General features: G+C 43.5%; 3 protein-coding genes and 1 pseudogene across 9 annotated transcripts in view; 3 read left to right on the plus strand and 1 right to left on the minus strand.

Moving 5' to 3' along the window:
- Positions 1 to 7,824: 7,824 nt before the first annotated feature.
- On the minus strand, positions 7,825 to 42,043 carry ODF2L (outer dense fiber of sperm tails 2 like). 6 transcript variants are annotated; one of them, XM_079981336.1, is made up of 20 exons: positions 41,871 to 42,043; positions 40,797 to 40,835; positions 39,718 to 39,816; positions 38,832 to 39,002; positions 35,659 to 35,813; positions 34,680 to 34,806; positions 33,070 to 33,201; positions 31,426 to 31,488; positions 30,675 to 30,746; positions 28,584 to 28,700; positions 24,618 to 24,803; positions 22,197 to 22,306; positions 20,468 to 20,603; positions 19,613 to 19,723; positions 18,829 to 18,933; positions 17,643 to 17,801; positions 15,422 to 15,507; positions 15,166 to 15,328; positions 10,926 to 11,051; positions 7,825 to 8,411 (listed from the first exon to the last, which is right to left on the minus strand). In XM_079981336.1, the coding sequence occupies exons 1-20, from the start codon at positions 41,883 to 41,885 to the stop codon at positions 8,283 to 8,285; spliced, it is 2,301 nt and encodes a 766-aa protein (XP_079837462.1). In that variant the 5' UTR covers positions 41,886 to 42,043; the 3' UTR covers positions 7,825 to 8,282. The 6 variants fall into 6 exon arrangements, with proteins under 6 accessions (XP_079837462.1, XP_079837463.1, XP_079837466.1 ...); XM_079981337.1 differs by lacking the exon at positions 40,797 to 40,835; XM_079981340.1 differs by lacking the exon at positions 38,832 to 39,002.
- Positions 42,044 to 50,953: 8,910 nt separating this feature from the next.
- Positions 50,954 to 77,438, plus strand: CLCA2 (chloride channel accessory 2). The gene is made up of 14 exons (XM_079981220.1): positions 50,954 to 51,515; positions 55,960 to 56,097; positions 58,383 to 58,533; positions 60,142 to 60,250; positions 60,874 to 61,042; positions 62,323 to 62,550; positions 63,080 to 63,307; positions 64,611 to 64,788; positions 64,985 to 65,091; positions 67,550 to 67,771; positions 71,408 to 71,678; positions 72,230 to 72,400; positions 73,974 to 74,210; positions 75,930 to 77,438. The coding sequence occupies exons 1-14, from the start codon at positions 50,979 to 50,981 to the stop codon at positions 76,355 to 76,357; spliced, it is 3,174 nt and encodes a 1,057-aa protein (XP_079837346.1). The 5' UTR covers positions 50,954 to 50,978; the 3' UTR covers positions 76,358 to 77,438.
- Positions 77,439 to 86,758: 9,320 nt separating this feature from the next.
- Positions 86,759 to 105,553, plus strand: LOC307218638 (calcium-activated chloride channel regulator 1-like; annotated as a pseudogene). Its single transcript, XR_013844027.1, has 15 exons — positions 86,759 to 86,822; positions 87,019 to 87,200; positions 88,945 to 89,084; positions 90,277 to 90,427; positions 91,469 to 91,580; positions 92,848 to 93,016; positions 94,494 to 94,715; positions 96,321 to 96,545; positions 96,736 to 96,913; positions 98,209 to 98,315; positions 99,157 to 99,381; positions 101,435 to 101,705; positions 102,634 to 102,801; positions 103,453 to 103,698; positions 104,807 to 105,553. The product of XR_013844027.1 is annotated as a calcium-activated chloride channel regulator 1-like (transcript).
- A 14,689-nt stretch (positions 105,554 to 120,242) lies between these two features.
- The window catches only part of LOC307218640 (calcium-activated chloride channel regulator 1-like), a gene marked incomplete at its 5' end in the record, with an annotated part of 22,665 nt that continues 21 nt past the window's right edge, over positions 120,243 to 142,886 (plus strand). Inside the window, 14 exons of the mRNA XM_079981252.1 lie at positions 120,243 to 120,395; positions 122,444 to 122,584; positions 125,076 to 125,226; positions 126,130 to 126,241; positions 128,162 to 128,330; positions 129,600 to 129,821; positions 131,201 to 131,425; positions 133,048 to 133,225; positions 134,476 to 134,582; positions 135,412 to 135,636; positions 136,480 to 136,750; positions 137,660 to 137,824; positions 139,086 to 139,325; positions 141,489 to 142,886. The exon at positions 141,489 to 142,886 is cut by the window's right edge and continues 21 nt beyond it. Of these exons, the coding sequence (XP_079837378.1) occupies positions 120,243 to 120,395; positions 122,444 to 122,584; positions 125,076 to 125,226; positions 126,130 to 126,241; positions 128,162 to 128,330; positions 129,600 to 129,821; positions 131,201 to 131,425; positions 133,048 to 133,225; positions 134,476 to 134,582; positions 135,412 to 135,636; positions 136,480 to 136,750; positions 137,660 to 137,824; positions 139,086 to 139,325; positions 141,489 to 141,988 (2,859 nt within the window). The 3' untranslated portion in view covers positions 141,989 to 142,886. The remainder of the gene's footprint in view (positions 120,396 to 122,443; positions 122,585 to 125,075; positions 125,227 to 126,129; positions 126,242 to 128,161; positions 128,331 to 129,599; positions 129,822 to 131,200; positions 131,426 to 133,047; positions 133,226 to 134,475; positions 134,583 to 135,411; positions 135,637 to 136,479; positions 136,751 to 137,659; positions 137,825 to 139,085; positions 139,326 to 141,488) is intronic.

A 142,886-nucleotide genomic window follows, 5' to 3' on the forward strand; every position in this document is an offset into this window, starting at 1 on the left:
TAATAAATAAGTTTCAAGTGATGTCAAGTTAACGTCACTAAATTAATCTTGAGCTAGGAGAAAGGCATCAATCACAGTCAGATATTTTCCAAAAGTCAGTATGGATTATGAGGTGGAACTCAGTAGTGGGGCTATTATGTTATCTGTACTCAGTGACTTTCCAGCCTTGTGGTGAAAATTTTAGTTCTGTTAACCATATGTCTCTTCCCTACCTAGAAAGTATCCTCACAGCCCCAATCACTCAGGACATCAGTGAAGAAACACTCGCCCGATAACAGGAAGCAGCAGTAATCGTTTGGGAGTGAAAAGCCACACATAAAACAATACAGGGCACAAATAAGCTAAGAAACATGTCTTTGGGAGATGGCTAGGAGCTCTTGTTTTCAACTAAGATAACAGAGAATAGCTAGTCTCCTTTGCTATAGTTCAATCTCTTTTCTGCATCATTGTGCCCTGAAAACCTCATGAAGTTGTGGCTTCAACACAGGGTACATTTAGATGCAAAATTAAAACCAAGAGTTTTTTCCAACGGGAGGAATTGTTTTCTTCTGTTTCAAAAACAATGACATGTATATATCAATGAACTGCATGCTTTGTTTATCTTCTCTTCCCTTGTACTTCAAGAAGCTGTTTTCCTTTTTAAAAAGCACCCATTCATTCAAATATTTATTCTGCACCTTATTAAACACACAGACACACAGTTACAAAACTGCTCCAGGGACTTGTTAAGTCATTCCACAACTGAAGGGCAACTACTGAGAAGGCCTTCATATTATAGCCCCCTATCGTATCTCTCTCAGAGTTCAGGTAAGTATGGTCTCTGGCATGATCTGAAGGTACATGAAGTTACTACCTTGGTGAAGCGTAGCAGGTCTGGGGCTGGATGCACACACCCCTTGGGATCCATGGTAGAAGGAAGGATATAAATGCAAGAAAACAAACGAACAAATAAAATATGGAGCAAAGGAAACCTTCGGATATCAAGGACCCAAACTGTGAAAGACTTTAAAGGTCAAAACCAGGCCTTTTTTCAGTTCTGGCACCTCTCAGGTGGGCACCATTGCCGTTACAAGAGAACAAGGGAGGGGTTCGTGGTGAGTTCTGGCACCTCTTTTTCTAGAAAAACTGCAGTGAATAGGACTGGAACTTTGAATTACTCCTGGAAGCAGACCAAGAAGCTGCAGGGGTGATAAAGTATTATTACAATGTGTTCATATTGCCTTGCCCAAGTTTCTAATCTAGAAACCACATATTGTACCAACTGAAGTTTCTGGATCATATACACACACAGTCCCGTATACGATGCATTGCAGTAATATGTAACAGAATTGCTCATAGACAGGTCCTCTTTAAATCTGACTGAATATCCAGAGCTTTATTCCAGACAATGTTCGGAATCTTTAGCGGATTATTCAAGGAAAACCTGGCAGCCTTGAGCTAATCGTCTACGCAAGATGATCTCAATGCAAGGAACTCAAGTATGGATTAGTATGCCTTGTAAGAAATTCCTTGAGGCAGCACATTTACAGAGAGAAGCCATTAAGTTTCTATTATCTGGCTGGAGTCACTCTTACAATAAGATTTATAGCAGCTTCATGCCACGGATAGGAAATAGAGATAAAAGTTCCATATCAACCCTGAAACACTAGTAATAGTCTATTTGGCTGGCAGGATTAAAGAGGACGGGGCCCCCAGTTGCCGTAAGAGACTTGGGCTTCTGCTTTAAATTCCGTTTTCCCAGACACTGAACAAATCAAAAGCATATGATCATATGAGCATTCTTCAGCTTCAAACTCCCTTCTTCCCAAGCAGAGGGTGAAGCAATGTGATAATGAGCTGACTTCTCTTCTTCCAATCAAAATATTTCAATCACTGTCTTTCCCTTTTTTGGGGGGGGGGGGGTTGCTAGACTATAGAGACAGAACTCCATAATTTTATAGAAAATCCGAAACTTGCCTTTGGAAACTCTATTACTATGCATTTAAGCAAACCCTTTTGTAGAAGGGTATTTGCAACCAACTGGTGGACAACGGACTGTCATTGCTTTGCAGAATGTTAGCAACCCCATAATCCCAATCTTCGTACAGTCATACCTCAGGTTACAGATGCTTCATGTTGCGTTTTTTTTTGGGTTACGGACCTGCCGAAACCCAGAAGTACCGGAACGGGTTACTTCCCGCAGTCGCACATGTGCAGAAGCGCTAAATTGCACATGTACCGAATCACAACCCGTGTGTGCGCAGACACAGCGCTGCAGGTTGCGAACACTGTGGGTTGCGAATGTGCCTCCCGCACGGATTACGTTTGCAACCCGAGCGTCCACTGTATATTATTTTGAAAGACGTTCTAGCCGTCACGGTGGCAGATGAACACATTGAAATATATTCTTTCAGCTACAAATTTAGTGGAGGGGCCACAGAATACACTCCATGTCTCCTATGAAAATAGGGACATCCTATTCAACAACATTATCATTATTATTTATACCCCTCCCATCTGACTGCATTGCCCCAGTCACTCTGGGCAGCTTCCAACATACATAAAAACATAATGAAACTGTGCAGGGCTGCCTTCAGATGTCTTCTAAGGGTTGTACAGTTATCTCCTTGGCTCGAGGGTCACATAATTCCATACCCTCCAGCATTTCTCCAGTGGAAATAGGGACGTCCTAAGAAAAAGCAGGACATTCTGGGATCAAATCAGAAACTGGGAGAGAATCTGTAAATCTGGGACTGACCCTGGAAAATAGGAACACTTAAAGGGTTTGCATAGTTGGATGGCAGAACATGTTACATATACAAAAGGTCCCTGAAATCATCAGTTAGAACAAGATGTGCAAAATACTGGCCCAGCTTATACCATTAGCCATGTTGGCTGGCGCTGATGAGAGGAGAAGTCCAGCAACAACTGGAGAGATCACAGGTCCCTCATCCCTGCTCTAGAAGTATGAAACATAATTTACTCAGTAGAGTCCAAAATCTCTCCCCATGGACACATTTTCCTTATCTCGTTTGCTCTTCCAGTGTTTCATAAGCACCTCTCTCACACTCTTCTTGAGAAGTTATGTTTGTTCAACTTACCATGTACTCTTGAGGCCCGCATAGAAATGGTTTAAAAATATTTCAGATCAAGAGGGCAGGCCCATTTTGTTGAAGTCAATGCTATGGCTGCCGTACAAAATTAACAATGGAAACAATGTGTACGTCCTCTACCATGAGAAGATGGGTCGTATTAGAAGAGGGATATCAACAATGCGCATTCCACTGAAGTCAGCAACAAAATTCCCACTCCTTAGGGAACCCCTCTTCACTGGATGCAAGAGAACCAGAAAATAAGTCACCCCATTTTCTCTTCCAATGTGAAATAGCTTTCTCACAGACCCTCTGTAGGGCCAACAGAGCCTCAAGGAAAACTAAGTTTCGTGGATACATGCATTAGTACAGTCAAACCTTGGTTCTCAAACGGCTCCGTTTTGGAATGTTTTTGCTCCCAAACACTGAAAACCCAGAAATAAATGCTCTGGTTTTTGAACGTTTTTTGGAAGCCAAACATCCTATGCGGCTTCTGCTGAGTGCAGGAAATTCTTGCAACCAATCAGAAGCAGTGCCTTGGTTGTTGAACATTTTGGAAGCCGAACGGGCTTCTGGAACACATTACATTCAACAACCAAGGTTTGACTGTATTTCATATACGCAAACTAAACAAAATATCTACAGGAACAGGATGGGAATCACCACCTGTTTTCCATCAAGTGTTACAACTTAAAATTATTTTAATTTGGAATAAATGTAATCGTTAATAAGCAATTTTCATTGAACATCACTAACAGAACCCAACACTAGGCCAAATGCTAATTTCCATCTATTCAGGCCAGTCTTTCCCCCCAGAGATTATGCCCTCTTAAAGCAGTTAGTTTAAGAGCCTTCTGAATGTTTAAGAAGTACTTTAGTGTGTTAAAAGAGCTACAGGATCCATGAACAAAATACAGTGAGTCCTGTGGGTCTAACATGAAGGATCCATTTGATCTCAGAGAGAGAAAATGGCTGTACTTTTTTGGTTGGAAAAAAAAGGCAATGGAAATCATTTAAGCGCTAAGATAATAGCGTCTCAATTTTGTTTTCCTTCTATGTCGCTCACAACTGTATCAAGATTGCCATCCGCTGCTGTAAAAACTATGAATGTTTCCTAACTGATTTCTGTTGCTGTGGGCGTCAACAAAAAGGTAAAAGAAAGGGTTCTTTACCTTTACCTAGCAGTCAATAATTGCATCTTTCATGAAAGATACAGGTAGGGATGCCCATTTGAATTCTGTAAGGTGACAGTAAAAAGGCCAACTAAAAGGTACTTTTCAAAGCACAGAACATGCCAGCCATTGTTAATACAAAATAATGAAAAGAAACTCTGCGTTGCTTTGTTCACGCAGTAGGTGTTTCATTTCATTATGATAACAGATCAGGCAGAGGATATAAAGTAAATTCCATGTCTTGACTTAGCATTAAAATCTTTTTAGCCAAAATCGACTTTAGCCATTTGGAAGCGATAAAAGAACACAACACAGAGCTGAATAACCTAGCTTAAAAAAAAAGAAAGTCTCAGATTAGGTGACAGAAGCAACGTCCTCCCGCAGTAAAATACCCTTCTTATTTGATCAAAATTAACCAGAAGTTCCTTATCTTTTCCTAGTTAAATCCCCAAGTCGTAAAGGACAGTTTGAACACATAGGTCTCCCATTTCCGGAAGACGTTCAGCCTTGGACCTTAAATATTTAGAAACTCTCACATAAATTGTGAGGCAGGTCGCCTCCTTGATGACTGAATACCCAGGTGATTGAATAGCCTCCCTCGCGGCACTTCCTTTGTGGTCTTTTTGGCACCACGTAAAGATCATTTTCTTTGTCCTTGTATAATCAAACCAGTGCTTTAAACAAACCCCAGGGCCTTGCTGCTTTTATTGCACTTGTTTCATTCTCCCCTGGGCCAGAAGGAAAAGTTCCCCCTGCATTTTAATTGTTTCTGATCATTGCATTCTGTGTTCTTATAACTGTATTTTGTTTCCTTTTGTTCTGCAAAAGAGAACAGGTGAAACGAGTCTTGCTGACCCGCTGTTACTTTGGGACTCATTTGAGACGTTTTCCTGTCCGCTCCTGGGGAACGCAATCTGGAAGGAGGGTAAAATGGCAGAGATTTATTAACTTTCGTTGAGCCTTGTGGTAAGACTTAGGAAATCCTTGCGGCTACTGTATCTGAAGCTTGCATATTTACACCACACCATTGTTATGCGGGTGGTGCTGTAGGGATGCGGGTGGTGCTGTGGGTTAAACCACAGAGCCTAGGACTTGCCAATCAGAAGGTCGGCAGTTCGAATCCCCACAACGGGGTGAGCTCCCGTTGCTCGGTCCCTGCTCCTGCCAACCTAGCAGTTCGAAAGCACGCCAGTGCAAGTAGATAAATAGGTACCGCTCCAGCAGGAAGGTAAACGGTGTTTCCGTGCGCTGCTCTGGTTCACCAGAAGCGACTTAGTCATGCTGGCCACATGACCTGGAAACCGTACGCCGGCTCCCTCGGCCAATAAAGCGAGATGAGCGCCGCAACCCCAGAGTCAGCCACGACTGGACTTAATGGTCAGGGGTCCCTTTACCTTTACTGTTCTGCCTGGCTTATTTCAGTTTGGGTTGTTGCGCCTTTTCTGCAAAACAAAACTTTTAAGGACCAAAAATGGAGGGAATAGCTGAAACCCTATTGGTCCGTTGTGTCACCTGACATCCGCTGAATTATTACACTGCCGTACCCTTTCCTGACCACTGCAGGTGGAAGTGCAGCAGAGAGCAGTGCAACAGCTCCCTCTGCTGGTTAGCTGTATAGGGGGAGTTTTCCTTCCGATACAAACAGCAATTTGAAACGAGCAATTTTTGATTTTTGACAGAAGAGGGAAGGATCGAGCTCCCCTTCCTTGCCTGCTAAAATCATAATTATCAGCTCCCTCCCCAGCAACTGTTTGCATTTAAAAAGAAAAACTTGCAAAATAAACACAAATACACATTTAACAACCTATCTAGCTTGGCCTCAATTTTCTAGCAATTTACAAGGGCCCCTGTTGTTCTGTTATTTATTCATTTCTAGCATGCAGTTCTTGGAGCAGCTTAGGTAAGAGCAATAAAAACAATTAGCAAAATCAGCTTGTAACATTTGTTTCATTCTTTGACGTTTATAGGGCTGCAAACCTAAAACCTTGGGACCATTTTCAGTGTTAACAGCTGCATCTTTCACTGCATCAACACAGAATCTTATGTGATGCCACTGAAGATGGCAGAGGTACAATATGAGCCACTGACCAAAATGACAAGTGAAGAAATGTCTCAACTGGCCAAGCGAATTTCTCATGTAAATGTGATGAGTCAGTCCTGGTCAAGGCATCGACCGGAAAGATGCTCACACAAGACAAGGGGGTCAATAATCGTCATAGCGTCTGGCTTTCCTTTAAAGAAGTTATGTGACTACTCTGCGGTCTTGTGAAGAGCAACGTGGGAGGATAAAAAGTAATGTCGGATTTCTGTATGAAACTGTATCAGCAGAAATACAATGACCTACAAAGTAGGCCTGGTGACTGCAAGTGGCCGCCGAGAACATATAACACCGGTCCTGTAAGACCTACATTGGCTCCCAGTACGTTTCTGAGCACAATTCAAAGTGTTGGTGCTGACCTTTAAAGCCCTAAACAGCCTCGGCCCAGTATACCTGAAGGAGCGTCTCCACCCCCATCGTTCAGCCGGACACTGAGGTCCAGCGCCGAGGGCCTTCTGGCGGTTCCCTCATTGCGAGAAGCAAAGCTACAGGGAACCAGGCAGAGGGCCTTCTCAGCAGTGGCACCCTCCCTGTGAAACTCATTCCATCAGACGTCAAGGAAATAAACAACTGTCTGACTTTTAGAAGACATCTGAAAGCAGCACTATTTAGGGAAGTTTTTAAATGTTTGATGTTTTATTCTTTTTTTGGGTTCTGTTGGAAGCCACCCAGAGTGGCTGGGAAAACCCAGCCGGATAGGCGGGGTATGTAATAATAATAATAATAATAATAGTATGTCCGACAGCTGGGTGAGAGGAGTTACCGTAAGTGATATTTGCATCTGTATTAAGCCCAATGGAAATCTTGATGTGAAGTGTCCATAAATGATCTGGAGTCAGGGGTGAACAGCGAAATGGCCACTATTTGCAGGTACCACTAAAGCTCAACTATGAATAGTGTTTCATGTGCTTTCTCTACTTGGCAATCCAGTTGTGTTGAACTAACTTGGTGTGTGTCTTCAAAGTGTTAGGGTGCATGAATCCCAACCTTCCTCTGAGGTGAGCGGAGGACTGGGTGAGTGGCAAAGAGGAGGCGAAGGCAGATATGGAGCAGGGGCGCTGAGCCACAAAGGTCATATACAGTGATCAGCATCAGGGTGCAAGGCTGTTTTGGTTTAGGGAAGGAATGATGTGAGAAGCATCCCTGCATCAGAGTAGATGCACTGCATGAGAGCCAGTGTGGTGCAGTGGTTAAGAGCGGTAGTCTCATAATCTGGGGAACCGGGTTCGTGTCTCCGCTCCTCCACATGCAGCTGCTGGGTGACCTTGGGCTAGTCATACTTCTCTGAAGTCTCTCAGCCCCACTCACCTCACAGAGTGTTTGTTGTGGGGGAGGAAGGGAAAGGAGAATGTTAGCCGTTTTGAGACTCCTTAAAGGGAGTGAAAGGCGGGATATCAAATCCAAACTCCTCCTCTTCTTCTTCTTAGAAGGAAGGAAGGAAGGAGAGAGAGAATAACAGCAGGTATGAAAAATAAAGCAAGGAAAATGTTCAAATTTTTATTATAAATTAAATGTAAAACCAAAGTCTGTGTTGACTTTTCATAGTCAATAAACCAAGAAAACTTAGTGAAACCAATATAATTATCAGGAGTTGAGTCCTTTAAAAACCATTTCAGTAAAAAATAAGAAGTAATGAACAAGTATACTCTAGATTCACATTTCTACTAGCTGCCTGTTTTCTTAGTTGTAACTGATTTGCAAAGGGTTTTATTTTAATTTTTTTGCAAAAAAACAAAACAATCCAAAGGATTTTTTGAAACTGTGGCTTCGTTTACTAAGCCATGATTTACTATGGATTGTTTGAACGCCTGTTGCTGGTTTACCCATCGTGGCTTTGTTTTGCAAAAACTATGGTCTGGTGCTGTGCCCAAGTCTTGCTTTACCATGGTTTGCTTGCCGCCCCCCCCCCCCCCCCGGAGATACTTGCTGAAACGAGAAACTTCAACCGAACATGGTTAAGTAGGATGTTTTCAGAAACTTCACATAATTCTGGATACTTTGGTTCTGGTTTTCTGATCTTTGAAGGCTGTGTTCCAACTCCTTCAAGGACATTTGACGATGTTTCTCTCTCTGAGGGGGGGAAAAAAACAAAGAAACTGTAGCAATAAGCTCAAGTGAGGCCTACAACAAAATGGTGGAACACTCATCCTGCCTACTATCCCAGAGAATCAGCATCCTCTCTGCTAGGAGTCTCCAATTCTTTCTCCTTCCCATCTGGTTTCTGCCTCCCTGTGCTCCTCCCCATAGTTAGCATTCCATGCTCAGTTCTCATTGGACTGTTTTTGGACTTCTTCCTCCCTTAAATGTATTTTCACTACAAACGTCAGGGCTTCGCTGGGGCTTCTGAAATCTCTGCCTTGTGCTTGAATGGCGCCATCTTAATTACTTAAGCATTGGCACTCACACCTGAGTATCAGAAAGAGAAGGAATGATGGACACCTATTAAGATGGATTATTTTTATGATTATTATTTATCAGTTCAAATCCGATACTTGAAAAAATGCACCTGGTGTCCCAAAAATCTTAACATATTTTCTCCCAAGCAAGAGACCCAACCTATTTTCACCGGGGAGCCCAAATAACCTTGATCTCTAACCAACTTTCCACTTGAAAACATGGCTATAAAGCCCCATCAAAAGCTAATCCTAAAGGTTCGACCTAACTTTTCACGAAAAGGCAACAGTGGCATCATCATCCACTACAATCCCAGAAGTCATGTTTTTCTTTTAAACAAAAAACAAAAAAAAAGACTGCACCTGTAACCAATTTAAATTATGTTTTTGGTACCATAGGTACTTGTTAAAACAAAATGATTGATAGTACTTTTATTGGATCCATTCATAATTCACCCGCCCCATAAAATCTACACGGGATTCTTAGGATTTGCTTTTATGTTTACTAGAACATAATCTTTAAAAATACATGTGGTTAGAATAAATGTCAAAACTGTCCCAGAATTTGTAAGGGCTGCACATTATTTTTATGTGTAGTAATCACTTCTGGTTAAAAGCGATCAAACAAATTACTTTCTTGGGACTTGGGTTTCTTATTTTATATTATTGTGATACCCTCTAACAATCATACACGTTTAAGCAGTTCTGGGCCTTGTTAGTAACTATTTACAATTCAACCCTACTTCCAGCAAATTACTTCAACAATCTGTTCTGTATTTCCCTTTTCATAACGTATTCCCAATATAAATATATATATATGTACACGTTGTGTGTCTGCATGGATGTGAGATGAATTAAGAATATGTTCTGTGTTAACTCAACGGCACTCTACTTATGCATGAATATTATTGCTTTCATATTTATTCTGAACTGTCAGCCTAAGTAAAATTTGAAGTGGAAAATGCTTAAAACGTAATATACCAGTATTGAAATGTGGAAAGAAAGGGAGTTCTGCTAGAGAAAGAAGTATCCTGCAGTCTACGATTCCTATCTACCATGTGTCCCAGTGGGATGCTTGGAAGCAGTTAACAAAACTAAAATTAAAGGTCGCAGATGGGGGAAGCTACTGATCCCTTCGATAGCTGGGGGGGAAAGAAATTATATATACTCCAAACACACACCACACCCACACACGTGTCCTTAGTGGTAGAGAACAGGCTTTGCATGCAGAAGACAATACTGAGGTACATGGACTAACAATTTGACTTGGTACAAAGGCAGCTTCCTATGTTCGTAAAGGCTAACAGATGTTACTGCAGCATAAGATTCTGTTTGCTTCGTGAAGCTGATGCCACAAAGCAAATCTGATGGTTTTTAGGGTACCAAAGGCCCTGTGTCTGTGATTGTGGTTAACAGGCTCATATGGCTTCCCTGATGGAATCTCCCAAACCATCGGCTAGATGCACGGCAGTAGAAAAAAGACAAGCTAAATGTACAAATATTGTTAAGCAGTTTTCTTTCCGCTGCTCTCTTAAATGAGCTGTCCCAAGCAGATAATTCCTCATGGGTTTGCGCATACTCATACATACAGAGAATTTCTCTAGCAACAGATTTGCAAGCAGCGCCTTCTGCTACTGCCGAAAAAAACGGGCAAAAACAAAACCTATTGAGGGTGCAGAGCCACAGTCGTATTTGCAGCCCTGTAGAGCATACCAACTAGGGTAGAAGGTGCAGGGGCAACCTGGAGCTGGTGCGTCATGTGACAGCAGTGCATCATGTGACAGAGTTGGGCCAGCTTGGAACCTGGGCTGTTTTAGCTCCACCCTGGCACGGCCCGTATGGCAAGTGGAAGAGGAACTGCCACCACCAGCAGAGGCACACATCTAATTCAATCCTTCCACCAAGCATGAAGGGAAATAGACCATTTCTTTACCAGATATATGATGCCGTATTTTAGGATACAGTTGCCCCTTCAAATTGGTATACAATTTTTCACAAAATGCAGTAACAATAAAATGTAATAAAAGAACCATACGTCACATTATACCCACTTAAAACTGAACAACAGCAGGCAAATGTACAATAATCTTAAAATAACAAAACTAACATTAAAGCAAAAAGAGAGAGAGCTAGACTAGATGACCTGGCTCCACACAGAACAAAATTGTTGAGGGAATGGGAGTCTACTCACAGCATCCAGTCTTCTAGACAAGTGCCTCTGCTCTTCTTTTTTCCGTCTTAATTGATTCTCTAGGTCCAATATTTTCATCTGAAAGGCTTGCTCCTTAGATGCGATTTTTTCCACCTCCTCTTTTAACTGTGACAACAAAGAGTCAAACCTATATACTGTCCATTGAAATGTAATAATCAAAACCCTTACCTTTCAAGTTGCAATACCAAATGTTAACAGCAGTGAGGTTTTCATTTAAGATGAAATGTGTTTCATGAGAAAATGATAAAAGGAAGACTGATAGGGAAAGATCACGTTTACCAATCAACAGAGTACTGATAAGAATCGCAGGATAATGGTCTTATTTTTTAATCAAGAGGAACACTACTAGTTTAAGTATTACATGAACATTAACAAATTATCTCACCTTTATTGAATACCACATTTGTGCGACTGGCTTTATGCTTTTCCCTCATTCAAATCTAAATTATCTATGCCCTGGTAACTTTCAGGTTGGATTACTGTGTGGTGCAGCTACCCTTAAAGCCAGGCTAGAAACTGCAACCATTTCAGAACAAAGATACTGCACTGGATTGTTAACACGGACTGAGTGGCAAGATCACATCAGGCCAGCTCTGAAACCTTCAATAGCTCCCAGTCCATTTTGGGGTTCAATTCAAAATGCTGGTGTTGACCTTTAAAGGTCTTTGTATATGGGACTCTGGTACCTGTTGGACCAGCCTCCCCCAATCTGGAGTTTTCCAGATGTTTTGAACTACAACTCCTCATCTTCCTTGATATTTAATCACGCTGGCTGGGGTTGCTGTGCTATATAGAAGTCTTCCCGGTCAGTGAGCTCTTCATCTGAGACTCTTCCCCAGAGTGGCTGGGGAAACTCAGCCAGATGGGCGGGGTATAAGTAATAAATTATTATTAATATATTATTATAATAATAAAAATGTCCCCAGGAGGTGCCTAACATGGGGACCACTTAGATGAGAATGTGTCCCAAGTCTCTGAACAACAGTGACTGGGCTAATATCCTGGACAAATGCATGTCTGACTTGCCAAAATGCTTAAGCACATTACGAAAGATGCCTATTCCAAATGTAAATAGAGAAACTGGCAAAGAAAAACACCTCCAGAAAGCTTTATAATGGGGGGGGGGTTGATGTCCTTATTAGGAATGCTCAGTTTTGTTTGGTTTGCATTTTTAAACAAAAGGACCTGATTTGCACTTCCTGGACTCCTATGGGAATTCAGAATCGTTATCCTTCGGTTTTCACATTTCTCCAGATTTTGCAATGTAGCTCTTGGTTAAAAATAATAATGGTGCACCGAAATGCGTATTTTCAATTAAAATACACGTACTGAAAACTGCATACATTCGCTAGTGTTTGAAAACACCAACGGTGGGGTGGCGAAAACAAGTTGCAAAGAGAACCTTCTGCTTCACATAAGAGGCATTTGTCTACAGATCCCGTCCACATGTGGTTCAGGTAATTTTAACTGCACCACTGTAAAAACTACCTGAACCCCACGGGAGACTGCTTCACCCACACATTTTCGTTTTCATGGGGCAACAGTGCCATTAATCAATGTATGAAACCAGCCTAAGTCAGAGATTAGTTCAAGGTGGGTCTTTTTTCCTGGTGAATAATTTAAGCCAGAACTAAGGTCTGGAATCAATTTTCAATGTCAGTGTTCACCCTGGAATATGTAAACAGTCATACGAAAAGAATGCTTTGGGGCATGTATAGAGTACCTTTTCCCCTCGCCAATGAGTCATTAGTGGCTTGATTCCAAAGATTAATGAGTGGAAGGAGAAAATACATTAGTGCTGTTCCTCAAATTCTTCAAGAAATATCCAAAAACTTATTGTACTGCAGTGCCACTATGTCTCATGGGGGGGTGGGGGGGCTCAGTCTGTGAAGTATGACTTCTAGGGAGTCATAAAACACTTTTTGAGAATTAGCATTTGCACAAAAGGAGGAACTATTCTGGATTAGGAGATTCACTATTCTCACACAATACTCTGTGATCCAAAAAGGATATCCTTTAATCCTTTTCTGGGATCTGACCCAGCCACAGACCCACCAATCTAAGTCTAGAGGAAATAAAAGGTGTGAATTCTAGGGAGTGGTTGCCCTATTAGAGAAATCTTAGTTAATTCATCCTATGAGTTTTAAGGTGCAATCCTATATCTACTTTCTGGGGAATAAGCCTCATTGGACTGATTTTCAAGTAGACATATATACAAGAGTATGCTGCTAGCCAATTAATTGAGCAATTAAATTTGCCTAACGGTGGGAAACATAATTTCTTTGACTTTTGAGACAGGGAACAGGTGGCCATGCTGATGATCTTGGGCCCCATCTCCCATTATCTTTGACTACTGGTCAAGCGGGCTGGGACCAATGGAAGCTGGGAGTCCAACAATACCTGTGGGATCATAAGTTGCCCATCCATTTTAGGTTATCTGCACATGTGTCGTAGCAGACATCATCTTGGAAGAAGCGTTCTAACCAGTGAGAGAGAAAGCTTGCCACCTGCATGTGTTGTATACACACACACATATACTTGTGCATGCATTAAAAAAAGGTAAAGATAAAGGACCCCTGGATGGTTAGGTCCAGTCAAAGGTGACAATGGGGTTGCAGCACTCACTTTGCTTCAGGCTGAGAGAGCCTGCATTTCTCCGTAGAAAGCTTTTCAGGGTCATATGGCCAGCATGACTAAACAGCTTCCGGCACAATGGGACACCGTGATGGAAGCCAGAGCACATGGAAATGCTGTTTACCGTCCTGCTGCAGTGTTACCTATTTATCTACTTGCACTGGCATGCTTTCGAACTGCTAGGTTGGCAGGAGCTGGAACAGAGCAATGGGAGCTCACTCCATCACGGGGATTTGAACCACCAACCTTCTGATTGGCAAGCCCAAGAGGCTCAGTGGTTTAGACCACAGCACCACTCGCGTCCCACATGCATGCACACATAGCTGCCCAATAAATCAAGGGAACTTTTTGACTAATTACTGTATTTTTTCAGGTATAAGACATGGTTTTTTCTGCTTTAAAATTTTAGTAACAAATTGGGGGGGCGTCTTATACATGGGACATGGGCATTGGGTCCCCCCCCCCCGTATTTAAAAAGATGTCCGGCATTTTAGCTTGGGTAGGCCGAAGCAGTCTCTCCTGCCACTGTCCCCCCTTTCTCCTCCCCCTTCCAGCTATGTGCTGGTGAGTGGATTGCCTCCTGCCGCCCCTTCCAGCTCAACCACTGGAGCGAGAGCAGCTGCTGCCAAGAGCTGCCTTGGCTACCTCTCTTCACCCTTCTTTCCTTTTCTCTCTCCCCGTAAACACCCCCCCCGCCCTGCTCCTCACCTTCCTCGGCTTGGTTTGCTCAACAGTTTGAAACGGGCTCTGCCTTGGCGTCCTACGCCTTGGTTCCCCTTCAGCAACAAGCGATTGCCCCCAAAAAGCTCAACAACTTTCTGCTGCCAATCTATTTCAGGGTTTTGTTTTCTTAATTTTGGGTTAAAAATAATAACAGCGGTCATCTGATACATGAGGGCATCTTATGCATTGAAAAATACAGTAAAATGTTTTTTTTAATGTTTGGCATTTAAAAAATGTTTTTACAGTGGTACCTTGGGTTACATACGCTTCAGGTTACAGACTTCGCTAACCCAGAAATAGTACCTCGGGTTAAGAACTTTGCTTCAGGATGAGAACAGAAATCGTGCTCCTGCGGCGGCAGAAGGAGGCCCCATCAGCTAAAGTGGTGCTTCAGGTTAAGAACAGTTTCAGGTTAAGAACGGACCTCCAGAACGAATTAAGTACTTAACCCAAGGTACCACTGTATATGTCTTAGCCCACCTTCTGGGGGCCTGCATGCCATAGGTAGGTGGGGCAAAAGTTGGTGGTGCAACAGATATGATTACTTTTCTGCAGTAGGCTACTCTCCAGCCAGGCAAAAGCCAGAGGTTGAAAGGCCGCATGCTAACACCTCTCTATCCCCACAGTTCAATGACACATTCCAGCCAGGCAAAAGCAGTTGAGGAAGGTGCAGAGTCAGTGGAAGGTGTGGCATAGGAAGGGATTGAGTGGCCTAGAGAGTGTCCCTCACAGAAACCATGTGCTCTATGGAGTTTTGAGAAAAGAAGCAACTGCCTCGGGGGGGGGGGGGGGGGGCTTCTGTATATGAACAACAGGTACATTAAAAAATGCATATACTCAAAAGACTCAAGACGAGGCCTACCTTCTTCCTTCCATCTTCCAAAGCAGCTTCCAGTTGTCTGGTTAACGCATCATAGCTCGCAAGTTTCTGTTTGAACTGCAGTTCCGTTTTCTGAAGACAATCTTCTTGGCTTGCCAACTGATTTTCAAGCTCTTTGTTCTTTAGTTCCGTTTCTTCTAGTTTTCTTTTAAGTCAAGTACAAGTGTTAGTGTAAGGTTACGACAGAAAGAAAGAAAAAGAAAGAAATTCTGAATGGCAGGAGACACGTCACACTTACCTTTTAACGTCTTCGTATTTCAACTGAATGTTGCGATTCTCTTCTTCTAAAGCAAGCTGTTTCAAGAAACTGTCGTTCTCGACTACCTGTAAAAGCAGGGATTCTGACATAACCCACAGAACTGTAGGCTGAAAACGAGGTGCTAGTTCTTTGCAAATCCTCACATCACTTATCACCAGGACTAATTCATGACAAAAACCCTGAATTAATGTTAACCAAGAAATAGGACTCTAACCTCCTTCCGCAGGGCCTGTTAGACAGATTGTGGCTTTCAATGTGAATTTAGCCTGATCTTTTATTCCCCTTCCTTCCCTTTTTATGAAGATTACCCGCTCTGGGATCCCACAGCTACCGTATTTTTCGCTCTATAGGATGCACCCGACCGTAGGACTGAATGAACCTTGTTTTAGAGGGGGAGAACAAGAAAAAAAATCCCCCCCTCTCTGCTCAGTGCCCCTTCAGTGAAGCGGCAGGAGAAACGGAGCCCCTTGTTCTCCCCCTCTAAAACAAGGTGCGTTCAGTGCATTCAAGGTGCGTTCAGTCGCCTTCAGTGAAGGCAACCCGAAGCCTCAGGAGTGCGGCGGGAGTTCCCGCTGCGCTCCGGAGGCTTCGGGTTCCTTTCGACCTGCTCTTTGGGGTTGGCGGGGGGAAGCGCTGCTTTCCCCCACCCCCAGCCCCAAAGACCAGGTCGGGGAGCAGCGCAAAGGCCTTCCCGCTGCCCCCCGAGATTGTGGGGCTGGCGGTAGGGGGAAGCGCTGCTTTCCCCCACTGCCAGCCTCAAAGATCCTTGAAGACTTCGGAGTGCAGCGGGAGTTCCCGCTGCGCTCCGCAGGCTTCGGGTTCCTTTTGCTGAAGCCGGGAGAGCAAGACTCTCCCGGCTTCAGCAAAAGGAACCTGAAGCCTCCGGAATGCAGCGGGCACTCGCGCTGCACTCTGAAGGCTTCAGGCAGCTATCCCTGAAGCCTGGAGAGCGAGAGGGGTCGGTGCGCACTCTCCAGGCTTCAGCTTCAGCAATGCGAAGCCAAGGAGTGCAGAGGGAGCACTCCCTCTGCACTTCGGAGGCTTCGCGTTGCTATCACTGAAGCCAAGGAGCCTGCATTTGCTGCATAGGATGCACACACATTTCCCCTTAATTTTTGGAGGGGGAAAAGTGCGTCCTATAGAGCGAAAAATATGGTAATTCTCCCCTGGCCTCCTCTGGCCCAAATAGGACTAACTTAGCCAGCTAGCCCTGGTGATCATCTAATGTTTATTGGACGGATTTTCCCCTAAATTGATTTTTGAACTTTGAATTTATTGTTATTCACGCCTTTATACTGTATTTTATGATTTTTTTGTTGTTGTATCACAATTAAGTGTTTTAAATTTGTTGTTGGCTGCCCTGAGCCCGGTTTTCTGAACCGGGAAGGGCGGGGTATAAATAAATATTTATTATTATTATTATTACTATATATGACAAAAACTTGTTTTAGATGCATACAAAGTTCCCTTATAGGAAAGCTGAATATTCTCACCCAGGGCGTAAGCCTCTACGGTCTCGCAATTTTCTGAAGTGAAGTGAAGATAAAAAAAGGAGGGTGGGAGGTGCTTCAGAGACTAGAAAACTGCTCTCTGAAGCAACTGCCTCCCTTAAGCATTAGCCATCACTGGAGCAAATTGCTCTCTGAAGCACCCCTTGCAAGCTCCTCCATCCTGACGGCCATTTAGTCAGGTAGGTGCAGCCCACCAGAGTGAAACAATCTTAAAGACTCGCTTAAAAGCAGACAGGGGAGTCTGACAGAGTCTCTTGGGAGACTGTTATAAAACTGGGGTGCCGCAAACTGCAAAGGCCCTCTCCCCTCATCCCCACCTGTTGGCAAAGAGACGAGAACAAGTTCACACAAGAGGGGAGGCTGTTCCTGATACTCGATAGACTTGGGTCATTTTCAGCTTGAGGAGGTCAGATCCAACACTTCAAATTGAGCCCGGAAATAACACTGGCCTCTCTTCCAAACTAATCGAGCAAACCAATCTCACGAAAAGCACCAACTTGCTTTAGAAATGGAACATTTGAGCTGTGGGAAACAGGGAGGTGACAGGAGTGCCCTCAGCAGGCAAGAAGTTTCCCTTCTGAACTACTCAGAAATAAGAATCCCAAGAAGCAAACCGCTGAGTTTCCCAGCCTTCCTCGCACGCTCGTTTAGATGTTTTGTGGAAAAAAAGAATATTTTCCTCCAAGCACCTGAGCCTGAAGTTCCCTAATGGCTTTGGATTTATCTACACAGCTCTTTTGGCAAGCCAGCAGGCTTTCCTGACACTTTTGCAGTTTCCCTTCGGCTGCTTTCTGTAAATCACGGGCATGTTCTAACTCCTTCAAGCGAGCCTCCGACTGGCCCCTCACCTGTGCAGCCGCGTCGGGTCGGGGGGGGGGGGAGGAGAAGTAAAAAAAGAAAGAAGAGAGAGTAATTTTGCACGCTCTCCCATATTCAAACTACTAAATATAAAACATATTTGAACAAAGACAAAATATACTGTAGGAGGCATATGTTTTTATACGGGCTGCATATGAGAGAGGTGTACCCAAAAGGGTTAATGTAGCATAAAATCCTGTGATAAAATCTACAGTAGGCAGTTTTTTTTCAGTTAGGTCTGTTACCAACCGTGGAGAGTGTGAGGGGGGTTTTTTTTTGTAGTTTTTATTCATTTTATTCATTTAAACTGTTTTAAACACGGTGGCATTGAGATAGATCTTTGTTTACGTGACATGCAAACAATGGCGTAAAAATAAAAGTAGAAGAACAATAAACGCTAAGGTAAAAGTTTCTGAACATTATAACAAAGCTGTGTCAAAGTATATAAAGCAGAGCTTTCTAAACTGTGTGTCACAACACATTAGTGTGTCGGCTGCAGTGTGTCGCACAAACGTCCTCCTTGTTCCTCCAGGGGCTGGAAAGGGGTTAGTTTAACCTCCGGTTTGCTAGTAAAACTGAATTACTGTGTCACGAAAAGATGCATGTGTAAAAGGTGTGTCGCCAACATGAAAAGTTTGGAAAGCTCTGATATATAGAGTGAGTTTTACTGTGAGAGCAGCAGGTGTTGTTTTAAGCTGCTATGTGACTCAGAATATAAGTCTGTACATATTTGCCAGTCTCGTGTGTGTGTGTGTGTGTGTGTGTATCAATATAACATTATCTATCTATTGACCTATCTCTAGTTCTATAACTATTTTCATGTAAATATGATTCAGTAAGCTAAGTAAAATAATGCATTATGTTAAACTGTAATCAGAGAATCTTGAATAGTCTTTTCTAGGAAAGTGAAAAAAGAACTTCCACACATATAATTACCACACTGGAAGCTACCCAGAGGGGCTGGGGAAATCTAGCCAGATGTGCGGGGTACAACTACTAAAATTATATTATACTCACCATATCAATTTCTAAATCTTTGCCATCCATTAGTTTTTTGCCTTCATGTATGACCTTCTCATATCTGGCTTTCAGTTCCTCAGCTTCCGTTTCTAATTTCCCCACCTAGAACAATATTTATATATATATATATATGAACATTGTATTTTTTAAAAATTATGTATGTTTCCCCCCCTTAAGAATTATAAATTATATACACAAATATTTTATTATATGCACACACACAAAAATGATGATAATTTTATTATTATTATTACCCTGCCCATCTGGCTGGGTTTCCCCAGCTACTCTGGGTGGCTCCGAACAGAATAATGATAATAATAATGCAATGAAACATAATTATTTATACATACATACATACATCTGGTTGGGTTTCTCCAGCCTATCTGGTTGGGTTTCCCCAGCCACTCTTGGGGGTCCCCAACAGAACACTAAAAACAGAATAAAACATCAAACATTTAAAACTTCCCTAAACAGGGCTGCCTTGAGATGTCTTCTAAAAGTCAGATAGTTGTTTATTTCCTTGACATCTGATGGGAGGGCATTCCACAGGACAGGCGCCACTACCGAGAAGGCCCTCTGCCTGGTTCCCTGTAGCTTCATTTCTTGCAGTGAGGGAACCAGTAGAAGGCCCTTGGAGCTGGACTTCAGTGTCTGGACTGAACATATACGGAGTATATTTTGGTTTGGACCTAGGAATATACCAGCGGAATGAATTTTGGTGATGGTGCTGTTCTCTGCAAGAGATAGCGGGATTCTATGCATGCCCAAGACATCAACTTGCCTCATTTTTATAATGTTCAATTATATTTTCTTGCTGCTGCGCCTCCTCACGTAAGCCCACAAGTTCAGCTTCCGCCGAGACAACGCTCGCTTCCAAAGATGCAAAAGATGCCTACAGAAAGGAGACAGCTTTAAAAAGTACTGTACTACCAAAAAATGGTTAATGCCGCAACAACAAAAATTGTGTAGCATAAGTAAAACTAAACTACATATATTATCACCAAGATGTTTCTATGCAGATAACAAGGCCAGGATCGCGATCCTAAACAGATCTGCCTGTACCTCAGTCCCACTGAAGGAACTACTTCTGAGTAATTCATACATAAGAGTGGTACAGTGGTGCCCCGCAAGACGAATGCCTCGCAAGACGGAAAACTCGCTAGACGAAAGAGTTTTCCGTTTTGGAGGTGCTTCGCAAAACGAATTTCCTATGGGCTTGCTTCGCAAGACGAAAATGTCTTGCGAGTTCCTGCGGGTTTTTTCCCCTTCCCCCCCTTTTTCTAAGCCGCTAAGCCGCTTATCCGCTAAAAGCCGCTAAGCCGCTAATAGCGCTAATCCGCTAAACCGTCAATGGGCTTGCTTCGCAAGACGAAAAAACCGCTAGACGAAGAGAATCGCGGAACGGATTCTTTTCGTCTTGCAAGGCACCACTGTATAAATTTTCCGAATGTGTTTAGAAAGCTGGTGAGAAAATATTTCTGCTTCAATTTAACCATCAGTAAAATTGCTATGATACTAACCCCGACAGGCAAGACTCGAAATGTATAGCTAAAATTAAGGATTAAGGTGCTCTCCCAAAGTGGAACTCCTAACTAATATTGGCATAACTACAGTTGCGGTTTGCAGATGACCTTACCTTTAATTTAGTATTTTCAAGTGAAATCTTCTCATTTTCAGAGGTGATAGCGTTGAGCTTCCCAAGGATATCATTCGTTGACCTCCTTCCGACATCTTGAAGTCTCCTCAGTTCCATCAGACGGTCAGCTATCTGCCTTTAACATTTCAAACACAACTCGTGTAGAAATTGTTTTGCATAATGTCATTTAGTTAAATGGCAACTAAATTGTGCCTTAACTACATCCACTTTACTTTCAGCTTCTTAGAAGCAATTTTAGATGTACGTCTTTCATGTTGATCATGTATAAACACTTCTTCGTGTGCCTCCTCCACGAGAGGTCTGGAGGGTGGCAACTGTTATTATCATGATAAAAATGAAAAACTCAGTAAAAACTATTCAAAAAAGAGAGAGAATGGGCCTTTTCTACAGTGCCCCCCCCACCCCCGTTTGTGGAATGCTCTCCCTAGGGAGGTTCACCTGGCGCCTTCATTATATATATTTTAGGCACCAGATGAAAACGTTCCTCTTCAACAATGGCTGCTACAATGGCCTACATCACACTAAATAGGCAACTCTGCTTCGAATCTGGCTCAACCCTCTCGCCACCAGCATTCAAACTCACTTTCAAACTCTCATCCAATCATCATTCACTACTAACATTCCAAACTCACCTTTTTCCCGCCTCCCTGCTTGCCTTAATTCTTCTAATATATTTGCCTATACATTGACCTTAGCTGCACTACGATCACAAGCGTTTGGCCACAAGAACCTCACGCAATCCACACCCGTACCTTCGCTATCCTGCTTGGGTCACATCCACCACCATGCATTTAAAGTGCTCTTATGCCACTTTAACAGTTACGGATGTGGCGATCACACAGGGTCCCCGGATGTTTCACCGTCTATTGATCCCTGTGCCACCACCATTTCTCGCTGCCACCACCCAGGCCCTACCTGGTAAATTACTGAGTCCAGTCAGGGTTAAATTGGAACATAAACTTCTGCTTTATTTATTGCAGTTTAACAAGTGTGTGGTTTCATAAACGGTCTCGGTCAATTACAATCATGGGGTGCCTATCCAGACCTATAACTTCCGCTACCTGTTCTCACTCACTAAACCACCTCTCAGATATTTACTTGTCTTCCCAGCTCATAACTGTTCCTGACTCAGCTTATTTCGCTACACTAACTCAACCTACCCACAAAATCTATCCCAATTCACTCCCACTCCAACCAACCACCCAACTCCCAATGAACTCCCCCGTCTCAGAGCTGGTTTTTATAGTCCCTCTGACTCCACCCCCCTGAGTTCTGATTGGGTAACTATTTAACTGTTTCACTATTTCACCTCCAGCACTCTCATCTGTTAACGTCACAACAGAGTCCTCTAAGGAATTATGGGAACTGTAGTTGTTTAAGGATGATAGGAAACGCAGCTCTTTAACTAGCAACAGTTCCCCCATTCTTCTTCTTTTGGTTGTTGTTGTTGGGAGGAGAAACCATAACCATTAAATGTGATCTTGGTTTCCTTTCCTCCGTGTCTACCACTGAAAACACAGCAGGCTAGGAGATGATGAAAATACTGCTCCATCCCGTTCCCACAGTGAAGGGTTGTCAAGTAAACACACTTGGGGAGGGCAGACTAAAAAAAGCACATGCAAAATCCTAGAACAACCATATTAGCCCGGTTCCTCATTTTTAATAAAGAGACTGATTATTTGCAAAGAGGTATTAAGCATTAACTTACTTTTTCAGAGTTTCAGCCTGAACTTCTAACCTGGTTTTTTCATCTACCACTGCCTCGTGATGACTTTTCCAGACATTACAAGCTGAAAGTACCTCAGACAATTGGATTTCCTGGAGAATGTACAAAACACAGACCATGTAATATAAGAACTCATTTTCTGTTTAATTCTTCCCGATTCCCTAGACACAGGAGGTATTTTCATTCAAAGCAGTTTCCAGGTGTATTGCAGTAGTATGGAATAATGTAAAAACTTAAAAGCTTGAAATCTCGACATAAACACACACCAGTAAAATCCTGAAACACAAGAATGAGCTGGAACCTAAGCCGTTGTACTAACTTTCCAGCGAAACAGAAGTTTTAAACTTGCTAAGAGCGTTTCCCTAAACGAGGTATTTGAAAGTTCTATACAGACATTTCCCAACTGTGAAATATGAGGCCATGCCTGTAAGCTTTTTGGTTATAGAAAATACTCCAGATCACATCTCCTATGCCATTTGTAGACAGGGATTACAGTCTGTTGCTCGGATACTTTTCTTCCGCTTCAACTGCTATGGGACCTGATTGGCTAGTGCCCATGACATCACTGACTGCAAGGAACACAGAATTACAATTGGAATTTTTAAGCAGTATTTCTAAATCCGGTCACTTGGAGCATGCCTTGCCACCAGAGCAACTCTGTACAAAAGCAGTCAGCTGGTAGCCATGGGCAGCGATGAACTGCATGCAGTCAAATAAGCAGGTCTGTAGAGGGATGGGCAGAGCGCTGCATCTAAATCTGGAATAAAACTAGTAATGGAATCAAACAAGCACAATTCAGAGCTGATGAGGGAGTGAAGAAAGCCTGCAGGGCTGCATTTCACCCCCAGCTTGAAGCTTCCTGTCCCTATTCATCTTCTTCTTTGATGATCACTCATAGCCGAGCAAGATTGTCTCCCAACAATACGGTCTTAACAGTGAGTCCGCAAGTGACTGTGGAGGTCAATTCTGGATCCACACGTCCTTCCACAGTGGGGACATTGGTTTCCGGCCGGGAGTTGATCATGGTGAGGGTTTGCCAAGCGTGCCTTCCTCTTAGCACATTTCTCCCTTTTGCCCTGAGTTCAAGCGTCTTCAAAGTCCATCACACCTTTGGTAAAGGCCGTTCTCCAGTTGGAGCACTCGCAGGCCAGTGTTTCCCAGTTGTCAGTGTTTATACTACATTTTAAAAGATTTGCCTTGAGAGAGTCTTTAAACACTTTCCATTTTTAAGTTCGGAATAGAGTAGTTGCTTTGGAAGACGATAATCAGCCATTCGCACAACATGACCAGTCCAACATTGATGTTGAAGAATCACTTGCTTTGACACTGGAGATCTTTGCTTCTTCCTGTACACCAGCGTTATTTCGCCTGTCTTCCCAAGTGATGTGTAAAATTTCTTGGAGACACCGTTGATGGAATCAAGCGTATTGTAAGGTTGGTAGTAAAATAGGAAATTTTGGTTTCCCTGTGAATGTCCTGGTCATCAAACACTCTGCACTTCAACCGGGAGAAAGCTGCACTTCCTAATACAGTGGTACCTCAGGTTAAGAACTTAATCCATTCTGGAGGTCTGTTCTTAACCTGAAACTGTTCTTAACCTGAGGTACCACTTTAGCTAATGGGGCCTCTCGCTGCCGCCGCGCCACCAGAGCATGATTTCTGTTCTCATCCTGAAGCAAAGCTGTTAACCCGAGGTACTATTTCTGGGTTAGCGGAGTCTGTAACCTGAAGTGTCTGTAAGCTGAAGCATCTGTAACCCGAGGTACCACTGTACAAATTATATTCAACTCTTCCATGAAAAACCTCAGGGCAGCGAATAGAGGGCTTCCATACTTCTTTCACATCTCCAGCACCAAAGGATTGTTTTCAGGTTTTTACACACAGTTTAGTAGGCTGGCATCTGGTTACTTTGGCTGATGAAGGGCCTGTGTACTCAAACGACTGGAGACGGTACCTTGGCTTGCTAACTCCAGCCAACCAGAGGCCGGCTGAGCTGAAGACATAGGCGGGATTCCCCAAACCGAAGAAGATAACCTTCTCAGATATTTTCTTACACCCAAACTACCAGTATGTACAGACACACATCTCAAGTCTATTATCTGATCGTGTACACTTATTAATATGGACACAGAAAGCAAAGTATGCCCCTGAAAGTTCCCACTATTATAAATCAAGACGTTGTTGGCGTTCTTTCAGACAGGGATAGGGAACCTGCGGGCCTCTAGATGTTGTTGGACTCCAAATCCCATCATCCCTGATCACTGGCAAAGATGGCTGGGGTTGATGGGAGCTGGAAATCCTACAACAACTAGAGGACCACAGGTCTCCTGTTGCTGCTTTGTGAGATTAACATCAAGGTTTATTCATTAATTTGAAAGCATGGCTCCCTCCCCAATCACTCACCTTCTCTCTAATTTTGGAAATTAAGCTCTCCACAGCTGCTTTCAAAAGTTCTGCTCTTTGTTTCTGAACACTAGCCGCCCTTTTCAGAGCATTCCGCCTCTCCTTTCTTCTGTCCTTTTCAGCCAAAATCTGCTGCTTATATTCTCCGACTTGCTGTTTCCATTCTGTAATGTTCTTTTCTACTGTCTGCATCAGAATTAAGGAAGATTATTATATGCTCCAAACATGAAACGTTTGAGGCGGACATTAGCCAAGTGGGGGCAGTGTATGTGTTTGCGCTTGCATGTATGTATAAAAGATTAAACTGGAGTACAGAAGACACAAAACAAAACAGAGATGCTTGATTTGGTTCATCAGAGCAGTGAAGGCAACAGATTTAAAGTAACATGTGCAAGTTAATTCCAACAGATTAACAAGGCTTAAAAAAAATAATACATTGAAACACATGCTGAAGTATTTTGAAGATTCTATTCAGTGTTGAAAACATGAACCCTGAAGTACTTGGTGACAGTCAAACTCTGTAGACTGACTTAAACTGCAGTGGCAGGTTGGCTAATCTGGGGCAGGAGGTCATTTCTGACCCACCAAGACACACTAAGCAGCCCATTAGATTCGCAGCTGTATCTCCCAGTCGGGAGAGAAAAGTTCCCTCTGGCTACCCTTTGGAGAGGATATTCAGTTTTAGCACTAAGCAACACAGTGTTTAGGTTGGAGATAAACCCCCTAATTTCTCTTTGAGAGTTAAAAAAGGAACAGCATTTCCCCTCAGCCCAGCACTGGAGTCAGAATAGGTGGAAATGCCAATTGTGCGAGTGGCTCTACACGTGCGTTCCTGGGCAAGCGTGTAAATCTGAATGTTTGGTCCCTGCTTTGTGATGCTGCGTGTCTGTGTTCCAGTGGATGTTGTCTCTGACGAAGAATACTACTAGTATCTGTGAAATCTGCCTGTGGCAGGCACCGTCCTGGAATGCAGCCAAATATTGTCCAAAGGGACGATATATCTCCTGGATTCCTTGACTGCATTCACATGGGCAACACCAGAAGCCGTGGAGGCCTGACCGAGAAAGGGTAAGTTTGCTGGCAAACAGAAGCTGCCTTTTGCGAGAGGACACGTGTTATTTATCAATTCCCCACAAGAGGTCACCATTTTAGCATCACAACTTGCATGACCAGAACACACACACATGCACAAAAAGGTAGGCAAACATAGGTAAAAAATAACTTGTACAGCAAACAGTTCTACATTCTTCAAAAGACCTGCAAACATTAAAGTCGGGTTGCACTATGAATCCTGTGCCTACGCATTTCAAGGCTAAAGGTAGATGCGGTTGGAGCATCCTTATACAAAGCTTACAGAAACATTCGAGAAGAAATTAGCAGTGCAAAGGGTTGCCAACTGCAGTTTTATGTAAGTTTGTTTTTTTTTAAAAAAAGCAATTCAGTTTATCGCCAATTCTCACTATGTAAAAATAGGCCATTTAAAATAGAAGGTACTGTATGGGGAATCTCGGTATAAACATAGGCTGCTCCCTGCAGGACCTTTTTCCACCTGGCCTTGGGGTGGGGGGGGGCCAGACTCACCAGCTCTACTGAAGAGGCTTCTGGCGAGACCAGAGGGACATCGCTATGCCTGACAACAAACCCTAACTATTGGATTCCTCTGCCCCATCTTTTTGTGCCTGCCAAACAGCTGTGTCATGCTTATGATAATACTTTATTCTCTTGTTAATTATGCTGTTTTAAATGTGTATTTTATATTTGACTTCACAATGGTGTTGTTTTTTTAAAATGTTTATTTTTTTTGTTAACTTCGTTTGCGTTAAATATGTATTCTGTAGTTGACCTCCTTTGTAATGCTATATTTTGAAACCTTTTAGTTTTCTGTTAATTATGTCGCTTTGACTGTATACCGTATTTTTCGCCCTATAGGACGCACTTTTTCCCCTCCAAAAATGAAGGGGAAATGTGTGTGCGTCCTATGGGGCGAATGCAGGCTTTCGCTGAAGCCTGGAGAGCAAGAGGGGTCGGTGCGCACCGACCCCTCTCGCTCTCCAGGCTTCAGGAAGCTATCCGCAAGCCTTGCAAGCCCGGCGGGAGTTCCCGTGGGCTCGCAAGGCTTGCGGGCAGCAGCCTGCAGCCCGAAGCACGGAGCGCCCTCCGGAGGACGCCCCGTGCTTCGGGCAGGTGTCCGCAAGCCTTGTGCGCCCGGCGGGAGTTCTTGCGGGCAGCAGCCTGCAGCCCACAAGCTCAGGGGACAGCGGGGAGGCAGAGCGCCGCCATGCTGCTGTTCCCCGACCTGGTTTGGGGGGGGGGAAATAAAGGAAACAATTTTTTCCTTTATTTCCCCCCCAAAAAACTAGGTGCGTCCTATGGGCCGGAGCGCCCTATGGGACGAAAAATACGGTATTCTAGATTTGACTTTCTTCAGAAATGTTTGGTTCTGGATTGTTTTATTGATGTTTTTATACGCTGCAAACCGCTTTGAGATTTTTCTTAAAAATATAAAGCAGTATAGGAATGAAATGAAATAAATAAATAATAGAAAAAATTCTGATTTCTTTATAAAAAAAGAATTTAACACCTCACACAAAAACATTATTTCAGCTCATATTACCAACAGTAAGTCTTTGCATTATTTATTTCTCTATCTGACGGCTTAAAAAAAACCTTTATGCCTGGTGTGCACATCACACTAGTCCAAAACATGGCTGAGTGTCTAAGGGCAAACGTGTGAGCCACTAAGGAGGGGAGCATGGCAACTTTCCTTCTCCTCCACTTCTCCCGATGCTGTACTGCCATGAGCTGAACCTTGGTTAGGCTGAACACGTCTGATCTCCAAGCTCAAGGGCTTTCTCTTGTTCCAGACAGGTAAAGGACCCCTGACAGTTAAGTCCAGCCGCAAATGACTATGGGGTTGCAGCGCTCATCTCGCTTTACAGGCTGAGGGAGCTGGCGTTTGTCCGCAGCTTTTCCAGGTCATGTAGCCAGCATGACTAAGCCGCTTCTGGTGAACCAGAGCAGCACACGGAAACGCCATTTACCTTCCTCCCGGAGCAGTACCTATTTATCTACTTGCACTTTTGAACAGTGCTTTCGAACTGCTAGGTTGGCAGGAGCTGGAACCGAGGAATGGGAACTCACCCCGTCATAGGGATTCAAACCGCCAACCTTCAAGCAGCCAGATGTACAACCAGATGAGCTTTGGGGCTTCAAGGCAGATTGTCCCCAGTGACGGGACTGGTTTATGGGAGTATTTGGCTGGGGTAGAGATTTAAGGAAATCAACCTGAGATAAAGGAAACTTAGAACTTCCTGACAGTAAGAGCTGTTCGACAGTGGAATTTGCTGCCAAGGAGTGTGGTGGAGTCTCCTTCTTTGGAGGTCTTTAAGCAGAGGCTTGACAACCATATGTCAGGAGTGCTCTGATGGTGTTTCCTGCTTGGCAGGGGGTTGGACTCGATGGCCCTTGTGGTCTCTTCCAACTATGATTCTATGATTCTATGATTCTAGAAGCTGGTGTCCTCATTTTAGAGGCTTCTTCAGTTGGGAATATCGGTCCACAGAGATTGCACATGAACTCTTTCTATGAACAAAGCATTCCCATTTTATTTATGTGGACCTGGAGTCAGGGTGGGATATTCATAAATGCAATGATTTATGGCCATAGGTCAACTGAACTATGTATAGTTCCAGACTGGAGGTGTAGAGGGGTTTTCTTGAAATAAGCAATTATTGTGACAATGCAGATATAGCTTTCTGAATTATTTAACAGAACGTGGCTGATACAGATATAACAGATTTGTGGCTTTTCTCATGAAATTTAGAGAGTGCACCTGAGATTTTAAAATTTTTTATAGCTGCTGTGACTGGCAACTTCAATCCATAGTGACCCTCCCCAACACTGCCAAAAACACACACACCCTATCATCAATCGATCAAAGAAGCAAAACCAACAAAAACCAGTTACCTTAAATTTTGTTCTCAGTTGATTATTCTCAGCCTCCTTTCTCTCTATCTGGCATTGCAAGTGAGTCTGTACCAACTGTGTTGATTCGGAATGACGAGATGCTTTAACCACATTAGCCTAAAATAATAAAACAAAGCCCATAATAAATTATGACGTCTACATGGCTGCACCTATAATGAACTTTCATACTCTATGGAAGGGGCAGGCAGACTTTAGACTTGTTGGATCTACTTCGATTTTTCCTTTGTTTCAGAACCCTGGGATCTACCAAGTGGAGATTGGTATTAAGACATCCGACAAGATTTGAAACAGCAAGTTGCCTCTGAGCATGTTACAAGTATAAGAATTCATTTTCAGCACCAGAACTGAATGGAGTCCTTTAACAGTCACCTCCTGGTTAACTTTATATTCATTCAGGCAGCCTAATTTAAATGGGAAAAGTCACTTTGTTGTTGCAGTTGTTAAACAATTGGGAAGCCTTGGTTGATCTACTCAGCATTCAAAACTCCCATTGTTCTAGGCGCGTTTTGCGACAGGGAATTTCATAAACGCGAGCAGTTTCTGAGCTCTGGGTGCAGTACTGCGTCTAAGATTTCAGATTAAAATGGCCACTGTTACTCGGACGTAAATCCCAACCAAGTTCATTGGGGCTTCCTCCCAAGTGAATGGATTGGGGACCTGAAAATTTCTTTTCTTTTAACCCAACATGTTTTGTTTAGGTTTTAGTTGCCTTGTTGAATGTACTTTTAATGTACGATGTGCTTTTAATTCGAAATATGCTAGCCAGTTAGTTATGATGGTTTAAGTAGCGCATGTTAAAGCGTTATCTACTTCAGATGCTCACAGGGATGCTTAAAATCTAAACAAATTTTGGAGTGGGATTATTGAAGGACCCTTAAGTCTTAGGGTTGCGAACTGGACACTCAATGTAGGTGTCTCTGCCATCAGTTGTATAGGCCTTTAATGTGTTACTTGCGGTGCCAAAAAGAAATATTTATATGAAGGAAATGGAGTATAGGGAGAATCCAGGGCTTGTCTGCAGAGCAGAAGGAAAGGAGGACCTTTTTCTGCCTCCCCATTTCCAGCCACTCCCTGAAGGCTGCAGAAGGGACCCTCTTAAGAATATTAGGGGGGCGGGCAGGGGAAACATGGCTTTGTTTTTTGAAGTCTTCAGATGAGGTCTATACCATGTGAAAAATGAACGTAAGATTTTAGCTGCTGTTTATTCATTTCCAGCTTTGTATTCTAGTTATAAATAAGCGCGCCTAGACATTCCGCTGTTGTGCCCTTCCGAAAGAAAAGCAGCTAACTTTAATAGAAGGAATTAAAAACACTATTAAAAAAACCAAATAGATGATATGAACAAGTACCTAGCAATTTTTTAAAATAAAATAAAATAAAATGCTACATTTGCCTATCAATAAAATTTCAATACCCAAGGAAAGGAAATAATAATTCAATTAAAACATTCCACAAAATCAATGCAATCATATTGCACATACATTTCAACTAACAGGTAAGGGGATAACAAAACACATATTTTAGTGAAAGATATATACACTTAGGCTGCAATCCTGAACACATTACATACCTGGGAATAAGATCCACTTAATAAAGTGGGACTTACCGTATATACTCGGGTATAAGCCGACTTTTTCAGCACATTTTTTATGCTGAAAAAGCCCCCCTTGGCTTATACTTGAGTGAGGTGGGCGGCAGCAGAGGAACAAGCAGCCCGAAAGCAGCCCTTTTGGGCTGCTTGTTCTTCCTCCGCCGCTGGTTTGTGGTGTGGTGAACCGGCTTATACTCGAGTCAGTAAGTTTCCCCAGTTTTTTGTGCTAAAATTAGGTGCCTCGGCTTATATTCGGGTCGGCTGATTCTCGAGTATATACGGTACTTCTGGGTAGACAGGTCTGAGACTGCACAGCTACACTCTCATTCTGGAAGTCAACATACTGAAATACTGACACACACCAATAGCTTAGAACTTGCAGGAACCACAAGATGAGGTTGTCAAGGCATGTAATTTGGTAAACATAAACTTATGGCAGGTGAAGTAAAACAGCCGTACAAAGGGAAATGCTAACTTACTTTCTCATGCTGAAGCTGAGTAGAAAGCTCTAAAATATACCTTTCTTTTCGATGAACTTCATGCTTGAGTTCCTTCAAAGGGAAAAAAACCCCAATTATTATTATTTTTTGCATACTAGAGAGCAAGGATTTGTAACTCGAGGAGGCTGGGGGGGGGGGAAGAGAGAGAACAAGGATAGAAAGTATACTGGCTTTCATGACAGAGGGCTCATTTAGATGCCAGCAGGCCCACAAATAGTCAAAACACTGTGTGAACTTTTTCCAGAAGTTCTGAGAATGCCATCTTGGTAGTCAAGATAACCTTACAATTAATTGGTAGATGTTAAAACCGTGAGCTCATATATGTTTATATCCACTTGCTTTGATAGAAACTGGGGGCTTGGGAGTGTTGGGCTCTGGGCCCAGAAAAGGGGAACTATCTGTAAGATTTGAGTATTTGCCACCTATGCTCTCATCTAGTTAGGTGAAGTGATGGGAAGTCCCACCCAAAGTGGTGTATGATGCTTTCTCTATAAATAATGTGTGAACATTTCCTTGGGAGCGGACAAGCCATCTCCTTGCTGCAGTGTCCATCCTGTGTCTGCCACTAATAATAATAATAATAACAACAATAATAATAACAATAACAATACAACAGACAACATTCAGCATGGCTCCCTCATCCTATGTGCAACTGCTTAAAATGCCTAAAACAGGCTGTGGTGCCGCCTTCACGAAACGAAATGAGGACGCGCCAAAGAACAGAACTTACTACAGCTTCAGTTTCGCTTTCAGTCAACTTCTGTATCAAATCTTCAATCTGTGTACTGATAATCTAAAAATAAGAAAAATGAAACAAAACTGATTCAGTGTCACTTAATATTGAATACAACATATTACGTTTAACATACTGTACTTCCTGCGACATAAAACTCCCAACATTCCAAGTGACCATGCCCTCTATTTACAGTTAAGGACTAAGAAAATAAAAATAAAAACTACAAGCGCAGATAAGAAAGTTCCTTTGTGAATTAAAATCTGACGTGTTTGGAGGTCATTTTTTTTAAGCCCAAAAGTCTATTTTATTAATTGATCTTTAAAAAAAAGAGAGAGAGAAGAGATTTTCTACTTATTTTTTCTTATCCAAGTAATAGTTTAAAGGAGTATTCTATTAACTGGGCAACATCCAACGATAGATAATAATTAAAAAAATAAAATTATTAGAGTTTCTCTTGTTCAAAAGACCTCTGTTTGTGTACGTGTGAGACCTGCCCGTTTTCTCCCAACCTACAGCCCTCCACATATAGGAATAACAGATATCTTTTTCTAAAAAGTTATCAGATACTAAATTTCCTGCCAAGAGAATGGACAGGTGGATATCAACTCAGCCCTGTTTCAGTTCAGGAGCAACTTCGTTGCTGCACTGAAGGTTTAATTCTTATAAGGAAATGTTTGTCTAGGTTGTGTTCCAGCCCAGGTCAAGTTGATAATGGGGTCCCCGTGACATCGTGCAGGATTCATGTGTTAGCATAAGCCAAAGCATTTTAAGTACAATATGCATGTGTGAAGAAAGTGCTCGCATATTGACATTCTTCATGAGCACATGAAGGAGGTTACAGGCTGCTGTGTTAAGTGGTAAGCCCTTTTCCTCAGGTGCAGATCAACTGGCAAGGAAGGCCAACCCAAACTTGATGCTGTTATGCAGGCAACTGCAGCTCTGGTCTGTAAACAGATCTGCTGCAACCCAGGGAATCTTTTGGTGGCAGCAAGATGGATCTACCATATTTTTCGCTCTGTAAGATGCACCAGCCCACAAGACACACCTAGTTTTTGGAGGAGGAAAACAAGAAAAAAAAAAAATATTCTGAATCTCAGAAGCCAGAACAGCAAGAGGGATTGCTGCACAGTGAAAGCAGCAATCCCTCTTGCTGTTCCGGCTTCAGGGATAGCTGTGCAGCCTGCATTCGCTCCATAAGACGCACACACATTTCCCCTTACTTATTAGGAGGGAAAAAGTGAGTCTTATAGAGCAAAAAATATGGTAGTTTGCCCCTGCGCACGAGGGGAATGGTTTCTTGGCCACCTGACAAATCCCGTCTGGGAGAAAGAGCTACAGCTCTGCTGCACAAAGCAAGAGACTTAGAAACCTTGTTCATAAAAGGATCTAATCCAAAGCAATTCCTGGGCTAGACACAAACAAAGAGCAACACAGAAACTTATCGGGATGGGCCAACAAACTCGAGGGCTCCCCCCCCTTATCTCAGGGCTCTGCTTGATATATTATCATCTAATTTTATTTTTCTGTGAATTCACCTCCTTCTTTGAAAATTCTACTTCAAATAATGAAACAAAATACTTAAAACTTGTTGTTGATAAATACTATACTTGGTTGTGGTTTCTGTGCACGTTCTCTTACTTCTTTTTCCTTGCTTGATCTAAGTAGCTGCTGTAACAGTCCCTTCATATTTTTGAGAGCCCCTAGCTCCATTACCAGTAAATCCTCTTGTATAGAAATCTTTATCATATCTGCTGCAGAAACGTAACAAGCCTGACAAAAATATTAAATCGCAGTTAAGTCGTTTTGTAAAAAAAGAAACCAGTGTGACACTGTTCAGGTAGCCACCTTAAAACAGAACCGTTTTGATGAAACAAACCTTTTACATCATTTGAACACACAGAACAATCACAAATACAAAACGATAGGAAATGATTTTGCTATGACACCTGTCACAAATACAGTGGTACCTTGGGTTAAGGACTTAATTCGTTCCGGAGGTCCGTTCTAAACCTGAAACTGTTCTTAACCTGAAGCACCACTTTAGCTAATGGGGCCTCCTGCTGCTGCTGTGCTGCTGTTGCGCAATTTCTGTTCTCATCCTGAAGCAAAATTCTTAACCTGAGGTACTATTTCTGCGTTAGCGGACTCTGTAACCTGAATCATCTGTAACCCAAGGTACCACTGTAACTAGCTTTTCTCCAAACCAAAGCAGCACTGCTGGTTCTAGAGCAGAGATGATAGCAAAGCTGGGACACCTCAGGCCAGAGGTCCAAATGCAGCTCTCCGGGCCTATCAATCTGGCCCCCAAAACTCTCCCTCACTGGCCATGCTTGCATCTCAAGTCTTTTGTCTGAATGGAATGTGTCCTTGCACTCAGATGATGCCTAGTCACAGTGGCGTAGCGTGGGTTGTCAGCACCCGGGGCAAGGCAAGTAATTTGCACCCCCTAACCCGTGGATTTGCCCTAACCCCAGATGTTGCGCCCGGCCCCCCCGCACCCCCCACGCTACGCCACTGCCTGGTCATCTGAATGGAGGATAGAGGGTGTCTGTGAAGGTGTGTGAGCATTCATATGAATTAGTCCACAAAGGTAAAATTTAATTTTGTTGCTTTACCTGATTTTACCCTCTGGCCTCATCCACCACTAAGCACATGGCCCAAGGAAGGTTGCTTAGATAAGAATGCAGCTGAAAAATATTCACCAGCCCTTGGTCTACAGACACAGGTTGAATTGCAGCTAGACACAAGACACATCATTTTAACATACCCAATTCAAAATTTCCAGAATGGTAGCTGCATTAGTCTTTTGCAGCAAAGAGTCTTGCAGCGCCTTAAAGACTAACAAATTTTGTTGTGGCGTATCGTCTACAAAAACTTGTGCCATCAGCATTATGGAGCATCTGAAGAAGTCCACAAAAGCTTCTGCCACAATGTATTTGTTAGTCTTTAAAGTACTCAAAGCTTGTTATTCCTTCTTCAAACTGTATGCATAACGGCAGTCAATGTTTTTGTCTTTCAGCAGCAAACAGCAAAACTTGGATATAGCAAAGTCATAGCATGAGAGAAAGATGCTTCCATTCATGCAAAGGAAGGGCACATATTTTCTGCCAGTTGCCAACCCAGCGGCAGCTCTCTGCTGAACTGAGCACAGTGGGCTTCAGGAAAATCCAGTATCAAGAACAGAACTCTGTTGTTCTTAGGCCATACTGCAACCAAGTGTCATTCAGTAATTGTCAATCCAAACTTACCTTTGAAATTCTAGTTAGAGTTTCTTTAAAAGACGGCAGGAACATTTCTGCTGAACCAATTGCCAACTCTGCTTCGTGGAGCTTTTTCTGAAAAGCAACTTTGTCCTGAATGGTGTCTTCCCACAACCTATAAACAAAAGACTAATGTTTATTAGGAAAAACTGTGCCCGTGTTACTCTTAATTTAAATGCTAACTACAATTCAGCCAGTGGCTGGGCACACTTACTAACACAAAGCCTAACGTCCCATCAAAAGTAAGAGTTAATTATCCTCTTGGAGACTTCCCCACAGTGGTTCTTTCCTTTTGTGAATCGCGAGGACTTAGTACATCATTTCACCTAATGCTTTTTCACACGTAGGACATTTATTTTGCTTAGGGTAAACATGTATCATGGGCATCCATAGGGCATATATGCAATATGAAGCCATGGAAAGTTAGGGGCTGGCCAGAACGTGTGCACACTGCAAAACATATATGCAAATTATGGTTTGTTTTATGATAATAAGTTTTGAGACTCAAACAGAAAATTGGTGAGTATTAAATAAAACTTCTGTGTGCTTTAAAAAAAAGTTTTTTAAAAATGTAAGAACGTGTAGGAACAGCACACATGTTAAACCCATGTTTCAGATAGTTCTAGTTTGGAAGTACAGTGGTACCTCGGGTTACAGACGCTTCAGGTTACAGATGCTGCTAATCCAGAAATACTACCTCGGGTTAAGAACTTTGCTTCAGGATGAGAACAGAAATTGTGCTCTGGCAGCGTGGTGGCAGCGGGAAGCCCCATTAGCTGAAGTGGTGCTTCAGGTTAAGAACCATTTCAGGTTATGAACGGACCTCCGGAACGAATTAAGTACTTAACCCGAGGTACCACTGTAATTGGCATTGCATGGCATTCCCCTAAATGAATAGCTTTAGGAAAATGTTCTAGGGTAAAATATCTGAGCTGGAGAACATGCACCACTCAACTTAAAAGCATACCTTTCTGTTTCACTTTCACTCTGTGTTTCTTCCAAGGAACTCTCCTCAGATTCCCCTGTATGGCAAGGCAAGGCTTCCTTCATCCTGGTCCTGTGTTTATCCACAAGTCGGCCATATGAACCCCAGTTCTCCTTCAAGCATTCTTGTTCTGGAAGCTTATAAAATAATGTTTTGGCTTCACTGCTTATTCTCTCTCTCTTTCACACACACACAGAGCCACCAAATCATCTGCATCAAAAAGCTCTGCATCAAAATGCATGGAATCCAGGATTGCAAACTTGCACTTCAGAGATTCTAACATTTCTGTCTCCTCCTATCGACACGATAAGACACAGCAAGTCCACGTTTCAGCTTGTTACATGCATTGTACTGTCGTCTTAAAACGTCATACAGTACAACAAGACGGGCCAGGTTGTGTAGGGGTGTGTGGAAGACCAAAACCCAAGGGCTGCACATAATTCCTGTTTGTAATAACGCCTGGAAATTTCAGAATACCTTCAAGGCCTTCAGCACTGATGCCTCTGCTAGATCACCCCTCATTTAAACATGAAGACAAATATAATCAACTCATAGATCTTGAAACAATTCATTTCTCCGGAATTAAGAGATCTGTTTGTTAAAAAGTAAAGCAATTTTAAAGGAGGACCTGGTGGCAAAGACAAAAGGCATAAAATGGTCCTGGCTACATCAACTATGGGACGCGGGTGGCGCTGTGGTCTAAACCACAGAGCCTAGGACTTGCCGATCAGAAGGTTGGCGGTTCGAATCCCCACGACGGGGTGAGCTCCCATTGCTTGGTCCCTGTTCCTGCCAACCTAGCAGTTTGAAAGCATGTCAAAGTGCAAGTAGATAAATAGGTACCACTCCGGTGGGAAGGTAAATGGCGTTTTCATGCGCTGCTCTGGTTCACCAGAAGCGGCTTAGTCATGCTGGCCACATGACCTGGAAGCTGTCTGAAGACAAACGCTGGCTCCCTCTGCCTATAGAGCAAGATGAGTGCCGCAACCCCAGTTGTCCACGACTGGACTTAACGGTCAGGGGTCCCTTTACCTTTACCTCAACTATGCACTTTTGCAAAGTATCTGGAACAAAGCGGGGAGGATTTGAGACTCTTGGCACCTTTGGAATCAGTAACAGACCTAGCCATGACACAAAAGGGGCAGTCTCAGTGATATATGGTATGATATTAGACAGCTTCGTAGGAAACGCGGAAGATATTCGAATGAGATAGGAAACCCGACATAGGAATTTCAGTAAGCGAAAAAGCATGGGAATCAATATGACAAAATCCATCTTGAAAAACAATTTCGGCTCGCCTCCAGGAAGTTTCCCTTAAAATTATATTTCAGTGGCATTGTACCCCCACACACCTTGCAAAGATAAATCCTTTAAGCTCACCATTATGTTGGGAAATAATGTGGAGAACCAGGTCCTATTTTCACGTTTGGTGGGAGTTTACCATGGTCCATGCCTTTGGGGAGAAGGTTTTTTAATCTGACCTCCAAAATCACTAACCAATCTATCCCTCCTAATTTGACACTTGTCCTATTATCATTAGATTTGACCCCAAATTCTACACATTAAATCTAAAGAATTAATTTCCTTCCTGTTCACAGGAGCTAGACTAGTTATTGCCCAATGATGGAAGGAAACTTCTAAAATACCAATAGAGGCTTGGGTTAATAACATCTGGAACATCTTGAGTATTGCTCTATTATAACACCTCACATACCATCAACGACTAATCAAAGGCATCTCCAAAAAAAGATACCTTTTGACATGATCTGATCTCCCCTTTTCCTCTTTTATTGAAGAACAGGGTATTTTAATGCCACCATCATCACAGAGGTGTCTGTGGAGGGGATAGTGATTGAAAATTTATTGTAACTGTATTGTAACATTTGAATAAATGTTTCATTTTTATTTATTTTAAAAATAATACCTTCAAGTAGTAATTTTATTAGTAGTTTAATTTGAAACATCTAAACTGCTGGCTTCTTAAAAAATTACAGGCATCCTAGTTTAGAAGCCCTAGTGTTATATGCAAGTGCAACCTCATTTTCATGGTGTTCAGCCACTGCAACCTTTGACACACCCAGCCTGAGAACATGTTTATTACTGGTGAAGCAACACCTTGAATGGCACCAGTACCATTTATCTGCAAGGAACCTTTCCAGCACCACTCCACCTGACAAAGGGGACCCTGAGCGTCTCCCAGTAAAAAAATAAAAATAAAATCAATGCACTGCAAAGGATGCTGAGAAATGTTTCTGGGTGCATGCACTTTAGCCAGGACACACTTCAGACCTCCTGGCCAGTTGCCTTTTGTGAACTGAGCGTGGTTTTGTTTTAGATATTATAATCAGCTATACAGTGCTTTGCAATTATATTCCTGGGGGCAGTTTGCAAAAGGAATTCATCCCACGAAGTGCTTATCTCACCCTTCCACATTGGGGGGGGGGGATTAGCTGTGAAGGCCACCTATCTTCCAGGGAAGTATGGCTTCCGTTACTAATCTTGTTGTTCCCAAGTAACTCCGAAGGCTACACTGTTTTTTTTTGCGGGGGGGTGTGTGTGTGTGTTTCTGTGGGGGGTGGGGGTGGAATGTGAAGTGGGAGGGGGAACTAAAATGAGCAGAGAATGACAGTTGGTTTGAACATTCTGCCAGCTAAAAGGGAGTGGAAATAGTGGAGGATAGAGGAATCTGTCTCTGCAGGAAATGGTTTTTAGGGAGATTATTAGTTATAATTTCACTCATCCTAGCCTTCACATAACTGTGTATTTGTTTTCAAGGCTCCCCAGATTAACATCCTGGCTTGGTTCTCATGAATAGTATCTTAATAAGCTGGGATACAAATGAGATTTGTGCACCACCCACAACTTTTGTGCTGGGGAAAGTGGGGAAACAAACTGGGTTTACCACAGCTGCATATTAAATCCAAATGAGGAAGCTATGGTTGATGGTCTCCAAACAAAGTGGGACATGGAACTATGGTTTAAAGCGGGTTTCTAAATCATGACTTGTTTGGACACCGTTAACTATAGTTCCATGAATGTATATAGGTTTTTAGGTTTAGGTGATTTAACATTTAGCTGAATAACGTTAGCTCTGCTAACGAGCCAGTCACTTCAAAAAAAATCAAGATACTATTTGTATTTCCTGCACATCTTACATGATTATCTGAGCTGTCCACTTCTTCACTTAGAGAACTCAAATACTTTCCAAGTTGGCTGGATGTTTCTGTCTCAAGATGATCTTTCTTAAAACTCAAATCACAGGACTGAATAACTGAACAAAGTTTTTCTGCTTCCCCAGAAGTTAGGTATGGCACAAGTCTTGTTTCCTAAAAACACCATCCATATAACATTAAGTAAATGCATGCTACTAGACAAATACATCTGCCTGCAGGTTAGCTTCAGAAACAACACAGCTGCTTATATCAGGGATGGGGAACCAGTGGCCTTCCAAGTGTTGTTGGACTCCAAATCCCATCAGCCCCAGACAGCAAAGCCAATAGTCAGGGATTATGGGAGTTGTGGTCCAACACAGGACCCCCCCCCATCCCTGACTTACATTATCAAAACAAGAATTTTTAAATGCAACAAATTACTTAAAATAGACACCATGGGAAATGTATCAGAGTTTAAGCACATCAGCCAATTTTAAGGAATACTGAACAGCATCCAAACAACAGTGAAATCAGTTTCTGAGTTTGCTATTTTGTTTTTCTTAGAGCAATATGTGCATATGGCACAATGAATTCCTTTTGGAATAGAGGGGAATTTCAAAAACAATTTGCAATGTTGACAACGCATTCAGTGTGGGGTGGGGAAGGCACAAATTTGACTCTGGTTTACTTGTGTGAACCAAAGTTGTTCTTCAGATTGTGCTCATCCTCCTTTAAACTGAAAATCAGGAGGAGTGCATTTGTGAGTCTGTGATATAACAACAGTCTTATTCTTTTATATTTAAGAATATATTGTCTCCGTTTGCAGAGACAAACTTTGGAATGGGTGGGCATAGATATTTCAGTAGCAAACCTCCTTTTAACAGCTTACCTCGCAACGGCTAGAAGAGGAAAGTTCCCTCTGCACATGGTCATGAGACCCATCACTGTTCTGTTCATACAGGCTGGATGGTGGTGCTTCCTTTTCTTTCTGAAAAATAAATTATGAGCGTAGAGAGTGTCTGAATTTTTATTGGGTTCACAAGTTAAATGCTGCCTGAATTTGTATGTTGCAGCAAAGGCGCTGCGTTTCAAGTCAGTGTTTAACAGAGTAATCCTAGCTATGTCCACTTTGAAGTTAAGTCCTACTGAACTCTTAGCCCCAGGTAAGTGGGAAGCCTTAGAGACGACAAAGTAAACCCCGAAGTTCTTAATGTCAAAGTAATACATTTCCACTTGAGCTAAGTGCTACAATTTTGTTTACTAATATGGTGAAAAGCATGGGTCGGTAAAGCTAGCATATTTGTAATCTGCTGAAAATAAACACACACACACATTTACAGGATATTATTCAAAACTGAATTCTTCAAGGTCTTCCAAGTTTAGAGATGCAAAAGCCATGTTGCAAAGGAGGCATTTGCAAAATATTCTAACGCACAATTATTCCAAGTAGAGTTTATTTCTATTACAGCGGTACCTTGGTTTATGAACTTAATCCGTTCCGGAAGTCTGTTCTTAAACCAAAGCATTCTTAAACTAAGGCGTGCTTTCCCATAGCAGCGGGGGACTCAATTTACAAATGGAACACACTCAACAGGAAGTGGAACATGTTCTGCTTCCAAGGCAAAGTTCACAAACCAAAACACGTACTACCAGGTTTGCAGCATTCTTAATCCAAGTTGTTCATGAACTAAGCTGTTCTTAAACCAAGGTACCACTGTACTATGCTTTTTATTATTATTTATGCTATTCAGTCATTGGAGAAAAAGCCAAGGCTACCCATCGCATAAGCAGAAACACATTGCACATCCTAAAAGTTCCTGAACTGAGCAAGGGACTGAACTAAATGGCCTTCCAGGTCACACACCCCCATTCTAAAATTCTCTGGGGCTTTCTGGGTGCCACGCAATGGTCACACCCCTCTTATTAGAATTCCGTAGAGCGATTGCCACCCTTCTGATTATCATGCACCTGACAAGCCTTCCTAGTAATTGGGGTAGCGTGGAGGATCTGAGGAAAAACAAACAGATAAAGATTTTATTGGGGGACACTTGTTAACTTATAACCAGACGGAGGGGCTCAAGACTTCTTCTGAAGCCTCCAGCTGGGAAGAATGGCAACTGAGCTCGGGTTCAGGTTAAACCAATGACATGCAATACCCAAAAGCAATCCCACCCAGTTCTCTAATACATACATATATCCTGGCTTGCCCCAAGCCATGACAACCAAACTTCATTGTGGGCCTTTGTACAAAATATATTACGTTTGCCAGGGGGGCGGGGACGACAACCTCTCCTAATTTAGTTTGATTACACTCCAGTATCCACTGACATAATTTCTTGCCAGAGACAAAATGGAGTTATGAGAATGCAAAGTTAATGTGAAGTACTCTGGTGCAGCTTTTGCACACGATAACATTAAGTGAGATTCCGAAGCGACAATGGGATTTTTTAAAAAAATGAATTCATGGTAACTTAGATTCAGAGGTGTGTGTGCGCACCTCTACGGCCACAACTGACGAGGCAAGTTCAGAGCAAGAAACTGCAAGCTCCAAGAGGCACGCACCATCCGCCTTGCAGCCACCCAAGCTGGAATCTAGACACGTGTAAAAAAAAGTTGCGAAAATGCCTTTTTTAAAAAAAAGGTTTGAAAAATGTCTTCAATTTACCGTGGTTCACCACCGCCATCTGGCGTCTCTTTGGTATAACGCGCCTTGACAACGTTTTATTTGCAGCTATATAGATATTTGAGCCTTGAACAAGCGCAGGGGATGGGGATCCATTTCTAAAAAGCCTTTTAGAATCTAAAATTTAGACCCGAGGGAGGAGGCGCGGCCGCCCCGCAGCAAGCGCTCTGCACGCGCTCAGAGGCACGCTGCTTTCCGGGCGCCGGACGAAGAGGCCGGCCGCCGGCGGAGACCGCAGGCGTTGGCAACGCCTTGCAAGGTCACCGATGACAGGCGGCTCTGGGCCTCGACCCGCCTCGTCCCCTGGCAGAGCGGCGTTTCCCGCCTCCCGACCCCTTTCCCCCGAGCGCCGCCATTACCCCGCTGCCTTCCATGGCCGCCTTGCTCCTTCTGCAGCTCGCCGACGCCGCGCTCTCGGGCGGGACAACGGAGCGGCGCTTCCCGCCCTCGCCAGGCAACCCCGCGAGGCGCCGCCGGAACAGCACCGACGCCGCCCGGCTCCTCCTCCGGGGAGCCCTCGCTCCGCCTTCGGGGCTGGGCTCCGCTGCGCGCCGGCTGTGGCGCGCGGATTGGCCTCTCGAAAGGCGGGAAGGAGGAGAGGGGGAACCGGGCGCCTCTTGGGGGCAGGCACGGCCGGATTGGCCTATAAACTAAACAAGCTGTTGCTTAGGGCCCCACTCTCTTGGGGGGCCCCCAAAAAAATTAAAGGGAAAAAAACTGGATATAAGATAACAAACAAATAAAATAAAACCTACATACAGCAACAGTGTTTTGTGTTGTGTAGGCTCCTATGATGTAAGTAGTGGGCCCCGCCTGCTAGCCTGCTCCCTAAAATATCACTGGTTTGCTCATTTCTATATACAGTGATACCTTGGGTTACAGACGCTTCTGGTAGTGTTTTTTCGGGTTACAGATGTGCCAGAAGCCGGAAGTACTGGAACGGGTTACTGTTGGGTTTCGGTGCTCGCGCGTGCGCAGAAGCACTAAATCGCACTTTGTGCATGTGCAGAAGCACCGAATCGCAACCTGCGCATGCGCAGATGTGGTGCTGCGGGTTGCGAATGTGCCTCCTGTATGGACAACGTTCACAACCTGATCATCCACTGTATAGGGTGCCTACATTCTGCATGGACTGGTTGCATGGCAACACGTGCAAATGGCTTTAGATATCAGGTTCATAAGTTACCATATAGCATATAATCAACATATAGCATATAATCAACACAAAAAACAGCGACAATTTGTTGATGACAAAGGACAGCTGGACATAGAAAGGGCCCCGTTACCTTCAGTAGCTTAGGGTCTCATCAAACCTAAATCCAGCCCTGCTCACTCCTCGAATCTTCATAAAGAGCGCAAGCCAGAATCTGCACATGGACCACTGACTCAATTCTGCCATCTCCACAGGGAAATACTCTAGGAAAATGCAGGTTGCCTTTTGCTAGCGTAGGTGCCAGGGTTCTTCTGACACCCCCCCCCCCAAAAAAAAAACCAAGTCTCATCCCAAGTGTGACTTGTGTATAGGGTTGCCATGTTTCAAAAAGTAACATTCCTTTTTTAAGAAACTGCCAAAATTGTCCAGCTTTTGGGAACAAACCCAAATGGTTGAGCTTTGGGACACCCCATTCCATAATGGATAATTTTTCTATTTATACCCACACATCTTATTGGGTTGCTCCAGCCACTCTGGGCAGCTTCCAGCATATATAAAAATATAATGAAACATTAAACATTTTTAGAAAACCTTCCCTATACAGGATTGCCTTCAGACGGCTTGGGGAGTTGGATAACTCCATACCCTCCTGACATTTCTCCAGTGAAAATAGGGACATTGGATAAGGAAAAGTGGATCAAATCAGAAACCAGGACGGCTTCTCTAAATTAGCGATGTCCCTGGAAAATAGGGATACTTGGAGGGTCTGCAACTCCTAGGGGCCCAGGAGACTTGCCCCCCCATAAAATATTTGTTTGCATGGGCATAGCCAGGATTTCGAGAAGGTAGAAGATCACAACCTGAAATTGAGCTTCTTTACGGAGGCTAGGGGGCAGGCCCTCAGTTAATTGAGTACTTTCAATGATGTGTGTGTGCACTGCGTCATATATCAATTATGTGGGGCGGGGCTTATCTGTCGTTCCCCCCCCCCCCATATTTTATTGGCATACCTGTGGGGGCAAGGCTGCAAAAAGAGAGGAAAAACTGGGTGGGCGGAAGGTGTCAAGAGAAAAAGATGTCCTCCTCCCGGTTCCCCACACTTCACCCTTGCAGGGATCCCCACAGTGTCTCCTTCATGCGCCTGCACAAGAAAAGGGGCACATGAGGGGGATGGCAGCTGGGGCTATGTACACGTGTGCATATGTCTGTGTGCACACACACTTGTCCTTGAGATCGGTAAGCTATAGCTCAAAATATTCCAAAGCTATTAACTATTCCTGTGCATGATCCTTTAAACATGCCTTATTAAACTGCCCCTGCTATTCCAGTACAATCATACCTCATGTTACATCCGCTTCATATTACGTTCTTTCAGGATACGTCCCGCGGCGACCTGGAAGTACCGGAAAGGGTTACTTCCGGGTTTCGCCGCTCGTGCATGGAACGGATCCCGTTCACAACCAGAGATACCACTGTATTGCTCTTTATGTATTAATGACATAATTGCTGAATGTTGATTCAGCTCATGCTGCAAGTTTGCATCTAAAATAATGAAAAGCCAGTTAACTCAGTAGTTCCCCAGGTGTGGTCTGGACACCTGCAGTAGACCCGAGTGCGAACATAAGCTGTGCTGGATCATACCAAGACGATCCTGTTTCTCATAGTGGATAGCCAGATGGGAAGCCCATAACCACGGCACAACGGCAGAACCCATCCCCTGCTGTTGCTCCCCAGCGACTGGTAGTTTGAGGTTGAAGGCAGAGGTCCTCCCTCAGCTTCTTTAATCCCTTTGAAAGCCATTTCTGCCGGCAACCATGCTCTGCACCACTGTTTCATATGATCCAAGGGATCCAGATGTTTCTTGGAAGTTTCTGTCAAGGGCAAGCTGCTTTTCAGTCTCCATTCTGAAACCTAAATTGAGTTGCAGCAGGACACAGAAGGAACAACGAAAGAAACTGAACAGAGAGGATTGGATTCTAGACAAGAGAACAGTTGGGCAAGGGATCAGGCAAAATTTTGCCTCTGTTGCAAAATGTCTGCTGAGTAGAAAACTTAAGTCGGCAAGGACTCCCTCAGGAATCACACGGTAAGAGAATTGAATGGTCGACAAACAAACTGGAATACAGTGGTACCTCGGGTTATGTACTTAATTCGTTCCGGAGGTCTGTACTTAACCTGAAACTGTTCTTAACCTGAAGCAGCACTTTAGCTAATGGGGCCTCCTGCTGCCGCCGCGCCACCGGAGCACGATTTCTGTTCTCATCCTGAAGCAAAGTTCTTAACTTGAAGCACTATTTCTGGGTTAGTGGAGTCTGTAACCTGAAGAGTATGTAACCTGAAGCGTATGTAACCCAAGGTACCACTGTATCTGTATTTGGTAAGACTGAAATCCTATACACATTTACTTGGGATTAGGTCCCATGAACTCAGTGTGACCTTTTTCTTGAATTGGCACGTACAGCATTGCATTTCCAAGCAAGACTTCTTTTATAGCAGTGTGCTGATATCCTAGCAATGCTATGTTAATTGTGGGGCTTAGGAACACATCTGAGGATTTTTTTAAAAAATGCAATGCTAAAAAGGCCTCGTTGAGGTAAATGATGTAGGCATGTCCAGGGATATATTCATTTTGGTCTTAAGTTGCCATCTGTATAAATTTTGTACTGGCAAAATGTTATATACTTGCAGGTGTTGGTGATCTTTTAAACACTATTCCTACAGAATGCAGATTAGCAGCAGGGCAACTAATGTGGATGCTCTTTAGGGTTGCCAAGAGATTTCTATTTTGAGCCTGGATACCCTTGTTCATTATCCAATAGTCCTCACCATTCTTGGTACAATTCGAACCTATCTTTTTTATATATAAATGCCAATTCCATGTGTGCCTATTTGGACATCTGGAGGGCTAATACAGATTTATATGTGTTGATTTTTAGATTTAAGCACAGATGAATGCTGTATTCAGGGATGTGAGCTAACATAACAGAAGAAAAGCCTGCTGGATCCTGCCCATCTAGACTAGGATCCTGTCCTCACCAGGGCCAATCAGATGCCAGTGGGAAGCCTGCAAGCTCAACATCAGCACAACAGCATTCTGCTAGTGGTCTCAAATTTCAGCCAAAATTCAGCGTCCCTCTGCCTCTCTGGCACTTCATTCTAAATCATAGCTGTGGCGCCCCCCAGTGGCACTCCCAAGGCTTCACACCCGTGTGACCGAACCAGCTCTGACCCCCCCCCAACCTGCCTCTTTAACACTGTCCACCTGCAATTCCCAGCTTGCAAACAAATCCTTTCAGATGCAAATCTACTCTTGTTTCTTGCCAAATATTCCTAATTTCTGCAACCTAATTGTGTCTGTTTTTTGGGTGGGGGGGGTAGTTTGTTTGCTAAAGCTGCTGTTTAAGTATTTTAAGAAACAAATTCTTTCAAATATTCTGCATTATAATGTGTCGCTGCATTCTTCAGATCCTTATCAAACACTGTAAAAATAATCTTCATTCAGGTACGATTTAGGAAACAGGAAACTCCAAAGCAGCTCTTTGTCCGTTGTTTTAATTTTGGCAGTCGTGTTCTCTCGAGAGGATTCTCTGCTTCCAGTGCCTAGCAGAAACTTAATTTTTATATATTATCCGTGCACAGTCTGCAATTTGCTGAACACTGGCTGCTCTGATTCCAGAGGCACCGGTTTCCGTAATTGTTGAATAAAGACGAGGAGCCTGCCAATTTAACTCCCAATGTCACATACTCCCAGAAGCAAATAGCCAGCCACTGGAATTCTTGCCGGCTTCTGCTAAGCAATTCGGTTCCTCCCTAATCTGATCTGATCTCTTTCTTACTATACAAGTTGTTTGCAGTGAAGCTTTATAAAATAATTATATATTTTAATCTTCTCCCTTCCCAAAATTAAGGCTGCAAATGCACACTGAAAAGCAACAACAGCACCCTCAACACAGATAAACACATTGTATATCACTGACTGAAATAATCATGTAGTATAATATAAACAGTTGGCCCATTGTTATTTATTTGCATATTCAGGAAGGGCTTATGGGTGTTTCTTGCTCTCAATGAACCCATTGCATGCCTCAGGGAGAAAAATGGTGCAATGATCTAGCACTCAGCAAAATGCCCCTCAGAATAATTGTTTTACAAATAAAAATATTGTTTGATGTGTGTGTTTTTAATCAATGACAGGGAGGATAATAATAATAATATAGAATATGCATTGCAGTTCTAAAATATTTTCAAAAATATTAATGCTAGAACAGTGTTTCCTTTTGCAGCAAGTAGCAAAGAGATTGCTCATCGTCACTTCAGTGTCTGGTTCAAGCCTAGACTTGCCGGATACCAGGGTTTACCTGGGTTTGCTGACAGTTCAGGTTTTGTTCCATGCTGATGAGTTAACGCAAGCACAGAGCAACCCGGAATTCTTGCAACTGCCGAGTCTCTGGAGGGCAACCACCACGTCTGCACTTTTGCCACTCACAGCACCAAGCAGGTGTGGCAGGGAGACTACTGTTAAGGTCCAGCAATGGTCAATGTGGGCTGTGATACGAACTATCAGATCCTAGGTCAGGTCAGTCCTGCCTTCAGAATGACCCATTTGGGGGGCTTTCTACTGGGCATTAGGGATGCGGGTGGCGCTGTGGTTTAAACCACAGAGCCTAGGGCTTGCCGATCGCAAGGTTGGCAGTTCGAATCCTCACGATGGTGTGAGCGCCCGTTGCTCGGTCCCAGCTCCTGCCCACCTAGTAGTTTGAAAGCACATCAAAGTGCAAGTACAGTGGTACCTCGGGTTACATACGCTTCAGGTTACTGACTCCGCTAACCCAGAAATAGTATCTCAGGTTAAGAACTTTGCTTCAGGATGAGAACAGAAATTTTGCTCCGGGGGCACGGCAGCAGCAGAAGGCCCCATTAGCTAAAGTGGTGCTTCAGGTTAAGAACAGTTTCAGGTTAAGAATGGACCTCCAGAACAAATTAAGTTCTTAACCTGAGCTACCACTGTAGGTACTGCTCTGGCAGGAAGTTAAATGGCATGTCCGAGCACTGCTCTGGTTTCACCAGAAGTGGCTTAGTCATGCTGGCCACATGACCCGGAAAAACTGTCTGCGGACAAAACGCTGGCTCCCTCGGCTCGTAAAGCGAGATCAGCGTCACAACCCCAGAGTCATTTGCAACTGGACTTAACTGTCAGGGGTCCCTTTACCTTCATATGCTGGGCATTGCTGCTCAACTCAACCCTCCCACAGCCCCACATGGGTGTAGCCTTTGTGTTTTGTCAAGGTATAGAGAAGATAAACTTCCCTAGCTAATCTAGGTTTGAAGACCCAAAGGAATAGCAAGCAATGCTAATCATTTACCCAATCTGAAGGTGTTCAACCATAAAATTCTTGCCATCTCCCTGACTGCTGGACCAGTGGAAGCACTGCAAAGTAGACCAGTCACTGGAGCAAATCTGAAAAAAAGACTAGGTTTTTTTTAAAAAGGGCATTTGATTATATCGTACAGTGGTACCTTGGGTTAAAGATGCTTCAGGTTACAGACTCCGCTAACCCAGAAATAGTACCTTGGGTTAAGAACTTTGCTTCAGGATGAGAACAGAAATCGTGCGGCGACAGTGCAGCGGCAGTGGGAGGCCCATTAGCTAAAGTGGTACCTCAGGTTAAGAACAGTTTCAGGTTAAGAATGGACCTCCAAAACGAATTAAGTTCTTAACCAGAGTTACCACTGTATTACCTAATAGCCAGGGCCTGGTAATGTTGGGTTTTCTCAGAAAATGCAGCTCTGCTGTGGCGGACAGTCCATGCGCAGCCTGATTCTGTGCATGGCTACTCAAAAGTTAAGTCCCACACTGAGACTTACTCCCAGGTAAGTGCACACAGGATTGCACCTGTAGCTTTTCAAGAGGCATCTGCAACAAAAGAAAAAAGGCCAGGTGGGAGGGCCAGATCAGGAAGGCTGTGAACAATGTTGAGAAAAGTGACTTGGGGACGCAAGAAATCTTCTAAACAGTAAGAAATGCCACAATGTCCTGTTCTTCACCCGTCTCCTGCCTTGACTGCTACAGCCACCTTCTTGTTACAGTACTGAAATCATTCATTTAATTATAATTTCCTGCTTGCTGTCATTTGTAGCACAAACACCTTGTTTATTATTTTCAAAGCCCTTCATTGCCTTGCCCCCAGCCTGTAATCTTCAGCCCTCCAACCTAAACCTCCCCCCCCATCTTAGTCCTTTAGAATCATAGAATTGTAGCACTACCAGCACCATAGCATGGTGATCACAATGCTCTTTGCCAGTGGCGTAGCGTGGGGGGTGCAGGGGGGGCCAGCCACACCGGGTGCAACATTTGGGGGGGGGGCGCTCGCACTCGCAGCTCTCTGCCCCTACCTGACTCACTCACTCTCTCTCACTGCAGTGCTAGCTGTGCGAATCCGATCCGAGCTGCCGGGTCGCAGCCCACTGTGGAGGGGGAGGGTGCCAGGCGTGCGTTGCGGTGCGGAGCGGAGAGAGAACGAGGGAGGGACTATCTGGGGGAGGGACAGTGCGCGGGAGAGAACCACACCTGACCAGCCCAGGCAGCAGCAAGAAGAAGCTGGCAGCGGCGTCAGGTTAGGGGTTAGGGGCGCAAATTACTTGCCTTGCCCCGGGTGCTGACAACCCACGCTACGCCGCTGCTCTTTGCAGCAGATAAATCTCATTGGGAGGTCTGATCTTTAGAATGTGGGAATTGTTTTTATATGTGAAATTATTTTAAATATGTGGAAATCATTTTATACAGTACAGTAGTTGTTTTATTATAGTGTTTCTTAAATTGCTTTCAGGTGTTTCACATGAAGCAATTCATAAATGGGCTGCAGTAAATTAACCCCATCATAGCTGTCTGAAGCTCTCCTGTGCCCTTTCTCACTCCCCTCCCCCTTCCAGGAACACCTCCATCTCTTCCTTTAGATTCGCCTCGAAAACCCAACTTTCCATTAAAACCTTTGCCACAGCACTTCAATCGTCAACCCTTATTATCTAACTGAACTTAAACTTCTTCCGCTCCTCTTTACCGCTGCCCCAAATTGAATGTTAACTTGCAAATTCCTTGGGGGCAGGAATTTCTGTTGCTACTGTTAGCAGGCCCAGTTTTAGCTGGGGCTGCTACCAAACACACATATGCACGCACACAAAACAACACACAAAAAACAAGGTTACGGCTGAAGAGCCTTGCACAGACTTTTGGGTATGGGTTTTATGTGTAGCAACATTCCCCCAGGGAAAAGATGGGGAACCTCTGGAAGAAGCCAACTCCCATCAGTCCCAGCCATAATGGTCTGGAATTATGGAAGTTGTAGTCTAAACAACAAGGGACATGGATGGCTCTGTGGTCTAAACCACAGAGCGTAGGGCTTGCCGATCAGAAGGTCAGCGGTTCAAATCCCTGCAACGGGGTGAGCTCCCGTTGCTCAGTCCCTGCTCCTGCCAACCTAGCAGTTTGAAAGCACGCCAGTGCAATTAGATAAATAGGTACAGCTCCAGCGCTGCTCTGGTTCTCCAGAAGCAGCTCAGTCATGCTGGCCACATGACCCAGAAGCTATACGCCGGCTCCCTTGGCCAGTAAAGCAAGATGAGCACCGCAACCCCACAGTCGTTCGCTACTGGACCTAACCGTCAGGGGTCCCTTTACCTTTACCTAGTCTTAACAACATCTGGAAGGCTGCCAGCTCTTCAAACCTGCTCTATGGCACACAAGACTCCTGGAGGAGCTAAAACTGCTGCCTGTATGAACCCACACCAAAGGGTCTGCGTACGACTCCTTCTTTTGTAGTGATCCCCCAAAGCCCTGTAATACCACTCTCAGGAATAGCATGTTTCTCCAATACTTTTGAAGTGGCGTCTCAGGGTCTTTAAGAGCATTTGGCTACTTCTGTTATGCTCAGATTTTTAACATAGAATCATAGAACGGTAGAGTTGGAAGGGACCCCAAGGGTCATCTAGTCCGGCCCCCTGCAATGCAGAAATCCACAACAGATGGCCATCCAACCTCCGCTTAAAAACCTCCTTGGAAGGAAAGTCCACAATCTATACATATTTGTATTATACTGCCACTCATGCTACGTTTATGCATTCTGATGGTAAACATCACCTGGGACAAAAGGCCGATTAAACTTGTTTAAATATAAGTAAAGCTGCTCGACGTGGTATTACAGCTGCCAAGGTGCCAGGAAGATGTGAGTTCTGTCTTCCACTCTCGCTAGGGGACTATCTGCTGTAAGGCCGTCCAGTCAGAGGGCACATACCCGATCTATCAGCTTCCCTTGCGCCCATGCACGACTTTTCTCCGGGAGAGGCGAGCGCAACTTGGGATGAGGGCTGCGATTTCAGAAGAAGTTGCGTCCCGTCTGAAAGGGAGAACAACCCATGCGCAAGAGAAACTCTCCATTTCCCCCGATCTCGAGAAGCAGCTGAAGTGAGAGCAGATGAAGAAATCCGAAGCGCCCGCGGGGGAGGGAAGACAAAAAAACAAAACCACAAAACACAAATCCCGTCTCCATACGACGCGCCTCGTTTTTGCAATCTCCTGATCGTTGCGCGCAGCTGCAACAAAACCTGCCGCCGTCGTTGTCTTGCGAGGGAAGCGCTGCGGACTTCCGAGGTGCTCCTCCAGAAAAGGATGGCCAGAAAAAGCCACGCGGGGGCCGGCCCCGTGGGGCTGCTGGGGCTGAGCGTGGGTCTCGCCCTCCTGCAGCTCCTCGGAGGGGGGGTCACCGCCGCGACGCTGAAGGGCAGCGCTTACCAGGGGCTGCTGGTCGCCATTCACCCCTCCGTCCCCCAAGAGGCGAAAATCGTCTCCAGCCTTAAGGTAAAAGATGAAGGGAGGAGGCAACCGGCGCTGTTGCCAATGGACCCTTCGCGCATCTGGTGATGGGAAGCGGACCCGAGGGGGAAGGGACCCCGCAAGGTCACCCAGTCCAACCCCCGCCCCGACCCCGCAATGCAGGCATCGCAGCTAAGTCCTGATGGCTCTGCCTGCCTACGATTGTCATTTTACCTCTTTGGCATCGCGCACACCTTCCGCGTTGCGGTTATGTATCGCTACCTGGATTGCCTTTGCGCCTTGGTGATTCAGATTTTGCCTGCCCCTGCCCCTCTTAGTTTACCAGCGGGCACGACTGAGCACATTGAAGATGCTTCTATTGTCTCCCTGTCTTCTGAACTCCGCACGAGTCTTCAGTTGCAAGGGTGAAAATATTTTTTGTTTGCAAAACACAGCTCTAATGCTATAAAAAGGTGGCAGGTTGTCTGTGCCAATTTCGCGACTCTCAGCGGTTTAATGCGTTCGGGGGGGGGGGGTTCTATGAGAAATCCAGCAGTTGCACATCCCACCCGCCTTAAAGAGTTGGTCACGGTGCTCGTGGTGTTGCATAGACTTCCCTTTGCGCCTTTACGCAAAATGTATTGATGCATCTGTTCTTTAAAATTCTGTTCCGTAGCTGCACGTCGAGGCATCTTCCACAAACATGCGATGTTTCTGAACACATTTGTTCCTCTGCACCTTTTGCGAAGTACTTTTCTCATTTCCGTGCTCAGCAAGAGCTACAGCTACCCTTGTATTGATCAGATCCAAAGCATTCACGGAGGAAAGTGTGGAATCCCAAGGATGCTCGCTGTGATCTGAAGGTGCATTTTGAAAGAACAAAGGTCGTTAGGCCCACTGCCTGCTTGTTTGCATCCTTTCATTCAGCTGGTATTGGGGGGAGAAGTATCTTCCTTCATCTATGGAAGGTGGTGTCACTGTCAACAGCTCTTATTCTGCCTAATGCTCCTTTAGCGAGTATATACACCAGGCACTACAGAATGGCCCTGTTGGCTTCCGCTGATGCTGACTTTGGGCGCATAGTTCGTAAACTTTAGGGTACTTTAGTCTCAATAAATGCAGTTGGAACCTAAGACAGAAGGCAGCCTGCCTCTCCAAAGGATGGCTGCTGCTCCTGACCAAGCATTCAAGGGGGGGCTCAGTGCCGGATTTACGTATAAGCTAAACAAGCTATAGCTTAGGGGCTCCCCCAGTTAGGTCTGTAAATTACCATATAGCATAAATTCAACACAAAAAACTGTGACAATTTGTTGTTGACAAAGGACAGCTGAACATATAAAGGGCCCCATTACCTTCAGTAAGGGATGCGGGTGGCGCTGTGGGTTAAACCACAGAGCCTAGGACTTGCCAATCAGAAGGTCAGCGGTTCGAATCCCCGTGACGGGGTGAGCTCCCGTTGTTCGGTCCCTGCTCCTGCCAACCTAGCAGTTTGAAAGCACATCAAAGTGCAAGTAGATAAATGGATACCGCTCTGGCGGGAAGGTAAACGGCATTTCCGTGTGCTGCTCTGGTTCGCCAGAAGCGGCTTAGTCATGCTGGCCACATGACCCGGAAGCTGTACGCCGGCTCCCTCGACCAATAAAGCGAGAAGAGCCCCGCAACTCCAGAGTCAACCACAACTGGACCTAATAGTCAGGGGTACCTTTACCTTTACCTTCAGTAGCTAAATCTGGCCCTGGGGGCACTACTGACCTCCCCCCACATGCTCTATCTCTAGGCAGATCTGGCTGCCGTCCTAACCCTAGTTACCCCTAGGGCGACGAACCATTTCTACCTGTCAAATAGCTGCCAAAAACTGAATGGTAATCTTAAATCCAGATATATAAATATTTAATAGTAAAGAATAATGTTTGGGATCCTGATCCCCTATAGTTATGGATTTAAAATCTGAAAGTGTTCCCCCTCTTTTTTGCTCTACATCTGGACTGGATCTGTTCTCTGCTTCCAGCGGTCAGGAATTAAGGGACTTTCTGTGCCAGACTTCACTGCAGCACACCCTGAAAATTATGAAGTTGCACCTCTTTCAGAATTCACCAGATCTTCTGGATCTGGGTGAGAAAGGTCATTGGATATACCTGCCCAGGGCTCTGCAAACTACGTGTTACTTCTCATGGCTTGTTCGTTCAGCTCCTACAACTTCCTGCTCCACTCCTCCCTCCTGGCTTCTTCCCCGATGTAACTGGTTCCAGACAGGCAGGGACTTGTAACCCTATTTACAATTTCAGGAAGTCATAGACTGTGATCCTTGGATGCTGATAAATCTATTGTCAGTGAGATGAGAAATGCAAAGTTGTTCCCCCACATATCCCCTGTGCCCATGGGAATAGCCTTCTCCTAACTGGAGAAATGGTGCTTTTATGCCAATCTCTTCTAGCATTTCTGTTTAGCAACTATAGCAAGCCACATAAATTAATTAATTAATTAATTAATTAATTATACTCCACCCATATGGCTGGGTTGCCCCAGCCACTCTGGGCGGCTACCAGAAAAAACACACACAATCAAACATCAAACATTAAAAACTTGTCGAGACAGGGCTGACTTCAGATGCCTTCTAAAAGTTGTGTAGTTCTTTATCTCCTTGACATCTGAAGGGAAAGTGTTCCACAGGGAGGGCTCCACTGCCGAGAAAGGCCTCTCCTTGGTTCCCTGTAGCTTCAATTCTTGCAGTGAGGGAACCACCAGAAAGCTCTCAAAGCTGGATCTCAGTGTCCAGGCAGAACAATGGGGGTGGAGACACTGCTTCAGGTATACAGGACCAAGGCTGTTTAGGGCTTTAAAGGTCAGCATCAACACTTTGAATTGTGCTCAGAAATGTACTGGGAGCCAATGAAGGTTTTATGTGGTCTCGGCAGCCGCTCCCAGTCACCAGTCTAGCTGCCACATTCTGGATTAGTTGTAGTTTCTGAGTCACCTTCAAGGGTAGCCCCATGTAGAGCGCATTGCAGTAGTCCAAGCGGGAGATAACTAGAGCATGCACCACTCTGGCGAGACAGTCTGCGGGCAGGTAGGGTCTCAGCCTGCGTACCAGATGGAGCTGGTAGACAGCTGCTCTAGACACAGAATTGACCTGCACCTTCATGGACAGCTGTGAGTCCAAAATGACTCTCAGCCTGCGCACCTGGTCCTTCAGGGGTACAGTTACCCCATTAAGGACCAGGCAGTCCCCCACAACTGCCTGCCCCCCCTGCCCCCTCAAAACAGTACTTCTGTCTTGTCGGGATTCAACCCCAATCCATTATCCTCCAACCGCCTCCAGACAATGTATCAAGGAAGGGCTGCGAAGGAGTAGTTAAGAATGCAGTCCTGAACACACTTACTAAGAAGTCAACCCCATCGGATCAAGTCCGCCTTTGGAGTAAACATATGCATAGGATCACATTGTTCAGAATGCTTCTAGAATTAGTCATATTTATTGTGAGGAGAACAGATTTGTGTTTCCTCAGCTCAAGAATGCGTGTGAGGTGAATCCAATTGTTACATGATAATGGCAAGCTTGGTTTGGAAATCCCTTTGGATTTCCTAGTAGAATGGACATGCCATATCGACACTGTGGTGCTTGAACCCTTCTGTTAAGATGGTGGATTTAAGGAGTGGCCTGGAGAGGTCTAGTTTTAATGCGAGTGAACCTGCTGCAACAGAAGCCGGTTGTTTTTGCTGCATCAGCCTATATTTACAGTTGTGAAATTATTGAGGCAATTATAATTGCCCAGACAAGCTGTGTGTAGTGTGTGTTTCGAATCTGGCTTCACGCACGCTGCATGAAAGCTACTGCTTTGAAAGCGTTGTGAAATTGATAAAATAGTCCTTGTGTCCTGGCACTCTGTGGTAGAATTTCTATGTAGTTTGAAGCACAAATGCTTCATCTTTAGCTATGAGGATCGAGGGAAAGGTTTGCCACTTTTCAGTTATCATAAAATGTTTTCATAAGCAGCAAAGCATTTCAGGAATGCAGATATCACTACCAAGCCATTTTCTGGCATTTCTCCTGCCTTCCTCAGCCCTGCAGCTGCTTATTATGGGTTGTTTTAGTCTGTGTTCGCTGTACATGCCTTGCACTTCCAGTGCTGGGATTTTTTTTATCATCCAACGTGTGTTATGTATCCCGTACTTTGTTATAAAATACCGCCATTTAATGTGTTGGTTCACAAACCAGCTTCATGCCATTTGGGGTCTTTAAACCATTCCTAACTTCAGCACCTCTTTTTCTAGAAAAATAGCACTGAATAGGACAAATTATTAATTAAAAATTTCTGGGTTAACATAATCTTCACTATTTCTCAAATCAATGTTCCTCCCCGCCCCCCCCCCAGCTTCATTCCAGTCTGACTTGCTGATTGCACAATGATTTATGAGTTTACACTTTCCTCCTTGCATGAGCTAATGATTCTCGCTAATCCACTTTCCTATCATTTCGTTCTCTTATTAGGAAATGATTACTGAAGCTTCCTTCTACTTGTTCAATGCTACACAAGGAAGGGTTCATTTTGGGAGTGTCAAAATTTTAATACCTGCAACATGGGAAAGAAACAATTACGCAAAGCCAACGCAAGAGGTGTACACAAAGGTACGTATTAAGGGCAGTGTCCTGGGCCTGCTATCCTCATTTCTTCCATCCATCCGCCTCCAGTTAAAATAGTTGCTGAACACAGTAAAGGTAAAAGGTAAAGGTAAAGGACCCCTGGACAATTAAGTTCAGTCAAAGGCGACTATGGGGTGCAGCGCTCATCTTGTTTCAGTACTAAATGGTAATGCCTTTGGATACTCTGTTAGTAGGGCTTTTTAAAAAAATGTAAACGTTAGTTGGATCCAAAATTCTCAAGATTGTTCTGATCCTAATAGATGCTGGTTTGCTACAGGCGTGCATATAATACATGCACTTTTTTGTTTGGCCAAGCATATCCAGATATGTATAATCTTGATCTGTGCTTTAATCTGGTTTTTAGCTTATCATTGATTTTAATTATCTTTGTTCTAAACAGTTGCATTTTACTGTTTTTGCTGATTATCTCATTGTTTTATTCTTCTCCATAAACCGCTTTGAGGCTTTTTACAATCAAGTGGTATATAAATTTTACTAATTGAATGAACAGCATATCCCGTCCTGTGAGTTTATTTGCTTGCATAGGGAGTGAATCTCAAAGCTACCTTATTTGTAGGGGGAACATAATGTGTAAAGTCATTTCAAGATTTGCTCAGAACAAATCTTGTACGCTCCATTGCTAATAGCACAAAGAGCAGGTTATTTCTGATCATGTGGTAAGTACAGCTAATACAGTACAGTGGTACCTCGGGTTACAGACACTTCAGGTTACAGTGCTTCAGGTTACAGACTCTGCTAACCCAGAAATAGTACCTCGGGTTAAGAACTTTGCTTCAGGATGAGAACAGAAATTGTGCGGCAGCGGCACAGCGGCAGCAGGAGGCCCCATTAGTTAAAGTGGTACCTCAGGTTAAGAATAGTTTCCGGTTAAGAACAGACCGGCCGAACGAATTAAGTTCTTAACCTGAGGTACCACTGTAGTTATCTACTGCCCACACCCACAGTGCATTTGTGTGCCTCTTCATACCTTCCAGCTTTTAAATGTGCTGTGTTGATGCTATCATTAATCAGAGGAGCCAACTTGGGTCCCAGGTTATGGGTGCCCACTGTGTGTGGCATCATGACGTCATGCACGCCCCCTGGCCTCAGAACCTGACTTCCAGTGGCACCTCTGAGGCCTCAGAGATGCTGTCCGAGGCCTTGCAAAACCTCAGAGGTTGTGGGGGCCCCCTGTCGTGTGGGTGTTGAGCACCCACAACAACATTTTTGTGGGTGCCCAGGTATCCAAAGCCCCCTATAGTTGGTGCCCCTGTTATTAATTAAAAAGCATTAGGACTTACTGTATGTTGAGACTTCATTCCTCTTCACGTTTCTCTGGTAGTAAACCTCATTGAACTGTAAAGTTAAAGTTAAAGTTAAAGTTAAAGTTAAAGTTAAAGTTAAAGTTAAAGTTAAAGTTAAAGAAGTTAAAGAAGTTAAAGTTAAAGTTAAAGTTAAAGTTAAAGTTAAAGTTAAAGTTAAAGTTAAAGTTAAAGTTAAAGAAGTTAAAGTTAAAGTTAAAGTTAAAGTTAAAGTTAAAGTTAAAGTTAAAGTTAAAGTTAAAGAAGTTAAAGTTAAAGTTAAAGTTAAAGTTAAAGTTAAAGTTAAAGTTAAAGTTAAAGTTAAAGGTACCCCTGCCCGTACGGGCCAGTCGTGACCGACTCTGGGGTTGCGCGCCCATCTCACTTAAGAGGCCGGAGGCCAGCGCTGTCCGAAGACACTTCCGGGTCATGTGGCCAGCGTGACGAAGCTGCTCTGGCGAGCCAGCACCAGCGCAGCACACGGAAACGCCGTTTACCTTCCCGCTGGAGTGGTACCTATTTATCTACTTGCACTTTGAGGTGCTTTCGTACTGCTAGGTTGGCAGGAGCAGGGACCGAGTAACGGGAGCTCACCCCATCGCGGGGATTCGAACCGCCAACCTTCTGATCGGCAAGTCCTAGGCTCTGTGGTTTAACCCACAGCGCCACCCGCGTCCCTTCTTCATTGAACTGACTGGGTCTTATTTTTGAGTAGGCATGCATAAGATTTCACTGTCAAGTGCAATCTCATAGTATGACTAAAAAGGGTGCAGTTTAGTACTTTTGCAGTTCAAAAACATGTTTACTATATTCCAATGTGTCTGTTCTGGGTGGGTGGGGGTGGAGAGTATTATGAAATCTGACTTATGACATGTAAGTAATTGTTGGACTGAACTCCTGCTTTTGTCAGTAATTAATAATAAGCGTACCTATTTCAAACCTGCTCATTAAACAAAACTTTCATTTTAGGCAGATGTCATTGTTGCTCCTCCTTATTGGAAACATGGACACGATCCATACACATTGCAATATGGAGGGTGTGGAGAAAAGGGAAAATACATACATTTCACCTCTGACTTCCTGGTAAATAATGATTCGATTGGAATCTATGGACCACACGGTAAATCCTAAACAAATAATTATTACCTTTCTTCTTCCGTTACCTTTTGTGTTTCAAAAAAGTACAATTTTAAAATCTCACATCTGCATCGTAATCAACAAAGAATATCTTTAATAATTAACAGTAACAGTGTCTTCATACGTGACTCTTTTTAGTTTTTAATAAACGTTTATCACACTGTAAAGTATATATATGTGTGTGTGTGTATATATATATATATATATATATATATATATATGGGACGCAGGTGGCGCTGTGGGTTGAAGCCTCAGCGCCTAGGGCTTGCCGATCGAAAGGTCGGCGGTTCGAATCCCTGCGGCGGGGTGCGCTCCCGCTGCTCGGTCCCAGCGCCTGCCAACCTAGCAGTTCGAAAGCACCTCCGGGTGCAAGTAGATAAACAGGGACCGCTTACCAGCGGGAAGGTAAACGGCGTTTCCGTGTGCAGCTCTGGCTCTGGCCAGAGCAGCGATGTCACGCTGGCCACGTGACCCGGAAGTGTCTCCGGACAGCGCTGGCCCCTGGCCTCTTAAGTGAGATGGGCGCACAACCCCAGAGTCTGTCAAGACTGGCCCGTACGGGCAGGGGTACCTTTACCTTTACCTTTATATATATATATATATATATATACATATACATATATTGCATACCATATACCATTGTGATAAATCCACCTATAGTTAACATTCAGTATAAACACAAGGGAACTGGTCCTTCCAAAAAAACTCATAACATTTTCGAAACAGAAATTAAGTACTGGTTGTTGAATCTTGAAACCAGAAGCCTCACATTTGAATTGGGACATGGAGTATCATATTACTACATATTACTTTTCAGATAATGGGGGGAAATAATTGATTAAAAGCAGTGGTTTCTTAAAAAGGAAATTTATTAAATGGCATGCTCTGTTTGCTAGAGGAAATTTCAAATATTTTCCTAGCACCACAGCAATCGAGAGATAACACAATCTCTCGATTGCTGTGGTGCTAGGAAAATATTTGAAATTCTCCAAAATATTCTCTTGCGATAAAGGCACTGACAAAGTTGGGAAGGTGTCAACTTCTGAAAATTGGCACAAACTGGTGCCATTGGCAGCCTTAAGACACTTGGACAGCTGCATTTCATAAGCTGCAATAGGCATCCTAACTGGGCTGGGGGTTTCACTGCAATTGATAGCCAAGAAAAATGTCATTGGGGTTCCCTACAATGACCTACAATTTAAAGAGTGACTGTTTAAGGGTCTCAAGACCAGATTTGTGTTTGGTAAGCTTGCAGATTCAGCTTTTGGGGGAGGCTCAACCAGTTAGGGCAGCCTTTCTCAACCTGTGGGTCCTCAGATGTTGTTGGACTACAACTTCCATAATCCTTAGCTAGCAAGGCCAGAGCTCAGGGATGATGGGAGTTGTAGTCCAACATCATCTGGGGACCCACAGGTTGAGAACCGCTGAGTTAGGGTATCAGTACAGGAACTTGAACTCTTCCTGTCTTACAAGTCAAGCACACAACCCCCTTTCCTGCAACACTACCTGCTCTGTAGCGTTTGCTTCTATGGGACTGTTTTAGATTACTAGCAAGTGTCTCAATGCAATTTCCGTGCTTTTATTTATACAGGCAGGCTTTTCGTCCATGAGTGGGCCCACCTTCGATGGGGGGTATTTGATGAATATGACAGTGAAAAGCCTTTTTACATATCGAGTCAAAACCAGGTGAAAGCCACCAGGTAAAATTTGTGTATGTGCAGGTGTGTTCAAACTAAACAACTCTGTATATAGTTTGCAAAAAACACCTTATCAACAATGTGCGGCATTTCAACACCTTCTATTACATGGAATCTTAAATAATATCTACAATGCCAAAATAATAATGACATGTGCCATTCAGTATCTCAGCCAAACAGTTTGAATATTCCTGAATTAAGTTCATGGGAGCGATTCTCTCTGTATATACTTGTGATGGTGAGATCCTGACAACGAGATGCCTGGATTTCAATCTCTGTTTTGTGAATCTTCTTCTGGTCGGCCCAAAAAGGAACTCTGAATTGTACATAATGAGCTTGTAATAACTTCATTCAATACAAACCATAAACAAGGACAAGAATTGTGGGCGTAAGACAACTCGCTTACATATAATGGCAATTCAATGCTCCACCAAATAAATCGCCTCTAACTGTGCTCTTTTTTGTAAAGACTGATGCAGCTGCAGCCACAGGTGTGCTTTTTTCAGAATAAAAATTACCTGCTTCATGTTTCTTTAAAAGTTTTAAACGTTTGTTTTCTTTTGCACTCACACTCCCTTGGGGAGCACAATATGTTCATGTCCCGATTGCCTTGTGCCTATTCCTAGGTGTTCTTCTGACCTAACAGGAATTTATGTCTGCGAGAAAGAATCCTGCACTGAAGGCAGCTGTGTCATTGACCAGGCAACAGGGCTCTTAAAAGAAGGGTGCACTTTTATACACGACAAGGAACAAAATGCATCATCCTCCATAATGTACATGCAAAGCTTATCTTCTGTAAGTACAGTTCAAGAGAGATCGTACATGACGTTTCCTGTACTTAAGGGATGGGGAAACTGGCTGAACTGCATCTCCCACATCTCTGACCATTGGGCATGCTGGCTGGGGGTGGTTGGAGTCCAGCAGCATCTGAAGGATCAGTGGCTGAAGGTTGCATGTAGAAAAGGGGGCTTATATCTTCCCAGGTGTTTAGGTGATGTTCTTGAACGTATTGCTCATAAAGCCACTTCCGCACTAAGAAGGAGGTGGGGTTGCAGGCTTCATGGCTTCTCCACACGCGCAGAGGCCCCGCGTGATTGGAGAGGATTCCTGGCTGCATCACCCCCTAGCCGGCCAGTCAGCTGGCTCGGGGGTGGGGCCTGCCCTATAAAGGCAGGACACGGCCGGGGATCTCCCTCTTTGCAGCCTGCTAGCTGTTCCTGCTTTTTCCCCGCCCTCCCACCCTATAAGATTTTCTTTCTGACCTTGCTATGGACCTTGGTTGGTCGCCGTTGAGGGGCCTGGTAGGAATTTTTCCACTTGGCAAATTGGCACCAGCCACTTGGTTTTCGCCTACCTCATAGCAAATCGTCACAACTTCCTGGATATTCTGGGCAATCTGTTTTTGTCATTCGCAATTGTTCGTTTCCAGAAGAAGATGGGATGGAAACAGCACTCTTGGAGCTGGGAGCCTTTCTCTCTAAGCCCTTGTGTGTGTGCGATTTCTGTGGTTGCTAATGGAGATGCTTTCTGCAAGTGTTTCACACAATCATAGAATTGTAGAGATGGAAGGGACCCAAGGGTCATCTAGTCCAATGCCCTGTGATGCAGGAATCTCAACTAAAGCATCCCTAAACAATGGCCATCCAACCTCTGCTTAAAAACCTCCAAAGAAGGAGAGTCTAAACAGGACTCTCAGAGAACAACCTCCCGAGGGAGTCAGTTCCCCCATCAAACAGCTCTTACTGTCAGAAAGTTATTCCTAATGTTTGGTTGGAATCTCCTTCCTTGTAACTTGAAGCCATTGGTTCAAGTCCTACCCTCCAGAGCAGGAGAAAACAAGCTTGCTCCATCTTCCACGTGACAGCCCTTGAGATATCTGAAGATGGCAATCACATCTCCTCTCAGTCTCCTCTTTACCCAGGCTAAACATACCCAGCTCCTTCAACCGTTCCTCATAAGGCTCTGTTTCCAGATCTTTGATTATCTTGGGTGCCCTCCTCTGTACACGTTCCAGCTTGTCAATATCCATCTTAAATTGTGGTGCCCAGAACTGTCTTGCTGTTTTCTGTTTTCAGGTGTTTGAATTCTGTGACTCAAGCAACCATAACGCTGAAGCTCTCAATGCCCAGAACAGGATGTGCAGTTACAAAAGCACATGGGATGTCATCATGAGTTCTCATGACTTTAAATCCGATATTCCTCTGACCAGCAACAACAGTCCTTTGCCCCCAACCTTCTCACTTTTACAAGCAACAGACAGAGTGATCTGTTTAGTCTTGGATTTTTCCAGCAGCATGGATGAGGTAAAGTCTTACTCTTTGAACACCTGCTCTGAAACTGAAATTCCCTTGCTTTTGTTTTCAAAAGTGCTATCGATTACAGAGTTTATTAAAGATCACCGATGTCAGGTTAGTGTCGGAGAATAAAAAATTTGTTTTTATTAAAGTTTTTTTGTATTACAAAACAAACACAAACAGGGAAAGGCACATCTATCGTCTCTACTTTCAATTCATGGTTTTTTTCACAGTTCATTTACGTTTAGTGAGAGATACTTTTGTCACAGACATCTTGCAGTTGGGGAGATATATGGGGCTATTGTTATTCCATTTTATCCTAACCTCTCGCATTACCAAGAAGAAGAACAAACTTTTAATGATACCTCTTTCTTTTTTCCCAAGTAAGTCTTCTGCTGGGAGAACCACATGCAAATTTTCTGGTTGTAGGAGAATTCTTGAACAGGCAGTATACCCTGCCTGATATTGTTTCCGTGAAAACATGTTGCATTATTATTTGTGGGCGAATGAATAACAGGTGATATTTTACCTCCTACAGAACAATCGAATCATTCGGATGCGTCAGGCAGTAGAAGTATATCTACTGCAAATTGTAGAAGAGAACTCCTACATTGGGGTTGTCACATTCAGTGAAGGAGGAGAAGTAAAATCTCAGATCCGGCAAGTAACGAGTGCTGATATACGAAAGCAGCTTGCCTCCAACTTGCCAGTTGCTTCATACGGCGACAGAGCAAATGTTTGCACGGGTGTACAGCTGGCGCTGCAGGCGAGTCCTATTTATTATTGCCTCTCTTGCCGCATTTCGGCTCATAGGAACATTTTTGGTTTTTGATGCAGGAACTGGAACTATTCTTGTGGGGCAATTGTGTAGTCACCCAGTGTTTTTGAACAGAACTTCCAAATGCAATTGAAAAGAAAAGACTTTGGAAAGGTCCTCTATCTAGCTAACAAGAGACAGCAAATCGGGATACAGAAGGAAAAATAGAAAACTTAAAAAGGAATAAAAATAAACCGAAATGAGTCCCACATTAAGTGTTCAGACTCATAATCCTTGTTTAAGTTGCAGTCTTTTATGCATGGAACTTACTGAATTTGAGAGGTCGCCGGCCGGAGTGATTCTCACCCTTGCGGCTGATCCGTCATGCAATTTAGTTATTAGCCACAAAAGTCTTTTGTCTATTCCCCATCGTGCTAGTTTTCCCCAAAGTAATCCCCTGGTCGCACCTGGTCTTCATAGGACTTAATTTCTGGGTTGACATGCACTTCCATAAAAACACAGCAAGGGAGTAGACAGCATGCAAAATTGCAACAAAATAAATAAGAACATAGAAGATCTTGCTGGGTCAGGCCAGTGACTCATTTAATCCTGCATTCTGTTCTCACAGATGCCTGTGGGAGGCTTAGAAGCAGGGCTTGAGCAATAACAGCACAATAAAACCACCTGCAAAAAAACACACAACAACATAGGTTGATGAGGGTGAAGTTCTGTACCTACAATAATAAATTGGCTCTCACTCAGCATCTGCTGTGTCAGAAGTAGGCAGACTTTAGGCTCGAAGATTTCCTCCCCTGAAAACTTGAGGTCTGGCACCCAGAGCCAGGGCAAAACAGTGGCTTGAGTCAATTGTGTCCTGTTGTTAAATAAGTCTTATTTTGCAGATTAGGAATACTAAGTCTGAGATAAATAAGTGATGAGCATAAGGCTAGACATGGCAGATATTATTATTATTTATTTATTTCATAGTTATTTTTTAGATTTGCTTCCTCCCTTGCTCCCATTGCTGATGTCCTCAACATTTATAAATTCCACAAAACTCTTACTATTTAACAATTAAACAATTTCACAAAACCCTTACTATTTAACAATTAAAACCATCAAAGAAATGGATGCTTTTCACTGCCTTATTTTTCTCGAAAGTTGTCAGTATACAAATCTTTGGAAATACATGACTTTAGTCCTGTGGATATGAATCACAGCAATATAGTGAAGTATTAAGGAGTCTCTTAACTTGTGACATTTTCTTTGCCAAGAGTGTCCTTCATGTTCATGGTAAATTATTTGCTTCCAGGTAATTAAAAAACATGATGAAAGTGTTTCTGGTTCTGAAATCATCTTATTGACCAGTGGAGACGACAGTTCACACAGCAAGTGTTTCTCTGATGTCATTGACGCTGGCTTAGTCGTTCATACCATCGCTCTGGGGCATTCTGCATCCCAAGAACTGGAACAACTGGGCAAAATGACAGGTAAGACTGTCTGTTTTAGCAATAGCAAACACCCTTTGTGGTTTTTGCTCATAAAACAAACAAGACTATTTCAAAGGAAAATTCAGTGTGAGCCAACGTCTGGACAGCTCCATTATTCTCTGAAATAATAACCTTGTCAAATGAAGTTAATTTTTTATTCACCTTTTAAGATTTCTCCTTGTACTCTCTTTTTCAGGGGGGCTGAGTTTTTTTGTCACTGATAGACAAGATTCAAATAGCCTAATAGACGTATTCAGCGCCATTGTAGCAAGTGATGGAGATACCAGCCACCAGCCTGTCCAGGTCTGTTCATGTAGATACTGTATATCTTGCTATAAGGAAGGCTGTTTTACATACGGTAGTAAGGCGAATACATTTTAATAGGAGGCATGGAGAAAGCATTTATGGAGCCAACACATTCATTTATTCATAATCTGTTATTTTAGAGCATTATTTTAGTTTGATAAAATAGAACGGGTGCCCCTTATATCTCATACTGCAGCTCTAGACTTTTATCTCAAATTTTGTATTATTTGAATTTGATATGACTGCTTGGACAACAATTAGTCAATTGAGGGCATATTGGGAAGAAGAAGGCAGATGTAATAAAAAAAGAGAGAGAGTCTTAGAACCATAGATTTGGAAGCAGCCACAAAGATCATTCTGTCCAAATCTTTCATCCAACATGGGACTTGAACGCAAGGCCCTGAGATTAAGAGTCTCATGCTTTACTGATGGAGCTATCCCTCAGGTATGCATGCAGTCACTTGCACTGTGAGCTTAATTTCCTCAGGCTGTACAGTTTGAATGGCATTGTGGCATTACAAGCAACTGATCGCTCGTTCAGCTCTCAGTATTGCCTCTGTCTATGTTTCAGGTGGGATGCGTATCTTTTTTGGGTGTGTGTGTGTGGATGAATTAAAGCAGTATACATACAATTTATGCATTTATCTATTCAGCACCACTTTAAAAAAATAAAGTAACAACACCCAGAACAAAAAAAAAAAACTTTTTTTGAAAATTGAGGGAGAAGGAAGTTTCTTTGTGATAACCATCTTTCCCAGGCCCACCAATCCAAAGGTACCTTCTACTTGAAGCATAAAAAACTATTTTAAGCATAGAAAACACAATGAAAGCATTCCAGAGTCACACCCACTGCTCTAAAAGGGTTACACCTCCCTTTCCTCTCAGTTCACTAATTTCCCATCCCACTGTCCTGACCAGCTCCTTTCCCAGAACCAGATATTCGTGTTTTTTTAAAAAACCAAACAAACTGTGGTGACATGTTTAATTTGGCCCTTTGTCATTCCTGTCTGGAATGTGCAAATCTTACAACTTACCTTAATAGCTCAATTTACTTAGTTATCAACTTAATTATGTACATACTTGCTCTGCTTGTTGATGCAGCCCATGGCAAGTTATAAAAGGGCCTATAGGTACCTAAAGAAGGTAAAAGGTAAGGACCCCTGGGCAGTGAAGCCCAGTCAAACTTGACTATGGGGTTGCGGCGCTCATCTCACTTCAGGCCGAGATGACAGACAGCTTTTCTGGGTCATGGGGCCAGCATGGCTAAACTGCTTCTGGTGCAACAGAACGCTGTGACGGAAACCAGGATGCAAAGAAACACCATTTACCTATCTACTCACACTGGCATGCTTTTGAACTGCTAGGTTGGCAGAAGCTGGGGCAGAGCAACGGGAGCTCCCCCATTGTGTGGATTTGAACCGCCAACCTTCTGATCAGCAAGCCCAAGAGGCTCAGTGGTTTAGACCACAGCACCACCCACATCCCTATAAAAGAAACCACAGAGCCTAGGGCTTGCCGATCAGAAGGTCGGCAGTTCGAATCCCCGTGATGGGGTGAGCCCCCATTGCTTGGTCCCTGCTCCTGCCAACCTAGCAGTTTGAAAGTACATCAAAGTGCAAGTAGATAAATAGGTACCACTCTGGCAGGAAGGTAAATGGCGTTTCCGTGCACTGCTCTGGTTTGCCAGAAGCGGCTTAGTCATGCTGGCCACATCACCTGGAAGCTGTACGCCGGCTCCCTCGGCCAATAAAGCAAGATGAGCACCACAACCCCAGAGTTGTCCACGACTGGACCTAATGGTCAGGGGTCCCTTTACCTTTAAGCACAGGGAAGAATAACAATCAAGGCTGTAATCCTGAAAACAAGTATGAATCTTCCATTCCATTGAAATCCATGAATTGCAGCCTAAGGGTTGAAGTGCTGTTTTGTGATGTGTGCTGTCTTCTTTTGGGGGTGGGCTGGGGGTGCTGGGGAGGTAGAATCCAGAAGGAACTTACCAGTAACTGCTTACTCGCTCTGCGATTGCCATAGTACTCATCTGCCAGAGTGAGCAAAGAAGGTATTTTTGGAACATGGCTGTGGCTGAAAAGGTGTGGATTTTGTTTCAGGGGATTTCTGTGCCCCTATCTGGCTTTGTTAATTTGTTTTAATTGCTTGTCACCCGTAGTGTTTTTAAATGCGATAAAGGATCATTACGATGTCAATGTGTGCCAAATGGAATATTTCAACTGGGGCTTATTTTAAATTGCTACATAACAAAAGAGGATATGTTAAGCAGGCATGGCCAGTCTTGGCCCTCCAGATGTTTTGGGACTACAACTCCCATCATCCCTAGCTAACAGGACCAGTAGTCAGGGATGATGGGAATTGTAGTCCCAAAACATCTGGAGGGCCAAGTTTGGCCATGCCTGTGTCAAAGCAAATGGGAAGTTATCATTATTCTGGTTTTGTACAGATTGAAAGCACGGCTGAAAGGGTGAAGGGCAATGGTCAGATTGAAAGGTCGACGATTATTGACAGCACAGTAGGAAACGACACATTTTTCGTAGTGACGTGGCTGGCAAAGGAACCCAGTATCGTTCTTCGTGGCCCTAGAGGAAAACACTTTACAAATGGGGAATTTGATGTCGATCCACTTTTCCGCACAGCTCGCCTGCAGATTCCGGGGATTGCTGAGGTAACAGTGAATTGTCCTTCAGTTGTTTCTATCGGGGACTTGCCTTTGGATGGAAAAGGAATACGAATCAATCTGGCTAACATGTTTCATAAATACACACTCACACCCCGCTCACACACGAAAACAATTCTCACTACAGCCAACCAAAGACAACCAACCACACCTTAAGCCACACCCAACTTCTCTCACCACCAAGGAAATACGTCAAGTGAATAGGAAGAGAACCCACACAAGTAACACTGACACAATCCCTCACACACACTAAGTAGAATGATAGAAGCATAACCACCTGACCCCACCCCACTCGCCACACACCCTTCTCCCCCCTTTTCCCTTTCCTTTTCCCTCCCTTCTTCTTCTTAATTGTTTAAACCAATTCGTGAACCAAGAACTTATACATATAATAATAATAATAATAATAATTTATTATTTGTACCCCACCCATCTGGCTGGGTCTCCCCAGCCACTCTGGGCGGCTTCCATAAAAACCAAAAATACACTAAAATATCACAGATTAAAAACTTCCCTGAACAGGGCTGCCTTAAGATGTCTTCTGAATGTCAGGTAGTTATTTATTGCTTTGACATCTGATGGGAGGGCGTTCCACAGGGCAGGCGCCACGACCGAGAAGGCCCTCTGCCTGGTTCCCTGTAGCTTTGCTTCTCGCAATGAGGGAACCGCCAGAAGGCCCTCGGCACTGGACCTCAGCGTCCGGGCAGAACGATGGGGGTGGAGACGCTCCTTCAGGTATACTGGGCCGAGGCCGTTTAGGGCTTTAAAGGTCAACACCAGCACTTTGAATTGTGCTCGGAAACGTACTGGGAGCCAATGTAGGTCTTTCAAGACCGGTGTTATGTGGTCTCGGCGGCCGCCCCCAGTCACCAGTCTAGCTGCCGCATTCTGGATTAGTTGTAGTTTCCGAGTCACCTTCAAAGGTAGCCCCACGTAGAGCGCATTGCAGTAGTCCAAGCGGGAGATAACTAGAGCATGCACCACTCTGGCGAGACAGTCCGCAGGCAGGTAGGGTCTCAGCCTGCGTACCAGGTGGAGTTGGTAGACAGCTGCCCTGGATACAGAATTGACCTGCGCCTCCATGGACAGCTGTGAGTCCAAAATGACTCCCAGGCTGCGCACCTGGTCCTTCAGGGGCACAGTTACCCCATTCAGGACCAGGGAGTCCTCCACACCAGCCCGCCCCCTGTCCCCCAAAAACAGTACTTCTGTCTTGTCAGGATTCAACCTCAATCCATTAGCCGCCATCCATCCTCCAACCGCCTCCAGGCACTCACACAGGACCTTCACCGCCTTCACTGGTTCTGATTTGAAAGAGAGGTAGAGCTGGGTATCATCTGCATATTGATGAACACCCAGTCCAAACCCCCTGATGATCTCTCCCAGCGGCTTCATATAGATGTTAAAAAGCATGGGGGAGAGGACGGAACCCTGAGGCACCCCACAAGTGAGGGCCCAGGGGTCTGAACACTCATCCCCCACCACCACTTTCTGAACACGGCCCAGGAGGAAGGAGCGAAACCACTGTATAACAGTGCCCCCAGCTCCCAGCCCCTCTAGACGGTCCAGAAGGATGTTATGGTCGATTGTATCAAAGGCCGCTGAGAGATCCAGCAGAACTAGGAAACAACTCTCACCTTTGTCCCTAGCTCGCCGGAGATCATCAACCAGCGCGACCAAGGCAGTTTCAGTCCCATGATGAGGCCTGAATCCCAATTGGAAGGGATCCAAATGGTCCGCATCCTCCAGGCGTGCCTGGAGTTGTTCAGCAACCACGCGCTCAATCACCTTGCCCAAGAAAGGAAGATTTGAGACTGGGCGATAGTTGGCCATACTGGCCGGGTCTAAAGATGGTTTTTTAAGAAGCGGTTTAATGACCGCCTCTTTCAGCGGATCTGGGAATGTTCCCTCACAGAGGGAAGCATTCACCACCCCGCAGAGCCCATCGCCCAGCCCTTCCCGGCTTGCTTTTATTAGCCAGGATGGGCAAGGATCCAGGAGACAGGTGGTTGGTTTCACGCGTCCAAGCAGCCTGTCCACATCCTCGGGGGTAACGGATTGAAATTGATTCCATGCAACTTGACCAGACAGAGCTCTAGCACTCTCCCGCCCCGGCACTGCTCCCACAGTGGTGTCTAGCTCCCTCCGAATATGAGTGATTTTATCTGCAAAAAACTTTGCAAAATCGTTGCAGGAGATCTTGGGGTCTTTACAAGGCCCCGGTGGTAAAGGTGGTTCCGTTAAATTACGAACCACCTGAAAGAGTCTCCTGCTACTATTTTCTGCAGATGCAATAGAGGCGGTGAAGAAAGTCTTCTTCGCCGTCGCTATCGCCACTTGGTAGGCTCGACGTTGAGCTCTAACCTGTGTCCGGTCAGATTCAGAGTGAGTTTTTTGCCACCGACGCTCTAGCCGTCTCAGCGATTGTTTCATCGCCCTCAGCTCCGAAGAAAACCACGGAGCTGTCCGGGCTCCATGCAATCGGAGAGGGCGCTTCGGAGCCAGACAGTCGATAGCCCTGGTTAACTCCGCATTCCAGCGGGCCACCAGGGAATCAGCTGAAAGGCCATCAACATGGGATAAAGCATCCCCTACCACTCTCTGGAAACCATTTGGATCCATTAAGTGGCGGGGGCGGACCATCCGAATTGGTCCCACCTCCCTGCAGAGGGGATGGGTCGCAGAGAAGTCCAGTTGCACCAGGAAGTGATCTGACCATGGCACTTCTTTTGTTTCACTTTTACTTAGTGTCAGATCACCCACGTCACTAGAGGTGAACACCAGGTCTAAGGCATGTCCATGACTATGAGTTGGGCCAAACTTATTCAGGGACAGCCCCATGGAGGCCATGCTTTCCACGAAGTCCCGAGCAGCCCCTTGTAAGGTCGTGTCGGCATGGATGTTAAAATCTCCTAGGACAACCAAACTAGGTGTCTCCAGGAGAAAATCCGCCACGACCTGAAGCAGCTCAGACAGGGAGTCCTTGGTGCAGCGGGGAGGTCGGTACACCAAAAGGAATCCTGTACTGCCCCTATTGCCCAACTTCCAGAACATGCACTCAGAAAGCTGGATCTTCCCAGTAGGACGCCTGGTGCAAGCTAGTGACTTCCTAAAAATCACTGCAACCCCCCCTCCCCGCCCACATGACCTGGGTTGCTGTGCGTAAGAGAAACCTGGTGGGCAAGCAGCGGCAAGGACAGGCCCATCTGCTTCCTCCAACCAGGTCTCTGTCACACATGCCAGGTCAAATCCTCCATCCACAATCAGGTCGTGGATGGCAGTGGTTTTATTCATCATTGACCTGGCATTACACAGCAACACCTTCAGGTCATGTAGGTTTCCCCTGTTGATTCCAGTATCCATCTGGTCAAGGCCAGACCCGGAGGCAGGGATAGTCTTCAAACAACGACTAAACCTGCCTCCTCGGTAATGACACTGACCACTAATAATGAAACATCTGTTCTAGATATTTCCCCACATTTATTATGCTATTTTTGTGATATACAAGTGGCACGAGAAAACTTGGTGTACTTATTTCTACAGCATTATTCTTGTTTATAAAACCCAATAAAAAAAATCTATTTAGGCTGAACGCTTTTGAGCATATATAAATTTGTTTTTCAGGCTGGGGATTGGACATACTTACTCACTAACTCTCATGGGCTCCCTGAAGTTCTCACAATGACCGTGACCTCGCGAGCCGTAAAGTCTGATGTGTCTACCATCACCGTGAGAACCCACACGAATAAAGATACAAACGCCTACCCAAGTCCAATGATTGTGTACGCACAGGTTAATCAAGGCTTCTCTCCCATTCTTGGTGCAAATGTGACTGCCATTATTGAGCCAGAGAGTGGAGATCCAATTATCTTGGACCTTTTCGACAATGGTGCAGGTAACATATGTTTTTATAAGTTTATTTTTTTAGTTATAGCTGATGAATGGATCAATCTGCTTCAGGTCAGATTCCTGTCCTGTTTGTACATCAATTTTTTTTTAAAAAAATCCACAGGTAAAATGTGTGTTTAAGTTGGAAAATGTGTATTTTATTGCCAAAAAAATGTACTTTATCCTAAAACACATATTTTAAACACATTTGGGTAAGGTTTTTGACTGAGAATTGCACTGGAAAATTTGGAGAAGTCCAAATATGAATGACAGTTTTAAGTCCAGAAGGTATAAAGGGAAAATCAATTGCATATGAGTTGAATGGCAATGGAACACAATGGAGTATGAAGTGAGAAGTGTGTCCCATAAGGCTTGCCGTCAAGTAAATATGTATAGAATTGCAGGCTTAGTGGTACTTTTCACCATTACTTAAACAATATTATATTTTAGGGAATTTTTTGTGGGGTGGCAGAAACTGGCTGATTCAAGCACAGACTAAGAGGATTTTTCCAAAGCAGATTAAACACTTTTTGTCTTTGTATTCCCTCGCTGCTGCAGGTGCAGATACGATAAAAAATGATGGTGTGTATTCTAAATACCTCTTTTCTTTCGCGAGAAACGGAAGATATAGCTTGAAAGTCCGCGTCCAGAGGGACAGCCAGACAATTAGCCCATACCCTGCAACGCTCTGGAGCCCTGCAATGTATATTCCTGGTTACATAACAAATGGTAAGGCTTTGGGATGTCAGTCGTCAAGCCGTGCTCTTGAGCCTTGTTTGCCTCCATGGACTTGAACAGAAGGTGTTCTCAGTGTATTACATCTTCAGCGAGAAGAAGCACTACTCTGCACAAGCACCGCTATGGAAATATTTAGGGAGACAACTATGTCATGGCCACAGGCTGGCTCTTTGAATTCTCTTCATAATCATGTGGAAAACTCTAACCAGGCTGTATTGGCTGTATTTCATGGAAAGCTGAATCTAGTTTTAAAAAAACTCGTCAAGCAGTTTACATGAATGGTCCATTGGGATGAAATATTTCTAGATGCTTACATCCTAGAAACATTCAGCCTCCGTAGTGTGTTTTGTAGCTTTATTGTGCTGAGCTCTCCTTTCTGCCCAACCCAGTTATCCTCTCTGAAGGATGCTGAAGCCTGTTAAGGTCTCAGACAGGCTATTTTTCTTTTCTTCCACTCCCCCCCCCCCCAATTTGGCACCCTCAGCATTCTGTGGCCAAATCGCCCTCATCATTCTGTAGAGGTCATTGGGCATAGGTCCTTCTTTCAGGACATTGGTTTCTAGCAGCTTTTAAAATAAAAATTGAAATTGCAAGTACATATATTGTTACATGAAGGGACGCCGGTGGCGCTGTGGGTTAAACCACAGAGCCTAGGACTTGCTGATCAGAAGGTTAGCAGTTCAAATCCCTGTGATGGGGTGAGCTCCCATTGCTTGGTCCCTGCTCCTGCCAACCTAGCAATTCAAAAGCACGTCAAAGTGCAAGTAGATAAATAGGTACCGCTCCGGCGGGAAGGTAAATGGCATTTCCGTGCTCTGCTCTGGTTCACCAGAAGCGGCTTAGTCATGCTGGCCACATGACCTGGAAGCTGTACGCCGGCTCCCTCGGCCAATAAAGGGAGATGAGCGCCGCAACCCCTCAGTCAGTCACGACTGGACCTAATGGTCAGGGGTCCCTTTATCTTTTATATTGTTACATACTTGTCTCCATAATATGAAGTCTCCATAATATGAAGAAGCCCATACCTTCTGTGTTGGGGTAGCCCCATTTTGCTTCTAAGGGGATAGGCATCGGACGAACCAAACTCAGTATTAGAAGGAATGGAGATGATTATTGCTGCTACTGGCTAGTAAGGGCTTTCCAGGGATAGAGCCACGGGCATCACAATGGCTAACCTGGCTGGGGCAGGGTAGCAGCAAGGTCAGGATTGTGTGGTTACATCAGAGGGACCATCAGTGGCCCTCTGAACCAATCCAGCACTCCCCTGTATTGCAGCGACGAGGTCTCAGCCTCACTCCAGCCCTGCAGCAGCAAAACCAGTGCTCTAACCCACCATTTATCATGTTACTGGGCATCCCCAAAGTTGTTACCTTAGACGGAACCTGGGTGTTTCTCCATGGAAAACACAGGTTCTACCAATGAGATAGGGACCCATTGCTGTCAGGTTGTTTATTTCCTTTCTGGCCTACTTGCCCCAAAGTCCATTAGTCCCTAGTTTGTTGGAAGCATGCTCAGCTGGTCTTTAGCTCTCTTTTGTGTATTTGTTTATGTTGGTGTGGCATAGGTACAATCCAGATGAATGCACCGAGGCCATTGATGAATAGTGAAGATACGCACATCAGTTCTGGGGGCTTCAGCAGAATGGCTGCTGGAAGTGCTTTCACCATATCTGGAGTTCCCACTGGCCCCTATAAGGATGTGTTCCCACCATGCAAAATTACTGATTTGGATGCCAGAACAGAAGAGGACAAAATTGTTTTAACCTGGACAGCTCCAGGGGATGACTTTGACCAGGGACAAGGTAGGTTCAGTGTTTCTTATTTTCTTTGCTAATGAAAACTGTTTAAAAGTAGGGTGTTTTGAAAAAAACCAACAACCCCAAAAAACAACCACCAGTGTTTCCCAAACTTGGGTCTCCAGCTGTTTTTGGACTACAACTCCCATCATCCATAGCTAGCAAGACCAGTAGTCAGGGATGATGGGAACTGTAGTCCGAACACAGCTGGAGACCCAAGGTTGGGAAACCCTGTTTTAAACTACGCTGATAAAATCTGCAAGCAAATCCATATTGGATGTGCACCGAGCTTTGGATATATATATACTTTTGAGACCCATAAATATAAGTAAAACAGAATTCCAATTCAAAATGACCCTCTGCACATCTCTGCTGTAACTTGGACTCTGGAAATCCTATTTGTAGAGGGAAACCGGAAACCAAACAATTCCTTCCTTGTTTGTTCCTTCTTAAATATCATCATAGCAAGTATTGGTGGTGATCCTCTCTTAGTTAAATCTGCTCTTTACTGCAGTAGTTTTGCCCCAGTAGTCTCAGTTTGTGGATCAGTTGCTCTGCATGCTTTTATACACTTGTCCAGTTCTGCTGCCCATGGATAACAGAGATATCTTGTGTGCTTTTGGCAGAGAAGAACATTTAGAATCATAGAATCATAGAGTTGGAAGGGACCCTGATGATCATCTAGTTCAGGGGTAGGCAACCTAAGGCCCGTGGGCCCAATGTGGCCCAATCACCTTCTCAATCCGGCCCACAGACACTCCAGGGATCGGCGTGTTTTTACATGACTTGAATGTGTCCTTTTATTTAAAATGCATCTCTGAGTTATTTGTGGGGCATAGGAATTCGTTCATTTTTTTCTTCAAAATATAGTCCGGCCCCCCACAAGGTCTGAGGGATGGTGGACTGGCCCACAGCTGGAAAAGGTTGCTGACCCCTGATCTAGTCCCACCCCCTGCAGTGCAGGAATATGCAACTGTTCCGTACGGGGATCAAACCTGCAACCTTAACGTTATCGGCACCATGCTCTGCCAGTGTTCCCCAACCTTGGGCCTCCAGCTGTTTTTGGACTACAACTCCCATCATCCTTGACCACTGGTCTTGCTAGCGAGGGATGATGGGAGTTGTAGTCCAAAAATAGCTGGAGGCCCAAGGTTGGGGAACAGTCTAACCAACTGAGCTATCCAGATAGGAATGCCTTGCTGATGTAGCCAGAATGGCTCTATCCATGTACAAGAAGGGAGATATCAACAGGTTTGAGAAAACCCCAATATTTCAGATTATTATTATTATTATTATTATTATTTTTAAAAAAATAATTTTGGTGGAAACCCCAAAACAAACTTTTAAGGACTGGGTAATCCAACAGTTTGTGGGGGCTCCAGAGTGAAAGAGGGTAGCAACACAGTATAATTTTTTTTGCAGGGCCCATTTACCCGCATGTTAATTCAGACGCAAATTTGTATCTGTCTCTGAGTGCTGACAATGGTAAAAATGCCCTTGGTGTCCTATTGTGTCCTTAGACTGAAACCATTGTTTTTTGCTAATTATATCCTGTTTGGTAGTATTGTCTGTTTATTTTGGTTGGCTAAGGCTGCAATTCTGTGAGCACTTTCTTATAAATAGGCAATAGCTTGGGGTGAAAAGTTGAATCCTGTTACTTCCAGGCAACTGCAGGAAAAATACAACACTTTATAGCCTTTTGTTATCTTGGTTTTTTTTCTCCAGCTGCAAGATACGAAGTGAGAATAAGCCAAAGTTCTCTGGAACTGAGGGAAGAATTTGAAAACGCTGTACCCATAAATACCTCCGGCTTGGCACCTCAGCCTGCAGGTTCCAAGGAAATGTTTGTGTTTAAACCAGAAACCTCGGCAAACATCACCCTAATTTACATGGGCATCCGCACAGGGGATAAGTCTTTCTTGTACTCTGACCTCTCCAACATAGCCCAAGCACTTATTGTTCCTGGGAATGCTACTCACATTGCTCCTACCAAGTACAGTGCCTTAGCAGTCATTCTGACAACATGTGGGCTGCTGGTATTGGTTGCTTCTTGCCTTATTGTAAGCACCATTCTATGGACTTCGAAGAAAAGGAAGAAAGTAGCAATTGATGAAGCCATACTATCACATTCAGATTCAGCATTGGCAGTTTAGGCATTTTCTTCTTTTGAAGTTTAGTCGTTGTTTAGTCATGTCCGACTCTTCGTAAACCCACGGACCAGAGCACGCCAGGCACTCCTGTCTTCCACTGCCTCCCGCAGTTTGGTCAAACTCAAGCTGGTAGCTTCGAGAACACTGTCCAACCATCTCGTCCTCTGTCGTCCCTTTCTCCTTGTGCCCTCCATCTTTCCCAACATCAGGGTCTTTTCCAAGGAGTCTTCTGTTCTCATGAGGTGGCCAAAGTATTGGAGCCTCAGCTTCAGGATCTGTCCTTCCAGTGAGCATTCAGGGCTGATTTCCTTAAGAATGGATAGCTTTGATCTTGCAGTCCATGGGACTCTCAAGAGTCTCCTCCAGCACCATAATTCAAAAGCATCAATTCTTCGGCAATCGGCCTTCTTTATGGTCCAGCTCTCACTTCCATACATCACTCCTGGGAAAACCATGGCTTTAACTATACAAATATAACATAACCAGGAAAGAGATCTTGGGATTATGGTGGGTCGCTCGATGAAAACGTTGACCCAGTGTGTGGCAGCAGTGGGGGGGAAGGAGAAATCTATGTTTAGTGATAATTAGGGACTGAAATGAGTGCTCACGCCTGCCTTTGTGGACGCCCTTTGCGGGACCGCATGCAGCACCTCGTGGGACCCACCAGCTGGTTGGGCTGGCCTGCCTTCCTGTGTTAGTCATTGAAGGTTCCCGCCAAGCCTCAGTTAGCCAATCAGTTCCACGGGGAGGTGGAGCCAGTTGCTTAAATAGGAGGTGGAGCCAGCAGCAACCATGCGGTTGGCTCCAGAGCTTCAGGGTCCCCTCTTAAAGGGGTTTGTAAAATGGGAGTCACTGGCCATACACTGAAAGGTTGTCAGTGAACTCCCCTGCGTTGCGGGGATATGGGGTGGGCTGTCTGCGTACACAAGCATCTTGCTGTACACCCTCCCATGTCCCATTCACCCTGAGGAGCTCCAGTTCCTCTGGCTGGGGGGCTGGGAGGGATACATGCCCAGTGCCTAAGCCAATGCCTTCCTACATTTGAAAGGTTTAATAAAGTTGTCGCCAATTTTTAATTCCATAACACGTTGTCACAAGTCATTATTCATTCTGGTGGTCTCTTGGGGCTGGGGGATCTCTGCCTGGGCACACAAATAAAATCGCTGATATGATATTTATAGAATTCTATGATGTGAACACACTTGGAATACGGTACACTGTTCTGGATGCCAAAAAGTAAACGTTAGAGTTGGAAAAGGTTTGGAAAAAGGCAAGCCAAATGAAGCTGGGTCAACTCTCCTATGAGGAAAGGTTTTAATATTTTGCATCTTCACTCAGGAGACAGGGCAGCTTGCTGCTGAATAACTGGGGACCATGAGCAAGCCAGTGCCGCTGTTCTCATTTTCTGCTTGTCATCTTCCCATTGGCATCTGGTTGGCCATTGTGAGAAAAGAATGCAGAATTATATAGGCCTTTAGTCTGATCCAGCCAATCTATTTTTGCATTCTTTTACATCCATTTCTTAACTATGGAGGAAGAAGGGAAATATATGTACCCTTTTACTGTCTTGTAGAACCAGAACGTGGACCCCCCCCCCAAAAAAAAAAAAAATTAACTCAGCAAAACTGAAGGTTTGTAATTTCAAATTTGGCTCTAATTTTTATGAAGTTGCTTTCCCCATCCTAATGATATATTAATCCAGTTCATCTCTTTCTCCCCCTGCCCCCCCCGTAATTTTCTTGGTTAGAAAGTTAAAAGGAAAGGATGTGGGTTTCTTGTGAATTCAAAACCTCACTGCAGCCCACAAAGCAGCACCATCCTCTGGCAAGCTTGCCCCCAAAGCAACTAGAGAAGGGGCTGCCCTCTCATTCCCCAGGGTGTGGAGAGGCCAAATGCAGGGTACTTCAGAAGCCACAAGAAGTTGAACTCCCAAACCCGCCTGGCCTATGTTTATCACTGCAGACATTGCTAGAGTCACAGAGCAGGTAATATGAGGCTAGCCATTAGCTTGCAGGCCACTCTCCTCCAGAAGACGTTGTCACAATAAAAACAACACTCCATCCCTTGGCAGCCATTGACTCTGTTATGTACTGAGTTGAATAGGATCCCAATGCAGCAGTCTGATTGGTCCTAGAACAATAGGATCCAAAATGCAGCAGTCTGATTGGTCCTAGAACAATAGGATTCAGAATGCAGCAGTCTGATTGGTCCTAGAACAATGCAGCAGTATGATTGGTCCGCAAGAGCCATCCAATCCAGCTCCAGGTGGAAGTAAATCCGCAACCTGATTGGCCTACAGGAGAACCCAGGAATTAGCCAATCACGTGCGGCCCATTGTGTAAATAATGTATATAAAGCAGATATTTTGGGGGAACTTTCATTCCTCACTACTATGAGCTGAATAAAGAGCATGAAATCCACACTCGACTCTGAGTATATTTCAGACTCCTATGGCTGCAGCGAGCAGGGCTGTCTTAAGCATATCTGACACCGCAGGTCAAAGATCCCTCTGGCGCCCCCCCCCATTTGCCAGACCGCCCTGGCGCAACATATCAGTAAGCCCAATAGAAAAGACGGCTCTGGCAGCAAGTGATTTCCCCCTCCAACCGTGCTGTCTTGAAGGAAACGAGATCTGCAGTGTTCATTTCTCCTCAAGATTTCTGCTTCGTCAAGGCTGGCAAAGTGCCCTTGAATTTCAAACCGGAGCTCAGCTCATCTTAGGGAAGGTCAGAATGTGTGTGTGTGTGCTTGAAGCAGAGACAAATATGTTAGTCTGCTTCTTCTAGGAAAAAATGTCCATAAATCATGTGGCTGTCACATCAAGATAAATGGAACAAGGGTAGGGTCCTATGTGGGAGACAGATTCCTGGACTTTCAGCAGATGCATGAAGGATTGTCCAGAGCAGACAGATACCTGCCTTCCTACAAAGGGGGAGAATGTGAGCACAGATCTGTTGCTTTGTCCCCTTCACTGCTCTGACACCTTTTTCTGGAGAATAGCAGGCCTGCCAGGATTTGTTTCTTAGAGGTTTTCCTGCTTCGCTGCCCCACTGCACAGCTGTATCTCTCCAATCCTCTGAGCAGGTGGGTAAGCAAGTTCATTTCTTAGCTCTTCTACTCTTGCTAGATGGTGAATAATGAGATCCAAAAAGCACTTAGGCAAAGCAGTTCGAGTTTCTGTCTACCATCAAATGAGCCTCAAAAGCTGGTTTTTTTTGTGTGTGTGTGGTGTTGTTGTTGTTTTGGTGATGTTCACATTTTAGGGCCAACCTACATGTCATGATAAAGATGTTTTTACAAAAGTAAGCTTAATCGGACCGTTTTTATTTTTAAGGAAGCAGCTGTCTGAAGTTCTGATCTAGGGACTCAGCTACACTCAGTCAGTTGTATCGTTGTAACTCCGTTGTAAAGATGCAATGCCAGATGGGGCTGTAGAGCACAAAATTTGTTTGTGCAATTTTACATAGGGTTGTTGTTTTTTCTTTTGTTATAACGATCTAATTTATGACTTATTTATAGTGTTTTCCCCCCGTGTGTAGATCCTGCCCAGGTCACAACTGTGACACGGATTGTGGCCTTCCACAAATTTCTCAGCAAATATCCCCCCTTTGGTTGCTATGGGTGTCTGAAGGTGCTGTCAGGTGCTGAAGGGAGGATTTGGGGCAACAAGGTGGAACAAGGCCCCGCATGCCTTCCCCTTCAAAATTTGTTAAGCTGTTATTAAATTGCTGTTGAACGGCAGGTAATAACAATTAATAACATTTGTTGTGATTAATAAAAAGAGAGATTAAAGATTCTTTAAAAGCATTGCTGAGTTCACAATACAATTTTGTGTGTGTGTCATTGTGTATTTTTTCAATTAATGGAGCCTAGAATTACAACAATTAGCCTGTGAGAGTCCCTATTTCTTTGACGTAACAAAGGGGAACTCCATACTTGTAAATGTGGGGAATGTATGCATTTTGTGCACATTTCTTAGCTGGATTTCTTAGTCTTGCAAAATTCTGAAAAGTGTGAATTTCACAGGATAGCCAAGTTATGGTTCACTTACTGTTTCGTAAAGTGCAAATCAGGTAACGTTACATTTAAATATGAACTGAACTGAATTTCTCCCACAGTAGGACACAAGTTTTTGCTTGTCTCCATCCAAGTGGATGTTGATTTTTTTTTTTCTTATTCACTTTGGTTATACACATGAATAATCATAACTTATACCTGGTCTTGTTGCTCTGGAACTGAGATGTGATGTTGGACCAGCAGTTAGCAATTCAGTGTGGCACCACAGCACCATGCAAGTGATATTTCAGGGCACAGAGGGGTGGACAGCATTGGGGCTGAGTGTGGCCCCATGGTGCAGAATCCTAAGCATTAGAGGAGTACTTCTCATCCTCTAGCACCATTGCATAGCAATATTTGCAGAAGGAAGGCTGGAGCTTAGAAAAGACGAGTCAGTGCTGGAAAATTCTTCACCATATGCAGCATTCTAAATGTTATCATCCAAGACCACAGAATAGATTTCCCTATGTTATTGTTGTAAATTTTTTTTTACTAGTTTTACCTTTCAATCATAAAAAACAAAATGCTTATACAGTGAGGGGGTAAAGTATCTGATCTCCTGCTAAATTTGCCCGTTTGCCCTCTGATGAAGAAATGTCCAGTCCATAATTTTAATGGTAGGTTTATTGTAGCTGTGAGAGACAGAATAACAACAGGAAAACCCCCAGAAACCCAGAAGACAAAAGTCAGAGATTGATTGAAGTTACTTAAAATGGGGGGGGGGGGATCCCCTAATATAACAAATAGATTGTGGACTCTACCAAACTTGGGAACTTTCCAAGAATTTGGGCATCCACTTCCCTCTCTTTTAATGGGGCTGTGGATGGGATAAATTTCATTTCTCTTGAAACAAAAAGTTTTCAATTTCTACAGCAAGATATACTGAGATGTATGTTTTGTATCTTAACTTAAAACTCCCAATATTTCATCTAGTCCCATACTTGGTTACTTTTAAATTCTGCATTGACAAAAAACAAGAACAAAAACAAAAAAATATGCTTTGTTTCTTAACCTAACAGGACATTCTATGGGATGAACATCCCACAGAACTCTGAAAAGGAACAAAGATCCTTATTTAAACAAAGATCCTGTGTTTCCCCAGCGCAGGCTCAAATGGATCAAAGAGAAAAGTTATCTACTTATCTTGTTTATTTGCAAAAATGGAAGGCGGTGGGGAGGGGGACAGGAAGGAAACCAGAATTTTTCTAATGGTCCATTTGGTGCCATTGTTAGCACTCTCCCCCATCTAGATACCTTCATCACCAGGAAGGATATAGGGCTTGTCTCAGTGTTTATCTCAAAGTTCTATGGCAGGAAGAATGACCCTCTGTAAAGAAGAATGCTTGGTCAGCATCTTTTTACCTTCCATGGCCTTTAACGCAGGGCTAGAGCATCGTTATGGCTTCTAGAAAGCATACTCTGGCTTGCACAATGCATTTGTTATATTGGTTCTTTTATTTCTGTACAGCACCTCAGAACCCATCAAAGAAGTCGAAAAAGTACAGTGGTACCTTGCTTCTTAAACTTAATCCATTCCAAAACCAAAGCGTTCCAAAACCAAGGCACGCTTTCCCATAGAAAGTAATGCAAAATGGATTAATCCGTTCCAGACTTTTAAAAACAACCCCTAAAACAGCAATTTAACATGACTTTTACTATCTAACGGGACCACTGTTCCATAACATGAAAGCGATAAGCAATGTAACTGCAGTCATACAATCAATCAGTCAGTAGCTGAACTGGGTTCCATACAGTCACAAAAACAAAACAAAAAAGCTGCAAAAACAAAAGCACAAAATAAATAGACAGACCTCAGCGTAACACTCAAAATGGCAGTGTGGCACTCAAATCGGAAGCTTAACACTCCAAATGGAGCACATTCGGCTTCCGAAAAAAGTTCGCAAACTGGAACACTTACTTCCGGGTTTGCAGTGTTTGGGTTCCAAGTTGTTTGAGTACCAAGCCATTTGAGAACCAAGGTACCACTCTACACAATTAACAGTAGCTTTTCCCCAAATGGCCAGCATCAGCACATAAAAGGGATGTGGTTCTGCACAGGAGTTTTAGCCCATTTCTACCAGGAATTGAATGGGAGTTGTGTTTTAACCCTGCGTGTGTAAGAGAGGGCTCATATTCAACACTTCCATTTCTCCAGGGAAACCGGGTCTTTATTGCTGAATCGGAGCAAACATCAACCAGGTTTTCTGCTGATTGACAGTTGCTCTGTGTCCTGAACCCCTGGACTACCTCTCAGCAAATCAGTAAGGCAAGTGCAAAGTCCAAAGTCCGGGGCTCAAGCCACACAAGCGAAGTCCAAAGGTCAGGAAACACAGTCCAAGGCCAATCCAAGTAGCCAAGTCTGAAGTCCAGCAATCAGAAGACAGTCCAAAGTCAATACTGAAGCACAGTCCCATAGGGACGAGAGATACCCAAAAACGTTGAGTAGAGAATGTAGAGAATTTTCTTCCTCAAAAATGTTTTGACAGAACCAGAGGCCTCTTCACTGAGGACCTCCTCTTAAATGCTAGGCTGGTGCGTTGAAGTTGCTCAGCAACTGGGAGAGACCCAAAGGGAATGGGCTGCTTTTGCCAGGCTTTTATTCAAGCATGTTTGCTCTACTCCCTTTTCCTCATAAGGTAAAGGACTCCTGGATGGTTAAGTCCAGTCAAAGGAGACTTTGGGGTGCAGCACTCATCTCGCTTTAGGCTGAGGGAGCCAGTGTTTGTCCGCAGACAGCTTTCCGGGTCATGTGGCCAGCATGACTAATCCGCTCCTGTCACAACGGGATACTGTGATGGAAGCCACGGAAACGCCATTTAGCTTCCCACCACAACAGTACCTATTTATCTACTTTCACTGGTTCAACAAAGTCTTCTTTAGAGTAGACCCATTGAGATTTGGGTCAACTCGGAGTAGCACTAAACTTGAGTACAACTCATGACCTCTTAATTAATAAACCAAATCAACAAACATGAAAGGGAACAAACCTCTCTTCCACTTGATTTACAGGAAATAGTTTTCACACACACCCATGAGGTCTTCCAAATGTTTTCCCACTATTGTTTGTAATACACATATAAACATGCTCTGAAAAGACAATGTCTTATTCAAAACAAGCCTTTTGAAGGTTAGATGGGGTGCTTGGATTGTGGCTTGTGTCCAATTTAGGGTTAAGTAAGTCTCTCATCAGGGCAAGGATTTTTAATAATGGGACTTTCCCTCCTCTTGTTCCCCTCTGCTCTGCCCCCTAAATCTGTTCTGGGGGTCCCCCAATCCTCTACTGCATATTTCAGCACGTGTGTGTGTGTGTGTGGCAATTGTGCAAGCGGAAATCCTTGTGCTGATAGGACAAGAGAGTTGGATACCAACCTATCTGATTGCTGCCACGTGTGTGAGAGAGGACAGAAAGACAAATGAGGAAGACAGAAAGACACACAAACGTTGTGACTTTATATGCATCTCCCCCAATCAATGATATTTCATGCATAATTCCATAGTGACCAATGTGCCATTGGTATCTGAAGAAGTGTGCATGCACACGAAAGCTCATACCAAGAACTAACTTAGTTGGTCTTTAAGGTGCTACTGGAAGGAATTTTTTTTGTTTTGAATGTGCCATTTGTAAGCTTCCTCACATAATATTTTGTGTTTTAGCTAATATTATTGAACTCTAATTAACATTAAACTATGTTAACTGCCTTGATCTTCCTTACAGAAATAGTCAAGAAGTATGTCACCTTTAGTTAAAATGCTTTCTTGTTAGTCTGCTTTAAAATCTGCGACCTGTTCCCACCCTTCCCCAAATGTATGGCAATATACATAAATAACTAATGATTCATGGACAAGTGTCAAATTTATGGCAATGTTTATTGGAAACTGGCGGAAAGGTTTTTCCAGCAAATGGCTTGTGACCAATGTAACATGACCAACGTACCACATGAAAATTCATTAATAGATACCCACAAATAAATACCTCCCAAGCAAGACCCTATACTGTGCATTCGCAAGTTGCTGCTCAGCATCAGGTTTATGTGGGAAGCCATAAGGCGCTAACTAGGCTTTGGGAAGGAGGTGGGAGAAGACTCTGGGACCTTGCCAGAGCCCTCTTGCCTCCTTCTCAAAACCCAGCACCTCATTTACCCGGGTTTGGGAAGGCAGCGTGAGGGCTGTGGGGGGTCATTAAATGACAAGTACCACCCCAAAAGGCATTGAGGGCAGCTTGTTGGACCACGCTGTCCCAGATTATGTCAGCGGCAAGGCAGGTACAGGGTTCAATAATTGCTTCTACTGTATAACGCTGTCCACCTACTCTTGGGGTTTGAACTTTCTTCCGTACCTTGAGTGGGCATTACTCATACTTGCAGGTGGCTCTGGAGAGTCATGTGATGAAAGTCCTTCTGCCTGTGGCTCTTGTGCCTTTTTCTTTCTTTCTCTAGCTATTGGGTGGCCTTCCTGGGGTGTCCAAATTGGCCATGGTTTCATTCATCTTAGCGTCTTCCTTTCTCTCATCTCTTGTTTCAGCAAGAGTTTGCTTTAGTGACCACCCACTTTCTATTGACACACCATATAACCTGGACCATCCTAAAGTCTCTGCAACCATTCCAGGGTGGCCATTTCCCATCTTGGCTTTGTACCATTATGTTTGAATTTCTGGGTCCATAGTATTTTGGCTCTTTCATCCTAGTGGGACTTCTGTTTTAATTTTCCATTGTTCCAGCTTTGTTTTACTTGGCGGTGATCTCTTGCTCTTGGCTTCAGGATGGAGTTCACAGCAGGTACCTGGATTTCAGCCTTTTGCTCATAAGGATCATGATTCCATGGGGGCGTTGCAGTAGTTCAGTTACAGATTTGCAGCTTGTGGGTGTGGTAGTCCCTCGCGACTGTTTTGATCCTGCCTAAAGCCAGGGACGCAGGTGGCGCTGTGGGTTAAAGCCTCAGCGCCTAGGACTTGCCGATTGAAAGGTCGGCGGTTCGAATCCCTGCGGCGGGGTGCGCTCCCGCTGCTCGGTCCCAGCGCCTGCCAACCTAGCAGTTCGAAAGCACCTCCGGGTGCAAGTAGATAAATAGGGACCGCTTACCAGCGGGAAGGTAAACGGCGTTTCCGTGTGCGGCTCTGGCTCTGGCTCTGGCTCTGGCCAGAGCAGCGATGTCACGCTGGCCACGTGACCCGGAAGTGTCTCCGGACAGCGCTGGCCCCTGGCCTCTTAAGTGAGATGGGCGCACAACCCCAGAGTCTGTCAAGACTGGCCCGTACGGGCAGGGGTACCTTTACCTTTTAAAGCCATTTCTGTAACTCATCGTGTTGCCAGGATACTTTCTAATCATGTGGGACCTTACTCCAGAACAACAAAAATGGATTAGCTGTTGGCTATCAAGTGAATTGTGTTAAGGGGATTCTGAGTGATATGGAGTAAAATGTTGGCTAATGATATAGCAAAAAACTTTATATCAAGGTTGGGCAGTTAACTATCTATCTTGAGGTAAGAGACAGTGCCAGGAAAAATGTGTGGCATGGTAATAGTAGGAAGGCAAAGGTTGATTGTCAATGTATTGACTGACTGCACTGTTAGTGGTTGGTTCATCATCTGTATTTTCCCATAGTTGTCCAGCATTGTCCAGAACTTGGCCTCACCAGCTGCAGGGCTAGGGGGAGGTAGACCTCAGGTGGCAACAGAGGCTCTGGCTCCATCTCCATTTGGGCTCCCTGTTTTGTGCCCTCCCAGTCCCATTGGGCACTGGTCATCACTGGTTTGACCCCTGCTATATTTCTAGTTCTTGGCTCACCTTCAAGAATAGCTCAGTCGCTAAAGCACAAGACTCTTAATCTCAAAGTCATGGGTTCAAGCCCCATGGTGGACAAAAAGATTCCTGCATTGGAGGCAGTTGGACTCGATGGCTCTCATGGTCCCTTAGCCAACTCTACAATTCTGTGACCCCTGCTTTATTTTTGGTGCACAACCCGCATCTGCAAAAGAGGGTGCAGATTTGCATGAGACATAAAGTGTTCGCAAATTTTATGCAGATTTGTGTCTTCTTTGGCAGGTGCAGAAGAAGGCCGAATGTATGGTATAGCCTACCCTTTTGGCACCCCTGGGCACCAAATAAGACAAAGCTAGGAAAATATCACTTGGATTAAGGTGAAGTTTTTCTTTTCAGGGTGTCTAGCTATAAAAGCAACCTAGAAGTTCCAGACTGCTGCTATTATTGACTCTAGTTTCGATTTCTTTAGAAATGCTTGCAATGTATTAGTGGTAACCGGCAACGATAGAGTTAAACTTTGTATTCGAGGATTTCTTTTGTTATGAGTTGGACCATTCTACCCCTTAGTTTATTCTTGTGGATGCTTTCGCTTTCCAAGGTACTTGTGTTTGCCTGTACATCAGCAAACACCCTTGAGTTCTGAGCCTCCAAAGTGAGCATCCATGCCTTTTGTTAAATAGGAAGTTAAAAGTATTCACAAGGATTTGAACAAGGAAACACCAGGTTGGGGATTATTTCCAGAATTCTTTGTCCTTTCAAAACAGGTTTGTTTGGTTTTTTTCTGTCTCTCTATCCCTGCCAAAGCTCTTGCATTAACAAGCCTCTCTGCTGTTATTTATTTCTGTAAGGTTGAAATAAATAAGTGCCACAAGGAAAGATGGCGCTTAACCACTGGCTGCTGCTGCTGCTGCAAGTGCTGCACGAAGTGACAGGTACCAGGGTAAAACTCAACATGGGCGGTTTTGAAGACGTCGTCATCGCAATCAATCCCCAGATCCCGGAAGACAACAAAATGGTGGATGCCATCAAGGTAAGATAGTTAAATGTTTCTGAATGTATTGAACAAGCGACTTCAGACAGTGATATTCTAGGAAAATGCAAGCTGCATTTTGCAAGCGTGGGGTACCAGGTGCTTTTGACCCCCCACCTTATCCCACAAGTCTCATCCCAAGTGTACAGGTGGGACTTGTATAGGGTTGCCATATTTCAAAAAGTAGAATTCCTCACACCCACAGAGCTATTAAGCTTTTTTGTAGGAAACCGCCAAACTTGTTGAGCTTTTTTTAGTTTCTGAATTCTGCATTTGCAAGCGTGGGTGTCAGGGTACTTCTGGCTGCCCCTACACCCCACAACTTTTTCATCCCTTTTTAAAAGTAACATTCCACAAGGTTCCAGTTACAGATAGGTAGCCGTGTTGGTCTGCCATAGTCAAAACAAAAAAAATTCCTTCCAGTAGCACCTTAAAGACCAACTAAGTTAGTTCTTGGTATGAGCTTTCGTGTGCATGCACACGAAAGCTCATACCAAGAACTAACTTAGTTGGTCTTTAAGGTGCTACTGGAAGGAATTTTTTTTGTTTATTCCACAAGGTTGTTGAGCTTCTTAGCAAGACCCCAAAAGCTCCGCCCAAAGTAGTGATTTTAAGTTTTTAGTGCTGGTTTCCGCTGGTTCGGCAAAATTCCACCTTGACGCCATTTTTACACCCAAAAAACAGGTCATGTCAGGAATGTTCCTGCCATAGTGCAAGCCTAGGTCACTTGCAAGGGAAAAAAAATTGATAGCCTGGAATATTCCTCTTCCCTACTCCATACAACTGGGGTAGTTCGTTCTATCTCCCCCTAGCACCTCCTTCCAGTGAGCACATTTAGTCCTCCTTCCTTTTTGAGGTCTCTCCCCATTGGTTTTTTGTTTTTAATTTCGGCAATACCTGGGGTGCTCCCGCTAGATTACTCTTGTAAATGGGTGCTTCCATTTTGGCTGCCCGAGTAATGGCAATCACAGCCTGAGTGTTGGAAACAGAGGGAAGGGTCTGTGCCAGAACTGGGTGCATGTACTCTGAGGTAAATGTTGTGCAGGTTTTGACCATTAGAGGTTAAAATGTCCTGTTCATAGGTTTCTTTAACTAACCGGAGCACTTTGACACCAGATTTCAGGAAATTGTTCCAGAAATGGGGTGCTGTTTCTGGGAAGTGCTCTCCCTTCCTCTCAGTGGCTTTGCCTTAGCTCACATGGCAGCCGCCCCCAGTGGAGGAAGACGGTTTCTTTGCTCTAGGCTTCAGCTTCCTGCCTGGCATTGCAATAGTTCAATCTGTTTGGGGGCCCCATGGCCAGCTCCATTGAAGGAAAAATATACAAATGTCCCACTTCATAGGAGTTGCTTCAGATTGCTCTGTTAATAAGCAACACAGAAGAACCTTTGTCACTAAACAGGGCTGATTGTGCACTCGAGGTTGTTGCACAGTGTAGACTTGCACAATATGGCGACCACTTAAAAACAAGCAAAAATGGCCACCTTCCTGTCATGTACAGCTTCCCCCACTATTTTCTCCTTCATACCAGGAATAGCTTTGCATACTATGTCAAGCAACACTCAGTGGCACAGGAGGATCCACCCAAAAAAGTATGTGAATTGCATCTACCAGCTTTTTGAAGACAGGGGTTCAACTTTTCAACATGCAAGGCACTCCAGCTTCAGGAAAGAAAGATGGCAGAAGAGACCAAAGGGCACATTTTATAAACACAAATGCCAATAAGGTTTCTCCTTTCCCTGTTAGGACATGGTGAAAGAGGCATCAACTTATCTCTTCAGCGCTACACGGCAAAGATTTTATTTCAAGACAGTGAAAGTTATAATTCCTTCCACATGGAAACCAAAAATGAATATCAAAGAGTAACTACAGAATCCTATGATAAGGTAAATGCTGAAGAATACATTAAGATTTAAATATACTTGTGGTATTTTTAAAAAGATTGGGGCAAATGGAGAGATTGTGGGGGGTGGGGATACAAGATATTGTATGATCTAATAAAAATTCTTATTATTTATTTATTTATTTATTTATGATTAAAGTTCTATACCACCCTTAATCTGAAGATCGCAGGACTCTTTACAATACAATGACACAAAAATATATACCAAAATAACAAACAAAAACAACCCTCTCCCTCCCCCCCCCCCAGTTTAAAAGTCCATAGAATGTTTAATTAGCCAAAAGCCTGAGAGAAGAGGAATGTCTTTGCCTGGTGCCCAGGGGCGCCGACTTATAAAAAATATTGGAGGGGGCGGGGGCCCATACTGACATAAAAAATATTGGGGGGGCCCAAGACCTCCAAACCGCTGCTGCTGGGGGAACGAAAGGGGCGAGCCCCGGGCTGCCCCGACCTTAAGTGAACCTGTGAGGGCCCGCCCTTTGCGGCAGCCGATTGGCTGCCGCCGTGGGCGGTGAATATTAATGAGCTAGGGCAAATCCCCGCTTCTCGCGGGGCTGACGCCAGCCCCGCGAGATTGTTGATGGGTCGAGAGCCCGCAACCCCACCCCCTCTCTAGATCGGGAGTGGCTTTGTTTTTCTTAAATTATTGGGGGGGCGGAGCCCCCCCAAACGAATTTTTGAGGGGGCTCAGGCCCCCTCAGGCCCCATGGAGTCGGTGCCTATGCTGGTGCCTAAAGATAAGTAATGCAGATGCTAAGCAATAATATCTATATTTCCCACTTTTGGATGCAACTGGATTTATTTTTGAGTAAACATGCAGATCTGGGCTGTATATGGCTTAATGTTCTTATAGACGTCATGATATCTAAGGCTGGGTTAAAGTGGTTGTGGGCCTTGGTGTGTTCTCCCAGCCTTCTCCCCAAAAGGAATTCGTGCCATAACAGTACCAGAATTACATCTTGAAATATCTTTAAAGACAAATGAATTTAGTACACCTGATTTCGTGGGCTCACTTATAGACAATTGTATTCTTAATAAATACCTGAAGCTATTCCTTGTATAGTAGCATTGTCTAGTAAGCTTTCTTTTTCTTTTTCTTTTAATGGAAGCTCAGAGTATGACAGGAATTTCTGGGCTGTCCACCTCTATATCTTCTTTGTTCTATTTTGTTTTAGGCAGATGTCATAGTGGCGGATCATTACTTGAAACATGGAGATGATCCCTACACCCTACAGTATGGCGGATGCGGGGAACCTGGGCGATACATTCATTTCACTCCTAACTTCCTGACAAATGACAAGTTGCATAATGCTTATGGTCCACGAGGTAGCACCTGTTAATTCAGATTAAATTGTCTGGGTTGTTGTTTTTTAATTATTAGAATTGCTAGTCAAGTTTTCAAAAGGTAATAAAGATAGAATTCCTAAGAAACCATTAAGACTTTCAATGCAGTTGCTTAATCGCTCTAAAGGCTCCTAAATTTACATAAGAAATCTGCAATAGTTTCACATGAGGTTCATCAATACATTTTCAACCCCAAAAAGCTATCTTGCTGAAGCTATCTGAGCCTCTCTTCCTCTTTCCCATGTTACCGCAGCTGCTTGTGTACCATACATTTAAAGTACATGACTTCTTACATACAATTCCCAGGAAGTCGTGTGCTTTGATTGCAGGGGCCATAGTAAGACCCGCCTTGTCAGATGCAACTGTCGATTAAAGGGTCATCACCTCATTGGCTTCTGTGATGTAGGGAGACAAACAGGGACTTCTCTTCTGAATCAGATTGAAAAGTTGGCTACCCCTTCTATAGTTATTCAATTGCTGGTGTGATTTCACAGTATTTCAAATTTTATTTTAGTGTTTTTTTTTTAACAGGATGTATGTTTGCTATGGGACGCAGGTGGCGCTGTGGGTTAAAGCCTCAGCTCCTAGGGCTTGCCGATCGAAAGGTCGGCGGTTCGAATCCCTGCGGCGGGGTGCGCTCCCGCTGCTCGGTCCCAGCGCCTGCCAACCTAGCAGTTCGAAAGCACCTCCGGGTGCAAGTAGATAAATAGGGACCGCTTACCAGCGGGAAGGTAAACGGCGTTTCCGTGTGCGGCTCTGGCTCTGGCTCTGGCTCTGGCTCTGGCCAGAGCAGCGATGTCACGCTGGCCACGTGACCCGGAAGTGTCTCCGGACAGCGCTGGCCCCTGGCCTCTTAAGTGAGATGGGCGCACAACCCCAGAGTCTGTCAAGACTGGCCCGTACGGGCAGGGGTACCTTTACCTTTACCTTTTATGTTTGCTATAATTACTAGCTGTGCGTCGTACATTTAAAAAAACAAAAAACTGTGTCGCGAATTTTAGCTTTGTTATTGGTGTTCTACAGGCAGGGTCTTTGTCCATGAATGGGCTCATCTCAGATGGGGTGTCTTTGATGAATACAACAATGATGCACCTTTCTACACTCCTGGGGGAGACAACTTGCCTGAAGCAACAAGGTACTTTCACAAATACTTCCAACAAATGCATCTCTTCTTTAAGAAGTGATGTTTGCCTTGGGCTTCCTAGTTTTTTAGTGGTGTAAATTATTGCCTAGAGAGCATCTTTGGGTCCCCAGATGTTGGACTACATCACCCCTAGCTTGTAGGACCAGTGGTCAAAGGATGATGGCAATTGTAGTCCAACAACACCTGCGGATGTTGAGAAAGGCTCAGGATTAAACTGTAATTGGAAGATATACAAAGGAAATCTCTTATGGGAGCCAAGTTGGGCAATGCCCTGCCTGCTGGTAACCCCAGCTAGTGGCCGCTTGTGCTCTGCCCAACCCCTTAACATCAACCAGCTTATTCAGTGGGTGACAAGAAATTTTCCGTGCCGGGTACCACCTGACCTTGCTACGCCACTGATTCAGTCTCTCTGAAGACCATTTTCAGACTCTGATTATGATGGCTTGTCAGCTTTACTCCTGCACGCACTCATGAAAACAATGAGCAATCGCTGTGTGCTGCTAGGTCCCACTCCCATAGCCTCAGCCCTGTATACCTGAAGGAGCATCTCCACCCCCATCATTCAGCCCAGACACAGAGGTTCTGCTCTGAGGGCCTTCTGGAAGTTCCCTTAATGCAAGAAGTGAGGTTACAGGGAACCAGGCAGAAGGCCTTCTCAGTGGTGGTGCCCGCCCTGTGGAATGCCCTCCCATAGATGTCAATGAAATAAACAACTACCTGACTTTTAGAAAACATCTGAAGGCAGCCCTGTTTAGGGAAGTTTTTAATGTTTGATGTGTTTTTGTGTTTTTAATATTCTGTTGGCGGGGTATAAATAATAAATTATTATTATTATTACTCCTGCCTCCAATGTAAGTGAGGGGCAGCAACATTCCTTTCCTCACCCCCGCCCGCAACCAATTTCTTCTCTCCTGAGAAAGCCTAGGAAGGGTGTTGAGAGACCCATGGCTACTTCATTAAGCCGTCTTCCCGTTGTTAACATTCAGGAGTCCTTCCAGACATAGCAGTTAGCACAGAGATAATGCTTGCCATTGTTTCCCATAGGCTAATTTTAATCAGCTCCTCCTACAAATCCAGTTGCAACAACTTCTTCTTCTTCTTCTTCTTCTTCTTCTTCTTCTTCTTCTCTATTCAATTTAAATCCCACCCTTCCTCTGGTTGGCATGGAAGAAAACTGCATAGCATAGCAATCATGCCACCAAGTGATTGTTTATTGACTTTTAAATTGACTGTATCTGTTTCTTTTTACATTCGTTAGATGCTCAGCTGGTTTCACTGGTCAATACATATTTCCGCTTGGTGAAAAAAGTTACAGAGATTGCAAAATTGACCACCGAACTCAGCTGTATGAACATGGTTGCCTGTTTGTTCCAAAAAGACATCAAGATACTGCAGCTTCTATAATGTATTTGCAAAGTCTCTCTTCAGTAAGTATGATGAATCCAGCTTTCTTAGTTCAATGTTATCCCACGAGATTTGGACTGCCTAGGGGCCTCCAGGGGGTTTAATCTGGCACTGTTTCTGTTGAGCTACTTGTTCATCTCTTTCTTCTCTTACTCAACTTAATAATTCCGTCACCTTCTGACTCTGTATTTCTGCAAACTTTGGGTTTGCCCCTAACCCTCCTGATAACTTCCCCTCATGCAAGAATGGCGCTTTCTGCAGCGTAATGACCAACATTCAGAGAACTGAGTTCCCTATTCATATAAACAAGTGAGGCTCTGCAATGAAACCTTGCTTGTTTTTGTGTGGTGGGGTAGCCTTCAAAGCTTCCCCTTCTTAGGCAAGATACTGCCCAGAGTGAAAGACTAGGTAGGTGACCAAGTGAGTGAATGAGTGACTGAGTGAATGACCCAGTGAACAGGCAGATAGCTAGAGAGGGCAAGTGAGTAAATGGACAGCCAGCAGGTGGCTGACTAGTGCCCAAGTACTCCTCCCGTGGAGCCAGCTGGTCCAGGTTAGAACTAGCTATTTCATTCTGGCTGATGGTCTCATAGTTAAGCCAACTCTTCTTTCTTTGAGTTGCAAGGTGCTGGGCACTCTATGTAGCAGGTGATCTTTCTCCCTTGTAGGATGCCCAGACCTTTGGCACCAGTGAGAGGCCTTTCTCTGCTTCCCTTCCAGGTGCGAAGGTATCTCATTAACACGTGTTCTTTTGCTGAGGGATGGAGGTGAGGGGAAAAGAGTTTGCTGGGCGACTGCTGAAGCTTGGCTAAGCTGCCAGGACAATGCTCTTGGGTGTAGCTAAACCCTATCTCCTCCTATTCTTATTTCCTTAACACAGAAGACGCCTTTTCTATCTGAGGAAGAAGGCAGCAGGGCTCTGCTTGATGAGGCAGCTTAATCCCTGGTGCTTTAGACAAATGGCTTTCATTCTTCCTTCACCTGCAGGAGTTCAGGAAAAAAACCCAGAGCAGAGTGATGCAGACATGTGTAGCCTGTTTCTATGTAGGGTGTTTTTTGTGTGTGGCTTTTAAAATTATTTGGGGTTCACCCAATATTTTTTCCCTACTTCTGTGTACCTCAAGGATTACCCAAGTTGTCTTATACCTCCCTCTTGTGTATGGCTGTTGCCATTTCAGTGACATAAAGGTTGATGTTCTCCCTTGCAGTTATTTATAGATATTAACCCATGACAGGGAAAGTGAATATCTCTGTGATCCCTGGTTCAGTAGCTAAACTAGAACAGACTCTTTGGAGATTGTTTCTGTTACATTTTTGTGAAGTTTAGGTCGACATATGTCTAGAACTAAAAATCCGCCAAACACCCTGTAGCCTTTTTTTTGTCTGTGTGCCAAGGAATGTCAATCTTTGCAGCACCTCTTTGTAAGGAACGGCTCTCATGAAGCAGGAATTGCTAATGAGGTTGTGATCTTGATCTGTCCTTCCCTATCTTTTATTTAGGTTACTCAGTTCTGTGACAAAAGCAACCATAATATTAAAGCAACAAATTTGCAGAATAAAATGTGCAACTACAGGAGCACCTGGGAAGTAATTATGGCCTCTCCCGATTTTGCCAGTTCATCTCCAATAACGGTTCCCCCACCTGATCCCACTGTCTCCTTGCTGCAAAAACAGGAGAGAGTTTTGTGTCTAGTGCTTGATGTTTCCGGAAGTATGGATTTGGTAAGTCTGATTTCCATGTTCAGAAGATCTATTTTGAGACAGTTCAGAAATTATGGTATTAATGTCCATAGCGAAAACAAGTGTCAATACAGCACTGGCATTTATGAACTGTGAGGCTAAATTTTGCTGCACCTCAGTTGTTGGGAACCTTTGACCTTCCACATATTGCTAAACTAGAACTCCCATCAGCCCCAGAAGCACGGAAAATGGCAAAGCAGTGATGGGAGTTGCAGTTCAGCAACCTCTGGAGGAACACACATTTTCCACGCCTGGCCTACTTGATTAGTTTATTTGGATATTTATCAAAGTACAGCAAGTTGTTCGTAGAGATCAGAGGTTCTAGGGCAGGACAACTTGGCTGTTGTGCAAGGCAATCACTGCCTGCAACCCTCAGCCTAATGTCACATCGATGCAGGGAACCCAGAGGGAGAGATGGACTGTGGGACGTGAAAAACATGGGAGCCAAAACAGATGGACAGATAGAAGCAGGACAAGGAAATCCCACTGCAAGCATTCAGTTTAGATGTCTAGTCTTTCAGGGTTTTCGATACTTCAGGAAGCTTCAACAGATACTCAGAGCTCCCTTCTGCAGAAATTCACGGGCCTAGAAGAGCCACTTAGCTCTTGAGGAAGGGGGTTTAAGAGACACCGATATAATTCAGTTAAATCACAGGGTTTGAATAATCTCATAAGCAAAAAAATAATAATTGTAGAATTGAGTTGATATTTCCAGGAGATGATGACGACGACAACAACAACAACAACAACAACAACAACAACAACAACAACAACAACAACTTATTATTTAAACCCCACCCATCTGGCTGGGTTTCCCCAGCCACTCTGAGCAGCTCCCAACAGAATATTAAAAACACGATAAAACATCAAAAATTAAAAGCTTCCCCAAACAGGGCTGCCTTCAGATGTCTTCTAAAAGTTTGGTAGTTGTTTTTCTCTTTGACATCTGGTGGGAGGGCGTTCCACAGGGCGGGTGCCCCTACCAAGAAGGCCCTCTGCCTGGTTCCCTATAACTTGACTTCTTGCAGCAAGGGAACCGCCAGAAGACCCTCGGCGCTGAACCTCAGTGTCTGGGCAGAACGATGGGGGTGGACACGCTCCTTCAGGTATACAGGACCGAGGCCGTTTAGGGCTTTAAAGGTCAGCACCAATAATAACATAGGCATTTGTACAGTAGCCCCCAAAACAGCTGTGACTCCTGGCCCTTAGAGTCCTTTCTAACTCTACAGTTCTGTGGTTCATTATTACATAATGAAAACGTTATATAATAAATACTATTCAATGACTATTCAATTGATGGGACAAGCCCCACTGAAACAAACGGTGCTCTTGTGCACCTTCCATCTATTTCAATGGAGTCTGTGCATGAAAACGTCCAGGTGAATTGTGTCTTAAATCACAACACGGATGAGATTATTCGGATATTCATAAATGTTATGGACTTGTCTATATTCTTATATGTTTATCAAGCCTTGTTTTTTTGGAGTATAGTTAACAATTGTGTTTTCAGTCATCTTCATTTGCTTCCCGGAATGCACTGGCAGACCTGTGAGTGCTGTTGTTGTTTTGTTTTTAATTCATATGCAGAACAACCGCACTGTTTGGCTGAAACAAGCTGCAGAAATATTCCTCCTGCAGATTATTGAAGCGGGGTCCTGGGTTGGAATAGTTGCATTCAGTAACACAGCAGCAGTTAAGACTCATTTGAAGCAGATCACTAACGACAGTATGCGCAAAACACTCACAGAGTACCTGCCTACCAGAACTACTAGAGGAACCAACATATGTTCTGGAGTGCGGTCAGGATTTCAGGTGAAGAATTTTTTCCTCAGATTCTTTTATTCCTATGCTTCTACTTAGTAGAGTGACCAGATGCAAAAGAGGGCAGGACACCTGTGCATATTGTTACAAGCGGAATTTAAGCTTAAAACGCTGCCCTGTGGCTTCTGTGTTGTTTGTTTCAATATCGCTGCTAAAATTTTTAATCCTCCTTTCCATACAGGTGTTTCTACACAAGTATGGAAGCACCAAAGGCTGTGAAATCGTTCTCTTGACAGATGGAGAAGATACAGCTATAAGCTCTTGCTTGGATGAAGTTCAAAGAAGCGGGTCTATAATTCACACCATTGCTTTGGGATCAAATGCTACAAAAGACCTAGAAATATTGGCAGACAAGACGGGTAAGTGAGCAAGAATAATGTCTTGCAAGACTCTTCTATGCTACCTGGTAGCCAGTTGGTGTCTCCCCAAAAGGTGAGTTCGCTCCAAGGCCCAGCCACTTCGCCAAGCTACTCCCAGCCACACAATATTCCTCCTACTTGCTCTGTCCACAGAAACGTTTATTTCAGCCATGACAGCTAAATTAGATTGCCATATTCAGAACCTGCAGGGAATCCATCTTGGTTCTTCTTGTAAGTATTCAACTGGCATTTGGTTGCCACTGCTGGAAATAGATTGTGGGCTTTGACTGAGACAAGCCATTGGTAAAGGATGCAAAACTGAGGTGCAGGCTAGTTACTGTTACTGAGAAGCCCATCCCAAAACTCCATACAAGGCAACTTTCCATCTTCTGTCTTTCCCTCAACTCTCCAGTCATAGTTAAGGATTGAGTGGCTTCTGTTTTGTCTGGCTTTTAGCTCATTGCTTTTACTATGCTATAACTTGGCATTTTGATGACTCTTCTCCATATTCTTTAACCAACAAATCTTTATTGGAGAGCAAATCTTTAACCATAGTAACACACATACTTCTTGCTTATTCCCCCTAGTGAGCAAGAGTGGCACTGCAGTTGTGTCAATTGAAATAACCTAAATAGTCCACAGGCATGACAGGAACATGTATGTAAGAATTAGGTACATGTGTATTGACACATGTAAAAATATGTAAGAGATCTGCAATCAGCTTTTTGATATAATGTTTTCACACTATATTGATGCATGCATTTTTTTAAAAAAAGAAACCTAGGGAAAATTAGCAAAAACGCTTGCAAAATTTATGTAAATTTGTATCTATCAGCTTTCCAAAATCTGTTAATTACTCAGCAGTACCCCTGGCCTCCCTTTTAAATGTGTAGGGTTTTTATTTTATTTTTAATGATGCTCCTTATAATCCAAACTTAAGATTTCAAATCTCACGAAGTTAGTTCCTTGTAAATGTCTGGCCAGATGTAAATACAGTATCTGATTTAAAGGAACTGACAAAAAAGGGGGTATTCAGATTCTTTTTATACATGCCTCTGTATAAGAAATACTATTTCTATTTTCACAGAGGCCACAGATCCTGACCCAACTACAGAAAGATGCAGCAAAGGCCTGCTGGGCATGCACAGTTCCTAACATTAAAAAGCAGCGCCTGTAATTCTGAACTGTGCCTGCACAACCACACCTGCACATGCCAGTGCAAGGCACAATGCGTATTGGACTTTATTCCACCTGACAGAATAACTATTCTAATTATTCCTTCAATCATATTTCAGGGGGTCTGAAATTTTCTATCACTGACAGTTTGGATTCCAACAGCCTCATCGATGCTTTCAGTGGACTTTCTTCAGGAAGTGAAGATATCAGTCATCAATCTATTCAGGTTTGAACCTGCAAAGATTTGAGTATATCATCGCTATCACTATCACTATCATTGCTATCCCTAACATTATTATTATTATTTGCTTTAAATTACTAGGCAGCATAAAAAAACTAAAGACAACACAGAGTGAAATCAATTCTATAGTTCATATTTTGCTATTGTAATAGTGAGGGAGACCCCAGGTAGAGTTCAAAGAGAAGGGCAAACGGCCAAGATAGATTTTGGCGGAGCTGAAACATTTCACAATGTACCATTCTGAGTTCAAATCAACTTTATTTTTCTCTGTCTGGACAAATAACAAATTGGAGAAGAGGTTTCATTAGGAAAATAGCATATGGGGAAAGTGTTTCCTTAAAAACCACCCCAGCACCATGGTTCCAGCCCAGAAGATTGTATCTCCTTGGCAACCCTTTGCCAAAATGTGGAAACTGGAGATTTGAGTTCCCTCATCTAGCATTATCTAAATATTGGCTGGCCATTTCCAAGGCTGTTGAGGTAGAGGTACAATTGTTTCCACCTGATTCAACGTAGCTGCTTATCTGCCTTCCTCCATGTCTGTAACATTGAAATATTGATAGAAAGTAAATTTATCACCACTGGTCAAACCAATATCTGTATGGGGCAAGACCTATCATGTCATGACTGTACCAGCATTTTTATTAAAGGCTGAGTATTGCGTATTCTTGTCCAGCAGAACTAACTACTGTGAAGGCACCTTCTAAACAATGTACCGCCACTCATTTCTTTACACCTTATGAAAGGAAATAAACCATATGTATTCAATTTATAAAACTTTTCAGATACTATATACTTATTTCTCCCCCCTCTTCCCTGCCAACAGCTTGAAAGTAGAGGGCAAAGCATCGGTTCCCAAGACCAGCTGAATGGTATTGTAACCATTGATAAAACAGTGGGGAATGACACTTTCTTCGTGGTGACGTGGGGCACATCCCCACCGGAAATTCTGCTCACAGATCCCAAAGGAAGAGAGTACACCGAAAAAGACTTTGCAGTTGATAACACCAACGTCCGAACAGCTCGCCTCAAGATTGATGGAACCGCAGAGGTAAAAACTGAGCTCTTCTCAAACTTCTCTGCTTGTCTAACCAAATGGGGCAATGCCTGTCTCATTGCATTTTTTTGGAACAAGTGCCAGCAAAGGGTTCTGCCACTACAGCTAAAGTATCATATAGATTATGCAAGCAGGGAAGAGCCATTTGCTTCCAGAAGTCCCATATGTAGCATTCTGCAGTGGTCTTAATGAGCTTCAGTATTCCAGATTAGCATTTCCCACACCCTCAGAGTATGGTGATGAGGGCTGTGTCTGCGGAGTCCAATACCATGAAACGGTTCATGAAGTGTTTTTAAGGTCCCTTCACAGCTGCTGCTGAATCTGTGTTGGCTTCTCTGAAGCTGGACCTCACCTGGGAAATGCACAAGCTTCCTTCCTGTCTTCCTGATCCTAATGGTCATTTGGGAAGTGAGCAAATATGCAGGTGTGTGTACCTGCATGTGTCTGTCACCTCACCACCCTCACTTGAGCATACAGCATACCCTGAGGCAAGATACATACTTCAATGGGTAATTACTGGCTCATTGAGTTTTCAGCCAGCTCTGAAATTGCCATTAAAAAAGGTAAACAATAACATTAGTTTTGAAAACCTAAAGGACCAGATCAGGAATAGTTAACAGTAGTGTAATGAGAAATGAAGCAAAATGATCAGAGTGAGGAGTCAATTGAATCATGTTCCAAATTGGTACTAAGAATCGGATTATAAGCAGGAACCATTTTAGGCTTGTCCAATTGACACCTGATCATTGACCTGAGGGTCCTTTTGGACCTGAAAGGGGGCAGGGTGGGCTGGAATTGAGGCAGGACATAATGGGGTAGGGCACTCAGGGGGCGGAAACAGAACTCCCATGCAAAATGGCCACTGCCTTTAAGAGTAAGCATAATTCATCCCCCCCTGGAACCCACCCAGTACATTGCAGAACAGTGAATCCTTCAAAAATCTAGGGTGGCAGAATCCTGGGAGCCTGTAATTATTTATTGTCTACCTTTCTTGTGCCCAAAGGAGTAATACTCTCATGGTGTGCTGTTGGAGAATTACTAGCTGTGTCCAATTCATCTAAGAAGCAATTTTTTCAATAATCTTCTTCAACGATTAAGCTGTTTCTTTTTATAAAAAAAATCAAGTACTCTTTTGCTTATTTGAGTGATATCAAGCTCTTATGTGTTTTGGTAGGATGAGATGCTGGAGAGGAGCATAGGACTTTGAAGGGTGGCTGATCCTTGAGGGAGGTGGAAAACAGAGATGAAAATGGCAAACCAGTCTCTCCCGCAAGTTGTTGTTGTTTAGTCATTTAGCTGTGTCCGACTCTTCATAATCCCATGGACCAGGCACTCCTGTCTTCCACTGCCTCCCGCTGTTTGGTCAAACTCATGCTGGTAGCTTCGAGAACACTGTCCAACCATCTCGTCCTCTCTCGTCCCCTTCTCCTTGTGCCCTCAATCTTTCCCAACATCAGGGTTGTCTTTGTCCATGGAGTTTTCTTTGCAGGGATATTGGAGTGGCTTGCCAGTTCCTGCTCCAGGTGGATCACGTTTGGTCAAAACTCTCCACTATGACCTGTCCATCTTGGGTGGCCCTGCATGGCATAGCTCATAGCTTCTATGAGTTATTCAAGCCCCTTCACCATAGCCTTGCTAATTTCGCTCCTTCCTGTAGCAAGAGAGAGAGATCAGCTTCCCTATGGCATCACTGCTCACTTACTAGGCTAAAGCCAACAGAGAAAAAAGTTTGTAGGTCTGACTTCCCCCTTTTTTACAAAAGTGTGTGTGTTAGGAATGGAATGGCAGAAAGTTTCGCAGTGAGCAGGCAAGGGAATGGAAATTGCTACTGTGTTTGTGCTCAAGGAAAGAACCGGGCAAGCAAATACAATCAGCATTCACCATTGTTGGTTGTGTTAGCCTGCAAACAATACATAATTGTAATCATTTTAATAAAAAGACACCTACCTTTATCAAAGCACAACAGAAACCAGAAGAAATGGAAATGCGTTTATAAACACAACTTAAATACTCAATAGTCTTCTGTATTTCAACACTTGATTTTCAGACAGGAGACTGGATTTATTCAATTAAGAACACACATTTGGGAGCACAAGTCATATCAATAACGGTAACCACTCGAGCAGCCTCTGCCTCTGTGCCTCCTTTGATTGTGAAGTCCTACACGAAAAGCGATACCAATAAGTTTCCTAGTCCGATGGTTATTTATGCAGAAGTCAGCCAAGGATTCTTGCCTGTCATTGGTGCAAAAGTCACAGTGATGGTCGAACCAGAGATTGGAACACCAGTAGAACTGGAGCTTTATGATGATGGTTTGGGTAAGCTTATTTTGAAGCATTTACGGAAGTGTGCATTTAAATTTTTTTCAAAAGCAAGTTTTTCAAAAGTCAATTTTCATTGACTCCTTTGAAATGGAGTAAATGCATTATTATTGCAAATCCAAATATATGTATGGGACTTGCCTTGTACCATGTGGCTGGCTATACCTGCCTTTGTGAACTGGAATCATTGCATATAATGACCTCATTCTGGGCTCTGTCCCAAGCTCCATCAAATCGTGCAAATAGTGTCTGTGAAATGTTGGGGAACATGGTGACCTACCAATGTTTGGCTGGTGCTGAAACAATGGCAACATTGGTGCCCGGTTGGTGTATCTGGGAGAACATTACATAACCATGGGCCACTACAGTTAAGTCCTGTTTTCTCCTTCTCCTTCTCCTTCTCCTTCTCCTCCTCCTCCTCCTCCTCCTCCTCCTCCTCCTTCTCCTTCTCCTTCTCTTTCTCCTTTATTGAATTTATATGAGGGAGGTCATTGCCAGCCTCCAGACCTCCCTCAGAGATTGCACACAGGGAAGCGTCCCAGAGGATGATCTCAGGACCTGGGTTCTTATGCGGAAAGGGGGTCCTTTAGATCTATTTATCACGGTAATTCACCAGGAGTTTGATAAATGTACTGATTTTGCTAACTGCCTGGGATTGCCAAAAATTGAGCTCGTCAGGAGTTCAGCAGGCCAGAGTACATGCTGGTGTGTTTGGCTGGTCCCAAGTTTTGTTGGCCTGTGTTTTATTGACATCAGCTATTAACATTATGATTCCATACTACCACTTTCAGAATCATCTATTTCCACGGATACAGCAACACATACTGTGAAATGAACATAGGTTTTGTAGGTTGTTGTTGTTTTTTTAATGACCAGAAGTGTGACAGTTGCTTCGGATGTCATGTTTCAATATTTATGTACTCAGGCGCTGATATTCTCAAGAATGACGGAATCTACTCAAGGTATTTCACATCGTTCAGAGGAAACGGTAGACACAATATCAAAGTGCGTGTCCAAGGAAAAGACCAGACCCGCAGACGGTCCCGTAGACAGAGTCAAGCTTTATATCTAACAGGATTTGTAGAAGAAGATGGTAAGCAAGTGTTATGAAATAGCTCTACTGCTGGTATGTTAGCTCTGTGGTTCTCCAAGTATGAAATTGGGGATGGATCTACACACAAGGGGGAAATGCTATAAATAAGTCACAAATTAAATTGTTATACTGTAACAAAAGTGGGGGGGAACGCTATGTAAAATCTCAAAGAAAAGGTTTGTGCTCTAGATCTAGGTTTGTGTGTGATGCACCCACACCCTTCTCTCCTATAATATTCTAATCTACTGTGCGCTTCCCAAATTAGTGGGTAAACGGAATGTGTTATTTGAACTGATGAAACAACCTAATTCTTATTAGGGTTTAAAATATTACTCTGCCATCCTTCTTTTGGTCCCAAGTGCACAACAGTGCAGCCTTAACTGATTTATTGTTTGCATGTACTTATACTTCGAGCATTTCAGATTCTTTTCTGTTTCCACTAGTCTTGCCATAGTATTTCTAGCCAATCATATGCAATGCAGCCTGGTTTTGTCTTGCATGTAGATAATTTATATGCCTCTCAATTACATTGATTTCTCAAGTGGTACACAAGGAATGCAATACAATGAAAATAAAAATCTGTTAAAACTGTAAAGCACCAAGAAAGTTTAGATGTTTATAGTTATGGCTGTTCTTCCCCCACTTTTGTAGGTAATATAACAATGAACCCCCCCAAACCTGAACCTACAGATGATGAACTCCAAACCAATCTAGGAAGCGTCAGTAGAGTTGCCTCAGGTGGTTCCTTTGTAGTATCAGGAGTCCCTTTGGAAGACACCATCCCAGATGTTTTTCCACCCTCTAAAATTACTGACCTTGAGGTAAAACTAGATGAGGATGATGATCATTTCCGTTTGGCATGGACGGCTCCTGGAAATGACTATGATACAGGACAAGGTAGGTGTGGAAGCCTGCTTTAATCAACCAACAAGGCTGCTTTGCTTAAAGAAAAGATTGTTATTATTATTATTATTAAAAGTATAATGGGGTGGATGGAGAATTTACACCAGCCACCTCTCCCTGTAATATCCTGGAGGTAACATTCTACCCCAAACTGCCTTCCGCGGTTTGCCTTCCGCAAACTGCCTTCCGCAACTGGCACTGAGACAGAACTGCCTTGATAAAAGCATGGAACACAAATCTCCACCCAACAGGATCCAGAATGCCATTGGGTTGCAAAAGCAACATAGCCCAAAACCAGAGTTGTCTCAACACTGTCACCTGCATGGCAACATCCTCCCAAAGTTTCTGCATAGTAAAGTAGCAAAAGTCTAGATTCCTGACATACCATGTCAGGAATGGGGGAGTTGAGTGGCTGTTTTTCTTCTGTGGAATGGGTACCCTATGGTGCCCATGACAGTTTCTTAAATTTTTTAATCTTCACTATTTATTGTGGTACCTCGGTTTCCGAACTTAATCCATTCTGGAAGTCCGTTCTTAAACCAAAACCGTTCTTAAACCGAGGTGTGTTTTCTCTAATGAGGCCTCCCACCACCGGTGCCCTTCCACCATTCGGATTCCATTCTTAGACCGAGGTAAAGTTCTCAAACTGGGACACTACTTCCAGTTTTGTGGAGTTTGTAAACCAAATCGTTTGTGAACAGGACTGTTCTTAAACTGAGGTACAGTGGTACCTCGGGTTAAGAACTTAATTCGTTCTGGAGGTCTGTTCTTAACCTGAAACTGTTCTTAACCTGAAGCACCACTTTAGCTAATGAGGCCTCTAGCTGCTGCTGCGCCGCCGCTGCACGATTTCTGTTCTCATCCTGAAGCAAAGTTCTTAACCCGAGGTAATATTTCTGGGTTAGTGGAGTCTGTAAACTGAAGTGTATGTAACCTGAAGTGTATGTAACCCGAGGTATCACTGTACTGCCCTTCATCTGAAGAACCCAGGTTGGTTCACATTAGGAAAAAAAAAAAAATACACACAAGCAGATTTTTGTCTCTGTTATTCCTGAAGACGTAGGTCCCTAATGGATGCCTGTTGTGTGTTTTCATTTCACAGCTGAAAGATATGAAATAAAAATGAGTGAAAATCCCTTGGAATTAAGCCATGGAACTTTTGATGATGCCACTTCTGTGAACACTACTGGACTTGCAGTGGAAATTGCTGGGGTCAGACAAATGTTTCGGTATAAGCCCCACAACTTCACAAAAGAAAATGGCACCTCCATCTACTTTGCAATTCGTGCCATTGATGGCAGCAGCAACATTGGAGAAGTATCTAATATAGCAAGAGCAGTTGTGCTTCTTCCTGCGTTGCCACCTACTCCTGCTAGTCCAGTCACAACTTCTACTGCTCACACTACTCCAGCTGACAAATACTCTGTTTCGCCTACTCCGGATGACAAACATACAACTCCCTCTAGTGTGAAACCCACCTGTGCTAATGATACCAACGCAATAAATACCACTATGGAAACTGTGATCATCGTATGTGCTTCTGCAATTATAATTTGTGCTATTGTAAGTATAACAGTTTGTGTTTTGCGTAAGCAGAGATACAGAAGTTATGACACTTGCATGGATATTACTGTTGTTAATAAGAATGCCCTCACTGTTTTGTAAAGGATAATATATTTTATTAACTGTTTTAATGTTTACAAACAAAATATTGAAACAAACAAGAACAAACGCTACCCAAAACAAACATAACCTGGGTGTCTGCCCACAAACCCTGGCACTACGACGAAAATGAGAGTGCTGGAGATGATTTTACATATTCACAATAAAAATTAACAGTGTTTTATAAGCCTCATGTGCTGTTTTTGTCTCAGCATCTATATTTTAAAGCCAGCAACTGATATTAAATGGGGATCATATACAATCAAGTATATAGATTTTTGAGAGATGGGTGAAAGACTCCTGGTACATAAACTATGAGAGTGTACCGTGTCGTATACTATCAAATGTACTTTCCATTTTGACTCCCTGCAAACATCTGGTTTTTCCTCCATTATCTTTTCTATAGCAGCCAACCCCTAAACTTTGGCCTATCAGGCTTTGGAAGTAAATAGTGTATGGTATCTCTAGTGATGCGCTATTTCTAATTGGAATGCTCCCAATAGAAAAAAGGATGAACGTCTTGTTGCTTGTATTCCGTATAGTTCCTGGTTGTAACAGAACGAAGCCCAAGTCCACTGTAATAATTTAGAGTACAGTAGCAAAGATTTCTTGAAAAAAACTATGCCATGCCAAAATGATTTGAGAACAGGGCACTCCCATTGCATATTGCTAAAACTTCAGATGCGGCATTTGAAATAGGAACACACCATAGGTTGACCATTAAATCTCTTAAATTGACAGCAATAAATATGCAATCTTGTATGGGGCCCATCACTGTAATTTATGCAGTGGCGTAGCGTGGGTTGTCAGCACCCGGGGCAAGGCAAGTAATTTGTGCCCCCTAACCCGTGGATTTGCGCCCCCTAACCCTAACCCCCAGATGTTGCGCCCGGTGCGGCCAGCCCCCCCTGCACCCCCCACGCTACGCCACTGAATTTATGAACAACAGTATTTCTCCAAGTCCTTGGATGAAACTGACTGGCATTTGGGTGAGGAGAAAACAGATCACACTTGAGGAGATACTCAAAGAAACGATTGACTAGCTACTGAACGCCATTGGGTTATTCTTAAATGCTATTTCATACGTTCAGAGCTAGATGGTGCTGGTGGGACCTTTTTCTCCCAATGATATGTAAAATTTGTTCAAGGAATGTAAACGGGCTCATAAAATGCTGTGAAGAGGAGACAGATATGGAATGTTATTAAAACAGAGAGTTTCGTGATAGAGGTGCTGCAGGAAAACCAGAAAAAACGTGGTCTGATTGATTCTTCAATCATTTAAAAGTTGCAGTGCCTGGGTTTTTCTTATTAAAATATCTCCCAGGAGTTTGCAGGTTGTTTAGTGTCATCTGAATACTTTTGAATACTTGGTTGTTGCTTTTTAATCTTTTTACAATTCATTTTAATATTTGCGTCCATATTTTTGTAAACAGAGATTTATTTATTTTTTACAATCAAGTGCTCTTTACATTTTGCTAAATAAACATGAAAGGGGATTTCCTATTCTCCTATATCTGCCTCTGTTGAAACTCTATTTTGCTTTGTTGAAACTCCGTATTTGATATTAGCATTGCTGCTCAGCCGATGTGTATGAACTCTTCCTAACCTCTTCTAACAGAGAAGAAACAGGTTGTTTTTAAGTAGGAAAGAGACCTAGAATGGAATGCAATAACTGATAAGCAACCTAGCACCAAGAAAGGAATGCGAGGGGGTGCACTGATAGGCAAACTTAAGCCACTAGTATGACTGATATATTATCCACGGATAATGAAAGCAATGTTGCTATGCACCTGTTTGAATACAGCATAGCAATTAATCAACAAGGTACTGAAAAATAAGAATAGATAACTGCATATTAGTATAATGAGAGGGTGGGGTGGGTTTAGAGCATGTTACAAACACTTTCCTAATTCTCTCCCCAGGGATGCTTGCCTTGTGTCATCATTACATTACATTTATATTATTATATGATATGATATTATTATATTATATTATTATATTATATATGTTTTGCTCATAACATTATTATCTTGTGAACGATGTGAGAGGACCTCTTCTGAGGAAAGAAGGGCAGCATCGTCCTGCTCAGACCCTACATTTGTATCATTCTTTCCTCCCACACTATGAGCAAAACAAGGTACTGACATTTACTAAAAACAAATGTGTCTGAGTCACAGTATTTCATGGAAAACTCCAAAGGTGTTTCCCATCCCTTGACATTTTGCATCACCTAACTGAGTTCGCCTTAACTGCAAAGGTAGACAAAGTTTTGCATACTGTTTTTAAAACTGTAGAACCCCAAATGTATCAGTCATCCAAGCATATCAAAAGTACTTCCTGTTTTTTTAACTTCAATCAAAACATCTACCTTCTTGTTCCATTTACCTATGACCTTAAAACCTATGTCATATATTTATGTCAGTATTCCTGCCCCCAGCAATTAGGAAACCAATCCTAATGATAATTGAGCATAGTTCCTAATTGTTCATACTGCCTGACTTGACCGTCAATTTAATATTGTTAATTTATTTGTTCAAATGTAAAATAGCCATGAAAACCATCTGGACATTCAAATTTGTTTAGACCACCTTCTGATATCCATTATCCACCTTCAACCCATGCTTGCAAACCAAAGGACTTTCCATAAATATATATATTTGTTTCATTCAATTTTTCTGTAATGATTTCCATAAATTTCTGGAATACTGCAACACTTACACTGTTCAAACGTATATACCTCTAGGTTTTAACTGTTACACGCTTAGAAAACTTCTTGAAGCATGTATTTAGACTGTTGAATTAAAAATAAACCCAAGTGGGAGACAGAAAACACTGGTTATTTCACATTTGTGGACACTGGTTGTAATAAAACCTAAGTGCCCCAGGTCCTATTCTACAGAGCAAGTCCAGATGGATACCATGGTCAATGGTATGAAGAGCTGAAGAGAGATGAAGAAGCAGTAGCAAGGTCCCACTTCCCCTGTCCTGCTCTGTGCAAAGACTGAGACCAAGGCTAACTCTGTCCCATGGCCAGGCCTGAACCCAGATTGGAAAGGATAATCCATTTCATCCCACAATGCTTGCACTTGCCCAACCACAGCTACAGTGGTGCCCCGCAGGACGAATGCCTCGCAAGACGAAAAACCCGCTAGACGAAAGGGTTTTCTGAGGCGCTTCACAAGACGAATTTCCCTATGGGCTTGCTTCGCAAGACGAAAACGTCTTGCGAGTCTTGCGAGTTTTTTCCCCTCCCCCCTTTTTCTAAGCCGCTAAGCCGCTAATAGCCGCTAAGCCACTAATAGTCCTAATCCACTAAGCCGCTAATAGGGGTGCTTCGCAAGATGAAAAAACCACAAGACGAAGAGACTCGCGGAACGAATTAATTTCGTCTTGCGAGGCACCACTGTATCTTCCTCCAAAAGGTGTGATTTTGAATGTGATGAGCTTGCTGCTGCCTTTGTCCAAACTTTTATTTTATTTTATTTAACAAAGCTTATACCCAGCTTGATTGTAATAAAACCTCAAAACAGTTTATGGAAAAAGACTGATATTTATAACAACTTCCTGGTTGGGCATCTAGAACACTAAGCATCCTGGAGGCTGATAATTGGTGAGTTATGTTATCCTATTTGGGCATGCTATGGTGGCTTTATTCAAGCCTGTAGGGATTTCTATGTATTTCCTGATTACAGTGGTACCTTCATTCTCAAACGCCTTGGTACTCAAACCCTGAAAACCCGGAAGTAAGAATTCCAGTTTTCGAACATTTTTCAAAAGCCGAACATCCAATATGGTTGTTGGCTATTATTTCCTGGGTGCCTACACCAATCAGAAGCTGCCCCTTGGTTTTTGAACGTTTGGAAGTCAAACGGACTTCCAGAATGGATTAACTTTGGCGCTTTTGTTTTTGCTATTTATTTTGCTTTTTTGTTTTTGAGGCTTTTTTGGTTAATTTGTTTTTGTGACTGTGTGGAACCCAGTTCAGCTACTGATTGATTGATTGATTGATTGATTGTGTGACTGTGGAAATGGATAAAAGCCCCCTATCCAAACAGTGACTATCATCAGTACAGTTAAGGGGGAAAAATAAATTTTAATTTTTATCATCTACAATACTGTCTTATTTATTTTATAGTACAGTACATTGATTATTGCTTTCATTTTATAGATCAATGGTCCTGTTAGATAGTAAAATCCATGTTAAATTGCTGTTCTAGGGATTTTTTAAAAAAGTCTGGAACAGAGTAATCCGTTTTGCATTGCTTTCTATAGGAAAGCACGCCTTGGTTTTGGAACACTTTGGTTTTGGAACAGACTTCTGGAACGGATTAAGTTTGAGAGCCAACGTACCACTATATTATGTTTTACAGCAACCATTGATTGGATTTGACAGGAGTGCCTGGAGTACTCTGGTCCATGGGGTCACGAAGAGTTGGAAACGACTAAACGACTAAACAACAACAATAACAGTTCCTTCATCTATTCAATTATACCCTAACTGTTCTTCATTGTTAGTGGGTTAGTCTGTGTGGTGCAGTGGCGTAGCATGGGTTGTCAGCACCCGGGGCAAGGCAAGTAATTTGCGCCCCCTAACCCATGGATTTGCACCCCCTAACCCGCGGATTTGCCCTAACCCCAGATGTTGCGCCCGGTGCGGCCGGGCCCCCCTGCACCCCCCACGCTACGCCACTGGTGTGGTGCATGAATCACTGCCTTGGCATCTTCAGATAGCCCAATTCAAAGGTAGTCTGGTAGATAACTGCTGCATTCCAATAACATCTGGAAATCTTTTTGTAACCTGTGAGAAATCTGCTTTATCAATCCTACTGTCATTAGGCTTTTTTTAAAAAAAATCATTTTAAGGATTTGAAAACATATCATCCTAATACAGGTTTCACATCACTAAAAAGTCTGAATGTTGGTATTTCTCTGTGTGTTTATCAGAGATAGATGTTTGGCCCTGTGCAATGGGGGAAACCTTAAAAGAAGAAACCCCACAATTATGCCCTACCAAGGGGCCTCTAAATAATTCGATTCATTGATGAAAAAATAACAGCAATAGGAAAAGCTGTAACGCATGACAGAAACACAACTTAAATAAGGAAAGTCGACATAGGAAGAGGTGGAGCAATGGCTGAAATAGTTAATTTGTACTGCAGCAAGCTATGTATCTGGAGGTAAGTGATAATGCGATGTTTAAGAAATGAGTGTGGCATGGTGATAGCAGAAAGGCATCACGTGTAACAGGCTTCTGTGTACAGATAAAATGAGGTCCTCGGCAAGGAATCACAAGGAAAATTCTCAGAAAGCCTAATGTTAGTCTACGACACACACTCTCGAATGGAGGACAACACTTCATCAGACCGCAGTATCACACAACTCTGGGCATAGTAAGAATCTTACCTGTTAGCTGTCCTGATCAAGTCCTTTAGTAAGGCCCATGCTGTGTTGGAATAACATATCTGCTATTGCTATACAGTGTTAGATTATTAGAATAGAGAGTGATGCACTGCACAGAAGAGTTGCGTTAGTAAATACAAGAGCATCGAAAAGGCAGCTTATGTCTGCCTTCTCTTGGGTTTAATGAAAGGGGGGATGTGTGAGTGTATAAAAGCCCTTTTAAGTACAGCCAGGCTCTCCAAACCATGAATTTATGCAATAAAATAAAATAATCAGTAATCTGGTTGGCTAAGGAATGTCCTCTACAGCCTATCAAATTCTCTGCTTCAGGTGCTATCTGTGCAACACAGTGGGCTAGATGTTTATTAGTGGGAAGGCAATTCACCTGTTGCTTGAGTGTCAATTTTAAATATTTTTGGTATGCTCTTTGGCCGTATCAGGATGGTCAACTAGCCTTCATCCTTTCCATTTTTCCTGAATAGTAGCTGGAAACAATGTTGAGTTGCCACAACTGTATTCTTATTCTTGTGCGTTCTGCAGATGTGTGCACCGTGCTTCCTTGTACAGTTATATGGCATACCCATACAAAATGTTTTGCTTTCTTTAAATTCCTGCATGTTTGCCCCAAGGCTGAACAGAAATCTCCACTGGCATGTTGCAATGCACATCTTTTGCAAATCTGTGAGATTTGCTTTCTTGCTCGTGCCCTTTCTCTCTCTCTCTCTCTCTCTCTCTCTGTGTGTGTGTGTGTGTGTCTGTGTGTCTGTGTGTGTTGTTGTTTTTGCTACAGTCTGGGCATTTTCACCCTTGCTTCTCCATTGCATGACATTGACATTTTGGTTATTGTCGTTAAGCAATTTTCCTGAATTGCAGCCTGAAACACTTGAGTCAGCACCGCTGAATTCTTCTGCAGTTGGGTGCTTGTTTATTTTGTTTCTTTGTGCAGATAAGTGGCATGCTGGTACAAAATGATTTTGCTTTGTGGGGATTCCTGCATATTTTCCCTATTCTTTACAGGTGTAGCTGCAGCACAGGGGTGATGTCTTTTAGGTAGAACTTGGTAAGGCATTGGAATGTGTCTGTGAATGTTCTCTAAACACACTTCTCACCAGCATGCCCTTCCTGTTTCTAGTTCATTGGCTTATCCTGACAACTAGATATGCGCTGTTTTAAATGCTAGTATTTCTTTATGCTTCTCAGTAAGATGTTAATCTTGTGTTTAAATACTAAGCGACAGTTCAACCGATTTGTTTTCTTAAAAGATCAGCTCCTGATACAAAGCCTTACTCAAGCTTACTCTTTGAGTACCCTTTGTCAAGTAGCTGGTTACATTTTTTTTTTTAAAAAAAAAAATCACTTTCTGAGAAACTGTTTCTAGGCGTTGCCAAAAACCAGCTTCCTGTTCCTTATCTAAAATTACCCCACCCATTTCCCCTGCCGTCATAAGCACCGAAGCCTCAAATTTAAAAACTGCTGCATTCTTTTCTCCCCCAATTCTGCTCTCCTTAGATTTTTTTTAAGATTACGTAGGTGTTTTCCATTTTGCCTTTGAAATATCTTCTTACTGATTGCAAAACGAAAAAAGGATATGTCTCAAGATGCTGAAGATGTTGATTCATATTGTGCCATGGGCATGCAGCTGATGTCTCAAACATTTTCTGAGTCCTGATAAAACAACCTTTTGAAAGTTTGTATAGGTTTGGGCCAGCCGGAGATGTTTTGCTGCTGTATGCAAAATAGACCGCCCCTGTCCCCACAACAATGCCCACCTCCTACAGATCTGGGTCCCCACCATGCTCCCTCTATGCCCCTGCTATGTCACCTATGCTGCTGCCAGCCCCATCACCACAGCTGTACCCAGGCCTGCGCTCAGGCTGCTGCCACGATGCAGCAGCAGTGGCAAGAGGGCAGTGGCAACGGGCAGTGGTGATGGCCATGTGGCTGTGTTGGTGGTGTGGGTCAAACCGCAGCAGAGCTGTCAGCCGCGCAATGGCGGGGCTATGGAGGGGGTCAGGGGTCGCACACACACACTTTGTAACACACACACACTTTGTAACCTCTGCGAATGTCAAAGTTTGAGGCCTTGTTCTGCTATGATGTTGCAAGTCTGTTGTGGTGTTGTGAACCTAGTACTGCTAGGTTCTGAGGGGAGAGAGAGACGATTGCTTTGAGAATTTATTAGAAACGTTCGGCATCAGAAGCATTCATGCTGATTCGTCTGGGCAACAGCAAACTCTTGATTGTCTAGCAGTCCCAGTCAGCTGGGAGATAACGGTCAGCATTATTATTTTATTTATTGAATTTCTATCCTGCCCTTCCTTCCGAAGGAGCCCTGTGTAGGGAGATGATCAAAATTTGTCCCTTGAAGAGGTGGAAAGAAGGAAGCTGATAAGGGAGGCTTGAGGGGAAATGACCCAAGAGAAAAGTTGACTAAAATAGCTGAGGTCTGAACATTAAAACCCAATATTTAGTTTATACCTGCCTAATGAAGACCAAAAGCTGGTGGCTGAGTCAGCCTAGGGTCTGATGGACTTACCAGAAGAAGGTTGCACAAGTAGGTCTTTGAAAGTTGGCCAAACTGTCCAACCAGCCAGAAGTACAACCGGATGAGCTTTGGAGCTTTGAGGCAGATTGTCCCCAGTGACGGGACTGGTTTGTGGGAGTATTTGGCTGGGGTAGAGATTTAAGGACACTTAGAAGCTAGTGTCAGCAACAGTGTTTCTTGAGCCTTCAGAACCTCTCAACAAGTACCTTTAAGACCCCAATGTAAATAACAGTATTTCCTTACGTGCATAAAAAGGTAAAAGTAAAGGGACCCCTGACCATTAGCTCCAGTCGTGACCAACTCTGGGGATGCGGCGCTCATCTCGTTTTATTGGCCGAGGGAGCCAGCGTACAGCTTCCAGGTCATGTGGCCAGCATGGCTAAGCTGCTTCTGGCAAAACAGAGCAGCACACGAAAACACCGTTTACCTTCCTGCCGGAGCGGTACCTATTTATCTACTTGCACTTTGACGTCCTTTCAAACTGCTAGGTTGGTAGGAGCGGGGATTCAAACCGCCGACCTTCTGATCAGCAAGCCCTAGGCTCAGTGGTTTAACCCACAGCACCATCTGGGACCCCGGGTCTCCTTACGTGCATAGCAGCTCTTTAATAGATCAAGCATCTTAGCGAAGCGTTTGTCCTGTCCCTAGTGTTAGCATTCATCACACACCTAAGCTTACTTATCTGCTAGGAGATTTTGAAAACATTCTGAGTGGATTTCTGGCAGCGGTAAAAATAAAGTAGCACAAATGCCTAAACTTGGCATGGCACAGGATGGTGCAGAGCCACGGAGAATAAGCCTTTGAAGGAAGATTTCATAAGGAAATCACGGTACCTCCGGAGAAAATTTCTGGTGTGCTTAGTGCCATCTTAAATGACAAGATAATAAAAGGTAAATAATAATATCCAGATGGCTAAGGGGTATATGTTGAGAGACAGAATGGACATCAAAGTGGGAGACAGAGGAAAGAAATGAAACAGAAAATGCAAACTCGTATCATTTGGGGTTGTGGAAGTTATAGTTTATTTGCTCATCTTTCATTTCACCTTTCATTTCCTCCATGAAAATGATATCTTAGGAGATTCGTCATGTGCAAAGTGCTAGGCTGGAAAAATCTAGACTTCAATGTGCTTTAATTATATAATCCCTCATTGTCTGCACAAATATTCACTGTGACTTCTAACATGCATGTAATCTAATAATTTGATTATATCTAAGTTCTTACTCATTTAAGCTATTTGTTTGAAATCAACTTTAATGAAATAAAAGTTCTTACTAATTCTATTTTATTAAAGTTTATTGCTTTTAAAACAAACACAAACAAACACAGCTTAAATATTTGTTTTAAGCAAATGATGAAAAGGTGTGAGTTGCCTTAGAAGCTGAAATGCACTGCCTGGAGGAGACAGGACCCTTTTAACATTTATTCTGGTCCTTCCTTGAGGGAAGAATGCAGAAGGTGCTGCTGGGATGCAACGCCTGTACTGGTTGCCAGTGTGTTTCTGGGTACAATTAAAAGTGTTGTTGCTTACCCTTAAAGTCCCAAATGTCTTGAGTTCAGGATATCTAAAGTACCACCTCTTCCAATACCAGCCTGCCTGCTGCCTAGTCGGGATCAGATTAAACTCTTTGTAGGTCCTAGGCACTCTTAGACTCTGAGGCCCTCAAGGTAGGTAAATATTTACATTGTATAAGGTACCCCTGCCCGTACGGGCCAGTCTTGACAGACTCTGGGGTTGTGCGCCCATCTCACGTAAGAGGCCAGGGGCCAGCGCTGTCCGGAGACACTTCCGGGTCACGTGGCCAGCGTGACAAAGCTGCATCTGGCGAGCCAGAGCCGCACACGGAAACGCCGTTTACCTTCCCGCTGGTAAGCGGTCCCTATTTATCTACTTGCACCCGGAGGTGCTTTCGAACTGCTAGGTTGGCAGGCGCTGGGACCGAGCAGCGGGAGCGCACCCCGCCGCAGGGATTCGAACCGCCGACCTTTCGATCGGCAAGTCCTAGGCGCTGAGGCTTTAACCCACAGCGCCACCTGCGTCCTTGTATAGGTACCGTAATCACATATTTATATTAGCGTTGCCATATTTCAAACAGTGAAAATCTGGACGGAAAAGTTGTTGATATTTTTTGTTTTGCTTTGCTAGCTATCATATGTTCACATTTTCCCAGACATTTACCAGATTTCTGCCCGGACACCACTGCCGACTGCAGCATTCTGGATATAGTATGGCAACCCTGTGTGAATAAGCTAGATGCTAGAGAAAATTAAGATACTTTGCAGACATACTGTCTGCATATGAATATGAGGTGAGGGTGACAGTGAGTTATTGAAGAATTTTTGTTTTTTCGTGGTGTGTGGGCTTGCTTCACGAGGTGAGAAATCTTTAGTTGTTTACAGCACCTGCCCAAACGGCAGCCATGTAAGCAAGCCAATTTATTGACCTGGTGGAGAACATAACAATTTTATTAAACTGTATCATGTTGATAATTCCATCTTCTTTTGAGCCTATAACCTAGCTAAACTGCCTTCCTACCTTTTACAGTACGAAACTAGTCCTGTATGTAGCAAATGTCTGTTCCAGGACACTGAGGAAGAATAAACTGTTGGAATCTATGGTGACCATTGTACGCTTGAAAAGAGACTTGGCTAGCATGGCAGTTGTGATTGATCTTGAATTGTTTTGTTGACAGGTGAAAGAGAATATTGGGAGACCTTTAATGAATAGGAAAATTAGTCAAAGTCTTAATAAGGAAAGGCACTGAAAAGTGGTTATATGTTATCAAATGGTATTAAGATTGCTGTGATCCTTTGATTGGTGAAAAGAAATCATGCATGTAATCTGGAAGAGTATAAAAAACATAGCTTGGGGTGTGGTTCTTTACAGCCTATTAATGCAACAGCATAGTAGATCTCAGGAGCACCCTGTTACATGCTATAGCCTCCCTCCCTCCATATTTCTATTTCGGGTTCCCATGCACACCCACCACTGGTGTTTGAAGCCAAGCACACTTGGTGTGATCCGCAATCCACATGTGTTCTGTAGCTTCTTGAGAAATAACTGTTGTTTCCTTCAAACCGGCTTGCATATGATTTGTAAATGTAAGCTACAGTTCAGCTGAGGTGTCAACACTACAGGAAACAGCTGCACATGCAGAGTTGACAGAGTTATTTAAGTTTTGAGAGGTGAGGGGTTGGCAGCACAGGGAAGCAGATCATGTAATGTGTATCAGGTAAAGACATCCCTGCTTCCTCTCTGGTGGGTAAGGTAAAGAGACCCTTGACCATTAGGTCCAGTCATGACCGACTCTGCGGTTGCGGTGTCATCTCGTTTATTGGCCGAGGGAGCCGGCGTACAGCTTCCGGGTCAGCATGACTAAGCTGCTTCCGGGTCAGCATGACTAAGCTGCTTCTGGTGAACCAGAGCAACGCATGAAAACACCGTTTACCTTCCCACCGGAGGTACCTATTTATCTACTTGCACTTTGACATGCTTTCAAACTGCTAGGTTGGCAGGAGCAGGGACCGAGCAATGGGAGCTCACCCCGTCACGGTGATTCGAACCGCCGACCTGATCGGCAAGTCCTAGGCTCTGTGGTTTAACCCACAGCGCCACCTGTGTCCCCTCTAGTGGGTGCAGCAATGTAAAAAGGCAATTTTGATTGCATTGGAGGAAAGCAACCTCGCATAGTCTAGGTGTCTCCCTTAAAAAGACACCTAACTCCCCCCAACTTCTTCAGCATAGTGTACCCCACTTGTATTTCTCTTCTCCATGTTCTGCCTCTGGCTTCTCCCCCTGCCCCCCAATCAAAATCTCAATCCAGGTTCCGCCCCCGCCCCAATGCAGGAATAGGAATACCGTATCCCACCATTTTCCTGGTCCAAATGTCCTTTTCGAAATCTAAGCAGCTGTTGTGGGCAGTGGTTCTGGCAAGCTGGCAATTGAGTCCATCTCACGACGCTGCAAATATTTTTGCACAGGAAAGAAATGCAAACGAAAGAGTTAACAAAATAACAGCAAGCAAACTCCCACCACCCAGCTATGAGAAGGGTCTGTAGCTCAGCGGCAAAGTATGAACGAATAATTTTTGTTTGTGCTTTGTGGCAAAGCATATTCCTTGTACAGTGGTACCTCAGGTTACATACGCTTCAGGTTACAGACTCTGCTAACCCAGAAATAGTGCTTCAGGTTAAGAACTTTGCTTCAGGATAAGAACAGAAATCGTGCTCCGACGGCACGGCGGAAGCAGGAGGCCCCGTTAGCTAAAGTGGTGCTTCAGGTTAAGAACAGTTTCAGGTTAAGAACGGGCCTCCGGAATGAATTAAGTACTTAACCTGAGGTACCACTGTATGTGAAAGGCCTCCGGTTCAATCTCCAGCATCTCCAGGTTGCACTGGAAATTTCCCTGTCTGAAACCTTGGAACACCGCTGTCAGTCAGAGTAGAAATACTGAGCTAGATGATCTGACTTGGCATAAGGCATCTCCCTATGTTCCTGCAAGGGGACTCTACTATGCAAATCACCTGCTTTTGTTGATGATGTTGACATTGGTAATGCTGACTCAGCTTTGAGGGGCAGTAACAAATTCTGCAGTCTATCCTACCAGACAGCGAGTGGCATACGCCAGGTTTGAATATGCCAGTGGCGTATTCAGACAGGTTTAGTTTCCTTGTGGCTAGCTCACAGGTGGATTTCTGTTGTTCTCATGTATGCACAAGACAGGAAATCGATGGCTAGAATTATCATCGCACAAATAACGGACAAGTTTTCCAAGTGTCAACATTGCTTTTAGAATGCATTTTGCCATTTTTGGAGCAAGTTGTGAAGGGGAGATCTCTTTTTCAAAACTGAAACATATAAAGAACTATCTTAAGCCAACCATGAGGTGGAAACAACTGTATTCACTTGCAGTATTCTCAACTGAGAATGAGCTTTTGCAAAAAAAAAAAAATTGAAATTTGAAGATGTAATCTGTGTAAAATGAAGTATGAAGATGTAATCGGTGATTTTGCTAAGAAAAAAAGAGCCCCAAAGTTTGTATTTAATTAACATTTACTTAAGACAAATTATGCAAACCATACATAATAAAGTGTGCCTTCAGCATATGACAGAAGCTATGTAATGTTGTGAGCTGGGGGGATCAATCTGGGTGATGCCCTTAATTCCTTTCCATTTTGGAAAGAATCCTGTATCTGTGGGGATAGAATGTATCAGAGCCCGCAAGGACTTTGGCAAGCTAGTTAAGCACCCCAATTAGCATAGCCAAAGAAGTTGCTTTGTGCCATAGAACAAATGGGTGGGCTTTTTCCACCCCTTTACCTAGCTCTGGGGTCAGCAAACTAAGACCCAGGGGCTGGATGCGGCTCACTGGGCTCGTTAATCCAGCCCGCGAACCTTGCTGACCCTGCCGCCCGCTCGATCAGTCCCTGAACTAAACTGGCACAGCATGCAGGACTCGCTGTGTGGTGCCTGACTTCCATGATGCTGGTATGGCTTCAGATTGGCTGCAGGAAGACGGGAGACGGATGTGATGTTTACTGGTTTCCTGTTCCTTTGTTTCCCAGTTGGTTCTCTGCTTTCACAGAGAGAGCATGTATATTTCTTTTCTGTCTGCGTAGTTGGAAATAAAGCGCTCTTTGCAATGTAGCTCATACTATCTCGGCTCCTTCCCTGTGTTCTGGATACTCTGCGTAATGGGGGAACATGCTCGGAGCCTCATCAAAGGCTCAGGTCGTTAATCACGTCTGAGGACTCGACCGGAAGAGTCGCTCGGTCGAACACAAGTCCGACAGGAAGCTCCTGCAGCCAATCCAAAGCCGTAGACGTCTCTGGGCAACACCCCTTCCTTTCCGCTGAGGTGGCCATGTATGGCCAAGAGTTGAGCGGCAGGAGGTGGCGGGGAGGCTGCCTTCGCCGCCCAGGCCAGCATCATGGGCTTTGTGCCCCACGGACCCCTGGCCGAGGCAGAGGACGCCGCTGCTGCTGCTGAAGACGAGGCAACATTGGCAGCTGCCGCGTGAGTGGCAGCAGAGGGGGCTCCTTTCAGGAGGAGGGGTGCTTTCAGGAGAGGGTAGGTCCAGCCCTCCACAAGGTCTAAGGGACAGTGGACCGGCCCCCTCCTGAAAAAGTTTGCTGACCCCTGACCTAGCTGATAGGAAGGAGACTGGCCAGAGCTGTGGGTGGCTGAGCTGGAAGCAGGCAGGAAGCTGGCATTTAGGGCTCCCCTGAAAACCAAAAGGGAAAAAAAGATCTGTTGGGGTGTTAATGCTGTGAGCCCCTACATCCTATGCTCAGGTCGTATCCATGCATAAATAAAACTAATATGTTCTAAAGACACCACTTTCTCCACTGACCTACAGTCGAAGGAAACCAAACCTGGAAGAGCACTTGGGGCCTCTGGAGTTTCTCCCTGCTCAGAGACGGCAAGAGTAGAATCAGAATAATCTTTATTTGCATCAGCCGCTAGCCATAGCAATAAAATAAAATACAATGTGCTGCAGATAGAGGTGAAAGCTTAACTCTACAAAATACATTCTGGAGCTTTACTTCAATAAGCAAATAACAGATCTTATTCTAAGGAGATGGCAATGACAGAGTTAAACATCAGTTTCCCATTGCCCGTTGGAGCACTCCACCCAGTCTCTTGTACTGCGGTTACTTTCATTTCCCTGTGAAGTTGTGCGTTAGCCAGCAGCCTTGTGTTCTGAGCCTCTAAAGTGAGTAGCCGTGCCTTATATTATTGAATGAGAACTTAACGGTATTTGTGATGAATAGCACAAGGAAACGTGGGGTTGGGTTGATTTGCAGCACTCTTTGTCCTGTCGAAAAAGGGCTTTTCTGCCTCTCTCTGCCTCTCTCTTTCAAAGCACTTGCCTAAATAACCCTTCTATATTTCTCTCTGTGAGGCTGGACTAAGAGGCGCAAGCAAAGATGATGATTAATTGTCGGCTTCTGCTGGCATTGCAAGTACTGCATTGGGTGGCAGGTACCATGGTAAAACTCGACAACGGTGGGTTTGAAGACCTGGTCATTGCCATCAATCCTAGGATACCTGAAGATGACAAAATTGTTGACCGCATAAAGGTAAGACGGCTAAATAGTTGTGAACATGTTTGATTAGCATCTTACCCCTCAGCGACTGTGATAGACTGCGAAAATGCACTGTGCGTTTTATGAGTGTAGGTTTCCCCACAACAAGGCTCAGACATATATGGCAGCTGCAAGAAAACAGGCTGTCTTCCCCCACAGATGCATTAAAAATATATATTTTAAAAATCTGCAAAACTTGCAGTGACTCAAAACCTTCTGATCCTTCCCTCTTGTGAACTGGTGCCACCATTTTGGCTCTGTAACATAGGAGCCAACTCCTAGGGGACGAGGTCTCTTCAACTCCCCTAGTAAAATATTTGAGGGGGTCAGGTACACCCCCCAAGTTGATGGGCTTTGCCATTGAAATGATGTTTGTGTGAGGCATATTGTGATTGATTATGTGGGGCAGGACTTATCTGCCCCCCCTATTTTATTCAAATTGGCACCCCTGCTCTATACATGCATTGGTGCTCACACCCTGAGTGCTGAAAATAGAGGGAAAGGGAGAGATAGATTGTGAAACAGCAACAGACTTCCTGAAGGACCACATGCCTTCCTCTGTGTGGTTTTGTTGTGTGCCAGAACACTGCCATGTACTTGGAGGTGAATGTTGCTCAAGTTTTGACACTGTACATTTAAAGCACAGCCAACACACATTTAAAGTGAATTCCCCCAGCTTTACCTTTCCCATTCGCAGAGCTACTTGTTCCCAGCACTTTTAATTAGCTACAATATGCAGAAATCTTTGGGGTCAAGTCGTGGGCTTTAAATGTGCGGTGTGACTCTGCAGGTGTAAAACACCCCATCAATTAATAAGAAATAAATAAGTAATAAGTTGCTTGTAGATTTTTACAAAAGTAACTCGGCTGACACACTCGGGGGCTGGGAACAGAAGCCCCACGTGAAATGGTCATCAGCTGAACTTTTGTGTGCTGTTTATACTATTTTATTGTCTCAAACCCCATGAAAAGACTTTTGAAATCTTTTAATCGATTGGTAGTGCAAGAAAAAAACAAAATTGGTTAATGAAAGGGGCAAAAGTTTTGGCTTTTGCCAAAAGGTTTAAACACCACATGGCATATTGATTGAGCAGTTGGAAATCCTTCAAATTATCTAGGATTATAGGTTTAAACTAATCAGAGCTCTGTGAAGCACCAAATTTCTGGAGATAATTCCAGAAGTGGGATGTCACTACCAAGAACAGCCCTTCCCTCCACCATCACTTGACAAAATGGCTACCACTTTGGAGAAACAAAACAAAAATGTCTTTAACAGGAGGTAATTTACCCAGAAGTTTGTCAGGTACAACTTTTTGCAGAACTTCTTTCCCCCTCATATCAGGGTGGAATCTACACACATATAAAAACCATTCGGAAAATGCTTTCGGAAAAAAGCACAAACCAACTTTATATATATATATATATATATATATATATATATATATATATATATACACATTGAATTTTCCATAAGGCTCACCTTCGCCATCTAGTGTCACATTGTATATTGCACTTGAAACATACTTAAAACGTTTTGTTTGCAGCTGTGTAGCTGAGTCCCAGGTGTACTTTTGCATGCTAAAATTCCTATATGTCAGGCTGCAGTTAATGACGCAGGAGTATCCACACAAAAATGTGCCTGATGCAGGCATGTGCAATGCATCTACTAGCCCAGGGGCCAGCAAACTTTTTCAGCAGGGGGCCGGTCCACTGTCCCTCAGACCTTGTGGGGGGCCAGACTATATTTTGAAGAAGAAGAAAAAGAACGAATTCCTATGTGTCATAAATAACCCAGAGATGCATTTTAAATAAAAGGACACATTCTTCTCATGTAAAAACACGCTGATTCCCGGACTGTCCGTGGGCCAGATTTAGAAGGCGATTGGGCCGGATCCAGCCCCCGGGCCTTAGTTTGCCTACCCTTGGAGAAAGGGATTTAGGGAAAGAAAGATGGCAGAAAAGACCAAAGGGCACATTCCGTAAAACCCAATGCAGATACTAGTCACTGACAGACAGAGGTCTTTCCTTTCCTTTCCTTGTTAGGACATGGTCAAAGAGGCGTCAACATATCTCTTCAGTGCTACACAACAAAGATTTTACTTCAAGGCTGTAAAACTTGTCATTCCTTCGACATGGAAAGACAAAGCAGAGTATCAGAGAGTAACTACAGAAACCTATGACAAGGTAAGTCTAGGGGAATACTTTAAATTGCAAATGTACTTGTAGTATTTTTTTAAAAAAGAAAAGATTGGGGCAAATGGAAAGATCAGAGGGAAAAATAAATACAGAATAAGACTATGCCATCACTTTTGAATGCAACTGAGTTTACATTTGATTGAACGTGGATATCAGAGAGTAACTACACACAAACCTATGATAAGGTAAGTCTAGGGGAATTGGGCTGCATAAAACATATTGTTCTTACAGATGTGATAATGGTCAAGGCTAGATTAAAAAGGTTGGGGACCCTGGTGCGCTCCCAAAACAGGATCCCCCTTTATCCTCAAAGGAATGCATGAAATAAGGAACTGGAAAATATATTTTGAGAAATCTTAAGTACTAGCACAAGTGGCTGGGCCTGGTGAAATTTTAATTCCTTACCCCTACAGTTATGATTCATGGGTTCCCACTTAATTTTATTTTGATTTTAAATGTGATTTGAATTGTATTTTAAACTAATTGTTTGATTTTGTGTTTTTAATGTATTTTATATATTTAGTGTTAGCCATCCTGAGCCCGGTCTCAGTCGGGGAGGGTGGGGTATAAATAAAATTTATTTCTATTATTAACAAATTTATTATCACATATGCTGTCATGGACTATGAAAAGTACTTGAAGCATTTGCCATTTCACAAGTCAGCAAAGTAACAAGCCTTTTGGTGATCCTGAGCATTTTTCATTCTTTAAACTCACTTCTCAGTGCGTATGCTCACTTTCAAACGTCAATCAGTCACGAGTTCTTGGCATAACCAACACAATGGCTGTTGTGAAGATTTACAAGGCATAAAATGATCATAATATGCTTGTATCGTAGGCATCAAATGTTGATTCCTTTAACCCAAGTGTTGGATCCTTGTAAAGGTCCATCTATTTTGGAGATTAGTACAAGGCTTCAACCACTCTTAACCTAGCTTGTTGGACTCCATGTCTTCTATAATGTACAGAGCAACACCACCTCCAGGACGCTCTTGCCTGGCCTTCTTATAATGTCAGTATCCAGATATAACCATGTCCCACTGTCTCTCTCCATTCTACCTGACATCCGTCATGCCCACTCCATCCACACTATCCTCTAAGAGCAAGTACTTCAGCTTGCCCATCTTGGCTGGGATACTTCTAGCATTAGCATATAAACACATATATACATTACCTCTCTGAGATACTTTTGTTTTAGCCTACAGTTCTTTGGCTCCCAAAGTTATGCTTTTGGCATCATCCTGCTTGCTCTTAAGTTATAAGGGCTCCTTATGCAGAGGTTAGAGAACATTAAGTGCATATTGAGCATTTTTGTTCTGAAAGGTTATACCAGGGGTCAGCAAACTTTTTCAGCAGGGGGCTGGTCCACTGTCCCTCACACCTTGTGGGGGGCTGGACTATATTTTGAAGGGGGTGGGGGAGGAACGAATTTCTATGCCCTATAAATAACTCAGAGATGCATTTTAAATAAAAGCACACACTCTACTCATGTAAAAACACCAGGCAGGCCCCACAAAAAACCCAGAGATGCATTTTAAATAAAAGGACACATTCTACTCATGTAAAAACACGCTGATTCCCAGACTATCCGCGGGCCGGATTTAGAAGGCGATTGGGCTGGATCCGGGCCCCGGGCCTTAGTTTGCCTACCCATGGGTTACACGAACGTTCATCTTGATTTCTATGCAGGGTGTTATACATCTTCCTGTTGATCATTGGTCCACTCGTTTCTCAACATATTTCCTAACTGCCAAAGGCCGTTTCAAAACAAACTGATTTATTGTGCTAGGGTGACAGAGCACTTCAATCCACTTCACTTATACAGATCAGAATTTACGAGTGTGCATTTGAATCTCTTTCACAAAATATAGACAGTCTGGAGATCTGGACAGCCTATCATTGTGACTATGTATACATTCACTGACAGTAACCCTGCAGTCCGATATGCTCTTTACTGAGTGTAAGCCTAACTGAATATCTAGACTTCTTTCTACATCTATCTGCTTGGTATTAGGCTGCACACCTCACAAATTGCACAGGTACTTATTCAAAAGATGATCTCAGCTGTTTTAGGAGAATACACTATTAGGCTATAACTTCTTTTAAATGTGCATTGCAAACCTAGGGCCCAAATCTGTGTACAGTGGGACCTCAGGTTACAAACACTTCAGGTTACAGACCCCTCTAACCCAGAAGTAGTACCTCTGGTTAAGAACTTTACCTCAGGATGAGAACAGAAATCGTGCAGCAGCAACAGGAGGCCCTATTAGCTAAAGTGGTACCTCAGGTTAAGAACAGTTTCAGGTTAAGAATGGACCTCCGGAATGAATTAAATACGTAACCAGAGGCACCACTGTACTGTATTTCTGTTCAGAACCAAAATCACCGTATAAGATTAATCACTGTATAAGATTAATATCAATGGTGTTGGTTGTTTCTTTTCTCTGTGATCTTTTAGCCATGTTCTGTTTTATTTCAGGCCGATGTCATAGTGGCAGAATCTTCCCCCAAATATGGAGACGATCCCTACACCTTGCAATATGGCGGATGTGGGGAACCAGGGCGATACATTCATTTTACTCCTAACTTCTTGACCAATGACAATTTGTATAATGCTTATGGTCCTCGAGGTAGTACCTGTTTTTATTTTTATTATTATTATTAAAATGTGAGTCAAGGTTTCAAAAGATAATGCTTTCTCAGGAATTCCATTAATTCCTTAAATGTAGTTGCTTAATTACTCGAAAGTCTCCTAATTTGTCTGTAACAGATCAGCAATATTTCCACGTCAGATTCATCAGAAAATATTCCAGTCACAACATCTCCCTTCTTGAAGCTAGTTGAACATGCTCCCATTCCATCGTACCACCTCATCCCCTCAACCTGAAGCCATTAATAAATTGGCTTTATTTATTAGCCAATAATACCCTGTGTTGTGAGAGCTAAAGGCTGACAGGTGAAGCCCAGCAATATTCCATCAAGAGGTCAAGTCAATGGTTTGAGTCAGAAATTCAATGTGAGAGTCCATGACAAGGTCATGAGGCTGTGCTACAAGATGTTGTCAGAAGAAGGAGAAGAAAAAGAATAAGAGTTTGGATTTGATATCCCACCTTTCACTCCCCTTAAGGAGTCTCAAAGCGGCTAACAATCTCCTTTCCCTTCCTCCCCCACAACAAGCACTGTGAGGTGAGTGAGGCTGAGAGACTTCAGAGAAGTATGACTAGCCCGAGGTCACCCAGCAGCTGAATGTGGAGGGGTGGGGAAGCGAACCCGGTTCACCAGATTATAAGTCCACTGCTCTTAACCACAGCACCACTGCTGTCTTGCACCGTGACTGAACTGAAGCCTTATAGACGTTTATGGGAGGGAAGGAGGGACTTTTGAATCAGATCAAAAAGTTGCCTATCCCTTTCATAGTTATTTAATTGCTTGTGTGTGTGTGTGTGTGTGTGTGTGTGTGTTGTACATTATATGTTTCTTCCCCCCGCCCCCAAAAAGTGTGTCACATTGAGCTTTGTCATTGTCTTCCACAGGTAGAGTCTTTGTTCATGAGTGGGCTCATCTCCGATGGGGTGTCTTTGATGAGTATAACAACGATGCACCTTTCTATGCTACTGGAGGAGACAACTTGCCTGAAGCAACAAGGTACCATCCCATACTGTCCAGTTATTGCCTAGACTGTAATTTGATGATATACAGAAGAGACTATTCATTAGGGGGAAATGCTGCAATGTCTTGGTGGACAGCACCCCCAATGAGTACCTTTTTTCTCCCCCCACCCATTTTGTAAGAAACACGTTTATTGAATAATACAAAAGCCCATCACCACCACATTCTACAACAACAGTTTTAAATTCATTGAGAAAAGGCTGCGTCCGAAGTTACCCCCACTTCTGGAAAATGTGTCACGCCCCATGCCATGCCCTCTTCGTCTGGCTTTCAGGATAGCAGCTTTGCCCCTTCCAGCCCCAGAGCCCTGGTTTTCGTTCTCCGTACTTTTCAGCATTGGCACATTTTTCAGCATATCGGGCAAGATGAGGAATCGGGTTTTGCTCCCTCGAATGTAGACATGCTCTAGATGTGGCACACGGCCATCTCTATAGGTCACTGTCATGTTGCCCACTACCTACTTTTTCTTGCCCAACTCCTTATCAGCTGCAGCCTTCCAAGCACTCATGCATCCCATGAGAAAGCCTAGGTAGGGTGTCGAGAGACCCCTTGTTACTCCAGTAAGCCTTCTTCCCATTGTTCATATCAAGGAGTCCTTTGGGACGTAGCAGTTAGCACAGGCATAGGGCCAACCTAACCAACACCCCTAGACAGTCTGGTTGCAACTGCTGCAATAGATCAGTCTTAAAGGTACCCCTGCCCGAACGGGCCAGTCATGTCCGACTCTAGGGTTGTGCGCCCATCTCACTTAAGAGGCCGGGGGCCAGCGCTGTCCGGAGACACTTCCGGGTCACGTGGCCAGCGCGACGAAGCTGCTCTGGCGAGCCAGCACCAGCGCAGCACACGGAAACGCCGTTTACCTTCCCGCTATAAATCGGTACCTATTTATCTACTTGCACTTAGGGGTGCTTTTGAACTGCTAGGTGGGCAGGAGCTGGGACCGAAAGATAGGAGCTCACCCCGCCACGGGGATTCGAACCGCCGACCATACGATCGGCAAGTCCTAGGCACTGAGGTTTTACCCACAGCGCCACCCGTGTCCCCACGGCAATCAGTCTTAGGATTGCCATATTTCAAAAAGTGAAAATCCAGACACAAAGGTTGTTGAGCATTTTTCTTGGAGGGGGTGCAAAGTTGAGGGAAATCACCACTTGAGGGAAATCACCAAAAAAACAACACTTCCAATATGGGCTTGCCATATACCTGGGTTTTTCCAGACATTTTAGCCGCTTGCCGAAAATTCTGCCCAGATGCCATTTTCAACGGACAAATCCTGGCTATGTCTGGGAAATTCCAGAGGTATGGCGGCCCTAGTCAGTCTTAATCATTTCCACAGCCAAATCCAGTTGTTGTTGCTGCTGCATCGTCGTCATTATTCTTTCTATTGTTATTGTTATTTTAATTTATATCCCATAGCAGCAAGGCAGGAATGAATGACTGATCTAATCTGCACACAATAGTCATTTAGGGAAAAAGAGACCTTTCCCCCAAATTGACTATTCTGTGTAAATTAGGTCACTTTAAAAATATATATTAAAATTGTTATTAGTCCAGAGGTTCACATTATCGCCACAGGAAGAAAACTGCCTTAAAATGGTACAAAAATCCCTGTTTGCAGACCCATATATTTGTGACATAAAATGCTTGTCTGGAAGCAACCTATGTGACTGAGGGCTCATCATCACTTCCACTTGTGCCACGCCACTCAAAAGTGGATAAGCTCTTAATCAAACTGTATTATATCCACGTTACTTAGAATTCTATAGTCTGATCTTCTGGGAGTGCTGGTGGGCGTTTTAGCAACTGTGGCATGGACAACAACATGCCAGCACGTAATTGCTTATTTCTCAACTTTTAGACTGGCTGACCATTATCTGTTTCTATTATGTTGATTAGGTGCTCGACGGATTTCGCCGGTCAATACATATTCCCACTTGGTGGCAAACAACACAGACGTTGCAAAATTGATCCCCAAACTCAGCTGTTTGAACACGGATGCGCATTTTTCCCAAGCAGGCGCCAAGATACTGCAGCTTCTATAATGTATTTGCAAAGTCTTCCTTCAGTAAGTACGATAAATCTCAGTTGGGATCTATTCTTCTCCGGTGTCTGCCTTCAAAAACACAACATTATTTTTTTTTGCTAAGGAGGTAGGCAACCTCAACCTCCGTGTTTAAGGGGGGAATGGACTGCATTCTTCCTCCACCTGCAGGAGCCCAGAAAAAAACATTTCACAGCAGAACGAGGCTCACATAGACAACCTCTTTCTATCCACACACACCCCTTTTGACTTTTTAAACTTTTGAGGCGTGCCCAGGATTTCTTCTAGTCCTGCATACACCAGGGATTTCTTGTGTTATCTTATACCTCCCTCTTGTGTTGTGCCGTTGCTATTTCAGCCACATGAGCACTGAGACTCCCCCTTGTAGTGATGTATGGACATTGTGACGTTAACATATGAGAGTGCTGGAGAGGAAATAGTTAAACAGGTTACCCAATCAGAACCCAGGGGGTGGAGTCAGAGGGACTATAAAACCAGCTCTGGGAGGGTCGAAGGGGGAATTCGTTGGGAGTTGGGTGGTTGGTTGGAGTGGGAGTGAATTGGGATAGAGTCTGTGGGTAGGTTGAGTTAGCGTAGTGAAATAAGCTGAGTCAGGAACAGTTAGGAGCTAGGAAGACAAGTAAATATCTGCGAGGTGGTTTAGTGAGTGAGAGCAGGTAGCAGAAGTTATAGGTCTGGATAGGCACCCCATGATTGTAATTGACCGATACCGTTTATGAAACCACACGCTTGTTAAACTGCAATAAATAAACAGAAGTTTATGTTCCAATTTAACCCTGACTGGACTCAGTATTGTCCCAGGTAGGGCCTGGGTGGTGGCAGCGAGAAATAAAGTGGTGGCACAGGGATCAATAGATGGTGAAATGTCCGGGGACCCTGTGTGATCGCCACAGACATTAACTTGTGACATGAGAAGTGAATGTCTGTTCAAGCCCTGGGAGGTCAATAAGCATAGCTGTCAACTTTCCCCTTTCCTTGGGAGGAATCCTATTCAGAATAAGGGAATTTCCCTTAAAAGGGGGGGGGAGTTGACAGCTATGTCAATAAGTAAACTAGAACAGACTCTTTGGAAACTCTTCTCATTGCATTTTTGTGAGGTTAAGGGCAACAGACGTCTACAACTAAATTCCGCTGAACACCCTGTAGCCTTTTTTTTTCTGTGTGCCGATGAATGTCCATCTTTGCAGCACCTCTTCCTAAGGAACAGCTGCCATGAAGTAGGAATTGCTAATGAGGTGTGATCTTGACCTGTCCTTCCTATCTTTTATTTAGGTTACTCAGTTCTGTAACAAAAGCAACCATAATATTAAAGCAACAAATTTGCAGAATAAAATGTGCAACTACAGGAGCACCTGGGAAGTAATTATGGACTCTCCCGACTTTGCCAGTTCATCTCCAATAACGGTTCCCCCACCTGATCCCACTGTCTCCTTGCTGAAAAAACAGGAGAGAGTTTTGTGTCTAGTGCTTGATGTTTCCGGAAGTATGGATGCGGTAAGTCTGATTTCCATTGTTCAGAAGATATGTTTTGAGAAAGTTCAAAAATCATGGTTTTCATGTCCATAGCGAAAACAAATGGACACTGAAGTCTATCTCCAAGGGCCTTCTGGCAGTTCACTGCAAGAAGTGAGGTTACAGGGGAGCAGGCAGAGGGCCTTCTCGGTGGTGGTGCCCTCCCTGTGGAACACCCTCCTGTCAGGTGTCAAGGAGATAAACAACTATCTGACTTTTAGAAGACGTCTGAAGGCAGCCCTGTATTGTGAAATGTTAATGTCTGATGTTTTACATTTTTTAATGTGCTGTAAGCTACCCAGAGTGGCTGGGGAAACCCAGCCAGATGGGCAGGGTATAAAAAATGAAATCATTATTATAAATGTCAGTACAGCACTGGCATTTCTGTAGTAAATGACACTCTATAATAGGAACAGTGAGGCTCAATTTTGTTGTTTCTCAGTTGTAGGGAACCTTCAGCCTTCCACATACTGCTGAACTACAACTCCGGTCAGTCCCAGCAAGTATGGCCAGTGACCATGGGATTTGTAGTTCAGTAAACATTCATCACACTTGGTCTACCTGATTATATAAGTTTATTTGGATATTTATCCAGCTGCGGTAACAAATCCATACAGGAGATGAGCTGCAGGGAAGGGCAATGTGGCCGTTGTGTGCCAGAGGGCAACCTCAGTCACATTCTGTGTTGGTGCAGGGAACCCAGAGCAAGTGATGGATTATGGGAGATGGAAAACACTGGGTAGGGGAGAGACAGAATGGATGAAGCATGGAAGGAGGAAGGGGGAAATCCAACTGCAAGCATTCGGTTGAGATATCTAAAGAAATCAATCAGGTCTTTTAGGATTCTCAATAGGACAGGAAGCTTCAGCAGCTACCAATGTTCTGGTGATAATCCCTGAAGTGGTTTCAAGAGACATGGGAATCATTTGACTGAAAGTCAGGGTAAAGACCATCTAACTAACCAAACAACTGCTAAGCAAATAGAAACAAGATTCTGTTAACTGAATTGGTATTTCCATATATAACATATGGAAATGTGTTCAGCAGCCACAAAAATATTATAGGAGAAATATTCTTCGAGAGCACAATACATGAGACAAGCCGTGTTGAAATGAAAGCTGCTGTTGTGCACCTCCCATCCATTTCAGAAAAATTTCCAGATGGATTGCGCCCTGAATCACAACATGGATGAGGTTATTTGGATACTCTGAAACATTATCAATTTGTCTATATTCACGAATGTTTTGCTGATCACTATACTTACAAATAAAGCTTCAGGGAAATTTTTTATTTGCTTCTCAGAATGCACTGGCAAGTCTGTGAATGCTGTTTGTTTTTTAATTATTATTATTCACATGCAGAACAATCGCATTGGTAGGCTGAAGCAAGCTGCGGAAATATTCATCCTGCAGATTATTGAAGCGGGATCCTGGGTTGGGATAGTCACGTTCAACAACAGAGCATCAGTTCTGACTGGCTTGAAACAGATCAGCAGCAACAGCGTGCGGCAAACACTTGCGGACTATCTTCCTACCTCAGCTGGTGGAGGAACCAACATATGTTCCGGAGTGCAGTCAGGATTTCAGGTGAAGGAGAAGGGAAAAAATCTAGATTATTTTTCCCCTATGCTTCTGTTTAGTTGAGTAGCCACATATAAAAGAAGGCAGGGTTGCTGCATATAATAGTTGTGTTCTAGGGGGCATATCAGGTCTCATAAAAGCCAAGAAAACTGGAATTCAGTGCAGACAAGATAGAGGTGCTGTTAGTAGGTGGTTTGCTGCCTGGGTAAGTGGTGTTCAACCCGTTTTGGAGTCTTACTCACCTAAAAGCTCAGGTTCATAGCTTGAATGGAGCCAAAAGAGCCTGCGTGGTGTAGTGGTTAAGAGCGGTGGACTCGTAATCTGGTGAACCGGGTTCACTTCTCCGCTCCTCCACATGCAGCTGCTGGGTGACCTTGGGCCAGTCACACTTCTCTGAAGTCTCTCAACCTCACTCACCTCACAGAGTGTTTGTTGTGGGGGAAGAAGGGAAAGGAGATTGTTAGCTGCTTTGAGACTCCTTAAGGGGAGTGAAAGGCGGGATATCAAGTCCAAACTCCTCCTCCTCCTCCTCCTCCTCCTCCTCCTCCTCCTCCTCCTCCTCTTCTTTTTCTTCTTCCTGCTTGACTTAGCAATGATCTTAGGGACTGGGCAGCCTGATAAACTTTTCCTAAACTGTGAAGGAGCTATAGTGCATCACTGTGAATTCCCTGCAGCGGAAGCTATATGCTTTCTCTCCCTTTCCATATTGAGGCCAAAGAGAGTGCTAAAGCTGGTGTCTCCAAGCATGGGGATAGGGAGGGGGAATTTGTTCAGTTTACATTTAAAGTCGAGTTTATCACTTTCCTAAGCAATTTGACAACCCAAACATACTGCCCTTCAAAATTTTCCAAATTTGGCGCTTTAAGTTTTCCTCTCTTTTTTTGATAATAATTTTTATTAGTTTCAATTAGTTTTCAATTTATTAGTTTTCAATCCAAAATGAATTGCTTTAGTTTTCCAGCTCACCAATGTTTACAAAAATGAACATATTATGTACAAGTTTGCATGAAATGGAATCTATTATTGGAAAACCTATAATCAAGATGCATAATCACATGGGGAAAAAATCTATAATCAAGATGCATTATATTAGGAGAAACTGCTTGCAAAAATATGCACTTGAGTGAAAACTGCATATAAAAAACATGTTTATTAGGAGAAATTTGCACTAAAATGCTGAATAATTTTCATGAGGATTTTTAAAAATAAAATTCTGAAATTGCTGCATAACTGCAGAGATTGAAATTTAAGAATATAAAAAAGAGAAACTGTGAGGTCTTCTGTTCCTAGGCATGGATTTTAGGGGAATGCTATGGCAGTTGTTGTGGAACAGCAGCTAGAGAGAGGAGTGAGCAACCCAATTTGCACATATTTTCTACCCTTTTTCTACCCTAGTGAAGTAGTGAAGTAGCAAATGCTGTTTCTCCCTTAACAGTAACATATATGGCACTTATCTCACCGCAGTCCACTTCCTATAGAGGTACGAAATTAATTCACACATATGTCACAGAGCAGCAACCGTACAACATACTTGCAGAGTTTTGTAGCAGTTATGTCATACACTTTAAGTGTGTGCCCTTCTAAATTACTAATTTCTTTTAATTTTTCAATCATTTTTTTCCATACAGGTCTTTTTACAAAAGTATTCAACTACAAAAGGCTGTGAAATTGTGCTCTTGACAGATGGCGAAGATACTGCTATAACCTCTTGTTTCGAAGAAGTTCAAAATAGTGGGTCTATAATTCACACCATTGCTTTGGGACCAAGTGCTGCAGAAGAACTAGAAAGATTGGCAGACATGACGGGTAAGTGATTGAACGAAATGTCTGAGTCTTACAGGAGTCTTCTGTGCTACTTAGTGCCAGCTGGTGTCTTGCAAAAAGTTTGTTTCACTTCAGACACACACTGTCCGCAGCAGTATTCAAAGAAGCCTCTCTCAGCAGCCATTTCCCTCACACACACAGAGAGAAGACAGAAAATCAGTTAAAAACAACAGTTACAGTTGTACTTTGGTTCTCAATTTTAATCCGTTCCGGGAATCTGATTGGCTGCAGGAGCTTCCTGAACTCAATTGGAAGCCATAGAAGCCGCGCTGAACGTTCAGCTTCCAAAAAATCGTTCAAAAATTGAACACTTAACTTCCTGTTTTTGATCATTCGGGAGCCGAAATGTATGAGTTCCAAGGTGTTTGGCATCCGAGGTTCCACTGTGCTTGAATAACAGTCTCAACACAATGGGACGCCTCTCACATGTGACTCACAGTCACCCAATCACATGAGAGAGCTACTGCCCAAGGAAAAACCCATGTTAAAAGCACACAGAAATTTAACATGAGTAAATATGACTATTTCAGGAAATTAAACCATCATCCTTAACAATCCCAAGTCCTATTGCCGCATTTACTCGAGTCTCATACATGTACGTCACCAAATCTAACGAACACCTCAACTTTCAGAACCTTGAAACAAACAAAAAAATGAATTTGCTGGCGAATGTAAATGTGCCGTCGAATCTAATGTGTGCCTTCATTTTTCGCAACGTGATTTGGCCCCAGAAAGTGAGCATTAGATTTGAATAAATGTGGTATTCTGTCATTACGGCATTTGTGAAGATAGAACGCCTACTGAAAATGGGGAGACTGAGGTTCAGCCACAAAAGCTCACTGAGTGACTTTGCACTATCTTTCAGTAGACTTGTTGTGAGGATAAAATTGGAAGGGGTTTGTGTGTACTGAGTTAGGTGAGGTGGTGAGATGCAAGGGCAATAAAAAAATCAAGAGTTTCCTTCCTTCCACTGAGTTAAGTAGGCTAAATTTTCCTTAGCCATTCCAGTTGCTGCCTATGACCACAAAACACAAACATTTTGGGGGGTGGCATTCTATGAAATAAAAAACCCTAGTGCAAGAATTATGTGATCGTTCAATGAAATTTTCACCATCCCCCTCCCCCCCGCCGCCATGTAGTGGCCGCTACAAGGTATGATACAAAAGCTAATTGCATTTTATTCCACCTGAAAAATTCTTCTAATTATTATTATTATTTCAACCACATTTCAGAAGGTTCAAAATTTTCTGCCACTGACAGTTTGGATTCCAACGGTCTCATTGATGCTTTCAGTGGAATTTCTTCAGGAAGTGGAGATATCAGTCAACAATCTATTCAGGTTTGAACTGCAAAGATTTGAGTGCATGCAGTAGTCTATCATCATCATCATCATCATCATCATCATCATCATCATCATCACCACTATCGCTATTATTATTATTTGCTTAAAATTACTAGGCACCCTACAAGAATTAAAGTCAACACAGAGTGAAATCAATTCTACAGCCCACATTTTTCTATTATTGAACAGGGGGAGGAACAGGTATTAAAAGAATTATCAGAGAAGGGCAAACGGCCAAAATGGATTTTGTCAGAGCTGAAACATTTCACAATGTACCATTCTGAGTTCAAATGAATGTGTAATATAATTCATTTTTCTTTGCCTGGATAAATAACAAATTGGAGAAGAGGTTTCATTAGGAAAATAGCATATGACAAAAGTGTTTCTTTAAAAACCACAACCCAGCACCATGGTTCCAGCCCAGCTACCCATTGCCACAATGTGGAAACTGGAGATTTGAGTTGCCTCATGTAGCATTGTCCAAATATTGGCTGGCCATTTCCAAGGCTGTAGAGGTGCGATTGTTTCCACCTGTTTCAACGTAGCTGCTTATCTGCCTTCCTCCATGTCTTTAACATTGAAATATTGATACAATATCTGTATGGGGCAAGACCTATCATGTCATGACTGTACCAGCATTTTTATTAAAGGCTGAGTATTGCGTATTACTTGTCTAGCAGAACTAACCACTGTGAAGGCACCTTCTAAACAATGTACCGCCACTCATTTCTTTACATCTTATGAAAGGAAATAAACCATATGTATTCAATTTATAAAACTTTTCAGATACTGTATACTTATTTCTCCCCTCTCCCCTCACCAACAGCTTGAAAGTAAAGGGCAAAGCGTCGGTTCCCAAGACCAGCTGAATGGTATTGTAACCATTGATAAAACAGTGGGGAATGACACTTTTTTCGTGGTGACGTGGGACACATCCCCACCAGAAATTCTACTCACAGATCCCAAAGGAAGAGAGTACACCAAAAAAGACTTTGCAGTTGATAGCACCAACGTCCGAACAGCTCGCCTCAAGATTGATGGAACCGCAGAGGTAAAAACTGAGCTCTTCTCAAACTTCTCTATGTGTCGAACCATGACTAGGAATGTGCCTATTCCTTTTTGAAAAGGGAGAAATGACTGTAGCCGTGTTAGTGAAGGGTTGCGTCACTACAGCAAATTATTTAAGAGCCATTCACTACTAATCCTTACAACATTTAACATTCAGTTGCTTGTCTGAAATGATAGTTTTTGTGCAACTGACCAGTTTATTACTTTATCCCTTATAGGGCAGAATCTCACAGAATAATCATAGAATCATTGAACTGTAGGATTGTAGAGCTGGAAGGGACCACAAGCATAAACTATTCCAGCCCCCTGCAATGCAGGAATCTTATGTTATATCTATACTATTAGGCAGTCCATTATACCATGCGAAGTCTGAGGCCTTTGTTGTTCTGCCTGATTGCGCCACTTAGGGCAGCCCCGACTTACTTTTATGCCTGGGGAGTGGACCTGAGGGAAGACTGTGTCCCTCAGGTCCTCTCCCCAAGCCCTGCCGCCCAGGCTGCCGCAGATTGGCCGATTCAAACTGCGGGCCTACTGGTGCCTGTGATGCTCTGTTGTGGCCAGGAGGGAGCGGCAATGGCTGTGGAAAGATGGCGAGACTCTGCAGGTCTAAGGAGGCACCGCAGTGGACCGCAACTGCCGCTCACTGTGGAAGGAGTAAACGAGCATTATATGTCCAGCTTGACGCTGCTGCTAGTACCTTCTGCACTTGTAGATATATATTTTGTAGAAAATGTCATCCATCTTTATCAAAACACAACAATAACCAAAGGAATGGAACTGTATTCACAAACATTACTTAGATATGCAATATCCTTCTATATTTCAGACAGGAGATTGGATTTACTCAATTCAGAATACATATTCAAACACTCAAGTCATATCGATAACAGTCACAACTAGAGCAGCATCTGTCAATGTGCCCCCGGTGATTGTGAAGTCCTTTATGAATAGCGATACCAATAAGTTTCCTAGTCCGATGGTTATTTATGCAGAAGTCAGCCAAGGATTCTTACCTGTTATTGGTGCAAAAGTCATAGCCACAGTTGAACCAGAGACTGGAACACCTGAAGAGGTGGAGCTTTTTGACAATGGTTCAGGTACGTTTATTTCGAAACGTTATGGGCAGTATGCATTCTGGATTTATTAATTTTTTCCCCTGAAGCAGAATATTAACTCATCAAATCTAGCATTATCTAAGCTGACATAGTGGATTCAAAAGCTGATCTTGGCTGTTCATCTTTCGCAGTGGCAAATTCATTCATTCTTTTCCGATAGAGTACATACATTGCAACCAATACCAGTGTATGTATTTGGCTTTTCCTGTAGCATGTGACTTGCCTTAACTGCATATGTGAAATAGAACCGTTATATATCAAGATCTCAATCTGGGCTCCCTAGTTTCATCAAGCCGTGCAAAAGCTATCTGTCAAATGTTGGATAGTATGGAGATCTACTAATGTTTGGGAAAACAAAAACATCTTTGGTGCTGAAATGATAGCAAGATTGGTGGCAAGGGGTCCTTCCTGGGAGAGCATTACATAACTGTGAGCTACTACAGAGAAGGTCCACTCACTCTTTGCCAGCCTCCCAACTTCCCTCAGAAATCACACACAGGGAAAGGAACCAGATGATGATCTCTGGATCTGGGTTAGTTCATATGGGGAAAGGGAGTCTTTAAGTTTGATAAGTGTCCTGATTTTGTTAACTGCTTGGCACTGCCAAAAATGGAGCTTGTCAGGTATATGGCAAGCTACAATAATGCTGGTGTGTTGTGTTGTGTTGGTTACAACTTGTGTTGGCCTGTGAGGCACAAATATTAAAATATTGGTACCTTATGATCCTATATTACAGAGATCAGAATCAAATATTAGCTGTTTCCATTAAAACAGCCACACACATTGTGAAATGAACACCTCCCACATAGGTTATGTAGGGTTTTGTTTTTTTAACAACCAGCAGTGAGAGGTGAGCTTTGGGATGTTACATTTTTATATCTGTGTATTCAGGTGCTGATCTTATCAAGAACGACGGGATCTATTCCAGGTATTTCACATCACTCAAAGGAAATGGCAGACACAACCTAAAAGTGCGTGTCGAAGGAAAAGACAAGGTTCTTAAACGGTCCCGTAGGCAGAGTCAAGCTCTCTATGTACCAGGTTATGAAGAAAATGGTAAGCCTGGGTTATGAAATAGCTTTACTGGTGGTATGTTAGCCCTGTGATTCTCAAAATGTGAAATTGGGAGTCTTGGGAGTAACACAAGTTTCTTCCTGCTATTCCCCTCTTCATAAGGGTCTTTATGTAGATCTGAACACTTTTCTGATGCATGGGTACATATGTGCCCATATTCTTCTATCCTATAATATTCTGGATGTGTTAATCATATGTGTCATTGAACCAATGAAACAGCTCCCTAATTCTTACAAGGCTTTAAAATATGCCTGTGGTATCCTCCTTTTGGCTAACACTTTTGGCATTTTAGATTCCCATCTGTTTCTATTATTTGCCAGCCCAAACTCTAGATCAGGCACGTCCAACTCCCAAGAGACTGCGATCTACTCCCAGTATAAAAAAACCCTGTGATCTACCCACTGTCATTGGAGAGAGGAGGAGTGTGGTTGGACATGCCTGGTCTAGATCAAATGGCTTTATTTTCCCCCTAGCAACTCTAGGCAACCATGGTGGAATCTACACACATATAAAAAACCCCTGTGAAAATGCTTAAAAAAAGAAAAAGTTTTGAAAAATGCATTAAATTTGGTGTAGCTCACTGTTGCCTTCTAGTGTCACATTTGTATATTGCACTTTATATTTTAAATGCTTTATTTGCAGATGTATAGCTGGATCCACATATGTAATGCATTGATGCTACGTGTGGGTGGGAAAGAGGCACGTTATCCGTTTGCCCACATAACTGTGGTATTTTTCTGCATACAGCAGCTTCAGCGTAGGGGAAGCAGCTCAGTGTAGGAATAGAGGTGGATCCGTATTGAGAAGGTGGTGTATAATAAAGTGATTTTAACGTCTTTAATTTATCTGGAGGTGGGGACACACACACACACACACACACACACAATAGGTATTTGCCCATTTTTATTGTTTGTTGTTTATTCTCAGCCTGTTACTACACTCAGCAACAAACAAAAATCTAACATGTGGCGTGGTAATCGAGAAAGCGCTAAGCAAAATGTTCTCACAAAGATTTCTCCTTGTGCGAGACAACGCTCTCCTCCCTCTTCTCCCCCTAAATCTGTCTGCATCTGGAGCAGATTTGGGTATGGTGAGAAACAGGCGGGGTGTGGGGGAAGAGGGAGACATCCCAGTGTGCTGGCAATAATTAGCATAAGTCATGGGTTACCTGTATACCTGGATATAATCTGCCTATCAGCCGTAATGTACCCCATCTGACATATCTTTCTCCCCTCTTTTGTAGGTACTATAACAATGAACCCCCCCAAACCTGAAGCTAATGTGAGCGAAACTGAAGGAGATCTGGGAAATGTCACCAGAACTGTATCTGGTGGTACTTTTATAGTATCAGGAGTTTCTCCAGAAGGTAGTCATGATGTTCTTCCACCCTGTAAAATCACCGACCTTGAGGTACAGCAAACTGGTGATGGCGGATTTCTTCTCTCCTGGACAGCTCCTGGAGATGACTATGATGTGGGGAAAGGTAAATGTGGGGTTCTGCTTTAATCTTTCAGTAAGGACTCTTTGAGAAATATTTAAATTTCGTACTAACCTGGTTGGGGGGTGGAGAGCCAAACAACAGTTTTAGTTACACTAACTTCATAGGCATGTAATACTGTACATCAGGGTCTCCCTTGGAGAGCTCCATTAGCCCTTCAATGTCCCCAGCGACACTCAGTTTTTATTTTTTCTAATTGATGTTTTTGGCCTTCTGTTGTTGTTGTTTGGTGGGAGGAGGGCTGCCTGTTTCCGGCATTGTTGCTTCAATTTTTAAATCCGTATTTTGTTCTTATTTTAAGACATGTATATGTTTTGCCATCGTCCGTCACCCCACCCCACCCCCGCCCCAGGCAAGGCAGATGAGTAGTGTAAGGTTTTATTCTGTGGAATAGCATACCCTCCAACATTTCTCTGCTGAAAATAGGGACATCCTATTCCATAATTTTACTATTTATACCCTTCACATCGGACTGGGTTGTCCCGGACACTCTGTGCGGCTTCCAACATACAGTGGTGCCTCTAGTTACGAACTTAATTCATTACGGAGGCCCATTCTTAACCTGAAACTGTTCTTAACTAGAGGCGTGCTTTCGCTAATGGGGCCTATTGCTGCTGCTGCGCAGCTGGCACACAATTTCTGTTCTCATCCTGGGGCAAAGTTCTCAACTCAAGGTAACTCTTCCAGGTTAGCAGAGTTTGTAACCTGAAGCATTTGTAACCTGAGGCATTTGTAACTCAAGGTACCACTGTATATAAAAACATAATAAAACATTAAACATTTAAACATTAAACATTTAAAAACTTCCCTAACTCCATACCTCCAATGTTTCTCCAGTATCATAAGGAAAAGTGGGGACGTGGGTGGCGCTGTGGGTTAAACCACAGAGCCTAGGACTTGCCGATCAGAAGGTCGGCTGTTCTTTGTGTTTGATTATTATGACCTATTTTTAAGATAAAAGGGAAATTCGTGGAAGGAATTTGAGTCGACCTTAGAAAAGGATTTAATATTTATAAGAAAATTGGATAAGTAAAATTTGGCCAAGTAATAAGAATCAAGTATTTCTTTAAAAATATATATATATAACAATAATATGTAAAGGATGAGAGATATGAATTTGCTGAGCTAATTTAATTGAATTAGGATGTATGAAGGGGGGGTGGGGGGAGGTCAAGAACTGGGGTTAGGAAAGTAAGGATATGAAACTTTATATGTGTTGTCTTTGTCTGTGTGTGTGTGTCTGTGTTTATAAAATGTGAAAACTCAATAAAAATTTTATATATAAAAAAAAAAAGATCAGAAGGTCAGCTGTTCGAATCCCCGCGACAGGGTGAGCTCCCGTTGCTCGGTCCCTGCTCCTGCCAACCTAGCAGTTCAAAAGCACATCAGATTGCAAGTAGATAAATAGGGAAGGTAAACGGCATTTCTCCAGTGGGAAGGTAAACGGCATTTCCGTGCGCTGCTCTGGTTTGCCAGAAGCAGCTTAGTAATGCTGGCCACATGACCCAGAAGCTGGACGCCAGCTCCCTCAGTCAATAAAGCGAGATGAGCGTCGCAACCCTAGAGTCAGCTACGACTGGACCTAATGGTCAGGGGTCCCTTTACCTTTAAGGAAAAGTGGGACATTCCAGGAGGGATCAGATGGCGTCTGCAAATCACGGACTGTCTCTGGAAAATAGGGACACTTGGAGGGTCTGAAATAGGTACCCTGTTGGGTTCTGTGACATGGGCCATGTTTTTGCATTGGCAAGGAATTACGGTGGACTTCAACAAGCCTAAGCAGCAGCCCATGTAAACTAACAGTATGTTCTGGAACATTCTCCAGAGTCCTTTGCAGCAGGCAAAGATGTCGTGGCGTGTGTGCATTCAAAACCAATGTGCTAAGAGTTCCCTAAAGGCAAGAAGTTTGAAATGCACAGAAAGCAAATTTGGGCATTGTTAGTCTTAATCCGTGACTGCAGACATAGATCTTGTGTGTTCTTTAATTCCCAATGTCTTCTGCAACACACAACGATGCAATGGGCTGGTGTGCAATATGCTTAGGGTTCCTGGAGGACAGGAAGTTATGCACTGAAAGATAGGCTTGTCACTGTTTCCTTGATCCATGTATATCTAACGCGTGCCTGTTGTGGGTCCTTTATTTTGCAGCTGAAAGGTATGAAATAAAGATGGGTGAAAGACCCTCGGAGTTAACCAATGCAACTTTTGATAGTGCGACTCCCGTGGACACTGCTGGCCTGATGACAGAAGTTGCTGGGGTCAAGCAATCCTTTCACTACAAGCCGGTAAACTTCACAAAAGAAAATGGCACCTCCATCTACTTTGCCATTCGTTGCATTGATGGGAGTGACAACGTCGGAGAAATATCTAATATAGCCGGAGCAGTCGTGCTCCTTCCTGCATGGCCAAGTTCTCCTCTTCGTCCAGTCACCATTTCCCCTACTCCAGCTGACAATTCCATTATTCCGTCTAGTCCAGATGACAAACATCCTGGCCCAGTTGACAAATCCACAATTATAATTGTGATAATTGCAGGCGTTTCTGTAATTATTTTTTTGGCTGTTGTAGGTATAGCAGTTTCCATTCGACGTAAGCAGAAATATGGAAAGTATGCAACGACGACTACCAGTACTACTGTTGCTCCTTGAGCTCTTTTTATATATATAAAAAAATAGCCACTTCTTCAACAACATTTCACAATACGTCATATATTGCCAACACAAAGGAAATAAATGGACAGTATAGTTATATCGTATTGACGTATCGTTACAATTCAGATGAAGGGAAGTGGATAAGTTGTAAATTATACTGAGTTGTATTCAGAGTAGAGTGCTCTGTTTTACTCAGAGTAGATTCACTGAAGCAAATAGTACCCCCAGAAGAAGAAGAAAACACTGGTAGTAGTATTTATTAGCCCCTTTACACATAAAAATATCGGTAACTTACAGCAAACACAAGAAAATCTCCCCCAAATATATTTATACAATTAAAAGGCAGGTCTAACAGTTTCTGCCTCATCAAAAGAGGCCACAAATACTTAAAAATCCTTAGTATTTGCACTGTTTTATAAGATATTCGGACTGTTTGTGCAACAGTTCATAATTATTTTTATAATGGACTCTGGCAAAACTTAACTGGAAAGCTCAAGAGGACAAGAACTTTAAAAAAGAATGGGGAAAATATAATTAACTTAGGAGACCATTGTAAGCAGATGAAAACATTAGCAGGGTTTTAATCTTACTTGTAAGGTGACTATGACTATGGACAATTCAGATGGATTAAAAAAATGTTGATAAAAGTCTGATATGCAGGTGTAAACTTTGACATTGGGACCCATAGAGGGGGTGGGGGAAAGTCTGGAGATTCAGAGGAATTTTTTTATATGGATTTGTAATTGTTTTTATATGGATTTGTAATTGTTTTTATATGGATTTGTAATTGTTTTTCATATTAATGCTTAGAGAATTTCTATCTTGATTGATTCTATGTCAGGCTAAAATATCCTTGTCATTTTGTGTGTTCAGACCCAGAAACCTCCCCTCTAAA

Source organism: Podarcis cretensis, assembly GCF_951804945.1.
Source record: "Podarcis cretensis genome assembly, chromosome: 6".
In the NCBI taxonomy this organism is placed as follows: Eukaryota; Metazoa; Chordata; class Lepidosauria; order Squamata; family Lacertidae; genus Podarcis; species Podarcis cretensis.

Coding starts and splice junctions, on each gene's coding strand:
- CLCA2 (XM_079981220.1), top strand. CDS start 50,979: ATGCACGACTTTTCTCCGGGAGAGGCGAGCGCAACTTGGGATGAGGGC. Junction 60,251..60,873: donor AACCAGGTGAAAGCCACCAG/GTAAAATTTGTG, acceptor GCCTATTCCTAG/GTGTTCTTCTGACCTAACAG. Junction 63,308..64,610: donor GTGTACAGCTGGCGCTGCAG/GCGAGTCCTATT, acceptor ATTTGCTTCCAG/GTAATTAAAAAACATGATGA.
- ODF2L (XM_079981336.1), bottom strand. Junction 35,814..38,831: donor TGGACAGCTCAGATAATCAT/GTAAGATGTGCA, acceptor TTATTTTATAAG/CTTCCAGAACAAGAATGCTT. Junction 15,329..15,421: donor AAATACGAAGACGTTAAAAG/GTAAGTGTGACG, acceptor TTGACTTAAAAG/AAAACTAGAAGAAACGGAAC.